Source organism: Hemiscyllium ocellatum, chromosome 23 (genome assembly GCF_020745735.1).
Source record: "Hemiscyllium ocellatum isolate sHemOce1 chromosome 23, sHemOce1.pat.X.cur, whole genome shotgun sequence".
Taxonomy (NCBI): domain Eukaryota; kingdom Metazoa; phylum Chordata; class Chondrichthyes; order Orectolobiformes; family Hemiscylliidae; genus Hemiscyllium; species Hemiscyllium ocellatum.
In genome coordinates this window covers 8,209,361-8,331,256 of record NC_083423.1, presented here as the reverse complement: position 1 = coordinate 8,331,256, position 121,896 = coordinate 8,209,361, and the positions used below count along the sequence as shown (strand labels likewise).

Below are 121,896 nucleotides of genomic sequence, written 5' to 3'. Positions count from 1 at the left end.
CTGCCAGCTCATATAATATTGCAGCACTAGATGGCATACTGTAGCAAAGCTACAACTCTTAAACAATCTGAATGATTTAGTTGTGTTAAGAAATATTCAAACAATTGATTTAATGGCCCAAATAAACCATTGGTCAAACAGTCAGTAATCCAGCTTAATTCGAAGGTGCACATGGGGACCCTGTAGAATGCCCATCAGAGCATGCTCTGAAGAAATTGCTTAGGAAGTTGAACTTTCCTCTGGGCAGTTCCTCTGTTCCTAGAACTGTCTGAAAGTCTCAATCTAGACTCGAGATTTTGGGGAGTTCTGGCGAAATTAATTACTCAGAAAAACTTACTCTATTCAATACGTAATTGGGTGAACTCCCAAATAATTAGTTAACAGACCCCACACCTATACTCCCAACCACACCTTTGCCTGACCCTTTGCTCCCCTCAGAGACAATCTGATGCCCCTACGGATATCCCCCCACTTTGGGCGCCTTAAGTACCACACCCTCCCAACTCTGCCTAAGGACACAAAACACCTTCATAGGTACCAAAGACCCAATCCACCCTACCCCAATACCCAACATCCCATTGGAATTAAACACACATTCCTCTCCTCCACCCCCACTGTTCCCAACATCCCATTGGGATCAGACAACCAACCCACCCCCCAAGTATCTGGCAGTCACGTCAGATCTGGCACACCCACCCGAGTCCGTACCCAACTCTTCCTGAACCTACCTCCTGCCACCTCCCGTACCAAGCCTGACTTACCTTGAAGGCAAAAGTGAGGACTGTAGATGCTGGAAACCAGAGTTGAGATTAGAGTGGTGCTGGAAAAGCACAGCAGGTCAGGCAGCGTCTGAGGAGCAAGAAAATCAATGTTTTGGGCAAAAGCCTGTGGAGAGTGTCTTGCCCTCTACGCCAGTGACCAGTGGCCCATTGCAAAGCATGGCCTCAGCCTGTGGTCACATGGGGGCCCCGTGTGCTGGTCTTCCACAATGAACCTTTGGAGAGAGTCTGTGATGTTTGCCTTTTTATCTTTGCTTCTTGTTTTTCTGGCTTATGGTTAGCCTATGGTTAGCCGTCATGTAACTTTTTTTACTTCATTTGTCTATTCTGCAGCTAAGGATTGTGCCTAGGTACCTTTGTACCTCAGACGGCGTTGTAATGTTTTGACTTGTACTCATTCCGTTGTGCTCATTTGTGTACATGTGACAACAAAGCTCATTCTATTCAATCATTTAATTCAAGATTTGTCACAATGGAAACCACGACTCAGCATTTCGGAGGGAGCCCTGACTGGAATCTCCTCTCAGAGGTGTGGAACACCATTCCTTTGTAAACTAGAATGGGTGGAGTAGCAATTGGCATGAGATTCCCACTCCTCGGAAAATCCAGCTACTGTGATTTGCATATGGCACTTAATTTTCCACCTGTCTCAACTGAGATGATGTCAGCAAGAACAAATCATTTTCTTCTGGTGGATACGTGTAATATTTATTAAGTTTCAGAGGATGGTAGAAGGTCTTGTGGTAAAGTGAGTGGTGTACTAGTTTCTGAGCCAAAATTCCCAGGTTCAAGTTACACTCCAGAGCTTGACAGTAACAGAGTCCATATGCATAACTCAGCCACCAGATGGCACATCAACTTGTAAATCCTTTCAACATGTAGCAATGGGAGGCAGGAAGTGTGGGAGAGGCTCTTGGGTCAGCCATGTGATGGAAATAAAATTAAAACTCATAAGTAAAATATGTGTGTAAGAGTCCATGTTACTATAGCAACCCAGACTTCATGGGGAATGAGTTAGCCAGTCTGAATCAGATGTTGTAAAGAACACACCATTTTGTTTTTGGGCTGAAAATAGGAATAAATGGACCCTGTTATTAAAGGAAAAACAAAATGGATGGAGATTGTTTAATTTGCTCACGAGCTGAGCAGCATTTATTGCTATGCTCGTAGTTGCCATTAAGAACATGGTAGTGTGCTACTTTCCTGAACCACTTCAGTCCATGTGCTGTTGGGAGAGCTACAATACCATTAGGGAAGGAAGTCCAGCATTTTGACCCAGCAACAATGAAGGAGCAGTGATATATTTCCATGACAGAATTGTGAGTGGCTAAGAAGGGAATTGAAAGTGGTGGTGTTCCTATGCATCTGCTGCCCCTGTCCTTCTTGGTGGAAGAGGTCATGGGTTTGGAAGGTGTTGTCTTACGATCTTTGATGAATTTCTGCAGTGCATTTTGTAGATAGTATGCACTGCTGCTGCTGAGTTTTGATGGTGGAGGAAGTGGATGATTGTGGATGTAGTGCCAGTTAAGGAGGCTGCTTTGTCCAGGATGCTGTCAAGCTTCTTGAGTGTTGTTGGAGCTGCACTCATCACACTTCTGATTTGTTGGAGTATTCCATCACACTCATGATTTGTGCCTTGTAGATGGAAGACAGGCGTTGGGGAGTCAGGAGGTGAGTGACTCACCACAGTATTCCTAGCCCTTGACCTGCTCTTGTAGCCACTATGTTTATGTGACATGTCCAGTCAAATTTCTGGTCAATGGTAACCCCAAGGATTCAGTGGGGGATTCAGTGATGATAATAACAATGAGTATCAGGAGTGGTGGTTAAATTTTCTCTTATTGGAGATGGTCATTGCCTGGTATTCGTGTGGCACAATTGTTATTTGCCACTTGTCAGCCCAAGCCTGGACATTGAACATAGACTGTTTTGGTATGTGAGGAGTTGTGAATGTTGCTGAACATTGTACAATCATCTGCGAACAACCCCACTTTGACATTCTGATGGAGGGAAGTCCATTGATGATGCAGCTGAAATGGTTGAGCCTAGGACAGCACTCTGAGGAACTCCTGTAGAGTTTGGGTGAGGGTCAGGGTTAGGGTGAAGAAAAAGAATTGACCATCACTTTGCGGATAATTTTGAGTCACCAGCAATAAGAATGAATAAGATTGTGTAAATAACTCACTCTGCTTTTGTGGTCTGGACTTGTGATGTTGAACTGTGATTTCTATTGATTATATGTTTCGCCTGCCTCTAGGATTTGTGTCAAATTGTCTTCTGCTTTATTTGAGAGTTAGTATGCATTTGGGTAAAAGGGGGTATAGATTAAGTTTAATAGTAATAGTTTAGTAATTAACTATGCATCTTCTTTGTCATTTTGTTAAACTATCGCAAATAGTTACTTTTCTTGAACATGATAAAAACCAGGTATGTGTTATGTTTGCATTTCAAATTGCACTCAATGAGTGAGATAAAGTGTTTCTGAGGTTTATTTAAATTCAGACACATTTTTCACAGCTGATGGAATAGTATAACTCAAGTATCAGTGTACATTTCCCACTTTGGTCATGACAGTGCCAACATTATGGAGGTGAACCACTGTTTAGATTAGATTACTTACAGTGTGGAAACAGGCCCTTCGGCCCAACAAGTCGACACCGACCCGCCGAAGCGTAACGCACCCAGACCCATTCTCCTACATTTACCCCTTCACCTAACACTACGGGCAATTTAGCATAGCCAATTCACTTAACCTGCACATTTTTGGATTGTGGGAGGAAACCGGAGCACCCGGAGGAAACCCACACAGACATGGGGAGAATGTGCAAACTCCACACAGTCAGTCGCCTGAGACGGGAAGAGTGCAAATGGGATCTCTTTACTTAACCTACCTGTGGTAGAAATCACAGCTCTTTGGGTTGAATCTGTCTTTGGGCAGAGAACCAAATGGTAAGGCGGACCTACACACTTTCACCAATGGAAAGTAAGATGCGTTTCTGTCCGAAACCTGTTGATCTTCCAGCTGAAGGAGCTGATCCCAACTGGGTGTTGCGGACTGGCACATTCCAAGGTCCAGGGCTATGTGTTGGGGGACGCACTGAAGCCTGGGGCAGCTGCCACCAAAGCGTGGTGGGGAAAGACCACCGGATATCATCTGCCTGCCAAAGAAGAACAGGAGGTCCACTCAGTAAGTGGGCTCCATTGAAGCCTCAGCTAAATATATGGATGATATGTACAAATGATTAATTCCGATCTCTGTATCTAAAGAAATGGAATGTATATTTATGTATGACATCACCAATTGTATAGATATCAAATAATTTTATAAATAAAGTATTTTTTAAAATCTGGAATGTATATTTATGTATGACATCACCAATTGTATAGATATCAAATAATTTTATGAATAAAGTATATTTTTAAAATCTGAAAATGTGTTGCTGGAAAAGCACAGCAGGTCAGGCAGCATCCAAGGAACAGGAAATTCGACCATTTGGGCATAAGCCCTTCATTTTCAGCTTAGATCTCCAGCATCTGCAGACCTCACTTTCTCCTCTATATTTTTAAAATAAAAAGTAAAGCTCTGAATTCTAGAAATGTTAACTAAAAGGGTCCAGCTGTGAAAGTTTACATTCAGTGACCCAGCAGAGATATAATTACAGACCCATTGAAGACAGCAAGACCCTTTCCAATATGAAAACTAGCAATGGTATCTGCTGTCACTCGGTTAGTCACATTCTTGTCTCTGAAGCAAAAGGTTTTGGGCTCAGTCATCCTCTCAAGACTTTCCTATTCTAAGATGCAACCCATAAGATCCAGGGGATTTATCAGCTATGTTTATTTCCCTAGGACTTTTTCTCAAGTGATAATTATTGGTAATTATTTCCTCTTCTTCTTTTGAGCCTGGATTAAGGTAACCTCCCAAAATTCTGGAATCTTCTAGACCAATGATTTTATGTGATTGAGGCAGACCATGGTACCAAAAGGAAAGACAACCATGCATTATTATCATTAACAAGAAATCAATAGAAACTTGGATTTACAACTGACAGGTAAAGAAAAAGCTTCACAGGCACCCAGGGGAAGAACACCCATACCAACAGAAAGGTGGCACAAGCATGCTCATCCTCAGAATTAGATCAGGACCAGCTCAGGGAGATTGGCCAATACACCACAGTGACCAACCCTGTGAAGCCTGAGACTTAGAGAGGAGATCGAATAACCTAGGTATAATAGGAACAAAGACTTGGGGAGTAAGGTTGACCAATGATGTTAACATCATCAAATCATAATTATTATATCAGAGTCACATGAGTAAGTAGGGAGATCTGGAAGCAAACAGATCATACTCTGAAGAGGGTGTTTGTAAAGATCTCGATGAAATAAAGAGTTCTCAACTAAAAGAAATATGGATTCAAGCATCATACTTTTGGGAAACTAGAGTCCCAAACTTAGAACAGAAAGCAACTACATGGAACTGACCAAAAAGATAGTGAAGGGAAGAATTATGAATAAAGTGGAGAGTATAAAAATTTTATCTATCTACTATTACAATGCTAATGTGCTCACTGAATTGTATAATGCAGCAAAGTGATTGAGACAGATGTTTACTATACAAGGTTCATCCCAGCTGTTTTCATTATAAATAAAACATGGAACCATTTTGACAAAATGCAAAATCCTGCAGATGTTAGAAATAACGAAAAAGTAGATAATGTTGAAATATCTATATGAACTATTCTTCCTATGAATAAATTGCTCCAGAAATATTTCTGCAAACACACAACAATCTGAGAGTTTTCTGTTGTAATACCATTTATATGTATAACTGGTAAAAAAATGTTGAACTTTATTGTCAGCAGAAATCACATCATTACTCCTTAAAAGTGTCTTTGAAATTCTTTATTAGAAAAGGTACTTATCGCAAAAACTGATTAAAAGGAGACTCCAAAATAACTTATGTTTAATGCATACAGCTTTCTTCAATATCTTGGACCAGCAGTAATTCATTTTTTAAAATCTTTTTTATCTGCATTGGAAAAGTCAGTTTCAAAAGCGTCTGTTTTCCCCGTATACTGAGAGAGGCATTAACCAGACTGGATAAAGTAGTAACACTCTTTTGTCACAAAGTAATGATGTCAGAAGGCCATCTTCTACACAGGAAACAAAAATATCAGTGCACAATAGCCTACTTTTAATTGAAGATTCCAGTTTAAAAAAAAACTCTACTGTGAAGCAGATTTCTCTACATTAAAACAGACTTGCTTTCTGTTGAAACGAGGGAAACAGTATAAATTTAAAACACACAGACTCCAGGTTTCCTATCTGTTAGTCAGCAGCAGGTAACCCTCTTCTGACACCATTATCTGGTGCCTAAAGGTTATTAGTGTAGCTCTGTGACAGGTAATGGCTGCTTCTAGGTAAATGGAGATAGCTTCGACTTTGAAAGTTGTTTTAACTGAACAGAGAAAATTATTGGATCTGAATAATGAAGAAGTGCTTGATGTGTATTAAATATCAATTGGCAAAATGGACTTACTTCTTAATTATATGGATGGCAAAAAATATTCAGATATTTCCCAGTTTTTTTCTGTTCCTTAAAGAATAAACTTTAGTAGATTTGAACAGTATATGCATAGTGTTACAGCAAACTAATAGAATAGAATTAGGCACATAAACGTGGACAGTAAGCTAGAATATAATTTGAATAACATAAAATAAGAGGAATAAAATGTCCAATACCGAACAACCTAGATGGCCTCCTTCTTCAAAGACCGCAATTTCCCCTCAGACGTGATCGACGATGCCCCCCACCGCATTTCCTCCACTTCCTGCTCCTCCGCCCTTGAGCCCCGCCTCTCCAATCGCCACCAGGACAGAACCCCACTGGTCCTCACCTATCACCCCACCAACTTCCAGATACATCATATCATCCGCCGTCGTTTCCGCCACCTCCAAACGGACCCCATCACCAGGGATATATTTCCCTCCCCTCCCCTATCAGCGTTCCAAAAAGACCACCCCCTCCGTGACTTCCTTGTCAGGTCCACACCCCCCACCAACCCAACCTCCACTCCTGGCACCTTCCCCTGCAACTGTAAGAAATGCAAAACTTGCGCCCACACCTCCCCCATTACTTCCCTCCAAGGCTCCAAGGGATCCTTCCATATCCGCCACAAATTCACCTGCACCTCCACACACATCATTTACTCATCCGCTGCACCTGATGTGGCCTCCTCTATATTGGGAAGTCAGGCCGCCTACTTGCGGAACGTTTCGGAGAACACCTCTGGGACATGCGGACCAACCAACCCAACCGCCCCGTGGCTCAACACTTCAGCTCCCCCTCCAACTCCACCAAGGATATGCAGGTCCTCGGACTCCTCCATCGCCAGACCATAGCAACATGACAGCTGGAAGAAGAGCGCCTGATCTTCCGCCTAGGAACCCTCCAACCACAAGGGATGAACTCAGATTTCTCCAGTTTCCTCATTTCCCCTCCCCCCACCTTGTCTCAGTCCCAACCCTCAAACTCAGCACCACCTTCCTAACCTGAAATCTTCTTCCTGACCTCTCTGCCCCCACCCCCACTCTGGCCTATCACCCTCACCTGAACCTCCTTCCACCTATCGCATTTCCAACGCCCCTCCCCCAATTCCCTCCTCCTTACCTTTTATCTTAGCCTGCTTGGCACACTCTCCTCTTTCCTGAAGAAGGGCTCATGCCCGAAACGTCGATTCTCTTGCTCCTTGGATGCTGCCTGACCTGCTGCGCTTTTCCAGCAACACCTTTTCAGCAATAAAATGCTTATCTTAACCTCACACCTTATCATTGAAACTTCTCCAAATGCCTCACTCTGCAAGTAACCTTTTCAACAGCAAGGACTATAAAAGAGACAAGTACAATAAATCTTTCAGTGACAGCACTGTTAGAGAGTCATCGAGTTAAAGATGGACAGCACAGAAACAGAGCCTTCGGTCTAATCCATCCATCCCTCCAAACCCTTCCTATTCATATACCCATCCAGATGCCTTTTAAATGTTGCAATTGTACCAGCCTCCACCACATCCTCTGGCAGCTCATTCCATACATGTACCACCCTCTGCATGAAAAGGTTGCCCCTTAGGTCTCTTTTATATATTTCCCCTCTCACCCTAAACCTATGCCCTCTAGTTCTGGACTCCCCCACCCCAGGGAAAAAGACTTTGTCTTTTTATCCTATCCATGCCCCTCATGATTTTATAAACATCTATAAGGTGTTTACCATTATGTGCCTCAGCCTCCGACGCCCCGGGGAAAACAATGGCCACCTTATCCAGCCTCTCCCTATAGCACAAATCTTCCGACACTAGCAACATCCTTGCAAATCTTTTCTGAACCCTTTCAAGTTTCACAATGTCCTTCCGATAGGAAGGAGACCAAAATTGCATGCAATATTCCAAACGTGGCTAATCAACATCCTGTACAGCTGCAACATGACCTTTCAACTCCTATACTCAATACTCAGAAGCATACCAAATGCCTTCTTCACTATCCTATCTACCTGCGACTCTAATTTCAAGGAACTTTGAACTTGGACTCCAAGGTGTCTTTGTTCAGCAACACTCCCCAGGACTTACCGTTAAGTGTCTAAGTCCTCTCTAATTTGCCTTTCCAAAATGCAGCACATCGCATTTATCTAAATTAACCTCAATTTGCCACTTGTTAGCTATTGGCCCATTTGATTAAGATCCCGTTGTGCTTTGAGGTAACCTTCTTTGCCGCCCACTGCACCTCAAATTTTGGTGTCATCTGCAAACTTACTAACTGTACCTCTTATGCTCGCATCCAAATCATTTATGTAATTGACAAAAAGTAGAGGATCCAGCACCGATCCTTGTGGCACTCCACTGGTCACAGGCCTCCAGTCTGAAAAACAACCCTTCACCACCACCCTCTGTCTTCCACCTTTGAGCCAGTTCTATACCCAAAAGGCTAGTTCTCCCTGTATTCCGTGAGAGCTAACCTTGCTAATCAGTCTCCCATGGGGAACCTTGTCAAACACCAGACTGAAGTCCACATAGATCACATCTACTACTCTGCCCTCATCAATCATCTTTGTTACTTCTTCAAAAAACTCAATCAAGTTTGTGAGACATGATTTCTCATGCACAAAACCATGTTGACGAGCCCCAATCAGTTCTTGCCTTTTCAAATACATGTAAATCCTGTCCCTCAGGATTCCCTCCAACAACTTGCCCACCACTGACATCAGGCTCATTGATCTATTGTTCTCTGACTTTTCCTTACCACCTTTCTTAAGTAGAGGCAGCATGTTAGCCAACCTCCAGTCTTCCGGCACCTCATCTGTGACTATTGATGACATAAATATCTCAGCAAGGCGCCCAGCAATCATTTCCCTAGCTTTCCGCAGAGTACTAGGGCACACCTGATCAGGTCCTGCAGATTTATCCACTTTTTCTTGAAGACAGTTGAAGGAAGTAAGGACTCATTGTTATATTTTGACGCCGTTGGGTGAGAATGCATAGATAGCCAGAGCATTTGGTTTCTTGCCCAATTCTGCCCTGAAGGTCTTCACAGCCACCTGAATAGACAGATAGGAGTTTTGTTGAGCATCCCACCTGTAACAGTGCCCCCAGTGGTTCTGGTTTGGAGCACAGCCGTAGGTGTGCATTTGTGTCCCCTGTATCCTGTCTGATGCTTAAGAGCAGTCCCCTGCCTGCAATGTCCCCAGGTTGAATAAATAAAGCAGGACAAGAAAATATGGGGAAATGCTGTCTGAAATACACACCAAGAGGCCACAAATAAAATCTACCCTGCAGTCTTCACCTCTTTGCCATGGAGGCGAGTTTGGGGGTACCTTTAGGTGGGTTCTGAAGAGTCATACCAGACATGAAATGGTAACTCTCTTTTCCTCTCTCCACAGTTCCTGCCAGACCTGCTGAATTTATTTCAGATTTCCAGCAATCATAGTATTTTGCTTTCATTGTGATAATTCGGAGTATAATTCTTTTATTCTTGGAGTAAAAGAAGTTAACCGTCAGATTGCTGGAAGAACTCTGTAAAAATGAGGAGGTCATCAAAAATCTCTGGAATGCTTTTCCCGAAAATGTAATGGAAGTAGAGTCTTTGAACATTGTAAAGAGACAGATAGATGGATTGTTGTAAACAACAGGGTGCAAGATGTATCCAGGAGTATTAGGTTCTTTGTGGGAAGTGGGTGTCACTGGTTGGGTCAGCATTTATTGCCTGTCCCTAAGTGCCCTTTCAGAAATTCACCAAATATCCTCACGCAGTACCTTCCAAACCCACAGCAATTTCCATCTAGAAGGACAAGACCAGCAGATATATGGGAACACCACCACCTTCAAGTTCCCCTCCAAGTCCCTTGCCTTCCTGACTTGGAAATACATTACCATTCCTTCACTATCGCTGGTTCAAAATCCTGGAATTCCCTCCCTAAGGGCATTGTGGGTCTACCCACAGCACATGGGCTGGGACAGTTCAAGAAGGCAGCTCACCACAACATTCTCAAGGGGTAACTAGGGATGGACAATGAATGCTGGCCTGGCTAGTGATGTCCACACTCTATGAGTGAATAAAAAGAATTGAAAATGAAATTAGATGGTCATCTGAAAAGGAAGAATGTGCAGGATTATGGAGAGGAGATGGGAGAACATGCACTAAGCATATTGCAGATTCAGAGAACTGGTGCAAACATGATGGGCCAAGTGGCTTCCATCTACACTGTAAGGAGGCTGCAAAGCCTCCATTCGCCCTTCTAGTTTCTGAGCAGACACTGGCTGATTGACCTATTCTTCCTGATGTGGACCAAAAGACCAGACAGGACAGAAGGCGACCATTTGGCCCATCCTGACTGTACTGGTTATTCGAAATAATCCCAAATACTGCGGGTGCTGGAGAATCGAAATAAAATGCTGGAGAAACTCAGCAGGTCTGGCAGAGAGAAACACAGTTAACGTCTCCATTATAGTATGAATTTATTTCAGGACATATCCATTTTACTCCTCCTGTCTACAAGATTATCTTTGCAAAAGTTTTTTTTAAAAAAAGAAACAGCCTTCACACATATTTCAAACTCAGCATTGCATTTTCCAGCACGGGGAGTGAATTGGACTGAGACTGGGGTCAGTGAGTCAGTGGAGACTGGAGCTGCCCAGTGTCATTCTAACCATTTATCTCCAGCAGAGAAGGTGCACAATGATCGCTCTCCTACTCGTCTCCTCCTTTTCTCTGGCCGTTTGGGGACAGGAGTTTTGGGATTTAAGGGACGATGTCGATTACTTGGACCCAGATTCCCGTTCTGTAAGTGAACAACCTTTTGTCCGCATTTAAACGGATTTACATTAAACATTGAACTCCCTGAGAATCTACTGAGATAATTAAAAGCAACGGGAGCTCAGTCAAATATCAGCAATGGGGGGAAAACGGTAAATATTTAGGTCATATGTTAAATTTATTGTTTGCAGGTTCTGTTACTTTTACATCTAATGCCATTTATAAAAGCAAAAGTTTCGTTAGAGTTACACAAAGCTCGGAAAGGCTGACAAAATGACTCGATGAGCCTTGTTCTGATCTCATGTGGTTTCACTTTAAGGAATTTCTCCGCGTTCCGAGACAGGTCATCAAGTCGCAGAGATCGGTAAGTGCCCGAAGTTTTATGTTGTCTCTTGAGGTTTTAAGGGAGGGTGGGGAACTCTGCCGAGCTGGTGCAGAAATTTGCAACCCTTGCCCTCAGATCCCAGTGTTTTTACCCCCTTGGTTTGCAAATGCTTAATGAGAAATTGTTGACCTTTGCACTGTCAGACATCTGCACCAACTGTTCTGTAGGAGCCCACAGAACATTGCCTTACCTGTATCCAAGACATGATGTAGAGATGCCTGTGTTGGACTGGGGTGGACAAAGTTAAAACTCACACAACACCAGGTTATCGTCCAACAGGTTTATTTTGAGGTACAAGTTTTCGGAACGCTGCTCCTACATCCAAATAAAACCTGTTGGAAGATAACCTGGTGTTGTGTGATTTTTAACCGTATCCAGGCATCAATGCACATTTCTTCATCTTTTTGTTGCTTAGCACCAACGCCATCTGCTGGGTGATACCAATTCAGAAATAGTTAAAAATCACACAACATCAGATTATAGTCCAACAGATTTGTTTGGAAGCACTAGCCCCCACAACGTGGGGACACAGACAGACTTTGACCTCACACCTTTAAGGCATTGTCTGAGCTGAGATGGCAACTGTTGTTAGAAAAGCTAAAGCTATTTTGAGAATGTAACTTAAAAGGAGTTCTGGGATTTACATATTAAAGAACTGGAACTATCATTCCCCATTCTAAAAGATGAAAGGCTTAATCTGAATTTGTTTAATATATCATTACAGCTTGATGACACTGTAACTCGGTTGCTATAAATTCTGTGTCTTATGATTCTGCTCCACAATCACCTGATGAAAGAGCAGTGCTCCAAAAGCGAGTGCTTCCAGATAAACTTGTTGAACTATAACCTGGTGTGAGATTTTTAACTTTGTCCACCCCAGTCCAACACCGGCACCTCCAATTCAGAAATAAGTAGCAGTGAAGTCTCCTGGATATGATTGAGATCTATAAGATTATCATCAGGGGCATAGATGGGGCAGACAGGAAGAAGCTTTTCCCATTAGAGGAGGGATCAGTGACCGGGGGGGGGGGGCATGGATTTAAGGTAAAGGAGCAGGAGGTTTAGAGGAGATGTTTTTCTTTCAACCAGAGAGTGGTGGGAATATGGATTTCACTGTCTGCAGGATGGTGGGAGACAGAAACCCTCATAACATTCAAGAAGTACTTAGGTGTGCACTTGCGATGTCAAGGGTATGGGCCAAGAATTGGAAAGTGAGGTTAGAATAGATGATTGTTTTTGACTGAGATGGGCATGATGGGCTGAAGGACCTTTTTCTGTGCTGTTGATTTCTCTATCTCTAAGGCATTCAAAAATTTTGAAAGTGCAATTGTTGCATTATTTTTTATAGACAAGCTTAGACAAACTTCAAGTCCCTTCATGTCACTGGGTTAAACATAGAGAAGTGGGCCATTCAGCCTATTTGATTCCAGCTTCAAGTGACCGTCTGCGTGGAGGTTGCACATTCTCCCCGTGTCTGTGTGGGTTTCCTCCAGGTGCTCCTGTTTCGTCCCACAGTCCAAAGATGTGCAGGTTAGGTGGATTGGCCATGCTAAATTGCCCATAGTGTCCAGGGATGTGCAGGTTGGGTGGATGAGCCACAGGAAATGAAGGGTTATAGGGATAGGGTGGAGGTGCGTGAGTCAGTATGGACTGGTTAGGCCAAATGGCCTGCTTCCACACTATAGGGATTCTATGATTCTGTGGTTGAGCCTGCCCTACTCTTTCAACGTGATCATGGCTGATCGTACAATTCAATACCTTTTATCTACCGCATTCCCATGCACCACAGATAATAAAATCCAAGAATTCCCCACCCAACAAGGAAGGGAATACCATTACGACAGAAACTGTCATGTGTCACTATTTAACTGGAAAACATGCTCATGTGACCCACTGTTCTACAAGCCATCACAAAATGTGAAATGTTCCAATGAGACCACCAAAATTTGCTCTGTTGACTGATAGTCAGGATAAAAGCAATTCACACGAGGTTTCATTCGTAACAGAAAATAAGTATTTATTGTTTCATGCATAACTTTAACAAGAGCAGTAAGAAAGAAAGTTTTCTAATTTATGCAACTTACCTATACCCTTGCAAAATCCCAAACATATTCACATACTCAATCATGATTAAGGCAAACAAAAGGCAAACAGTTTAACACATACCATGAGTGGGAAATGAATACAAACAAAATCCCAAAGATCAAAAGTCCAGCCCAGAAGGCAGAAAGTTATTTTTGACAGTGTTTTTGATTTTTGCAACGATGATATGCTTTTATCAGTTGTGTGACTTTTGTCTTTTATTTCGATGGCCAATCTGGTGAACTTGGGTATTTTCCTGTATGAATGGTCTCTTTGTGGCTTGCTTTGTTTTTGCTGTCTTTATCCCAAATGGAAAGAGCAAGAGAGAGAGATGGATGTCTTCTGTCTGCTGGTTCTGGGTGTTTCGTTTGCTGCACTTGCCACTTGGAGCTTTTAACTTTATAGCTCAACCAATCAGAAGGCTGTTGTCAAGCAGAATTTAGAGTCATAGAAACAGACCCTTCAGTCCAACTTGTCTGTGCTGACCAGATATCCTAGATAAATCCAGTCCCATTTGCCAGCATTTGGCCTATATCCTTCTAACACCTTCCTATTCATATGCCCTTCCAGATGCATAATGATTCTTGGTGGTTCAAATTCTTTTTCTTCCAGCTCCCGAAAAGCAACATTGTATTGTACAGCTAAGTGATATGCAACACTTGATTTTCAAGTTCTGAAAATCCCCTGATTTTCCAATTATAGCAGTCCAATGTCCATTTCAGTTTTTATCAAAATATAACTGGAAATTTTTGTTCATAATGCAAGGTATGTGGTCTCTTACAAGCTGTTCAAGGAGTCAGCTCACCGTCAACTACTTTGAGTTGGGTCGCAAATGCCACCCATTTCAGTGGCAGTGATCGCCACAGTCTGGGAATTATCAGTTGTAAAATGTTGCCATCTTAGTAGAGCAAGATCCCAGAAAGAGCAAATAAGAGGAATGGCTAATAACTTGTATTGATGGTACAGGTTGTGAAAAATTGAGGCTGACTCCAGTGCTATATGGAGGAAGTGCTTTACTGTTGGAGACGCTACCTTTCAGACCAATCTGCATGCTCTGATGGACGTAAATGATTCCTTGCCATTTCTTCAACGATTCCTGATGAAAAGCTATGCTCCAAACATTGACTCTCCTGCTCCTCGGTTACTGTCTGAATGGCTGTGCTTTTCCAGCACCACACTCTTCGACTTCTTCAAAGAAGAGCAGTAGAGATCTCTCTGATACCGTGGTCAATATTTATTGTTAAATCCACATTACAATAGAACAGATTATTTGCTTATTACCATGTTTCTGCTTCTGGAAACATGCCCTGTACTAATTGATCGCCATGTTTCCTGCATTACAACACGGATGGCATTTTATTGGCTATAAAGTACTTTAAGAGATCCGGTGGTTGTGAAAAGTGCTTTGAAGTCTGCCTTTCTTTCTGTTAATTATGAATTGTTATTCATAGAGTCATAGAAACAGACCCTTCGGTCCAATCTGTCCATGCCGACCAGATATCCCAACCCAATCTAATCCCACCTGCCAGCACCCAGCCCATATCCCTCCAAACCCTTCCTATTCATATACCCATCCAAATGCCTTTTAATTATTGCAATTGTACCAGCCTCCACCACTTCCTCTGGCAGCACATTCCATACACGTACCACCCTCTGCATGAAAACGTTGCCCCTTTGGTCACTTTTATATCTTTCCCCACTCACCCTAAACCTATGCCCTCTAGTTCTGGACTCCCCGACCCCATGGAAAAGACTTTGCCTATTTTTCCTATCCATGTCCCTCATAATTTTGTAAACCTGTATAGGGTCACCCCTTAGCCTCCGATGCTCCAGGGAAAACAACCCCAGCCTGTTCAGCCTCTCCCTATAGCTCAAATCCTCCAACTCTGGCAATGTCCTTGTAAATCTTTTTTGAACCCTTTCAAGTTTCACAACATCTTTCCGATAGGAAGGAGACCAGAGTTGCACGCAATATTCCAACAGTGGCCTAACCAAGGTCCTGTACAGCCGCAATGAACAGCTGAAACAATAAAAGATGAAAGCACCAAACTGGCTTCTTCTGGAGATTGGTATCACCTCATCGTTTGGAGTCTTACCTGATCTTTCCTTCTACTCAGGAATAGTTCTGCAAAGCTTCTCCCTGGCCTCAGAAGTAAATGAAGCAACTCTACAGATTTCCTCTCTGTCCATCATACAGTCTGAATGGGTTGCTTTATATTTCATGATATTTCCACAGGATTGGAATCTCAGTAACACCCATCACCACAGACATTTCATCATGATAGGTGGAGCCATAAATTGAGTAGCTATAATGGGACCATGGTAGAGTTCTTGTGCCAAGGGCAAATCAAAACCACAAAATCAAACTTATGTCTGTTTTCTTCCTGATGGATAAGTTTAAGATCCGATTCCCTCACATCCAGAGCATTTGTCTATGCTGGTATCATCGTCAGTAATGATAGGAGAACTAGAGATTGTCCATTATTTCCAATTTGGACTCCATCAAGAAGCGACTTCAGCAAGACTTTATGGAATATATTTTAATGCAAGGAGCCTGAAGAACATGCCAGATGAGCTGAGGGCAGAGATAGGCACATGGGAGTCTGATATCATTGCTATGACCAATGTTTGGCTGAATGATGGGCTGGATCAGCAGCTCAACATTCCTACTTACAGGGTATTTGGATAAGGTGAGAGAGTGGATAGAAGAAGGGGTCACAGGTAAAACCAGGTCAGATCAGTGAGAGGCATCCAAGGAGGAAATAGTGAGAGTACAGGACACATGTTCCTTAAAGACAAAGAGTGGGACACTGCTAGAAAACTGAGGTCAACGAGGGGCATAAACATTGGGATTATGGGAAAAAGGGAAAGTTATGGAAGTTACTGAGGGCTCAATACAACAGAATTCCTTGAAGAATCTAAAAAGTGCTGAGGAAGACAGTGCTTATAAAAGAAATTAAGAAATCAAATGAGTGAATGAGAAAGCATTGGTGAGTTGAATAAAGGATTGTAGAAATTATGCAAAGAACAGAAACAAATTAGAGAAAGAGTAAGGGCCATTAGGGACCATAGAGCTTATCCGTGCATGGACACAGAAGACATGGACACAGTCCTCAATGAATGTGTTATTCTTCACAATGGAAAACGACAAGACTATGGACAGAACGGTGGTGGATTGTGAAGTATTAAAATAAATTAACATTTTAAGTGGAAGGAGAGGAAGGAGGAACTAGTGGATGAAGCAGCTATAGAAATGGATAAATCTACAGGGCTGGATAAGTTACGCGTTAAGCTAATGGGAGGGGATGTCGGGGTCCTGGCAGTAATCTTCAAATGCTCTCTGGCCAAATTGGCCCATTATTAAAGTATGGAGAAAACAATAGACAGGAAGTTACAGGCCAGTCAGTCTAACCTCAGTGTTGAGAAAGAATTCTGAGAGACAGAATATATTTGCACTTGAAGAGAGGAGATTAATCAGGGATAATCAAGATTAATTTGTTAAGTGTAGATCATGTTTGACAGCTGTAATTGAATTTTTTGAGAACATAATGAGAAGTGTAAATGTGTTTAATGCATTTTATGTTATCTACATGGATGTTACCAAAGCTTTGATAACGTTCCTCATGGCAGACTGATCAAGAAAGAGCTCATGGGAACCAAGGCAAAGTGGCACGTTGGATCCAAAATTGACTGAGAGGCAGGAAGCAGAGGGTGATGGCAGAGGGATAGTTCTGTGACTTGAAGTTTGTTTCCAGTGAAGTTTGTTACCTCAGAGTCCAGTTCTGGGGCATTTGCTATTCGTGGAGCACATTAATGATTTGGACTTAAATGCAGTGTCTGTGATCAAGAAGATTGCAGAAGAGAGGAGTCAAGAGGAATCTGGGTGTGCAAGTACATAGATCCCTCAAAGTTGCCACCCAAGTGGATTGGGCATATGTTAAGAAAGCATATGATGTTTTGGCTTTCATTAACAGGGATATCGAGTTTAAGAGCCGCAAGGTTTTGCTGCAGCTCTACAAGTCCCTGGTGAGACCACACTTGGAATATTGTGTCCAGTTCTGGTTGCCCTACTATAGGAAAGATACAAGGCTTTGGAGAGGGTGCAAAGAAGGTTTACCGGGATGCTGCCTGGACTGGAGGGCTTGCCGTGTGAAGAAAGATTGAATAAGCTCAGACATTTCTCTCTGGAGAGAAGGTGGAAGAGAGGAGACCTGATCGAGGTGTACAAAATAATGAGAGGAATAGATAGAATCAATAGCCAGAGACTTTTCCCTAGCACAGGATTGACTGGTACGAGAAGTCATAGTTTAAGATATTAGGAGGAAGGTATAAAGGAGACATTAGAGGTAGGTTCTTTACGCAGAGAGTTGTGAATGCATGGAATGCATTGCCAGTTGAGGTGGTGGAAGCGAAGTCATTGGGGACATTTAAAGCGAGTGCTGGACATGCACATGGATAGCAGTAAGTTGAGGGGTGTGTAGGTTAAGTTACTATATTTTACATTAGGATTACGGCACAACATTGTGGGCCTAAGGGCCTGTTCTGTGCTGTACTTTTCTATATTCTATAACATGAAAATTGGAAGGATGGTATATAGTGAGGAAGATAGCCTTAAACTTAAAGAGAACAACAACGTGGGTATTGCAGTGGCAAATGGAATTCACCTTGGGAAAGTGTGAAGTGATGCACATATAGAGGGCTATTAAAGCAGGTATTACACTGTGAAGAGTAGAATCTTGGATAGTACTGAAGATCAAAGGGACCTTGGTGTGCATTTCCACACATCTCTGAAGGTAGCAGGGCAGGTAGGTGAGATTGTTGAGAAGGCTTATGGTACAGTTTCCTTTATTAGCCAAGGCATAGAAACTAGAGGTTCTGCTGGAATTTAAATAAAAATGTTGACTAGGCCATAACTGAAGTACTGGGTGCAGTTCTAGTCACTGTAAAGACTGTTCATTTTTCAGAATATTTTGATTGTGGATTGAAATGGGAAAAAAAACACTTAAAAGTCAAAGATTGTTGCACTTTTTAAAAGCAAGTCATTCATTGTAAGTACTGTTTATTCTGTTGTTTGTTGACGATGTTGGGAAATTTTATCTGCAGTTGAGCAGGAGCCAAGAACTGTGTATCAATGGTGACTTGGCTGGCAACATTTAGCTGATTGGTCTGGGGGATAGCGACCCTTTGATGATGACAAAGACCTTTTTCCTGCCAACTACTTAGTGATTGGCTTCCAGGCGGCTGATCAGCTTGTGGGTGATCCTTCCACATCTGACAGAGATTTTTCTGCATCTCCAATCACCTCTGCTCCTGTATCTGTTGCTCTCGATGTGGTCTCCACTACATTGGGGACACAAGACACCAACTTGCTGAATGTTTCAGAGAACATGTCCGGGACACACCCCCAATCAACCCCACCACCCTGTGGCTGAACACTTCAACTTCCTGTCCCATTCTGCCAAGGACATGCAGGTCCTGGGCCACCTCCACCACCAAATTCTAGCCACCCGACACCTTATCTTCCACTTTGGTACCATCCAACCACACAGGATCAATGTCAATTTCACAAGCACCACCTTATCCCAGATCCAACACTCCAAATTGGCACCAACATCTTGAACTGTCCTACCTGTTAATCTTCCTTCCCAACGATCTGCTCCACCCTCCTGTCCGACCTATCACCATCATCTCCATTTTCATCTACCTATCACATTCCCAGCTATCTTCCCCACCAGCCCCTCCTCCACACACACACACACACACACACGCATTCCTGATCAAGTGTTTATGTGCGAAATCTTGACTGTCCTGCTCCTCGGATGCTGCCTGACCGGCAATGCTTTTTCAGCACCATACTTTTTGACACATGTGGGTGTGAATGTTTGGGTTAGAAGCCATTGGAACTCCAGAAAGGAAGGAGCAGTTAGGAAAAAGCACCCAAAGCCGGAAAAAGGCAGTTTATATTCTCTCATCAGTTGCTAAAAACTGTGGCTTTTAACCATACTTCAGAGACTTTATAAGTTGTGAACCAATCACCCTGTGCCTCCTGGAAACAAGTGAAAGTACTTGGAAAAGGAAGGTCATGGAGCAGCAAAATAGGCAAGAAAGGACAATCTCAGTGCACACAATAAACAGGGAAGATTGAACTGCCTTCCCGATCTTTCCCATGGCTAATAACGCCCATGTATTTGTGTGTATCTGTTTTGGCATGTGCATGTAGCAGGCATATGTAAGGGGGTTAAGCATTTCGATCAGGAGAGTTATAAGACAACAGTTCGAATCCGCTTAGTTGTCATAAATAGTCATTCTTGTTACGTAAATAGACCTGCTCTGTGCTTACTGTTATCCTGGGTACAAACAGACAGGTCAACAGGGAAGTTTGTGTAGTCTTGCAAAATCTTTAACTTTTGTTATGATTCTGGGAATAGCAAGTCTTGATTTCCAGTGGTGTAACATCATCACATTGCAGGAATGGTGTGATTGCATGAGAGAAAGTGCAGGGGTGATTTACCAGGGTGCTGCCTATGTTAGAGGTGCATGAGCTATGCAGAAAAATCGGATAGGGTGAGGTTGTTTTCCTTGGAGCATTGTCCATTGAGGGACACTTAATAGAGGAAGATAATCTTATGAGAGGCATCGATCAGGTGGATAGGAATGTGCTTTTTTTCATTAGTAGTGGGGTGAATAGTCAAGGCCGTAAATTAAAGAAGTAGAAGGCAAAAAGGAGAGTTGAGGAGAATGTTTTCCCTCAGAGGATGGTGGGGGTCTGGAACTCACTGCCTGAAAGTGTGTTTGACTCAGAAACTCTCGTAACATTTAAGCATTAGTTAGATATTCACTCCTTTTGCCATAGTATCCAGGGCTATGGTCCAAAAGCTGGAAAATGGGATGGGTGTAGCCAGATCTTTGTCAACTAGATGGACATGATGGACCGAAGGGCCTCCTTCTGTGTTGTAAATATTCATGAGTGTATAATGATAGAAAGACATTTAAAGTAATGAGAGTATCAAAAGGTTCATTCATTTCTCACAAAGAATGCAGATTGAAATATTTGCATTTCACTGACATTTGTTTTGAATATATTTCAGTTTTAATAACAAAGGGGTACACAAAATTCCATTGCAGAAATATATAGTAGGTATACATAATAAACATATTGATGTAGAATCATTGAATTTTACAGTGCAGAAGGAGACCATTTAGCCTATTGAGCCTGTACCAACTCCCAAAAGGGCTACCAGCTAATCCCACTCTCCAACAGTGCTCTGAATTAATCACTTTCAAATAGCTATCTCAGTCTCTGTGGAACCTGCCTCCACCATCCTCCCAGGCAGCACATTCTAAATCCTATTAACTCTGAGTAAAGAAGCTTCTCCTCATCTCGCTCCTAGCTCTCTTGCTGACAATCATGACATTTGACTTTGTTACTGACATGCCAACCAGTGTCACTGTCAGAATTGTTCATAATTTTGAACACCTCAATAACGTCTCCTGTTAATTTTTTCTGCTCCAAGGAGAATAACTCCAATTTGTCTAATTTTTTCTTGTGCCTACAATCTCATTCCTGATATTATTCTAGTAAATCTCCTTCACAGTCTCTTCAGGGCTTTAACATCCTTGCTAAAATAATATTCCTTAAGTCACCTTTCACCCATTCTTTCTTTGAGTAAATTCTCCAACTCATTCACATCTCCGACACTTTCCTCAGAGCCATGAAAATGTTTCCCTTCCTAGCATTTATCCAGTTTACTGCTGTAATATCTTGCAATCTTTGAGTCAGAAAGTTATTGTTTCAAGCTTTTGGATTTAAGTATTTAATGTAGACTGACACTCAGACCCAGTCACGAGAGTTTGTTTTATTTATCAAGTGTTTAACTGAAACCACTGCTAAGTTTGACTGAACACATGGTCCCAGGACATTATTCCGGGAAAAGGAGAATGCTAATCTATTTTCTAGCCCAAAAGTCTTCCCTCAGGAGACTAACTAGCCATTACTTTTATTGCTGATGTTACTTTCTGCTGTGTGCAAATAGCTGTCCACATAATAAAGTCATTGCATACTTCAAATAAAATAGAATCTCTAAAGTGTTGAAACAGACCCTACAGTCCAACAAGTCCACACCAACCCTCTAAAGAGTAACCCACCCAGACCCATTCCCTACCCTATATTTACCCCTGACTAATACACTTAACCTGCACATTATGGGAAATTTAGCTTGGTCAATTCACCTAAACTACACACCTTTGGATTGTGGGAGGGAACAGAATACCCAGAGGAAACCCACACAGACCCAGGGAGAATGTACAAACTCCAGACAGCTGTCTGAGGTTGGGATTGAACCCAGGAGCCTGATGCTGTGAGGTAACAGCGCTAACCACTGATCCACTGTGCCACCCCAAAGCTGTAGATATCTTTGAGATGTCCGTGAAAAAGCATGATGTGGAGGTGCTGGTTATAGACCAGCGGGTTTACTTGAAACCACCAGCTAGCTACCCGAGGAAGGAGTGGGGGGATCCAAAAATTAGCGGTTTCAAATAAACCTGTTGGACTATAACCCAGTGATCTGTAAAAGCTAACCTTTGTCTTTGTTCTGAGATGTATACCATGCTGTTGTGAGGACCTGGTGGTTAAATATCAAAGTTACTGGCATGAATATATAAATCATTCAGTTCTGAATACAGTGTTCTATGTGACCCAACTTATTCACTGAGAGGAAAATACAATATGGTAATTATTGTGCAAAGCAAATTAATTGCAAGTGTAAATTAACATCTATTCTATTAGGAACATACTGAACCGCAATAGGTGCTCAAGCATGCTTTGACATTTCACTAGATTATGACTGAATTGTATTGACCAGGCTTGGCTTTATTTACCTCAATGTGCATTACTAACAAAATATATTGATTTTTAACATTCTAATTGTTGTCCTCACATCCACAACCTCTTGGAAAATGATTTCCAGATTTTCATTGCCATTTGTGTAAAAGAAATGTCTGATTTTGTTCTGAAGCTTCAGCTTTAATTTTTGAACTAAATCCCTACAATAGCAAAGAGTTTTCAGACATCTGTCAAAACTTTTGATACATTTTGATGAAGTCTTCAGCATGCCATTTGACAATGCTTACTGAAGATATTTGCTTAATATTTACTTAAACATTAAAGGCGATTGCAGTATTTTAGCTTTTTAGAGGATTTCCTATACATTTTAAAACTCTTTTAGGTACAGGTTCTGCAGTCATAAAAATCAGCTCAGATGAAATAACCCATTTTCATGTAAAGTTCCAACCATTAGGTTTATAGCTCTTTGGTGAGATCCTTGAGTATGTTTAAATTATATAATAGACTCACACAGGCTGAAACCCATTTAGGCAAAATGCATAATCATTGCCAGTAAAGTAGAAGTAAATCACGATACAAAGTCATGCCGGTTGTAGTAAAAGTACTTGTTCGATCGTAAGCATTTGTCAGCATTTCATTTTCAAAGTTAAATCCTCATGGCTAATATTATTCATTTTGAAAGTTAGCAAAATTGTCATGCTCTGCTGGTGAGGTCTCACTGTCAGAACCATTCGGAGTTAAGAAAAATGTGCACCTGCTTCTGTTGAGCGGAAAAGCTTTGCTTGCTCATTTACTAGAGACCACCTCAAGGTAAAGGTGAGATTGTGTTAGTGCATTAAGCTGTCTAACTTGATAATGAAGGTGAGAACTATTTAATGTATAATTGCTTTCTGTCTATTCTATCTCACAGTGAAAGTGTGATATGACAGACAGTCATTTTTATATGTTTTCTGATAGACTTCATTGTAACACAGAGAAACCGTTGAAACCCACAGCTAGGACGATAGTGAGCATCTGAAGTAGCAACTCTACATACTTAAAAAAAACACATATTTAATCTTGGCCTTTAAATGCTGACTGATACCATAAAGAAAAATAGAAACACAATCTATCTCTCTAATTGCCATATGAATATTAAGATCAAAACAACATCCCTAAGTTGCAGATCAGGTCAGAAATGAGGAAAGTACTCAAAAATTGTGAATACATTTTTAAATATTTTACAGTCATCATTGCCTGTAAAGAGAAGCTGATGATAATTGGTAAAATAGACCTGAATCAAAGTAGAAAGTTGCCCAACAGGCCATCTGAGAACCATCTTGATTGCTGAATGCACTACCAACTTCCAGCACATTAGAAAATTAACAGGAAAGATTGTTATTTTTTTGATGTGAGGGTGCCGGCGTTGGACTGGGGTGGACCAAGTTAGAAGTCACACAACACCAGGGTATAGCCCACTGTAATCTGGTGTTGTGTGATTTTTAACTTTGTTTATATTTCTGTTCAGGATGTGTCAGGGTACTAAAGCTTTGCTCTTGTGGTTTCTCTCTTTTGCAGGACAGAAAACCCCATGTGACAGATTTCATAGTGAAATCCACTATCTTCTCTCGCTATGCATTCACAGCTGTTTCCTCAACTATGGTCAATCGAGCTTTTCAGCCCAAAAATGCTGTTTTCCAGATGCAGATTCCAGCTCGTGCCTTCATTTCTAACTTCACAATGTGGGTAATTGTGCAAACCTGGTTGCATTTGTCAGTGGTTGCAGCTTTTGAGATTCTGGAGCAATTTTACCAGAATGATCAATGATGAGTGAGATTTTGCTCTCAAGGGCCATTGTTATTAGTTACACACTTCATCCAGAAACATTTTTGTTCTCTAAGTTTCAAGGAGTGTGAGTAGAAAACATCACAGTGAGGGAAACAGTGAAAGCACCAGGGTATTTTCTTGTCGCTTACTATGTCCCTCATGATTTTAGATACCTGAATAAGATCACTGCTCATTGTCCTACATTCCAAGAAATGAAATCCTATCCTGGCCAACCTCTCCTTATAACTCAGGCCTACTCATCCTGGTAACATGCTCATAAATCTCTGTTGCACTCTTTCCAGTTTCATTATGTCTTTCCTTTCACAGGGTGACTATTTCCTGACGAAGGGCTTTTGCCCGAAATATCGATTTTCCTGCCCCTCGGATGCTGCCTGACCTGCTGTGCTTTTCCAGCACACTCTAATCTTGACTCTGATCTCCAGCATTTGCAAAGTCCTCACTTTCACCAATAAGTAATGACCACTCTATTCAGCCAGTAAATTCATGCTCAGAGTTTTGAGTTGTGCAGAAGATCTTTAATTCGTGTTTTATTTTAGATACACTAAATAAAACTGGTTTTTCATACTTCTGTTCTCACTGTCAGCTTGCTGGAAATCTACCATTTTGGTTTCACAAACAAAGTAAAAAAATACTGATCTGATATGATTGCAGGGAATTGTGTTTCTCCCAACACTGTTACTGTTATAATATGTTCTGGCATTGCTTATCCCAGATGTTATTTGGGAAGAAATAGTGGGACAATATAGACTGGCTGAATGCTTGGCTAATCCCTGTATTTTTTCTTGACTGACAGTAGGTCCAAGTTCAGATCGGAATTATTTGCAATTTCTACCAATTCTGTGTGGTTCTGTATTCACTTACAGTTCTGTATGGGCCATTGGGGGATTAAAAAAGATCTGTCACCACATTCCAAAACCATTTGATCCAAGTTGGACCCATTCTGTTTTATTCTTAGATGGAAGTTTAATGGCAATTAACACTATGTCCCAGTAGCAGTTAAAATGAAAGGTTTGACTAAAAATAAGGAGTGATTATAAAGAAATACCCATCTTTGATTCTAATATAATCCAACACATATTCTGACATTCAAAAGCTTGAATGAAATACCTACCAGTCAATCAACCTAGCTCTGTATGATATGCTATTTTATCATGGTTCATTCAGAATGGAGAACTCACGTAAGGAACCCATCTAATACTGTCTCATCATTCTGCAAAATGTGCTTTATGTATATTTTACTAAGACAGAGAAAAGGAGAAAGTGAGGACTGCAGATGCTGGAGATCAGAGTCGAGAGTGTGGTGCTGGAAAAGCACAGCAGGTCAGGCAGCATCCGAGGAGCAGGAGAATCGATGTTTCGGGCATAAGCCCCTCATCAGGATCCTGATGAAGGGCTTGTGCCCAAAACATCAATTCTCCTGCTCCTCGGATGCTGCCTGGCCTGCTGTGCTTTTCCAGCACCACACTTTCAATTAAGACAGAGGAAAGACATGGATTTCATTTTAATTCTTTTCATGGTTTCTGAGAACTGCTGGTACAGCTAGCATTTGCTATCCATTCCTAATTGCCCTTGAGAAGATGGTGGTGAGACCCCTTCTTGAATCTTTGCAGTCCTTGTGGGTGCACCTAGCCCCCTCCCACCAATATTGTTTGGAGGATGTAGTGATTGGAACATTGGCCATATGGATCTCACTGAGTATGTGATCCATGATTGGGGTTGTTTCCCTGGGCCAGTCAGGGATCTCATACTCATTGAAGTTGAGGGGGGACCTGATTGAGGTCTGCAAAATCATGAGAGGTATAGATGGGGTGGATAGCAAGCAGCTTTTACCCCAGAGTAAGGGACTCAATTACTTGGGGTCACGAGTTCAAGTAAGAGGAGAAATGTTTAAGGGAGATATGTATGGAAATTCTTTAAGTGGAGGATGGTGGGTGCCTGGAACGCGTTGCCAGCAGAGATGGTAGTGGAGGCATGATAGCGTAATTTAAGATGTATCTAGACATCTAAGTGAATGGGCAGGGAGCAGAGGGATACAGATCCTTAGGTGATGGGTTTTGACAGAGGATCTGGATTGGCGCAGGCTTGGAGGGCCGAAGGGCCAGTTCCTGTGCTGTAATTTTGTTATTTGATCTTTATCCACCTGGCTCTCATTCCGATCACTACAGAAGGGAACCCTGGGATTTTAACTCAGCAACAGTGCAGGAACATCAACACACCAGGATGACATGAGACTGGGAGGGCATCCTGCAAGTGGTGCTGTTCCTGTGTGTCTGTTGCTCTTGTCATTCTGGGAGGTGGAGGTCACATGTTTGGAAAGTTCGGTCATAGAGATGTACAGCACAGAAACAGATCTTTCGGCCCAACTGGTCCATACTGATCAGATATCCCAACCCAATCTAGCCACCTACCAGCATCTGCCCATATCCCTCCAAACCCTTCCTATTCATATACCCATCCAGATGCCTTCTAAATGTTGTAACTGTACCAGCCTCCACCACTTCCTCTGGCAGCTCATTCCATACAGGTACCGCCCTCTGCGTGAAAAAGTTGCTCCTTAGATCTCTTTTATATCTTTCCCCTCTCATCCTAAACCTGTGCCCTCTAGTTCTGGACTCCCTGGAAATGTGGCAAAATGCAGTGTCGCATGTAAATGAAACACTTTGGTACTGTGTCAGTGATGGAATTTGAAGTTAGTGGATGAGATGCCGATCAAGTGGGCTGCTTAGTTCTGGATTTTGTCCAGACTTTTGAGTGTCATTAGAGCTGCACTCATGTGATGCATAAATTTACAGATAGGAATTACTTCTTGTTCAATCATTATTCTTGAGAATGATTAGTTAGATCCCCAATGCGATTTCCGCAGCTTTAAATTAGAGAAAAGTTATTGTTGTCCAGGTTTGATGGTGAGCAAGCCTCAGTTGGCAACCATGCATGAGAACTTTGTACAAAGTTCCTTTCCTTTGAAGTGAATTATAAAGTAGAACTAAAAGAATATCTGGCAGCATGCAATGAAAGGTTTCCCATCCTGGGCTTGTAGTGCAGAGAACCTCACTTAGGCTCTCTGTCCTGTCATGAGATTTATGGGAGACCTGTAAAACACTGGCAGTTATTCAATCATGGAACACAGTCCCAGAAAACAATGAGTGGACTTTGCTGAGATTTAACAATGATTCGGTCTGTTCTTCTTGTTTCTGTCCAGGATAATTGGCAAAAAAGTACATCAGAGTGAGGTGATGACCAAAGCAAAGAATTCCAAAGACAAAATCAAAGAACATTCTGGAAAAAGTAACAGGTAAGTAATTTTTTAAAAAATCGATATAATGCAAGTCTTGAACATTTCAAGCAGGTACCAATTAATTAATTAATGTGTATTTTGCGCTTAGAGTCATAGAGATGTACAGCACGGAAATAGACCCTTCGGTCCAACTTGTCCATGTCAACCAGATATCCTAAATAAATCTAGTCCCATTTGCCAGCACTTGGCCCGTCTCCCTCCAAACTCTTCCTTTTCATATACCCATCCAGGTGCCTTTTTAATGTTGTAATTGTACCAACCTCCACCACTTCCTCTGGCAGCTCATTCATACATGCAACACTCTGCATGAAAATATATCCCCTTAGGCCCCTTTTAAATCTGTTCCCTCTCGCCTTAAACCGATGCCCACTAGTTTTGGACTCCTCCACCCTGGGGAAAACACGTTGTATATTTACCCTAAATATGCCCCTCATGATTTTATAAATCTCTATAAGGTCACCCCTCAGCCTGCGACGCTCCAGGGAAAATAGCCCCAGCCAGTTCAGTCTCTCCCTATAGCTCAAACACTGCACCTTGGCTACATCCTTATAAATATTTTCTGAACCCTTTCAAGTTTCACACCATTCTTCCTATGGTTGGGAGACTAGAATTGTACACAACATTCCAAAAGTAGCCAAACCAATGTCCTGTACAGCTGCAACATGACCTCCCAACTCCTATACTTAATGCACCAACTAATAAAGGCAAGCGTACGAAATGCCTTCTTCACTATCCTATCTACCTGTGACTCCACTTTCAAGGAACTATGATCCTTGTTTTTCACGTAATGTGAATGGTTTCCTTAGCTGTTAGTGTTAAATAACAGCGAGTGTGAGCAGCATATCAGAATTCAGTCACAGTGACTGCGTCTTTACATTAACACCCAAAGGAAAATAAATGGCCCATTATTCAAAATAATTGCTTTCACCTTCAAAAGACTGGTAGAAGAAACAGCTGTAGTCACCATGTAATACAATGGAACCCAATGCGGAGGATGACTAAACTAGACTACACGTTTTGATTTTGCCCCTGTCCTTCTCTCATAGCGAATTGCCAATCACAGATGTGCTACTAAGATGGGAGGCACAGGCTGAGAACAAATCCTCATTGTACATAGGTACAGAGAAAGGGAAACCAATTGGTGAGCTTGGTCTATCCTAGTGTCTATGTGAAAACTGCAGTCACAGAGCTTTTACAGCAAGGAAAAAGACCCTTTGGCCCATTTTGTATGTGCTGGTCATTAAGCATCAATCTATTCTAATCCCATTTTCCGACAGTTGGCCCACAATCTTGTATACTACAGTGTTTCAAGTGTTCATCAAATCCAAAGATTTCTTAAATATCTTGAGAGTTCCTGCCTCAACCATCATTTCAGGCATTGAGTTCCAGATTCCTACCTTTTGCCTCAAATTCCCTCTAAACCCCCTGTTCCTGACCTTAAAATTGTGTTCCCTGCTTATTGACCCCTCTACTAAAGGCTTTCCATATCAATCCTATCCGTTTTCCTCTGAAATATGTGCTCTTCAATGAAAAAGGGTCGTCTCAATTTAAACCTCTAGCTTACTCTCTCTCCGCGGATGCTGCCTGACCCTTTGTGATCTCCAGTATTTGTTGTTTTTAGTACAGATTGCAGCATCTGCAGTATTTTGTTCCTAAACTGTGCCGCCCCTCAGCCTTCTTTGCTATAATTTTCTTCAAAGCTGAAACACTCCAGCCCAAGAAACATCCTGATAATCTCCTTCGCACCTTCTCTGATGCAATCACATCCTTCCTGTAGAGTGGTGACAAGAACTTGAGTTGAATGTAAATAAATCTGGCATCCCTTGAATTGTGCCATTACATTATGCAGATCAGACCAAAAGAAGGCTGCCTCTAATTGGATAACACAGCTGTCAATAATAGGGAAGAAGAAGAAGTGCCCAGTTTCAATGACACTTGAAGCACAGACTTTAGAAAATACAGGGCCCTCTTCTCATGTAGTGGTAGCGTCTGGACCGGGAGACTCAGGTTCAAGTCCCACCTGCTCCAGAGATGTGTAATAACATCTCTGAACAGGCTGATTAGAACAAAAAATAGGTTTAATTAAAAGAAAATGTGAAGAGCAACCTGCACCAGGAAAGCAATTGACAAATGTGGCTATTTGATAGCGCTGTCCCCTCTGAACTCTCAGGTTCCATGTTGAAATTCCACTCCCATGTCTGCACACATGATACTCTCCAGCACAGTACTGATGGAGCACTGCACGTCAGATGTATGATTGTTTGTGTAATCTATAAAAAGCAAGGACTTGTTTTCCAATCACAGAAGATGTAACATTTTGAATACACATACAAATAGATTCAAGAACAGCTTCTTCCCAACTGTTATCAGACTTTTGAACAGACCTCTCAAATGTTAATTCTGATTTATCTTCCTACACCTTCTCTGCAGCTGTAACACTGTATTCTGCACTCAGTTCTGCTACCCTGATGCACTTTGTATGGTATAACACACAAAACAACATATTTCACTATATCTTGGTACATGTGACAACAATAAATCAACCAATCCTGCTCACGTGTGTGTAAGAGATCCAATGTTACTGTCTTAAAGTAAGCAGGGGAGTTGATCTCCTATGTTCTGGCCAATACTTACTTCTCAAATCACTGAAACAGGTGAGCTAATCATTATCATGGTCTTAAAAATATTAATGGTAAAGTAAACTACTGGCAGAATATGGATGTTAGTCTGTGATATTGATGCAACTAATAGGAAACGAATAAAACCCCCTGAATTTTCTGCTTAAAACATCTGTTTATCTGCATCTGTGCAAATTGCCAGAGTTGTCAACAACAAGAGTTTGCTTTTGCATCTTAATGAACTGTGGCTCAGTGGTTAGCACTGAATCCTGGTTCAATTCCTGCCTTGGGCGACTGTCTGTGTGGAGTTTGCACATTCTCCTCGTTTCTGCGTGGGTTTCCTCCGGGTTCTCCGGTTTCCTCCCACAATCCAAAGATGTGCAGATTAGGTGAATTGGCCATGCTAAATTGCCCATAGCATTAGTCAGAGGGAAATGGGTCTGGGTGGATTACTCTTTGGAGGGTCGGTATAGACTGGTTGGGCTGAAGGGCCTGTGCAGGGAATCTAATCTAAACAGTTTACTTTCTGAGAGATGTGACTGTATTATCTGCATTTGCTTGTCAAAGACGCCAGTCAACTGTGGAGGATCTTGGTTTACTGATTTTATCAACAGAAAGTATTAACAAGTGGCACAAGCCTTCTCAAGGTTATCCAGACAAATACCGTCGCACAGGCAGGAATGAACAGTGCTGGGTAAAGGTCCACGGGCAGAGCGCATTCAGGGAAAACTCAAAAAATTCCAGTCAGCTGTATTTCTTCAATTTGCCAGAGGACAGAGTAAGTGGTGATGTAATGCTGTGGAAATGCCAGGCTTGGATATTTAGACCCTGTGACATTTCAGAGGAAGGGAAGATTAAAGAGTTAGAACATTTCATAGTTTTGATAGAATGGAATGTGTTTGAATAGAAGCATTGTAGTGAGGTAAGATGTTGGGGCTGCAGAGTGGCTCAGTGGTTAGCACTGCTGTCTCACAGCACCAGGGATCTGGGTCTGATTCCAGCCTCGATCAATTGTCTGTGTGATGTTTGCATGTTCTTCCAGTGTCTGCTTTTGGTTTCCTCCCACAACTCAAAGATGTGCAGGTTAGGATGCATTGGCCGTGCTAACTAAATTGCCCATAGTGTCTAGAAATGTGCAGGTGGATGGATTAGCCATGGGAAATCGAGGGCTGGGTCTGGCTAGAAGGATTGGTGTGGACTTGATGGGCTGAATGGGTTACTTCCACACTGTATAGAATCTATTTTATCAGTCTTGATAAGGAGACAATGGTGTAGTGGAAATGTCATCAGACTAGTAATCCAGAACCTATAGATAATGTTCTGGCGATGGTGGTTTGAATCCCACTGTAGCAGATAGTGAAATTTGAATTCAATAAAATGCTGGAATTAAAAGCTGGATGACCATGTGATTATCACTGATTATTGTAAAAGTCCTTCAAGTTCATAAAGTACTTTAGAAAAGGAGATTGCTGTGGGTCCTAAGTCACATGTAGGCCAGGCCAGGCGAGATGGACAATGTGGTTTACTCTTAACTGCTCTCTGCGCAAATAGGCAAAAATGCTGGCCTAGCCAGTGATGTGTTAATTCTATAAATGAATAAAAAACAGATTAGTGAGGGATGGTATAGGAGGGAGCTCCGAAAGATCGAGTGAGGAAAGCTTGGAGGGAGGTCAGTTCAGTGCAAATGGGCAGGCTCAGCAGAGGAGGTACACCAGGGTCCAATGGGTGGGCCACAGGAGGTACACCAGGGTCTAGTGGGTGGCACACAGGAGATACACCAGGGTCCAATGGGTGGGGCACAGGAGGTACACCAGGGTCCAATGGGTGGGCCACAGGAGGTACACCAGGACCAGTGGGTGGGGCACAGGAGGTACACCAGGGTCCAGTGGGTGGGCCATAGGAGGTACACCAGGGTCCAATGGCTGGGGCACAGGAGGTACAGCAGGGTCCAGTGGGTGGGGCACAGGAGGTACACCAGGGTACAATGGCTGGGGCACAGGAGGTACAGCAGGGTCCAGTGGGTGGGGCACAGGAGGTACACCAGGGTCCAATGGGTGGGACACAGGAGGTACACCAGGGTCCAATGGGTGGGGCACAGGAGGTACACCAGGGTCCAATGGGTGGGCCATAGGAGGTACACCAGGGTCCAGTGGGTGGGGCACAGGAGGTACACCAGGGTCCAATGGGTGGGACACAGGAGGTACACCAGGGTCTAGTGGGTGGCACACAGGAGATACACCAGGGTCCAATGGGTGGGGCACAGGAGGTACACCAGGGTCCAATGGGTGGGCCACAGGAGGTACACCAGGACCAGTGGGTGGGCCATAGGAGGTACACCAGGGTCCAGTGGGTGGGGCACAGGCGGTACACCAGGGTCCAATGGGTGGGGCACAGGAGGTACACCAGGGTCCAATGGGTGGGCCATAGGAGGTACACCAGTGTCCAGTGGGTGGGGCACAGGAGGTACACCAGGTTCGAAAAGCTGGGGCACAGGAGGTACACCAGGGTCCAATGGGTGGGCCATAGGAGGTACACCAGGATCCAGTGGGTGGGGCACAGGAGGTACACCAGGGTCCAGTGGCTATAGCTGTAGTGGGTCCACTGAGCTGGGGTCAGGGGATGGAGACCAGGAACAGGAGGGTGCCTGTTCTTTCTGTCAATGCCACTGCAAATGGGAACCTATCTGTCTTTCCTTCCATGTCCTTTAGGACCTGTGGGTATTTATCTGTTTTGCAAACTGATTTATCTAGTGGCCATTTGGGGGTGGGGTTGGAGACCCAGAGGAGGTGAAGTTATTACCTCTGTCCTTTCTAACCGTAGAAAAGGGGGTATACTCTTAAATGAGATGTTATTTGACTTTGTGAAGATCTATGTTTTTAAGTATAGGGCAGCCAACATTCTAAAAGAATGTTCCACTTCTTTTTTGCATCTCTTATACATTCCACATTCCCACCCTAGTTCCTCACAAACAATTTTTTTCAAAGAAGCAAAACAGCACAGCTGATAAAAAGATTTTTATTGGGTCTCATGCTGTACACAACAGCTGCAACACAATCCTCACTCACTTGAGTTTCAATCCCATGAGAGTATCCGCTCTCTGAGGGAACATTTATCACAGTCTGGCCCACGGAACAACTGATCATCATATTATCACTCAGCAACTCGTCAACTTCCTGTAACCGATCAGTAACCTGCCATTTCTCACTGGCTGCGTGAGTTCATCCAACGAGTGGCTAAGTTATCGAGGTTAGGAAAGCCCCAGGTCTCGGGTATATGACAATAGGTGGTATGTCAAATGAGGATGAGATAACTTTTGACTGTAAAACCGTTAAGAAAGCCCAGAAAGCTTATCAACTTGTGCGCTTGAGGCCAATTGGTTGAGGTATTAGCAATGGCCTGGGCAAGCTGCGAAGGAACCCAGAAAATCTTCAGTGCTTTCATAGAATCATAGCAGTGAAAAAAGCAAGCCATTCAGCCCATCGAGTCCATACCCCGCCCCTCTGAAGAGCATCCCATCCAGACACACCCCCTACCCTATCCCAGGAACCCCCATTCCCCATGGCTAATCCATCTGATTTGCATATACGTGGACACTATAGGGTAATTTAACATGGCCACTCTACCTAGACTGCTGATCCGTGGACACTATGGGCAATTTAGCCTGGCCAATCCACTTAGCCTGTGCGTCTTTGGACTATAGGAAGAAACCAGAGCACCCAGAGGAAACCCACACAGACACAGGAAGAATGCGCAAACTCCAAACAGTTAGTCATTTGAGGGTGGAATCGAACGCAGGTCCCTGGTGCTGTGAGGCAACAGTGCTAACCACTGAGTAGAGACAAAAGGCAACAGGATCTACATGGAATATCTGACGCTAAACCTTGCATTTGGTTGGCTTTAGCTAAGTTTATCCCGTGCGATGTTTTATCTCATTGACAAATGTAGGCTGTCACTTTGACCCTTTCCTGGTTACTTTTTAAAATTCTAATTGTGTTCCGCCATTTATCTGACAATTGGCATTGACGTCTTAGCTGCAGTTCTGTCTCCAAATCAACAGTGATCCTATTGATTCTGTTAACAATGAAATTATCCCAGATTAATAGTTAGCCAAGAAATCATTAAAACACAAAATGTACTGATTGTGATATGGTTTGTACAAATACACTTTAAATTATCGTGGTCATAATTTCTACTCACATGATAACACAGAATAATCTCTGTAGTCTTCAAGCAAAATCGTTAATCATTTCATAGTCCAATGCTACAAAACAATGCAAGGCTCAGATTGTAGATTACGCTAACATATACTGTTTTGTTCCCTGACACAGGGACAATGAAATGGAAACTTTCTCTGTTACTGTAATTTTGCCTGCAAGGACCAAAGGACTATTCCTGCTGACTTATGAAGAACTGTTGGAGAGACGTCTAGGACAGTACAGACACGTGATCAGTGTCAGGCCCATGCAGATCATTCTGAAACTCCTGGTAGAGATCCATTTGACAGAACCTTCTGGGATCACTTTTCTGGAAGTTGCACCGCTCAGAAACAGCAAGCAGAACAGTCAACACCTTGAAGGTACAGAGAGTCAAGGAGGGATATTGACATTTCAGTGACAAGTTTGAAATGAACTTTTGTTAAGTGACGTGTATTAGATTTATATTCAAATTCAGTTTAATTATTGTATTTTGCCATAATGTTTGTAACATCTAGCTGCTATCATTTTTCTGAAAACTGTTTAGTAGGTTTCTTAATTTGTCATGTATTCTCGATACTGTTTCCTGTTGAGATCCTGTGGTGCAGTGGGTATTGTCTTTAACACTGAAGTAGAAACTCCAGGTTTGTGTCCCACTCCAGGACTTAATGGCCAAGGAAGGTGTGTTCATTATGCAGCCAAATAGGATGAGTGCAGACTTGTAACTCTTTCTGACACACACCACTGGCAGGCGGTTAGACTGGGAGAGATCCCTGTTCTATCATGTAGTAGAAAAATATTAGAACGTTTACCATTGCTATTCATACTCCAGACCACAACATGCAGTCAAACAGGCAGAAGTGGGTACTACAGATGCTGGAGATTAGAGTCAAGATTAGAGTGGTGCTGGAAGAGCACAGCAGGTCAGGCAGCATCCGAGGAGCAGGAAAAATCGACGTTTCGGGCAAAAATCCTTCATGTAGTCAGATACCTACTTCTTGATGAGGGGATGGTCAGTGTGGATCATGTTGGTGTGAACAGCATGAATGAGATTCGGGTTTCAGCTGGGGTGTATCTGGGACCAGCTACCTTGCCCTATCTGGAATGGAGGGTATGGTACTGTCACTTGGACCAGCCTCCAACTAGACAATAGTGATCAAAGGATTTGTTTTCCATGTCCTTCAAGACTTAGGCTTGCTCCAGGAATACAGTAGAGTATGCAGTGGACACCCTGAAATGTCAGTTGCCACTGGGTACAGTGTAGCTCTGTTAATTTCCCTCTTCTTTGCTAAGCAGCATTGGTTGATACAACAAAGTAAAAGCCAATAGGAGTGATTGCAAATCTGTTCCTCTGAGTATTTAACCTCTCTTGATTGTTAATATGCTAATGTTTGGCAACACAGTGCAACTTCTCTGAGTGGTCCACCTTAATTCAAAAGAGAATATATTATGTGAGGCTCAGAGCTAGTGACTTACCCTGATCCCATCCGTACTCTTGCAGCGCCAAGCATAGACGTCAGCATCCAATTTAGCCAGTATTTTGAAGATTCTACCAGCGTCATTGATATCAGCAGCTCATTGGTTTTGTGTTGGTGAAGCCTAATGGTCAGTGTTCATTGAATGTCATCGGACACATCAGAGACACTGTATGTGGATTTCAGCTGTGAATTACTTTGTCTTGGAAACCATCATTGATCTTGATGCAATAGTGCAATAATGAAGGAGTGCTGCACTGTTGGAGGTGTTGTCTCACAGATGGGACATTAAGCTGAAGCCCAGTCCACAAGCTTAAATAAATGCAAATGATCTCCCAGCAGTATACAACCAAGAATAGGGAAGAAATCTCAGTGCATGGTCTTCAACCTACACTACTTAACATACATTTACTTTGTCACCACTTTGTTGCTGGGATTTTGCTGTATTCAAATTGGTGGTATGTTTCTACATAACATCAGACACTTCATTTCAGAAGGAGTTCATTGGCTACAAAAGACTCTAGTGATGTGAAAGACGCTAAGTAAATGCAATTTCTTGTTGTCTAGAAATCTAAATGGTTAGTTGGAATATTCATTTTGTCAGCCAACCGTTAACAGCTGATTTTATTTTAAAAAAATGTTTTGTTGTAGACTGACATATGGGTAATAAAGATTGAAATGCATGTAAGTGACTTAATATTCAAATACAATTCAAACAGAGAAAATAGAAAGATAATAGGAAATTATAGATGACTATCTGATCTCATTAAACAGTATTACAGTTAACTAAACAGAGTACTGTGCCAGCAAATGTAACTCATTTTGCATCAATTAGTACTGTGAGAAGTGACTTAAATGTACATTGTTCAGAAAAGTGGTTCAGAGTTATTGAGATGGTAATAAATTTATAATTTACAATGGAGTTTGCAAAGTAGTGTTAAGATCATCAAAAGGAAGGTTCAGTCATTGAGTTAGTCAGGCACATTATAAGGATATGGAAATATTTATCTGGTCTTAAGTTTGCTTCTTCTCATGAGCATTATTTTATGTTTCAAATACTTGAGAACTAATTAATTGATGGTCCTTAGTATTTGAATATTTTTATCACACTTCCTTCCTCCTTTCCCTTTTTTATCATTTTTTAGACCTTTCCTTTCAGTACTCTATTTTGGAGAATAAGCAATAGAATAATTTTTGAAATAATCGGTCTTCCTCCTCCATTCAAACTGTAGGATGAACAAGAGACTTGATATATTTTAACCAGAGCAGTTACTTTTGTGTCATCACCGCTAGACATGGTGTCATGGGGTCCTTTGAGTTAGTAATCCAAAGCTTAAGACTAATGTTCTTTGGACACAGATTTTAATTCCAACATGGCAGGTGGTAAAATTTGAATTTAATAAAATCTGGAATATAAAATTAATAAAAAGCATTTGGCTCATTAATGCTCTTTAATGAAAGAAATCTACTATCCCTGACTGTCCAACGTGTGACTCCGGACTTTTAGGAAGAACGGGAAATTTGATATTTTTTAATCAGAGGAGTGACTTTTGTGACACCACCCATAGATATTTAGGAGTCACATATGACTCCAGACCCAAGGCATTGTGACTGACTCTTTACTGCCCTCGGAAATGGTCGAGATAGCCACACTAATGGATCAAAAATCTCCATGGCTACAAACACTGCCTAGCCATTGATGCTCATAATCCATGAATGAATTCTGTACTTCCTCAGGAGGCTAAGGAAATTCTGTTATGCCCACAAGAACTCTTACTAATTTTTATAGATGCACCACAGAAAGCATCCTATCACAGTAAGCTGTGGCAACTGCTGTCCCCGAGACCACAAGAAACTGCAAAGGGTCATGAATACAGCCCAGTCCATCATGAAAACCAGCATTCCATCCATTGACTCTACCTGTATGTCCCACTAGTTTAAAAACAAGGACTGCAGATGCTGGAAACCAAAGTCTAGATTAGAGTGGTGCTGGAAAGGCACAGCAGGTCAGGCGGCATCCGAGGAGCAGGAAAATCGATGTTTCGGGCAAAAGCCCTTCATCATGCCCTTCAAAAGCCCTTCAGCACCACTCTAATCAATATGTCCCACTGCCTTGGGAAAGCAGCCAATATAATCTAGGCTCCTCCCACCCTGGTTATACTCTCTTCTACCCTCTTCCATTGGGCGGAAGATTTAAAAGTTTGAATACACATATGAACAGATTCAAGGACAGTTTCTTCCCCACTTATCAAACTTTTGAATGGATTACTCAAATATTAATTCTGATCTCTCTGTCTCTGCGGTTACAACACTGTATTCTGCACTCTGTTCTGCTGCCCTGAGGTACTTTGTATGGTATGATCTATCTGTATAGCACACAAAACAACACTTTCCACTGTATCTCAGTCCATGTGATAACAAATTAATGAATCAAAAATAAAAGAAAGTGAAATACATTTGGAAGAATGAATTGTTGTTTAAATTTTGACTGAAAAATATGGTGCTGGAAAAGCACAGTCAGTCAGGCTGCATCAGAGGTGCAGGAGAGTTGATGTTTCTACAAGCATAAGTTCTACATCAGGAATGTCTAATGAAGAACTTATGCTCGAAATGTCAACTCTCCTGCTCCTCAGGTGCTGCCTGGCCAGCTGTGCTTTTCCAGAACCATACTTTTTGACTCTGATCCCCAGTATCTGAAGTCCTCACTTTCCCCCTAAATTTTGTACATCATATTAGAAAGAGTATGCTTCATGGGACCTGTCTTGTCCATGAGCCTGCATTTCACTCCATTTATATATTTGTATGTAATTCTTCTGCATTTCTATCTACTTGTTTTCAACTGAAAACAGTTAGCATCTGATTACATGTGAAGCTATAATTGTAAAGCAAAAATAGAAGTTGCCAGAGAAACTCAGCAGGTCTGGTAGCATCTGTGGAGAGAAAAACAGAGTTAATGTTTTGAGTCCAGTGACACTTTTTAAAATTGAAAATAACTGGTAAGAGTGATAGTTATGCTGATAACAGGGCAGAGGGGAGTAAATAAAGTACATGGAAACCAGGCCCAGAGAGAGAGTGAGAGAAAAAAGGAATAGGTAAACAAAGAGATTGCTGATGATAAGCTGAGAGAAAGAGAGAGAGAGAGAAAGAGAGGGAGAGAGAGAGATAAAGAAGTGTAAATGATTGAAAAAAGGTTGGCTGTATTGGGAGAAACCCATACAAAATAGGTCATAAGGGTGTGGGAGATGGTAATGGATATGGAGGAAGGGTGTATAATTGTTATAAGATATAACTGTACCTGTGATAATGGTGCAAAGGCTGTTTGCACTGATACAAGCAAAGTTAGGCATTACAAATGAACTGGCAATGATGCAGAATAATTACCCAATCTTCTTTGTTATCTATGGTCTCTTCAACCCTACATTCAAACTGTATAGAGTATATTAGTGGTATTTATCTCCATTTTAATTGTATAGTCAAATTCCTCTCACCAACAAGAGAAAAGAAAACAAATTGCATTTTATATACATTTTAGGAAATAATAGAAAGCCTGCTTTTGGGTGTCAGATCTGAATGTTCATGAACAGCTGAGCCAAGACCAGCTAAATATATATCTCTGATTGACCTGTCATAATGTGGAGGCGCCTGTGCTGGACTGGGATTGACAAAGTTAAAAATCACACATCACCTGTTATAGTCCAACAGATTTACTTGGATTTACAAGCTTTCAGAGCGCTGCTCCTTCATCAGGTAGCTATTTGAGTGTGGTAGCTACCTGACAAGATAGACAGAAAAACCAAAGAACTGAGGATGTTGGTAATCAGAAACACAAATTGCTGGGAAAACTCAGCAGGTCTGGCAGCATGTGTGGAGAGAAAACAGAGTTAACATTTGGGTTTTCCAGAACAGAAGCATCACTGAACACGAAACATTAACTCTGCTTTGTCTCCACAGATGCTACCAGATCTGCTGAGATTTCCCAGCAATTCCTGTTTTTGTGTCTGAGGTAGACATATTTTTGATCAGTGAGGGATTCAAAAGTCAGAAGTCACAGAAGATCAGGGTATAGTCCAAAAGGCTTATTTGAAATCACAAGCTTTCGGAGCGCTACTCCTTCATCTGGGATTCTAGAGTTATTGGGAGAAGGCAGGATAGTGGAGTTGAGGATTAGCAGATCAGCGATGATCTCATTGAATGCTGGAGCAGAAGTAATGGGTCAAATGACCTACTTCTGCTGCTACTCTTGTAGTCTTATTTGAAGAATGCCTTATTTGACAAAACTACAGTCTATTGAGTGGATAGGGTAAATTTTCACTTTAATGCAACTCAAAATTTATTCTATGTAACAAAAAATAATTCTATTTCACCTGTATTTAACATTATACCTTGAATGCATGAGGTTTAATAAATTCCGTAAATAATTATTGGTGAAAGAAGGATGAAATATTTGCCTATAAGTTTTATGATATCAAGATAAATGATGATCATGAAAACTTCACAACTTTAAAAGCATTGAGAGTTGAGATCTCACATTTTGGAATGTGTATATTTAGATATTAGTTGGTGTTGTGTTCACATCCTCAAATCAGGAAATGATTAATTTTCATTTTCTTTTCCAGAATTGCGCTACTGTTAGACAGATACACATTTCAAGTTCTAAAGTGAATTTAAACTATTCTATATTTTTCACCTGTCCTGCTTCAGCCTCACCCCCACCATCCACCAAAGTCAACCGGACCACAACAACAGCCCACATCAGATTTGCCCCAACAATTAACCAGCAAGTAGTAATTGCTGAGAATGGAATTCTGGGTGACTTCATTCTGAGATATGATGTAAACAGAGAATTGGGAGTTGGTGATATTCAGGTAATACTCTTATTGGCTTCCTGATTCTGTGATCACCGTATCCCACGAGTGTACGTTTTCATTTATAAAACACTCCAGAGAGTCCACTTTCAGCAAATTTCTATAGTGTTGTTAGAGATGTCATTTAAATCAGATAAGTTCACTTTAACTTGGTTCTCTGCTTCAGCTATTTATAGATCTTAAAACAAGCGTGTGTACCTTGCATCTGCAATGCCTCACCACAAAAGCTTGTTTTTAAACTAGTTTTAAGTTAAATTCCAAGCATCTTTGACTTGTGTTTATGTAGCCCACCCCCCCAAGCTCCCAGCCAGTCTATTTTCTGAAATCCCAATAAGATCAAATTGTCCTCATCTTCACTTTCTTTCTACTTGTTTCTTCTCTTCTTATCTGTTTTCCTGTCCTCCCATCCTCTCCCGAAGTCATTGACTCTTCTTGAAATTGTTCGAATGACCTTCTGTTAACGCATCCAGATAGACATTCTTCAATGGGTTACAGTGAAGCCCAGAATATTTGTTCCCGTTTTCACAGTAATGGTACTAAAATTTACACTCTGCAAAGGTTTCTGATGTGAACTTGCTTTTCAACAACAGAATGTATTGTAACCAAAACCAGTTGTGTTCCCATTGATAACTTCAAAACCACTTCCAGCAGGGACTTTTGGATAATAATTGTAAGCAGTAAATATCTTGCTCATCCTCACCTCAAGGCCACTATTGTTGTAACATACCCTTCTCTTCCCTCCTTCCCTAGCAAGATGAGTTTACTCTACCCTGGTTTGGATGTTGATGGTGCCATTTGTAAATAAATGCCATTGTGCCAAAATCAGGAGCTGGTTGATATTGGGAAATGGTTACTTTTGCCCAAAAGCTAATCACATGAAGTTTCCTCATCAAAGTTTAGCAAGCAGTGTGAGTCAGCATAAATCTCAGCTCACCATCTTAGCTCATGAAAGAAATATTCAAGTGTTAGACACGGAAGTTACAATACCTTTGTCATAGAACTCCTAGTGTAATCATCAAGAATATCAGACTCAGGTCAAAACAGGCAAATTCTCAACTCTTCAAAAGAAATGTGCCTCAGCTTGCAGATTCAAAAGGGAATGTTTATTGTCTCCAGCTGTGATATTTTATATTTCACATGTGAATGTGGCTCATGCAAAGGAGATTGTCAATTGTGAACAAGTCAACAGATAGAGATTATAACATGAAATATTATATATTTATATATATATATATATATATATATATACACACACACACAAGAATGCTAGCATTCTTGATAGAAGACAAAGATTCATGTCCCACTTGTGTCATAACACCTATGACAGTAGAGTCATGGAGATGTACTGCATGGAAACAGACCCTTAGGTCCAACTCATTCATGCCCAACAGATATCCTAAATTAATCTAGGCCCATTTGCCAGCGTTCAGCGAATATCCCTCTAAACTATTCCTGTTCACATACACATCCAAGTGCCTTTTCGATGTTGTCATTGTACCAGCCTCCACCATTTCCTCTGGCAGCTCATTCCATACATGCAGTGTGTGAAAATTTGGGCACACCAATACTCTGCATGAAAGAAAATTGCCCCTTACGTCCCTTTTACATTTTACCTCCCTTACCTTAAACCTATGTCCCCCAGTTTTGGACTCCCCCACTGGGGAAAAGACCTAACTGTTCAGGCTATCCATACACCTCATGACTTTATAAACCTCTATAGGGTCACCCCTCAGCCTCTGACATTCCAGGGAAAACAGCCCCAGCTTATTCAGCCTCTCCCTGAAGCTCAATCCCTCCAATGCTGGCAACATCCTTGTAAATCCTTTCAGAGCCCTTTCAACTTTCACAACAGGGAGACCAGAATTGTACAGATTGGTGAGACAATCTCTGTAAAGGGATGTGTTGTAACCTTCTCCAAAACTATTGCCCATGGTTGCACTGTGCAGCATCCATAAGGTACACTGCAGCAACTTAGCAAAGTTAGTTTCTACAGCAGCTTCCAAACCTGCAACCTCAACACTTAGAAGGAGAAGGGCAAAAAGTGCAAGAGAATACCACCCGCATATGGGGGGTCAAAATATTGGAACTCATTCCCTTTCAGTAGTGTGGGTGTGCCCAAATTACAGGAGTTGCTGTAACCCAAAAAGGCGACTCCCCAGTATCTTCACAAAGGCAACTAGAGATAGACAACAAATGCTGAGCTTGCCAGCAATGCTCAGATCCCAGTGAAGGAGAGCCATTGTAAATCCATAGGTCAGTAGCTATTTTTCAACACATTGTCACCAATACAGGGTTACTTGTGTTACAAATACAGATGATGCAGAAAATTACTTATGTTTGCTATTAATCATGTCAAGTGTTGAGATTTTATAATTTTTTTTACAGATTCAAAATGGGTTTTTTGTTCATTACTTTGCACCTAAGGATCTGCCTCCAGTTCCAAAGAATGTGGTCTTTGTGATAGATACAAGTGCCTCGATGGCAGGAAAAAAAATCAAACAGGTATATTTCTTTACCTTAATGACTGTACTTAAACAGAAGCTGCTTATAGATGTCTGACCATATCATTCACCCATTCCAACATGCAGCTAATGATAGAATCACAAAATTTTATTGAAGGAACTCTTATCCCATTGCAAATTCCAAATTGTAACCTCCTCAAAGAATTCTAATAGGTTTGTCAGCCATGACCACTTCTTCAGTAAATCTTGATAATTCTCTGTGGTTATATTATGTATTTATATTATTATTTTCACATGCTATTTTATAATTGAGCAAGTTCAATACCATTCATGATTCTGCAGATATCGAAGCTGTATACAAGAATAATAGTAGGCACAGTAGATAATAAAGAAAGCAAATGGAAATTTGACATTTATTGCAAAAGGAATAGGTTATATATAAGTAGGGAACTGTTACTGCAACTGAACAAGGTATTGACCAAAAACAAAATAAAACTATAAAGGAGACCCAATGTCTGAGATTAGTACAAATTCCCATGTTTCGTAATGCAGTCCAATCCCTCAAGGTGCCCGCTGATTAGAATCATGGAATTATACACAGAGGAACCTTGATTATCTGAACGAGGTGGGCGGGCACTATTTTGTTTGGATAATCGATTATTCGGTTAATCGATTCAATGCCTTTCCTCTGGGCCTTGGAGTTTTTTTAAGTCCACTCCCCGTTCAGGAGACAAGGCAGCAGCACATCGCTTGCGAGCTGCTGCTCTTGCCCCTGATCCCACACACCTCCTGCCCCAATCCTGTCCAACACCGCCCCCCACCCACTCTCCACCCTCCAACCCCGTCCAACACCGCCCTCCGGTCGCCCCCAACCCCGTGCACCCCGGTCCTCCCTACCCACTCCGCAACCCGGTCCAACCCCGTACAACATCCCCCCGGTGCGCACACCCCACACACCCCATCCATCCCCGCCCCTCTCTGGGGCAGTTGGACTGGACACCAACAACAAGACTGCTGCTTCTGCCTTTGTGGATAAGTCTCCAAATAGCACACACGTACACACACACACAAACTTTTTACTGCAACTTTTTGACAGGTTCCACCTTTGTCCTGTGCAGGACAATGCTGGAGAGATCATCTGGGGAAGGGGGGATTTAGGGTACACCCCTCTGTAGAACTCCAGGGAAAGTGTGGGAGAGAGAGAGTGTGGAAGGTCTATGATTTGGAGATGGTGCCTGTTTAATCATTGTGAACAAAAGATGCGATCAGTGTTGGAAACACATTCTTGATGTAATGTTTCTATCGGGACCCCGAGATCTCCTTCGGATAATCAGATATTCGGATGATCAGATATTTGGATAATTGATATTCGGATAATCCAGGTTCCTCTCTATATAGTAACTGTGGAAAGTTTCAATTGTTCTGGTGGACACTGCCCCAAATGGAGATCTCCTGTTCTGTTTGCTCTTCTTTGTACCAGGTAGCTAAACAACAGGGTCATTTGACTCAAATGTGATCTGAAATTGGGGAGCAAGCCCCGTCTGATAATGGAAGAGGGTCTGTAACTCTCACACTCTCTAGAAATGTGAAACCTAACCTCTTCCAGTCTAGAGATTACAGGTAGTTTGGGAATCCTTACATTGACTTAACACTGCATTGTCCTGGACAGCTCTATGCAACACGTTCCAGGCCCAATCCTGTAAGGTGCCAGTAAACATATGCCCTGCATAATATGATATTCTAATAGGTCATAAATTTTTTGTAATAAGGACGATGTAGTGATTGTAATGAGGTTAGCCAGGTGGACCTCATAGAATATGAGTTCTCTGATTGGACCAGGTTAACAACCCCAGTCAGGGCCCCCTGGCTGACAGATAAGAACTGTTGTATCTCCAACACTATTTTGATTTAGTCCTTACAGTCTCCTTCACTTTTTTTTAGGGAAGCTTTGCCTTTATCAGGCTTTGCTTGTCACTGTTTCATTAGTGACATGGTTGTTCTCCTGGTGGTGGACAATATAGAGTAAAGTTCTTGCACAATGGTGTCTTTTTCAGTGGGTCACTGCACATACAACCACAGGTGATGTGGGGAAAATATAAACACTGAACAAAAAATAGTTCAGGATAATCATACATCTAACCCACTCTTGAGAGCTGACTCTGAGGGAGGTCAAAGGAAGATAAAGGGTGTAGATTAGATTCCCTACAGTGTGGAAACAGGCCCTTCGGCCCAACAAGTCCACACCAATCCTCTGAAGAGTAACCCATTCCCTAATATTTTCCCCTGACTAATGCATCTAACACTACGGGCAATTTAGCATGGCCACTTCACCTAACCTGCACAGCTTTGTGACTGCGGGAGGAAACCAGAGCACACAGAGGAAACTCACGCAGGCACGGGGAGAACGTGCAAACTCCACACAGACAGTTGCCCGAGGTGGGAATTGAACCTAGGTCCCTGGTGCTGTGAGGCAGCAGTGCTAACTACTGAGCCACCGTGTAGATAAAGGGTGACTTGGTGATGGAATACCATTCTCTGTAGAGTTATTTCAGATGACACTTTGAGCAATCTTTCATCCCAGCTGTTGGAAACATTTAAATTATGTTGCATTTTGAACTCAGAGTGAATTTTTCCATTATACTCAACTCCTGATTCCTCGGGACCCAAACCAGCACTTTTCTGATCGAGCTGATCATCTGAATGTGAAGTCGAGCTCTACACTGATTGACCCAAAGTCCCATCGTACAGCTCTCCATTCATTGACCCAAAGTCCCATCGTACAGCTCTCCATTCATTACCATCAAACCAAAAGCCAAGATTCAGAGATTATTTTGCATTGAACTGAGAAAAGAAGAGGGTCAGAGCAGGCCAATTATCGACCTATTTATTCCAGTGTTTGTTGGCATTTTCTGATGCATGACTCATTTTCTCATAAATGAAAGACTGTAAGAGGAGCCTGGAGCATATGGGTGCCAACTCATGAGTCTTTGCTCAACGAACGACAGCTGTTTCACCAATTCAGAAAATAAATTGCTTCATTCAAGTAATTGAAAATATGGCATTTGCAATATTTTGTCATCTGTAAATCGGAACGGGTACACAGTGCTGTCAGGTTGACTTGAATTGATTGTCAGTTTTAATAGGGATGTAATTATAACATAAACACAAGCATCTGCAATAAATAGTCTTCGATGTACATTATAAAAGGATGGCCGAGCAGGATTTAGAATTATCATGTCCTGTAACCAGTGATGAAACTAATGTAATTTTATTCTTTACGCTAATATAATCATAACATGTTTTAATATTTCCCTTGCTGCATTCTAACAGAAAATTTCACTTGTCACCTGTGATTAAAATGTTACCAGCTCTTAGCCTCCTTTGTTACCAAAAAAAATTACCCTAATTCATTGTAAAGTATGGGCGGCACAGTGGCTCAGGATAACAGAATAGCGGGATGGGTTTGGGTGGGTTCCTTTTCAGAAGAGCTTGTTTCTACACTACAAAGAAATGACAGAAGAGTTGAATTGGTACTTCAGATTTGTGTTCACTGGGGAAGACACAAGCAATCTCCCAGAGGTAACAGTGGCTGAAGGACCTGAACTGAAAGGAATTTACATTTGCCAGGAATTGGTATTGGAGAGACCCTTAGGTCTGAAGGCTGATAAGTCCCCGGGGCCTGATGGTCTACATCCCAGGGTACTGAAGGAGATGGCTCTAGAAATCGTGGATGCATTGGTGATTATTTTCCAGAGTTCAATAGATTCAGGATCAGTTCCTGCGGATTGGAGGGTGGCTAATGTTGTACCACTTTTTAAGAAAGGAGCGAGAGTAGAAAGCAGGAAATTAGAGACCAGTTAGTCTGACATCAGTGATGGGAAAGATGCTGGAGTCAATTATAAAGGATGAAATTACGACACATCTGGATAGCAGTAACAGGATAGGTCAGAGTCAGCATGGATGTATGAAGGGGAAATCATGCTTGACTAATCTTCTAGAATTTTTTGAGGATGTAACTCTGAAGATGGACAAGGGAGATCCATTGGATGTAGTGTACCTGGACTTTCAGAAAGCCTTTGATAAAGTCCCACATAGGAGGTTAGTGAGCAAAATTAGGGCGCATGGTATTGGGAGCAAAGTACTGACTTGGATTAAAAATTGGTTGGCTGACAGGAAACAAACAGTAGTGATAAACGGCTCCCTTTCAGAATGGCAGGCAGTGACCAGTGGGGTACTGTAGGGATCAGTGCTGGGACTGCAGCTTTTTACAATATATATTAATGATATAAATGATGGTATTAATAGTAACATTTTCAAATTTGCTGATGATACAAACCTGGGGGGCAGGGTGAAATGTGAGGAGGATGTTAGGAGATTACAGGGTAACCTGGACAGGTTAGGTGAATGGACAGTTGCATGGCAGATGCAGTTTAATGTGGATAAATGTATGGTTATCCACTTTGGTGGCAAGAACAGGAAGGCAGATTACTACCTAAATGCAGTCAATTTAGGTAAAGGGGCAGTACAAAGAGATCTGCGTGTTCTTGTACACCAGTCAATGAAGGCAAGTATGCAGGTACAACAGGTAGTGAAGAAAGGTAATAGCATGCTGGCCTTCATAACAGGAAGGATTGAGTATAGGAGCAAAGAGGTTCTTCAGCAGCTGTACAGGGCCCTGGTGAGACCGCACCTGGAATATTGTGTGCAGTTCTGGTCTCCAAATTTGAGGAAAGACATTCTGGCTATTGAGGGAGTGCAGCGTAGGTTCACGAGGTCAATTCCGGGAATGGCGGGACTATCTTATGCTGAAAGATTGGAGTGACTGGGCTTGTATACCCTTGAGTTTAGAAGATTGAGAGGGGATCTGATTGAAATGTACAAGATTATTAAAGGATTAGACACTCTGGAGGCAGGAAACATGTTTCAGCTGATGGGTGAGTCCCAAACCAGAGGACACAGCTTAAAAATAAGGGGTAAGCCATTTTGGACAGAGATGAGGAGAAACTTCTTCACCCAGAGCGTGTTGTGTGTATGGAAAGCTCTGCCGCAGAAGTCAGTGGAGGCCCAGTCTCTGGATTCGTTTAAGAAAGAGTTGGATAGAGCTCTCAAGGATAGTGGAATCAAGGTTTATGGAGATAAGGCAGGAACAGGATCCTGATTGAGGATGATCAGCCATGATCATGATGAATGGTGGTGCAGGCTCGAAGGGAAGAATGGTCTACTCCTGCACCTATTGTCTATTGTCTATTGATGTTGGGATCACTGGTGAGGACAACATTTATTGCCCATTCTTACTTGACCTTGAAAAGGCGGTGTTGAGCTTCCTTTTGGAACTGCTGTAATCTGTCAGATGGAAATGCTGTCACAATGCTGTTAGGTGGGGAGTACGAGGACTTTGAAATATTAATGACATTTGCTCAAGGACAAATGGTGTATGACATGATGGGCAACTACAGCGTTGCGATTGGTTCTCATGTGCTTACTGCCATTGCATTTTCAGACTAAAGATGCCCTCTTCACTATCCTTGAAGATCTTCGAAGCAATGACCACTTCAATATCATCAACTTCTCTGGCCGCATTAAGGTCTGGCAAAATGGAAAACTCGTCCCTGTCACGAGGGAGACTGTGAGAGATGCCAAGAAGTACATTTACCTGATGTCACCTTCAGGAGGTAAAGGGAGATGTGTTTTATTTCCACTCCAAAGCCTTACCTTCTGATCTCCAATAGAAAAGCTTGTCTTTCAGCCTTTGGAACATTGTTGAATGAAGGTCTCTAGGTTTGTCTGACATTAATAATGAGGTTGTACCGTGCTGGTCCCTTGTTACTTGTATGCCCTGTTCCAACTACAGAAGAATTATTATAATTTACCTGCAGTAAGTGTACAGACTTAGTGAGACTTACTTGGTGATTTTTCCTGTCATGCCACACACTTGTGAGAAAGGTTACCGCTCATGGAGTAAGTGAAACCGTAGCAACGTTGATACAAAATTGACTGAGGGGCAGGAAACAGTAATAGTTAATGTATATTTTTCAGACTGGAGGAAGGAGTTGTAGTAGAATACCTTGGGGATTGGTGTCAGGATGCCTTCTTTCCCTGATGACTTTGATCCTGGAGTGCAGGAGAAAATTTCCAAATTTTCAGAAGACAGAAATTTTAGAAACATTGTAGGCTTTGAGGACAACGGTGTAAAAGTACAAGAAGTCATTGGCAAGTTGCTGGACTGGGCAGCTCAGTGGTAGATGACATGTGAGGTGATATATTTCAATAGAACAAACAGAGGTACAGCTGAAAATAAAAGGGGAACCCCAAAGCAAGTGCAAAGAGCAGAGAGACCTGAATGTTTTTTCATTATTCATTTGTGGGATGTGGATATTGCTGGCTGGGCCAACATTTATTGCCTGTCCCTAGATGCCCTTGAGAAGATGCTGGTGAGCTGTCTCTTAAATTGCTGCAGTCGATGTGCTGTAAGTAGTCCCACAGTGCCTGTATGGGCAGATTTCAAGGTTTTTGATATAGCGACAATGAAGGAATGGCGATAGATTTCCAAGTCAGGATGGTGAGTGGCTTGGAGGGGAATTTGCAGGTAGTGGTGTTCCCACATATCTGCTGTCCTTGTCCTATATAACAAGTCCAGTTTCTGGCCAAGGGCAACCCCAGGATATTGATATTGGGGGTTTCTGTTGATGCCATTGAATGTCAAGGAATGGTGGTTAGATTTTTTTTCTTTAAGGAGATGATCATAGCCTAGCATTTGTGTTACTTGGCATTTGTCAGCCCAAGTCTGGATATTATCCAAGTCTTGCTATATTTGGACATGGAGTGTATGAGGGGGAACCTGTTTATGGAGCTATCCAGACGAAGTGCCAAGGCCCAGTAACATTGGAGCTTTGGTGTCTCATATTAAAGTTGGGCTGTCATCTGAACTTGGAAAGAATCACTGTCTGGATGACGTACAGGAATGATATTTAGCAATCCTTTGAAAACTACAGGGATGGTCCCTGACATTGATGTCAGGAATAATTCTGCAATGAAAGGAAGAAACGTCTAGAGCAATGAAGGGATTGTAACTCCCAAGACTGAGTCATGTTCATGGAATGAACAATCAGTAGAGTTAGAGACATACAGCATGGAAAAAACCCTTCAGTCCAACCAGTCCATGCCGACTATGATCCTAAACTAAATAGTCCCATATGCCTGTGTTTGACCCATGTCCCTGCTAGTCAAGATGAGAGTGGTGCTGGAAAAGCACAGCAGGTCAGGCAGCATCCGAGGAACAGGAAAACCAACGTTAACAGGCAAAAACCCTTCTTCAGGAAATCATTTCCTGATGAAGGGCTTTTGCCCAAAAAGGTGATCTTCCTGCTCCTCGGATGCTGCCTGACCTGCTGTGCTTTTCCAGCACCACTCCAATCTTGACTCTGATCTCCAGCATCTGCAGTCCTCACTTTCGCCATGTCCCTCTTAATCTTTCTTAATGGGTTCTGAGGACCTAAAAAGTTAACTCTGATTTCCCTGCATGGATGTTGCCAGACCTGCTGAATTTATTCAGTAATTTCTGTTTGCATGTGAAAAATGAGAAATGTTCTTGTTTGAAAAGTTATTACCATATATATTATTTTAAAACTTTTTATGGATAGAAATGAAATGGTATCATGAAAGCAGCTCCATTTATTATTTATCCTCCATTTCTTAAAGTAACTAGGTACTGTATTGGGATGATTATGAGGGGGGTTGATAAGGTGAATGACAAGGGTCTTTTCCCTAGGGTGGGGAGTTCAAAACTAGGGGGCATATTTTTAAGGGGAGATGAGAAAGGTTTGAAAGAGACATGAGGGGCAATGTTTTTACACAGAGAGTGGTTCATATGTGGAATAAATTGCCAGAGGAAATGTTGGTGCAGGAATAGTTACAATATTGTAATCTCAAGAGACATTTGGATAAGTACATGAATAGAATCATAGAGTCATATAGCACAAAAACTGACCCTTCAGTCCAACTTGTCCATGCCAACCAGATATCCTAAACTAATCTAGTCCCATTTGCCAGCATTTGGCCCATATCCCTCTAAACCCTTCCTATTCATCCAGATGCCTTTTAAATGTTGCAATTGTACCAGCCTCTACCACTTCCTCTGGCAGCTCATTCAACATACACACCACCCTCTGTGTGAAAAGGTTGCCTCTGAGGTCACTTTTATATCTTTTCCCTCTCACCCTAAACCTATGCCCTCTTGTTCTGGACTCCTTCACCCCAGGGAAATGACCTTATTTATTTACCCTAGCATGCCTTTTATGATTTTGCAAACCTCTATAAGGTCACTCCTCAGTCTCTGACGCTCCAGGGAAAACAGCCCCAGCCTATTCAGCCTCTCCCAACAGCTCAAACTCTCTAACCCTGGCAACATCCTGGTAAATCTTTCCTGAACCCTTTCAATTTTCACATCCTTCCAATAGGAAAGGTTTGGAGGGATAGGGGCCAAACACAGGCAAATGGGACTGATTTAGTTTGGGAACATCGTCAGCATGGAATAGTTGGCTTGAAGTGTCTGTTTCCTTGCTGTATCATTCAATGACTCTACTGATTGCAGGAAGAATTTTATTTTCTCACATCACATCTTCTTTTGCAAATGATCTTATATCTGTGATATTGTGTTCTTTATCCTTATATGACCATGGACAGTCTAGCCATCCCCTGAAAACATTTATTATTCATCTAGGCCTTCCCTGTTTTAAGGAAAGTGATCTCAACCTCTCCAATCTTTCTTCATAGATAAAGTTTCTCGTCCCTGGAACCATTCTTGTAAACTTCTTCTACACTCTTTCCAACTCATTTTCATCTTTCCCAAACTGTGTACCCAGATGTGACAATAATACATCAGCTGAAATCTGACAGGTATCTTTGCAGAACCTCCTTGTTCCTGGACTCCATCTGTCAATAAATAAAATTTCAGGTACAGTATGCAGTATTAACTGCTCACACTTCCTGTCTTGCCACCTTCAGTGCTTTGTGCACACATACACATACTAGAGCAGGTCAAAGGCTAGGAAGACTGCATGGTGGCACAGTGGTTAGCACTGCTGCCTCACAGCGCCGGGGACCTGGGTTCAATTCCCGCCTCAGGTGACTGACTGTGTGGAGTTTGCACGTTCTCCCCGTGTTTGCGTGGGTTTCCTCCGGGTGCTCCGGTTTCCTCCCACAGTCCAAAGATGTGCGGGTCAGGTGAATTGGCCATGCTAAATTGCCCGTAGTGTTAGGTAAGGTGTATATGTAGGGGTATGGGTGGGTTGCGCTTCGGCGGGTCGGTGTGGACTTGTTGGGCCGAAGGGCCTGTTTCCACGCTGTAAGTAATCTAATCTAATCTAAAGACTGTGGCAAGTAATTCCTGACTCCTCAAAGCCTGTCCACCATCCACAAGGCACAGGTCAGGAGTGTAATGGAATACTCCCCACTTACCTAGATGGGTGCAGCTCCATCCAGGACAAAGCAACCTGCTTGATTGGCATTGCATCCACAAACATCCACTCCCTCCACTGCCGACACTTGGTAGCAGCAGTGTGTACTATCTATAAGATGCACTGCAAAAATTCACCAAAGATCCTCAGACAGCACCTTCCAAAAACATGAACACTAACAACTGGAAGGACGAGGATAGCAGATATGGTCTGGAAAGAGAGATAGCATCGAGGGTGAGACACAGCCCTGTATGAGTATAAAGTTCGGAGAATTTGGAGGCGGTGTGGGAATGCGATGCAATGGGGAAGAGGTGCTTTTTTGCTTGCTTTTTTTGGTTTATAGTTTGGAAGGTTTTTTAACAGGGTAAATTTAAGCCTAGCACAAAAAAGTTACATCACAGATAAACTGTAAGTTCATTGGTTGCTGACAACTATAACTGTTTATAGATCACTTTCGGATTGAAGGCAAATAAGGGAAGTATTTACTGACTGCAAACTAAGAGACCAACATGAAATTTTTTAAAAAATCAAATCAAAGTAGGGATGCCAAGCAAGGTGATGTTCTGTAACTGTATGTTGTGGGAGCTGGTGGCCCCATTGTGGTCCATAGTGACCATATCTGCAGCAAGTGTTGGTTGCTTGAGGAACTCCAGCTCAGAACTGATGAGCTAGAGTCTGAGTTTCCAACACGGCTAGACATCAGAGGGGAGGACAGCTACCTAGACACTGTTTCAGGAGGCAGTAACACCCCTCAGCTTAACTACCTTAAAGTTGATCAGTGGTCAGGAACAGGAGAGTGTGACTACCAATGAGGCAGGCGGATGGATCTAGGAAGTAGTGCTGAAGGTTAGCCTCAGACTATGTTCTTGTCTACCAGGTTTGTGATTCTTGCTCCCTGTGTGGATGAGATTTGGGTTGTAAGGAAGATGAACAAACTGACTATAGTACCATAGTACTGGGAACCATTCAAGAGGAGGAAAGAGAAACGTCATTATGATCGGGGATAATATAGTCAGTGGAATAGACACCAGTATCTGTGATCAAGAGTCCTGAAGGCTATGTTTCCTGCCTAGTGTCCAGTTTCAGGATCTCTCATCTGGGCTGCAGAGGAACTTGGAGAGAGGTGGCGGGGACGATCCAGCTGTCCTGGTCCATGTAAGTACCTACAATATAGGTGGAAAGAGGAAAGAGATCCTCCTAAGGGAATATGAGCAGCTAGGGGCTAAATCAAAAATCCTAATATGGAAAGGGTCAGGAATCTAACTTCAGGCACAGCAGATGAGGAGACAACAATGAGAAGGGGGCAGTCAATGCAAGACTAAGGGTGTTGTACTTAAATGCATGCAGTGTACAAAACAAGGGAAATGAATTGTAATGCAGGTTGAAATTGGCAGGTACAATGTTGTGGATATTGCAGAGACATGGCTGCAAGAACATCAGGGATGGGAACTAAATACCCAAGGATACACATCCTATTGAAAGCAGTGGCAAATGGACATGGGGTGGGGTTGCTTTGCCAGTAAGAAATGAAATTAAATCGATAGCAAGAAGTAATATAGAGTTGGAAGGCATGGAATCTGTATGGGTAGAGTTGAGGAACTGCAAAGGGAAAAAAGACCCTGATGACCCTGAGTTTTGTATAAACTTAGCGATGTGGGGAAGAAAATAAATCAGGAGATATAAAAGGGACTATTACAATAATGGGGGACTCCAATATGCTGATGGACTGGGAAAACCAGATAGTGGTGAATCTCAAAAAAAGGAATTCATGTATGCCTGCAAGATGATTTTTTTGGAGCACTTGTGGCAGAGCCCACTGGGGAACAGAGAATTCTGGAAATGATGTGTAATGAGGCAGACTTGATTAGGGAGCTTAAGGTGAAGCAATCTCTTGGGGTGGTGACCATAATATGATAGCATTCACCCTGCGGTTTGAGAGGGAGAAGCTGGAATCAGATATAACAGTATTACAATTGAGTAAAGGTAACTATATAGACATGAGGGAGGAGCTACAGGGAAGATGCTGGAGCAGCAATGGAAGCGGTTTCTTGGGGCAATTTGGGAGGCACAGCAGAAGTTCATCCCAAGGCACAGTGGATCAGTGGTCGGCACTGCTGCCTCACTGAGCCAGGCACCTGGGTTCAATTCCAGGCTCAGGCGACTGCCTGTGTGGAGTTTGCACATACTCCGCGTGTCTGCGTGGGATTCCTTTGGGTGCTCCTGTTTCCTCCCACAATCCAAAGATGTGCAGGTCAGCTCAATTGGCCATGCTAAGTTGCCCATAGTATTCAGGGATATGTTAGTTAGTTGCATCAGTCAGGGACAAAAATAGGATAATAGGGCAGGGGAATGGATGTATGTGGGTTACTCTTTGAAGGGTTGCTGGGCTAAAGGGCCTGTTTTCACACACTAGGGATTCTTTGATTCAAGGTGAGGATAAGCCAACTATGGCCGATAGGGGAAGTCAGGGACAGCATAAAAACAAATGAAAAACTATACAGTGTGGTGGAGGTAAGGGGAAAGCCAGAGGATTGGGAAGCCTTTAAAACCCAGCATATGATCATTTAAAAAGCAAAAAGAGGGAGGAGATGAAATATTAGGGCAAGCTAGTTAATAATAAAAAAAGATTGCATGAGGTTTTTAAATATCTAAAAGGTAAAAGAAAAGGAAGATTGGATATTGAACGACTAGAAAATGAGGCCGGAGAAGTAGCAATTGGGAACAAATAACTGGGTTGGTGTTTTGCTTCAGTCTTTACAGTGGAAGACACCAGTAGCATACCAGATCTTCAAGAGAGTCAGGGGACAGGGATTATAGGGGCCATCGCTGAGGAGAAGGTACTGAAGATGCTGATCAGTCTAAACATGGATGGATTACACTTCAGATGGATTACACCCCAGAGTTCCAAAGGAGATAGCTGTTTAAGAAAGGACGGAGACAGAAGACAGGGGAAATATAGGCTGGTTAGCCTAATGTTGATTGTTGATAAGATTTTGGTGTTCATATTAAGGTTGAGATTGCAGGGTACTTGGAAGTGCATGTTAAAATAGAATTGAATCAGCACAGCTTCGTCATGTGCAGGTCATGCCTGACAAATCCATTCAAAATCTTTGAGGTAACAAGTGCATTAGACAAAAGGGAGCCAGTGGGTGGATGTGATCTATTTGGATTTCCAGAATGGATTTGACATGGTGTCGCACTGGAGTTTGCCAAATAAGATAAGAGCCCATGGTGTTGGGGGCAAGGTACTGGCATGGAGAGAGGATTGTGACTGGCAGAAGGCAGAGAATGGGAATAAAAGGGGTCTTTTTCAGGATGGCAGCCAGTGACTAGTCGAGTTGTCCAGGGATCAGTGTTAGGATCACAACTATCCAGATTATATGTTAATGATCTGCATGAAGGAACTCAGGGCATTGTCAATAAATTAACAGGTAACACAAAGGTAGGTGGAGGGATGAGTAGTATCGAGGAAATATAGAGACACAGAAGGACTTGGACAAGCTAGGAGATTGGGCAAGGAAGCAACAGATGGATATCATGAAATATCAGAACTGAATTGAATTGAATTAGCTTTATTGTCACATGTATTCAAATGAGTATAGTGAAAAGCTTACAGTGTGGGAAAATGTGCAGTTATGCACTTGCCATGGAAGAATAGTGATGTAGACTATTTTCTAAATGGAGAAAGGCTTCAGAAGTCTGAAGCAGAAAGGGACCTGGTAGAATAGTTCAGAACTCTATTAAGGTTAACATGCAGATTCAGGAAGGCAAATGCACTGTTAGTATTCATTTCTAGAATGCTAGAATACAAGAGCAGAAATCTATTGCTGAGACAGTCTAAGGCTCTGGTCAGACTATATTTGGCATATTGTGAGCAGGTTTGGGCCCTGTATCTAAGGAAGGATGTGCTGGCGTTGGACGGGTCCAAAGGACATTTCTAAGAATGATCCTGGAGATGATGAGCTTGTCAAATGGGGAAGGTTCAGGTCTCTGGGTCAGACAGACCAGGACCCTGGGACACAGCCTCAGAGTGAAGGTACAACCCTTTAGAACTGAGAGGAGGAGGATGTTGATAGATATGTTCATGATTAATAAGGGGATTAAGAGTTATGGAGAGAGGGCAGGAGAATGAGTTTGATAAACATATCAACAATGATCAACAGAGCAAATTGCCTAACATTACTCCTATATCTTAATGTCTTCTGATACATGGGGACACCATGCCCCTACTTGGAAATAACCATTCCTTTAGTTCACTGGTAACCCTTAATTATTTCCTTCACGAAATATCAGAACTGAATTGAATTGAATTAGCTTTATTGTCATATGTATTCAAATGAGTATTGTGAAAAGTTTACAGTTGACTTTACAGCACCATCTTAGGTACATATGTATCCAGGTACAGATACTTAAAATCAAATTCTTAGGAATATTAATGCAGTGGATGAGTGTTAAAACAAGAAAAGTGTTTGTTTAGAGTTGTTAACGCTTTCAGAAAACTTCAGGCACATTGGTGACTAAATAGTCTTCTTCTGTCATTCTGAAACAATATTTTCCAAGATATTGTTTGAAATTCAAAATCTTTGTTCAAAATTCTACTTTGTTTCCCAGGTACCAACATAAATGATGCCATCCAAACTGGATCGAAATTGTTGAAAGATTACATCGCTCAGCAGGACAAGAGTGTGCGGGCGGTGTCATTAATAATATTCTTGACAGATGGGCGCCCAACAATTGCTGAAGTTCAAGCTCATAAAATCCTAAACAACACGAGAAAGGCTGTTGAAAAGAAGTTCTGCATCTTTACCTTGGGAATAGGAAGAGATGTGGATTACAAACTCCTCGAGCGAATGTCACTGGAGAACTGTGGAGAAATGCGAAGGATCAACGAGGACTCAGATGCCAGCACCCTGCTGAAAGGTTTCTTTGATGAAATAGGGACTCCACTTCTCTCAGACATTCGTGTTGATTATTCAGAAGATTTAGTGGAGTATGTGACGCAGACTGTCTTCCCAAACTATTTCAACGGATCTGAACTTGTGATTGCAGGGAAACTGAAAAATAAGACTAGCGATAACCTTCATGTCCAAGTTACTGCAAGCACAAGTGACAAACACCTCATGCTGGAGGCAGACGTGAAAATTAGTGACACAAGGAAACTTTCGAATGATTTCAAGGCTAGATCCAAAGATGCTAAGTTTGTCCAAAGGGCGTGGGGCTACTTAGCAATAAAAGATCTGCTAAGATCACGACTAAAGAGCAGCAATAGCAAAGTGAAGGAAATTCTTTCAGAGAAAGCAAAAAATCTTTCATTGGAATACAATTTCTTCACACCCCTCACTTCACTTCATGTAAAGAGTTCAGATGAACAAAACCATGGATTCACACAGAGTGTGGTGAATGAGTCTGAAGTGAATGATGAGACAGCACAGAGTTTACAGAGAATAACTAAACCAGGTAAAGCAGATTAATACAATGAGCACAGTTGTGACTTACTGAACTCCTTTTCCAAATATTTGTACTCTCAGTACATTTTGTAGTAAAAGAGATTCAAAGAGCAATATGCTAATAACTAGACTGTACAGTTCGTGAAGTCAGATGGTGTCAGATCATATGAAGCTGACACCTGATGCAAGAAGGTTCTCATGAAGTCCAGGTCAACCATGCTTCTGTGGCTAGTGTAAATAGTTAATAAGTGTTTACCAGTCTGCACCAGTATGGTTTTCAGCTCTCAACTGCTTAGAGCTTCCTGAACCTCTTTGTGATGTTCATAGGATTATCATTTTGATTCTTTCTTAAAATGGAATTTGAACTGCATTCCTATTTCAGTCATTTGATGTTGGCACTGGATACTTATGCATTGATAAGAAAAAGATCTGGTGAGTCAATCCTCTTTATTTGTTTTAATGATGGGGCATTATCTGAAGTAAACTCATAAACCTCTTTAAATAAAATGAATATTTAATGGCCCTTAATCCCAATCCTCTTCCATAACAGTGTGGAATCTCCAATTCACAAATTCAAGAATCTATTTTAAGTATTCACAAAAAGACAAGTGCAGTTAATTGCCAGATGTTATTCAGGCAGAATTAAATTCAATAATTTTAAGACTGACATTTCTTTATCTAGAGAGCACATCTTTAAGAAAGACAAAGAAAACAGTAGCAGTTTCAAAAACATCAGGTAAGTGCATCAACTTTGAACTTCCTCACTAAAGGCCCTTCAACTCAATAGTTTGACACACTGTAGTGACTCAAAGTGAGGTCAGAGATTACAGCACCTGGCTCATTATTGCACCACACTGCTAACTACACAGGGTTCAGCTTTTTAAGTGCGGTGTGAGAAGCATTCTCAGAGCTAGTTAAAAGCACAAACCTATTACTGTATGGCTAATTGCCTGAATTATTATGATTTGATAAAGGGAAAACGTCAATAGATTTTTTTTCTTTTGGAGAACTATTTCTTCTTCCAGAATGTATGGTTAATGATATAAGGCCTGAAATAAAGCTGTGTATACACTAACAGTGGAATAGTGAATGGACTTTTTAATGGAATCGTTATTACAGCTATGTAATTAGAAATGACACCCCTTAGAATCAAATACTGCAAAAGCTGGTGCATTAAAGTTGAACCATTTTACACAAATCCAGTCACATTTACACACTGACAAAATCAATGTGCTTATTTGACTATTTGTAACCATGAGCCAAATTTTACTTTTAGTTCTATTTCGTATGATATATGGTTGTTTATTCATTGTCACCAAATTATTTTTGGGTTGATTGATACGAGGGAAAATAGTGGAGCAGAGATTGTGGTTTCACAGATAGTTAGCCAAAGATCGAAGAATTCTGAGCACTGAGACTGGTTCTAAAAAATGTGACATTAACTTTTGCCTTCGAGGGAGGGGTTCACAATGGGGATAAAGAAAAGGACATTATTGGTGATGTCAAGGCATTCCACTAAAGGCAAGGGGCAGCTGAGTGGGAGGCAAACTTCTGTTCCCTTTGAAAGAGAGGGAGCTTGAAGGAAAATATTTGAAGTCAAACTACTAAAGATACAAGGGCCATGTTTACAACAGGCGAGTCATGTGAAAAACTTTCAGCTAGTACTTTTAAAAAAAAGGGTACTCAAACATGCAGTGAATAATATGACTTTTGGCATTTGGAATATAGATATTATCAAGTCTCCAATAAATCCCTAATTAAATACGAGTAAGGGTACCTCCCAGCTATCAGTTAAATTCACATGTCCCTGAATGGATTAATGTAATGTCACAATAGTCTTAAGGACCATGGGGCTGCTCTGTCATTATAGAGAGAGATACCTGGTGGTGGTTTAACCGGAGGGTCACCACATCTCAGGCAAGGGGAGAGTTTGAGGAAGAGAGCTCTTCAATGGTAGTCTCAATAATGTGGAAATTGAACATAGCAGCAAACGAGCTGTCCAAACAACTGAGCTAACTGACCACTCACCTCTCCCTCCCAACCCCAAATGGTGTAAGGATGGGCCACACCTCAGGATCATATGGTTATTGACTGCTTGTGCCTCATATGGGTGGAGAAAGAAACATTATACTCAAAGATCACCATTAACCTCTCACTGCACCATGTTGGCCTCTCCCATCTAAAGAAGACTGAGTTTACCTCAGAAGCATTAACCCAACAATCTGTTTTTAGGACTACACGCTTATTATCCGTATTTCCCAGAGGATCCATCATAAACATCTTTCATCAGACAGTCTGAGAATCAATACAAAAAGGAAGATAAAAGTCCATGCCATTTAGACTCTTTTGGCTATTCTCTAGTCATAAGGTTTTAAGTTGAGTTGACTTTGTTTAGTTGTAATTTTGGGCTGACAGTAGCAAATGTTGTAGGTATCATTTAAGTTCTCAGTTCTCCAAAGTTTCTGTCTAATCAGTGCTATCTCTGGCAGTTTTCTTCTTAAGAGATAGAGAGGACCTTCTCCTGCCCATGTTCAGTCCAGAGTCCTTAGTTTCTTATAATCAAAGAGAGAGGCCCTTGAGGTAGCAGCTTGTTGGTATATTATGTCTATGTTTACGTATAAACTATGTTTTCGTAGGGTCAGTGAACATAGATCATGCATCATCTCCAACATGTGAAGATTCTTGTAGTGGTGTAAACTGAAGAAGAGATTGCAAACTTTTAAGACTCCTGGTTGGGTAGGGTAGTGGGTGGTGTGTGGGGGGGGGGGGGGGGGTTGTTGGCAGCAGGTAGGGCTATTTGATGCCTGACTGATCAGTTTTATTGTCCTTCGATGAGAATACTGTCCCAGATTTTCCAGTGTGCAGACTGGAACTGTGCACCAGGACCCTTTTAAGAATAAATGAGAAGTGATAAATAATTAGCAACAAAGGCAAACCAATAAACTAAAGGCACTCTTGTTCCAAACATTGACCGTTTAGTATGGTCCATATAAACTGTGGTATTTGCTTCTAATGCAGCTGACGGGGATCCGCATTTTGTTGTTGACTTCCCCTTGGGCAAGTTTTCCGTCTGCTTTAACATAGATGGTGAGCCTGGTAACATACTGAGATTGGTGTCTGATCACGAAGGTTCTGGTGAGTAGCAAACTGAACAAGTTTTAAAAGATTGAAATATTTTTCGTTCATCATGATGAGATTTGTAACTTGATGCTGCTCAGAATAAGACCATTTGGCCTATTGTGCTTAGGCCATCTCTTTGTTAAAGCTATCCAATAGACCTCACTTATCTGCTCTTTCCTCAGTTAGTTCCTTTCAAGTATATACCCAATCCTCTTTTTTATGCTAGCATTGTACCTGTACCCAGCACCCTGTTGGACAATGCATTCCAATGCATTCATAATTCACGTATAAATGCACGTTTTCTCAATTTGCCTCAATTTATTTTCCATTAAATCTGTCTCTTCTGGTGACCAAACCTCTTGCCAGGAAACTGCTTCTTCTTAGTTACTCTGTCAGAACCATTCAAGATTTTGTGCACCTCCATCATATATGTCCTCTTTACCTTCTCTGTTCTAATGAGGTCAACCCCAACTTCTCCATTCTCTCATCATAATAGGCATCTCTTATTCCTGTTACCATTCAAATATATTTCTTCTCTAACATGTCAAAGGATTTGATGTCCTTCCACGAAGGCAGTGCACAGAATTGAACACAATATTTCAGGTCAGTTATGAACATTAGAAGTAGAAGCAGGAGACTATTCGGTCCATTGAACCTGTTCTGTCATTTACTGTTGTCATGGATGAGCTTGGCCTTCAACTCCACTTTCCCGTCTACTTTCCATATCTCTGGATTTCCTGAGAGACCAAAAATCCTCTCTGTCTCGGCCTTCAATATATTCAACAACGGAGTATCCATAAGCCTTTGAGGCAAAAAATCCCAAAGATTCACAACCCTTTAAGTGAGGACATGTCTCATCATCTCAGTCCTAAATGATTGGCCACTCATCCTGAAACTACCTTCTTATTCTTGATTCTATGGCTGAGGAAATGCTTCAATATCTTCCCTGCCAACTCCTCACATAGTCTTAACAGTTCTAATTAGATAAACCCCATTTACTGATCATAAATCAATGGTCTCATCACAATATCTAGTCTGGTGCACCTTCACTCTACCACCAGTAATGCAAGTATATTTTCAAGAAACTGAGACTGTACACAATAGTTTGGCTATGTTCACACATACCTAGAACCCTATGCAATTGTTGCAAAACCTCTTCATTCTTGACAGAAATTGCTGGAAAATCTCAGCAGGTCTGGCAGCATCTGTGGAAAAAAAAGAGTTACTGTTTCAGGTCCAGTGAACCGTCTTTAGAACCGTTGTGCCAGACCTGATGAGCTTTTCCAGCAATTTCTATTTTGTTTCTGATTTCCAGCATCCACTGTTCGTTTGGTGTTTTGCTTCATTCTTGTAATAGAGGCCAAATTTTGTCTTTCTAATTTCTTATTATACCTCCGTGCTAAATTTTTGTGTTTCTTCTAAAAATGCACCAAAGTTGCTCTGAACATTAACTTTTATTAATGTGTCACATTTTAAAAGATATTCTACTGTTCCAATTTCACAACCAAAAGTGAATGCCCTCACGCTCCCCTATTAAACACCTATCTACCATCGTGCTGCCCACCCACTTAACCTGTCTATATCTCTTTGCAGCCTCTTTGTGACTTTCTCAAGCTTGAATTCCCACCTGGCTCCATGTAACCAGTAACATTAATATAGTATCCTGTCTCGCGATCTGATTATTCAGATGGATTGCAAACAGCTGAGTACCAAGAATTACCCCTTGTAGCACTTCATGAGCCACAACCTGCTAACTTGAAAATGCACTATTTTTGACTATTTTTGCTTCCCATCTATAATAATCCTCTTGCCATACTCATATTGTACCTCAACTCTCAGATTTCTTATCTTCTGTGACACCTTATTGAATGTCTTTTGGAAATCCATGTGTACTACTCCTGCTGTTTACCCTTTATCCATCTTTCTATTCATATCCTAAAAAAAAATCAGATCCCTTTAACTTATAGCCCCTGAATTACTAAAGGATTTTTTTCTGAGCAGTTAATGGTCCAAACAGTAATTTGTCATAACTATTGTGAAAATTTGGGGTAATAAGCATTTAACAGTTTGTCTGGGTTTCAGAAGTGTCTTAATATTCTCCAGTACTGTAGGCACCTCCCCAATTTGAGTAATATGAGATTCCTCAATGATTTAATTCCATTTGGCAAACCTCAGAAATGACTGAATAAAAATGTCATAGGGCTCAATGTGGATTTCCTTAATTGCATTAGTATAGCTACTGGCTTCTTCATGCAGAAAAAGACTTGTATCCCCGTTAAAAACCTTGTAAGGTCATGGAGAGTGTTGCTGAACAGTGATTTTGGAGTGCAGGTTCATAGTTAATTGAATGTGGATAGCGAAGAAGTGTTTGGTATGCTTGCCTTTAATCGTCAGTGCATTGAGTATAGGAGTTGGGAGGTCATTGGTTAGGCTACTTTTGGAATACTGCATGTAATTGTGGTCTCCCTCCTGTAGGAAGAAGGTTGTGAAATTTGAAAAGGTTCAGAAAAGAGTTACAATGTTGTTGCCAGGGTTGGAAGGTTTAAGCAGTAGGCAGAGGTTGAACAGGCTGGGGCTGTTTTTCCTGGAGCATTGGAGGCTAACGGGTGACCTTATAGAGGTTACAAAATTATGAGGGGCATGGATAGGGTATTTTCCTCAGAGTGGGAGTGCAAAACTAGAGGGCATAGGTGAGCGGGGAAAGATTCAAAAGGGACCTAAGGGGAAACATTTTCATGCAGAGGGTGGTGCATGTGTGGAATAAACTACCAGAGGAAGAGGTGGAGGCTGGTATAATGGCAACATGTAAGAGGATGGGTAAATGAACAGGAAGGGTTTAGAGGGATATCAGCCAATGTTGGCAAATGGGACTAGATTTATTTAGGATATCTGGTTGGTACAGACAAGTTGGACCGACGGGTTTGTTTTTGTACTATACATCTCCATGACTCTGTGACATGCAACTGAAGTAAAGAATGATCTATTATTTATTGCTTTGGCACTAAACCACGCTGATAAGTAATTTCAAAAGAGATTGTGGTTGAGATGTTTTTTTTCAGCCATTGTAATGACTTAAATATTCAAATGCCTAATAGTAATAGTATCTTCGGTTTTTGGCAGGAGTGACGGTTAATGGTCAGTTGATTGGAGCTCCAGCACCTCTCAATGGGCATAAGAAGCAACGCACCTATTTCAGTGCCATCACTATCATTGTCAGTAAACCTTCCCGCTCTTACATCGAAATCACACCTCACAAGGTCATCTTCGACAGCCGAGATAGATTTATCTTATCTTGTGATAAAACCATAGAGGTAGAAAGTGAAGGTTTGGTGGTTTCTGTCACTGCTAAATCTAAGGTCACCGTGACAGTCCAGCAATACATCTCCTTTGTCATCCTGGTCCATCAGTACAAGAATCCAGCGCCCTATCAGAGAGATCATCTGGGATTCTATATTCTTAACAAGAAGGGACTATCCTCCAGTGCTCACGGACTCTTAGGTAAACAGCTTGTTCTCTTTATACATTTTGACAGTAGGTGTTATTGTTAAACCTTTTGTGAAATTTAACAAGTTTACAATATTTCTTCTGCATTGCTTTTCTTGATTACATCATAACATGGATCCTAACAAAATTGTTTTTTTATCCTATGGGGCTGTGGTAGTAGAGCTCCAGTGCTGCTGGACTAACAAGTTAGAGACCTGGACTAATCATCCATAGAGATGAGCTCAAATCCCACAACATCAGTTGGGGAATTTATACTCAATCAATTCAATAAACCTGAAACAAAAAAAATTGAGTCACTAGTGGTGACCATGACTGGATACTAGAATCTTGTAAAAGCAAATTCATTTCAAAATGAAATGTACTGTCCTTTCCTTGTCTGTCTTATCCACAGCAAGGGGTTGCTCTTAACTGTCTCTGCAATGATCTAGCTTCTCAGTCTCAGAGTCGTAAAACTGGGAAATAAATGCTAGTGGCGCCAAGATCCTATAATTGAGTGCAGTGGTGAGACCTTTTGCAGGTGCTACATTTTGAGGGGTGATCCTTGTCAGAGGGTAGTTTAGGTTTTGCACTTTTACAGAGCCTTGGAGTTAGAGGTGCAGGTTGATGAGGGAGTTCAGAATCCCCCTTTTATATGTCATCAATCAAGATTGTCATTTGGTTTTAAAAGTCCATTTAAGGAATCTGACGTTTTATCCAAAATTACACCCTCAACCCAGAAAGAAAGTGATCAGTCCCTGTTTATAGGACTTTGATGTAGTTTGTATTTGTTGTTATAACAGATCACTGTACACTGATCTGTCACAAGTGGAGCAATGTGAGACCTTCCTGAAATAGATTTGGTTTAAATTCCAGTGTTTCCTTTTGAAATTAGTTCCCCTTATGCCACACTCAAAATAATTTGTGTTATATCACAGCTAAGTAAGAAAACGGTAAGAAGCAGACCACTGTGAGGCTACGTTAAATAAAATGCTTGAAAAATACTCAGCAGGTTAGGAAGCACCTGAACAGACAGGGGAAAACAAAAGGGTTTTTTTTATTTGATTTGATTTATTATGATCACATGTACCTACGTACAGTGAAAAGTTTTGTTTTGAGTGTAGCACAGGTAGATTAATTCTGATAAAGTGCATGAGAGTAACAGGACAGAGTAAGGAATACAGTGTTACAGTTGCAGAGAAGGTGCACAGAGAGCGAGATCAAGTTTAAATTTAAAATTTGAGAGGAGTATTCAGAAGTCTAATAACAGAGGGGAAGAAGCTGTTTTTGAATCTATTGGTAAGTGTGTTTGAACTTTTGTATCTTCTACCTGACAGAAGAGGTTGGAAGAGATCATAACTGGGATGAGAGGAGTCTTTGATGATGTTGACTGTCTTCCCAAGGCAGTGAGACGTATAGTTGGAGTCAAAGGATGGAAAGTTGGTTTGTGTGATGGACTGGGCTGTGTTCACGACTCTCTATAGTTTCTTACGGTCCCGGACAGAGCAATTGCCATACCAAGCCGTAATAAAACCAGATAAAGTTAAAAATCACACAGCGTCAGGTTATAGTCCAAAAGGTTTAATTGGAAGCACGAGCTTTTGGAGCATCGTTCCTTCATCAGGTGGTTGTGGAGTATCATCGGCACCTCCAAATCATAAATCCTGATAGAATGTTTTCTATGATGCATCTATAAAAAATTGATAAGAGTTGACGTTTCAAGCCTGTTACCTTTAATCAGAACTGGGCAGCTGGATTACAAGAGCTGCAACTGGTTTTCAGCAAGAGTGGGGTGGGACAAGGACAAAAGGAAGCTTTGTGACTGGTTGGGAAATGGAAGAGATTGGATCACTGGTAAATAGTCCTCCAGGCTCAGAGTGATTGTGGTGGGACAAGAAAAGAAACAAAGGAAGAAGAGGTTTACTTTTTTGTTCACATGACATGGATATTGCTGGCTAGACCAGCATTTGTTACACATCCTTAATTATCATAAGACCATAAGACATTGGAGAAGAAATTAGGCCATTTAACTTATTGAGTCTGCTCCACTATTCGATCATGGCTGATATGTTTCTCAACCCCATTCTGCCACTTTCTCCCCGTAACCTTTGGTCCCCTTTACAATCAAGAACCTATCTATCTCAGTCTTAAATATACTCAATGACCTGGCCTCCACCACCTTCTGTGACAGTGAATTCCATAGATTCACCACTCTTTGGCTGAAGAAGTTTCTCCTTTTCTACGTTCTAAAATGTCTTCCCTTTGTTCGAAGGTTGCACCCCTCAGGTCCTAGTCTCTCCTACCAATAGAAATATCTTCCCAACATCCACTCTGTCCAGGCCATTCAGTATTCTGGATGTTTCAAATTGATGCCCCATCATCCTTCTAAACTCCATCGAATATAGGCCCAGAGTCCTCAAACATTCCTCATATGTTATGCTATTTATTTCTGGGACCATTCACGTGAATCCCCTCTGAACACACTCCAGGACCAGTATATCCTTCCTGAGATATGGGGCCCAAAACTGCGCACAGTACTCCAAATGTGGCCTAACCAGAGCCTTATAAAACCCCTGCTTTTATATTCAAGTCCTGTCAAAATAAATGCCATCATTGCATTTGTGTTCTTAATTACTGACTCAATCTGCAAGTTTGGTCTAGAGGTTTTCAGTTCAAGTCCTACTCCAGGACTCAACGATCTGAGAAAGTGCCTTTGTGTTGCAACTCAACAATATAATAGAACTCCCAAGAGGGAAGTCAACCACATTAAGTGGGTCTGCAGTCACATATGAACCAACAGTTTTACTTTGCCGAGAACCAGATGGGCTTTTGTGATGATCCACAGCAATTGCATGGCTGTCATCAGACCAGCTCTTCAGTTCCAGATTTTAATTGAATTTACATTTCACCATCTGCCACAGTAGGATTCAAACCCATGGCCCAGAGGTTTGGCCTGGGACTCTGGATTACTAATCCAGTGACATTACTGATATGCCACTGCCTCCCAGGTGTACTATTAATTGGAGGAAATGAAAACCAAATGAAGGAAAGGAAACAAAATGAGGAATAGGAATGGCCTGTTTCCACACTGTAGGTAATCTAATCTAAAAAAAATTGACATTGTTGAATTCAGTATTGAGTCAAAGACGATAAAATGTCTCACTGAAAGATGAGGCGCTGTTCCTGGAGCAAATATTAGGACAGTGGGACAGTGCAATAGGGGCCAAGGACTGAAATATCACTGTAAGAAACTATCTCATATCAGTTATAATCAACAGACCTATAGGTAAATCACAGAAATTGTTCAGTAGTTTGCACTTTATTAGTTTTAAGGATGTTGGCTTTCCTATCATTTCACTTGAGGAAAGGGCTTGTGATATAGTTAATAGCATCCCTAGCTCTGGTGAAGAGGTTTTCAGTTCAAGTCCTACTCCAGGACTCAACGATCTCAGAAAGTGCCTCTGTGTTGCAACTCAACAATATAATAAAAGCTCATCATTCCAACACTTCCTGACTATTTCCCAAAGGAAAAGTAGACACGAATATGATGATATGAAATAAAGAACTTTTTTTAAGAAGATGGTAGTGAGCTTTCCTCTTAGTACAGCTGATTTCTGAGGGAAAGTAAGAGTGAACCATATTGCTACGGTTCTGGAGTCACACAGACGTACGTCCAGGTAATGATAGCAGACTTCCTTCACTCAAGGACATTAAAAAGCAAAATGGATTTTTGAAACAACTCTGGTGTTTAATGGTCACCTTTTCAGATACTAGCCTTTCAATCCAGATTTATTTAATCAACATTCCCTCAGCTGCTGTGGTGGGTGTGGACTTGTACTGCTGGGTCATTAGCTCAGGTCTTTGAATTTCTCATTGCACCATGCGACTATAGCTTCCTCCTTTAGAGATGACAGAAATCAGCCATCTGTGTAGAATGGTGCTCAGGAAATGCTTCGATGGACCCCACAAAAGAGGCTATTACAACATATTAATCCTGATGGCTTGCTTTTTCTCACCTTCGTTTGTGCCTGAACTTTGTAAACACGTGGAATTGAAGATAATAGTGTGTGCTATTTCATTAGAGCCCAACTGACAGACTCAGTGCTTTATTTTATTCCCACGGACAGCTGTCCTTGCTAGCATGCAGAAATTTGGCCTTTTCACATCTGTAGGATTCCGAAGGGTGGGGGTGGGGGGAGTGACTGTATGAGTCATGTAAGCTAATAGCTAGTTAAGGATATGTTATGTACACAGTAATAAATGAAAACTGGGTAAGTTTTATTGAGTTCTGCGCAGGCAGTGGGGTCAGTTGAAAACCAAGCTGCAAAAGCGAAATCTGAACCTTTTAAATATTTCCAGGCCTTAGCTCATTCAATCACAGCAGACTTCTGTTAAGACAAAGCACAATTTAGGGGAAAGAACCCCCCCCCCACCATTTAAGTTTATTTTCACATTATTAATAACTGCTGCCAGAAGTAATGAAAGAAAGTTTCTAAACCCTATGGGTTCATTAGGTTAATGCTAATGCTGAGGATTACACCATTTTCTCTTTAATCACAAATTAAATTTGGGGTAAAAGTGGAGATGTTAATCCTTTTATCAAATTTAAAAGTCACAAAATACCAGGTTACTTGGAAGTACTTCCAAATAAACCTGTTGGACTATAACCTGGTGTTGTGTGACTTTTAACTTTGTCCATCCCAGTCCAACACTGACACCTCCACATCATGGCTTTCATCGAGTGTTAGTGACGAGCACTTCCTTCTTGGGGACAGTAAACAGAGGGAAGATCTATCTATCACATCTCAATCTGCTTCAATTCTAAACCAGAGGCGGGCAGAAAAGATATAAAAGGGACCTAAGGGGCAACTTTTTCACGCAGAGGGTGGTACATGTGTGAAATGAGCTGCCAGAGGATGTGGTGGAGGCTGATACAATTGCAACATTTAATAGGCATTTGGTTAGGTATATGAATAGAAAGGGATATGGGACGGGTGCAGGCAGGTGGGATTAGATTGGGTTGGGATATCTGATCGGCATGGACGGGTGGGACTGAAGGGTCTGTTTCCATACTGTACATCTCTATGACTCTGTGAGTCCTTGGAATACAGGTAAATATGGTTATCTTCATCATGGTAATTCTTCAGTTGTTGCAAGTGGGGGAATATACTTCTCATACATGCCGATAGCAGATAATAAGCGAGAGTCACATTTCCTGAAACTCATGCGGGTGAGGTTGGGCATTTGGCATTGTCTCACTCCTTACCCATTCAATCTCACTGCATAAGAGCTGAAGAAAAAGGATCTGGAGTGGACCATTCAGCCCGTCAGGGCTACTTTGCCATTTAACGTGCTGGAATTCCAACTCACCTCCAACTTTCCTGTACAATCTCAATAGTCCTACAGCACCTAAAAAATCTATTGACATCAGTTGTAAATATTCTCAATGCCTGAATATCCACAGCTCTCTGGATTGGAGAATTCCAAAGATTCCAGCTCTGAGTTAAGAAATTTCACCTCATCTCATTCCTGAATGTCAGGCAACTTATTCTGAGACTGTGACTTTGTGGTTTACAGTGCCCAGCCAAGGGACATTTTTCTCTCTATCTTTCCCTTAAGTTGTCCACCTAATATGTTTCATTTAGGTGTTGAAATCAGGGATAAAATCTTTTACCTTTTCATCTTGAGCCAGTAAGAAATATAGATTCAGCAGTGGACCATGCAGCCCCTCAAAAATCCTTCTAACATTAGAATGGTAGCAGACCTGTACCTTTACCTATTCATCTATTGTAGATGCATTGCTTTTGATACTGTCCCAACAAATATCCATGATCTGAGGCTTGAAAATTTCACTGGACCCTGTATCTACAGCCTTGATGGTCTGAGATGGAAGAAATCAGTGACTAATCTAGACTTTAACCTGAAGTTGCAGACAAAAAAAAGTACAATTTGTTTTCCCAAAAAATATGCTAAATATCTAAGGTGCAACAATATATTTATCATATTCTGATCCATAATAAGAAGTAACTCAGAGAGTATTTAGTGTGGCACAGTGACTCAGTGGTTAGCACTGCTGCCTTACAGCACCAGGGTCCCAGGTTCGATTCCAGCCTCAGGTAACTGCCTGTATGGAGTTTGCACGTTCTCCCCGTGTCTGCGTGGGTTTCCTCCCATAATCCAAAGATGTGCCAGTCAGGTGAATTGGCCATGCTAAATTGCCCATCATGTTAGGTGCGTTAGTCAGAGGGGGTGGGTTAAGACCCTCTTTGGAGGGTCGGTGTGGACTTGTTGCGCCAAAGGGCCTGTTTCCACACTGTAGGGAATCTAATCGAAAGGAATTTGACAGATCTTTCCAAAATGTTTATTACATTTGAAATAGAATGGGATAAAGTTTGAGGTAGGGCATTTATACAACACTCTTAAAAGTGTTCCTGTTATCGAGTGGCCTTTGCTTAAAAATATTTGAAAGGCATTAGGCATGGTCACTATTGGTTTATGCTAAAATGTGTCCCCACCACTGACCTATGAACACAGGAGACTGACACTCATTGATGTCAACATGTGGGATCACATATGAAGCATTGCCATTTGAGTGAGGCACGAGAGGAGAGATAGGCACCGTTAGAGACTTCACCACTACAGAATCAACATGATCAAGAAAGAAGAGAGAGCATTGCATGAAGAATTTTATAATTCTCATTCTCTTTCAAAACCTGTCGGTGATTCTGCACTTTTTGTCACTTTTTTTATGATGAAACGCTGATGCCCCATCCCCAGTCGGATTGACATACCCTGCTCATTAATGGGTTAAATTCTGTGCACTGTTCCATATTTCTTTCCAGGACCAGACATTATTCTATCAATATTTCTCCTGCAGGTCAGTTCTTGTACAGTGCTGTGCAAATCACAGAAACAACAACCAACACAACTAGACCAGCAAGACATCGTAATCAGACAGAAGCCTGGAGGGAAGGAAGCGAGGTGTCCAAGGGGTCAGCAATTGTGTTACATATTAAAGACCGCCTCGTGCCTGTGGTGAAAAAGCAAAGAAGGATTTACAATGGGCAACATCAGGTCAACTGCTGGTTTGCAAAGAATAATGCCGTCAATCTGATTGATGGATCATATAAAGACTATCTTGTGTCACATCTCTTTCAAACAACAAGGAGTGCAAATGAACATTAGCGCGTAAATAGCTGGAGCAGAATATCATGTTCATTTTTCACCACTTTTGTTATAAAGCAATATTTAGTTGGCTTTTGCACTGTTACAAATGTCATGCTTTGTTTCCCTGGTAACCACATACTTTGTAAGATTCCATTGCAGATGTTCTCCTGAGATTTCCGTAGATTGGAAACATTGAGAGTTCAGTTTGTATCCAAGATTACTTTGTTTTTGCAAATGAGCAAACAGTTTGTCTCCAGGGGCCAGCCTCAAATAAGTTGGTGTTGCAGCTTTTGGCAAAAATAGTTGGTCCCCATTTAAACAATAAAAATAAAAGGCTTTACATGTTTAAACCCACCCATTATCATGTCTCCTTCTCCACCTTCACTGTGAATTAGAGCGAAGCTGGGCTAGATCAGATATTATCTTCAGTGATATTTTCCAAACAAGACTTCCTTGTTTTGTCTGACTGCTCTTCCAACTGGATTTCCAAAATGAACTAACAGACAAGTGCCTTAAAATGAAAGATCAATGAGACTTCTGCATGGGTATGCAGTAAGAATGCATGCTCAGCAATTAGATTTGGAAGTATTAGGGGCAGACCTCTAAGCATATTAATATAAATTTCTCCAGTAGCAGCTTTAACAGAGGGCATTAAGCCAGTTGTTTTAAATGTACCCATAAAGACTAGAACAGGAAAAAGCCACAGAGACACAGTCAATATTAATCTGCTAAAATCTTTAAAATTAATTCCTGAGTCTCTAAGTTATAACATACAGTTCGCTGCCTTTCAAGACTATTAATGAAAGAATATGTCAGATACACACTAGGTGTCGCCTCCATGGCATTTATGAAAAACCATTTTTAGGAGGGTCAGGAACAAGTGAGAATGGATTTCAGATGGGAGGTCTTCACAAATTTAGTGAAATGTAACCATTATAAGTTGATGAAACTTGTATATACACAGTAAACCAATAAAGTACAGCTGGTGGAATGTTCAACCATAGAATTCTCTGATCAAACAAATGCAGTTCTTGAATGCAGTTTTAATTATCCAAACTGAGGACTATGTGACCACAGGCTATTGAATTGGATACTGAGGAATATGAAAGAAATTTAGACTTCTTTTGAGCAGAAATGATGGTGTGACTTTATTTAAAATAATAAAAGATAGAAAAGAAAATTCCAAAACATGATTTCAAACAAAACCTTGGCAGTAAGTAGAAAGAAGGGCTCATGCCTGAAACGTCGATTCTCCTGCTCTTTGGATGCTGCCTGACCTGCTGCGCTTTTCCAGCAACACATTTTCAGCTCTGATCTCCAGCATCTGCAGTCCTCACTTTCTCCTCAGTAAATAGAAAGGATAAACTAAAGATTATACTAGGCGAAAGTGAGGACTGCAGATGCTGGAGATTAGAGACAAGAGTGTGGTGCTGGAAAAGCTCTTCATCAGGACTTTTGCCTAAAACATCGATTTTCCTGCTCCTCGGATGCTGCCTAACCTGCTGTGCTTTTCCAGCATCACATTCTTGGCTCTAAAGATTATACTTTCCAACCAAGCAAAGTGAATCATCCATAATCTACAACTTCAGTTGGTACTGCTTACTCCACCTTCCTCATTTCCCCTCCCCCCACCTTTCTCAGTCCCAACCTTCGGACTCAGCACTGCCTTCTTGACCTGCAATCTTCTTCCCCACCTCTCTGCCCCCACCCCTCTCCGACCTACCACCCTCACCTTAACCTCCTTCCACCTATCATATTCCCAACGCTCCTCCCCCAAGTACCTCCTCCCTACCTTTTATCTTAGCCTGCTTGGCACACCCTCCTCATTTCCTGAAGAAGGGCTAATGCCCGAAACGTCGATTCTCCTGTTCCTTTGATGCTGCCTGACCTGCTGCGCTTTTCCAGCAACACATTTTTCAGCACTGCTTACTCTTGACCAGTCTTTTTATTAGATTGCATTAGATGCACTTTTCCTTTTAATTGCATTTTATCATCTGCAGATGTAATCAAGGATAGGGGCAGGATGGGAGTGTTTGTTTGATTTGACTGCTCATCTCTCTTTGCTGGTTACATCTACCCTTGGAAAGTGAACATACAATGTCCATCAATATTGTTAAGGCCTTCCATGACTGATGGGCATTGTGGGGCATCAACTAACCCCACAAAAATGATATGTGAGTGGACATTTAACAAATTCACTTTGAAGGTTTTTGATTTTGCCACAGTGCCCCTTTAAAAGGCTGTCAATTAGCTAATTGGTTTATTTGTTTATTTGAAGGCTGCCCACTAACCACGTGAGTTAGAATAGGATAAAATCCTGACAGTGTGGAAGAAGGCCATTCAGCCCATACCACCCCTCTGAGGAGCAACCCACCCTATTCCTGAATTTCCCATGGCTAACCCACTTGCCTGCATACAATAGACAATCTTAGCATGGCCAATCCTCCTAACCTGCACATCTTTGGACTGTGGAAGGAAAGACGAGCATCCAGAGGCAACACACACAGACACGGGAGAACATACAAATTCCACTCAGTCACCCAAGGGTGGAACTGAACTGTGGTTCCAGGTGCTATCAGGGAGCAGTACTAACCACTGAGTCACCATGCCACCTACTTGCTGTTCAAATCCCAATGGTCTAACCCAACACTTGGTGGAATGCCACATTGGCATTATTGATAGTTAAGGTATTTTGGCTAAACTGTCAAGGAATATTTTGCTTTTTGAAAGCTTTATTGCACGATTTTCAGGCCAAATCTTACTGTTTTACTTTTATAGTAGGTACATGTTTTGAATCTATACTCATCAGTTCTTTGTATTGGATTGTGCCAAGGATTGTACTCAAGAGCTACAACTCAGTTTGTTTTGTCTTGGAACAACATGCTTGTGAAATCTGTTCATTATTCAATAATTAGAATCATCCCTTTATGCATCATCACTTAAATTAGTTCATTTTTGTTCATCAAACAGAGTCAAATAATGTATTCCCATGTGGCAGCCGTCTTCCCATAATCTCCCATTTATACTCCCAAAAATTGGTTCCCATCCCAGTTTCCTAAGGAAAAATCCACACATGCTACATTGACACTCTTTGAATGAGTGATAGGAACAAAAGTTGCCACAGCCATGAGGATTTTGTGAATCTCTGACTATCTAATGCAAGCAATTCAAAGTGGGTACATTTTCTGCATGACTTGACCCCTTTCCTGCATTTGCCACTTTTGATTGGGAAGAAAGGTTTAAACTGAAAATGTGTTGCTGGTTAAAGCACAGTAGGTTAGGCAGCATCCAAGGAACAGGAAATTCGACGTTTCGGGCCAGAGCCCTCAGTCCTCATTCCTGATGAAGGGCTCTGGCCCGAAACATCGAATTTCTTGATCCTTGGATGCTGCCCAACCTGCTGTGCTTTAACCAGCAACACATTTTCAGCTCTGATCTCCAGCATCTGCAGACCTCACTTTTTACTCAAAGAGAGGTTTTAAGTCATCCACAACCACTTCCTTTATCTATCAACGAGAACACATTCTTAAGCTGTTGAAAATGATCTCTCTCCACTCCTTCCAAGACTCAACGTGATCCAGTGATCTCTGGGGACCATATACTTGAGAAGCTTCCTTGGTCACTTTGACTGTGCCTGTTAGTATAGATTTTGCTTTGCAATAATTTTATTATATATTTTGGGGCAGCAAATTGAATGCAATCTTTTTATTTTACCACAGGAAAATATGTTGAATTTTGAGAAGATTTGTAGCTCAGGTTGTTGATAAGTATGTAAGTTAGCTCGCTGAGCTTCAAGGTTTGTTTTCAGACATTTCGTCACCATACTAGGTAACAGCATCAGTGAGAGTCTCTGGTGAAGTGCTGGTGGTATGTCCCGCCTCTCTGTTTGTAGGTATTGGTTTCTTAAGGTGGGTGATATCATTTCTGGTTCTTTTTTTTCAAGGGGAGGTAGATAGGTTCTAAATTGATGTGTTTATGGATGGAGTTCTGGTTACAGTGCCATGCCTCTAAGAATTCTCGTGTGTCTTTGTTTCGCCTTCCTAGTATGTGTGTGATGTCCCAAAGTGGTGTCCTTCTTTGTCTGTATGTATAGAAACTAGTGATAGTGGGTCGCGTCTTTTGGCCCCCATTGGTATTCGTGTACCCTAGTAGCAAGTTTCCTGCTAGTTTGTCCGATATAGTGTTTTTTTAAAGTTCTTGCATGGTATCTTGTAGATGACATATGTTTTGCTGGTAGTATCTAATTGATCCGTTTGGTTCATTGGTTGCTGTTTAAGTGTGTTGGTAGGTTTGTGGGCTACCATGATGCCAAGGGGTCTGAATGGTCTGGAGGTCATTTCTGATATGCCTTTGATGTAAGGTAATGTGGCTATAGGTTTTGGTTGCGTTATGTCTGCTTGTTTGGGTTTGTTTCTGTGGAATCGGAGGATTGTGTTTATTAGGTACCCGTTTCCCAAAATGTTAACTCTGATTTCTCTCCACAGGTGCTGTGGATCTACTGAGCTTTTCCAACAAATTCTGTTTTTAGCTTTGGCTTTTGTTCATAGTTTCTTTGGCTGATATAAGATTATCCTTTCCTAATTTATTCCCAATTGCCAGTATTTGGCCCATTCACTTCTAAATCCTTCGTATTCATATACCCATTCAGGTGCTTTTTAACTGCTGTAGTTGTACCAGGCTCCACCATCTCCTCTGGCAGTTCATAGCATACATGCACACGACCCACTGTGTGAAAAAGTTGTACCTCAGGTCCCTTTTAAATCTTGTCCCTCTCACCTGAACCCAATGCACTCTGACAGTGAAGAAATATTGAGTTCAATAATAAGTCTTATTCTTCTGATCAGTGTAAGAAGGAGGTTTACTGAAACGTTGTCTGTGCTGGACCGGCTTTTGACTGGCTGTTGGAGCAACTCTCACGATGAAGCCTTCAGGAATACACTTCATCATAGTTGGCAACCTACTTTGCCAACTTTTCACAAAACCTGAATTTCCTGATGCAACTGTCTCAGCCAAGTGTGAGAGTATTGCAAGTAGCTACAACCAAAATGTTTCAAAAAGTCAGCCTTGAAATTTGTGGAATTTTCTGCTAAAACATTGTTAAAATACTTGTGTCCCTGTAAAACAGTTCCAGGTTTTGTAACTTGTAAAATTTGGGATATGGTGCTCCATTGCAACAGATAATATTTACCTTTCAAAAGAAAATGTATTGAGGAATGAATAGGCAATAAAATAGTGACTTCCCAAAATGTTGCTCCTCTCCACTATAAGATTGTTGAGACAGCTAAGTGCTGCTTTCTATAGGTCTGGATGATGGAGACCAGAGTGTCAGAGGCTCAATAGAAATGCTGTCCTTAGGAGTCAAGAGTTGTTGAATAGAGTTCAGGTCTCCAGATGTTAACATGTATTTGGAAGCCAGTGTACAATGAAAGTATTGTCACAAATTATCCAGCAGAAGAAGAAAATGGAAATTGTATGCACATAATTTAAATGAAAAATAGGTTTGCCTTTGTGCAAATATCACCAGCATGTCCTTCCTTCTTAAATGTTGAAACTGTAAACCTTGAAATCAAGGCTTTCAATATGTGTTTTTTCTGCCAATATCTTATTTAACACACTAGTGAATTAATCTACAACATCAGACAGGGATTGACCTAAAGCAAAGCTTCGAGGAGAAAGTGAGGACTGCAGATGCTGGAGATCAGAGCTGAAAATGTGTTGCTGGAAAAGCGCAGCAGGTCTTGCAGCATCCAAGGAGCAGGAGAATCGATGTTTCAGGCATGAGTCCTTCTTCAGGAATCTTGATTCCTGAAGGAGGGCTTATGCCCGAAACGTCGATTCTCCTGCTCCTTGGATGCTGCCTGATCTGCTGCGCTTTTCCAGCAACACATTTTCAGCTCTAAAGCAAAGCTTCCCAAGGTAGGGGTCAAAACCTCAAGAGGGGTTACGAACTTGAAACACTGTTGTCATGAGCTCAGAGGCAGCAAATGGTCACCTGCTATCTCTGCACTCTCCCTCTCTTTCTTAGAGGCCTGATGTCTCAGGTTTTTCCAGTCCCATCCTGCTCTCCGTTCTCACTGACGGGGTCATAACAATTTTCAAATCTCACAGTGGGGAAAGGTTTTGGATACCCTGCTCATATATCCTGCATTTGTGCAGGATGTATATTTCAGTGGAACACACAACTGTGCAGAAAATCTACAGCCGAGTCCAAATGACTTTGGTCGGCTACTGAATAATGAAGACCTTACGGGTTTTCCCCTGTGTGTATTACTTTTGCTGAATACATCACAACATGAATATTCAGTTTTTCTCATTAGGTGGATTTGAAGATTTTGTGTTAATTTAAAACATAATTGTTATGCTATATATTCCTTTAATTATCATATACTCTGTGATATCGTGCTCATTATTATAATGTCAGACAGAATTGTTTCTTACCATAAATACTCATAAAAAGGTTATCATCTCAAGTGTAATTTCATAAGAACCCACAAGCAGATAACAATATCCTTGCATTCTTAAACTGGGATTCTATGTGCTTACATTGGTTTACTCAGGTAAGTTAATTTAAACAAAACTTATCTGTAGCTATATTTAAGGGGTTGGTTAGCTCAGATGGCAGAATGGCAGTGTCAAGTGTTGGGTTCAATTCCTCCACTGGTTAAAATTATCATGAAGGGCCTTCTTCTCAATCTCTCCCCTTGCCTGAGGCGTGGTGACCCTCAGGTAAAACCACAACCAATTGTCTCTCTAATAAGAGAGATTGCCCTCTGAGGCCATGTAGCCTTTTAAATTTATTCTCTCCTGAGATAGTTTTTTTCGACCGAAAGCTCTTGTGAACGAGGAGGATTCATTGTACACTGCAGATTTGGTAAAGCTGATTAAGTTCCATTAAGGATCTGAAATCTCTCAGTTGAGGTTTTATTCTTAACAATAAATTAAGCCGAATAGGTTACCTTGCTGGAGGTAATGATAGAACAATTGACATGTTTGCCAGAAGAAAAGTGAAGCATGAATCTTAGCCCTTTTTGCAGTTTCTGTGTCAATGCTCTTTCACTGATGCACAAGATCAAACCTATTCTTGTTGTAAGTGATATAATTAGTCTTGTGGAATTCCTACTTCATGCCAACATTAAAAGACAAATGTATAATATTATTTCAGTTGTTTCATATAAAAACTATTGTAGATTTTATTTCCTCTGCTCTATTTGGATATTCTGTCATACCTATAAGCATGACCTCAATAGAAATTAATAATATATCTTTACCTTTATACCAATTTATTTGGTAGGTATGTGCTGCAATAACTCAAGTGAATGCATCCTGCAAGATAAAGAAGAAAAATAAGAAGCTTTGACTCATTTTTCAATAGTATGAAGTCTTATAATCTCTGTAGAGTCATAGAGATGTACAGCACGGAAACAAACCCTTCGGTCCAACTCGTCCATGCCAACCAGATATCCTAAATTAATCCAGTCCCATTTGCCAGCACTTGGCCCATATTTCTCTGAACCCTTCCTATTCATATACCCATTCAGATGCCTTTTAAATGTTGCAATTGTACCAGCCTCCACCATTTCCTCCGGCAGCTCATTCCACACATGCACCACCCTCTGCGTGAAAAAGTTGTAGAGATTGACAATTCCCAGTGACTAACTCAAGGGAAATAAAAGGAAAACACTACAGATATTGTAAATCTGAAATTAAAGAAGGAAGTGCTAGAGGAATGTAACATCAGTGGGCAGAGAAATAATGATCATTTTTCGAGTCTGATTTGACTCATTAGAATTGAAAATTGAAAATAGGTTGGAAAATTATGTGTTCTTTTGTTTTTAATTACCATAATTTCAAAGTGTGTTCGCTCTTCAACAACTCTACAGCTGTAATAGAAATGCAGCCACATTGTGGAATCAGGTGCAAAATGGATGAAATAATTTCACTCTGCTTTATATCAGATAGTGCTCAATACACATTAAAAGTAGTTTTGCAGTGACATTAAACTGAAAAGGTAAATGTAGGAGTTTATTGGAGGCCTATTAGAAAGATATAATTTATTAAGTAAATCTCTTCTTAAACAGTATAAAATTACATGGCAGTTTTAAAAATATGATTTCTTGAATAGTTCAGTCATGTTTTTTCTACTTAGGGCTATGACCAGCTAGTCCTGAGATAATATTCCCCAAGGCAAAAGTGAGGACTGCAGTTGCTGGAGATCAGAGTCAAGATTAGAGTGGTGCTGGAAAAGCACAACAGCTCAGGCAATATCCGAGGAGCAGGAAAGTCGATCTTCCTGCTTCTCGAATGCTGCCTGACCTGATTTGCTTTTCCAGCACCACTCTGATAATATTTCCCATTCCAGGGGTAGGGACACTATCATTGCGCCACAAAAGGACCTCCTGCTCCACATTCTCACTACTTCCTGTGTAAAGAATCTTGTGAATTCCCTGTTGTATTGCTTGCTGACTAGTTACACTGATAGGCTCTAGTTTCACTCTTCTCCACAAATGGAAACATTCTTGTCAATCCTCTTGATTAAAATATTTTTAATTTTAAAGACCTCTACAGGCTCACCCCTCAGCCCTCTCTTTTTGAGGCCTGTCTTCCTCAGAGATATAATAGTTTCACCCACCCATTGCTTATAATGACCAAGAACCTCCAAATCCCCTTCATAATTAAATGTGTTTTGTAAGGGAGTTAAATCCAACCCCATGGTCTTTGATGAGTACATCTACCCTGTTACAGATTCCTGACTCGTCACGTTTCAAGGGGACATCTGCCACTCATGACTAGTCACTAGTCAATAGACCAATGTTTTGTTGCCAACCGAATATCTACAACCTCTTGACTCCCGTTTGCCTGCAACTCAAACTAAGAGTGCTGCTTGTTCAAACAACTGCCTACATAATGCTTGCACTGGGTGTCAGAATACTTGCTTTTCAAGATGCCCTTTCAAATCCAGACTTTAAAACAGCCCTTCCTCATTTCAGTCCATGGTATTTTTGAAAAAAAAACGCAGAATAAGAAGGCACAGAAACAGAACTTGTTGGAAAAGCTCAGCAGCAGCAGCATCTGTGGAGAGAAATCAGAGTTAATGTTTCGGGTCTAGTGACCCTTTCTCAGAACACAGAAAAAGACATGCTTCTTACAGAGCTAATTGTGAATTTATAGCATAAGAGAGGCATAGTGGCTTCACAGTGCCAGGGACTCGGGTTCGATTCCCACCTTGGGCGACTATGTGGAGTTTGCACATTCTCCCCAGTTCTGCGTGGGTTTCCTCCCACAGTCCAAAGATGTGCAGGACAGGAGAATTGGCCATGCTAAATTGCCCATAGTGATAGGGGCATTAATCAGGGGTAAATAGAGGGAATGGGTCTGGGTAGGATACTCTTCGGAGGGTTGGTGTGGACTTGTTGGGCTAAAGTACCTGTTTCCATACTGTAGGGAATCTAATAATTCTACAATTTTTTGTTTACTTCACATTTATTTCTAATATATCACTTAAAGGGACATACTGCACTCAACAGACTTGGCTGCTGGAGTTAATGTGATCCTTCTATTTATTAATGGCAATCTAGATTTTTAATTTCCTCAACTGATGTTTTTATGACATTCAATACTTCTCACTTTCCGTCATTTGTAGATTGTTCAATTATTCCAAAGCCTTTATTCTAGATTTTCTTATTGTGCTCCCGAAAAATACGAATTTTTCATTTCTATACATGTCACAGGTTTCACATTATTTTAAGAAATGTTGGTATCAGATCTCTAAATGTATAGTATATTCCAGATGTGTTCTTTTGCTAATATTTTCTGATGTGGTGTGCTGCCTGTGAAATAACTTTCATCTCAAGACAAGCAGGAAGGTGAGAGAGACAGAAACAGGTTAATTTACAATAGCAGCATCTACATTACCTTCCTTTATTTTAAAAATACGCATTAGTCATAAAAAAAATCTTTGTAAACATATATAGTCACAAATACAGTCTGGATTGGTACAGTAGTATATCAAGCAAACAAACAAACATAAGAATTTGACTCTATTCAAATAACCCAAAGGTACATTACCTTCATGGGAAAGGTAGGTTTTACTGCCCTCTAGTGAAGAATGGGATTGTGTGCATAGATGAGTTAAATATTCCTCAGGTTCCACTTAGGAATCACACAGGTTTGATTTATTCATGAATCAAATATTTAACACTATTATTTTAGGAACTGCATGGTTAGTGTTGTTTGATCTTGCATACAGTGTCACTCTAAATTAGGTATACTAAGAGAAAAAGGAGTTTGCACATTAGGAACATCTCAAATTTGTTAAGATCCTCCCGACCTATAAAATGAATTGCAAGCATGTCATAGTTTTTGCAAATACATGTGCTGAACTCCACCATCAATCAGTGCATATGTAGGAACTAAACTGAGAAAATATTGGAAAGTCATGGATCAGAGAGGCACCTTTGAGAGAAGAAAAAATGAATGTTTTGGCGGTGATCAGTCACCTGAATTGACAGGCTCAGGATAAAGAAACCCCCTTGATATGTTCTTCCTCACTGTGAAAGGAATGAATTTACTTGACTGGCAATTAGTGGTTTCCTACTCAATGGATTTGTTTAATTCAATATTTTTGGTTTAACCACGTTGAGATTACAGCCAAAAGCTCCTGTCTTAAATGTCATTTTGTAAGAAATAACACAGTCTCTCTGTCCTTTCTGTTTAAATTATGCAAGTTAATATCTCTGTTAAAATAAACAGGGGGATTTGATTCCCATGTAGAGTATTTTATAATGACATGACCAACAATAATTTCTAATAAAACCCTTGCAGAATGTATAACAATTCTTAAAATTAATGACCCAAATGTTGATACTGACGCACAGGTTAAAACACAACCTGTTATCTTTCTAATGAGAGAGCAGCCCTGTGGGTCTGGTAGGACTATAGTGACTTTACCTTGACTAACGTTCCCAGTATCACTTGACAAAATGTATGAGTTACAGGCATATTAAAATAAAGTCCCCACTATGTCACATATCTTTCTACATTGGACGGATCAGTTTGACACAAACATGTTGGGGTGGCACGGTGGCTCAGTGGTGAGCACTGCTACCTCACAGCACCAGGGCCCCAGGTTTGATTCCAGCCTTAGGCCACTGTCTGTGTGGAGTTTGCATGTTCTCCCTGGGTCTGCGTGGGTTTCCTCTGGGTGCTCCAGTTTCCTTCCACAGTCCAAAGATGTGCAGGTTGGAGTGAATTGGCTATGCTAAATTGCCCATAGTGTTAGATCCATTAGAGAAATGGATCTGGGTGGGTTGCTCTTCGGAGGGTCGGTGTGGACTTGTTGGGCTAAAGGGCCTGTTTTCACACTGTAAGGAATCTAATCATATTAAATGTTATAAAAGTATATTAACATTTTATGGTGTTGATACAATGAGTAATAAAGTTGCTAAGAGACAATGAATTTGGCATGTTTCGGATGGTGTTCCAATTAATGACATTAAAATGTTTTTTTAAAAAAGTGAAAGAACTGCAGATGCTGAAAATCAAAATCAAAACAGATTGCTGGAAAAACTCAACAGGTCTGGCAGCGTCTGTGAAAAGAAATCAGAGTTAATGTTACATGTTCTGAAGAAGAGTCACTGGACCTGAAACATTAACTCTGATTTCACTCCCCAGATGCTGCCAGACTTTGAAATGGGTGATGTTATCTCAAACAGATGTTACATTTTGCACTGAAGTCATTGAAGATGCTGAATGTTGTGCAGGTTCTTATTTACAATGTTTAACAATCAAAACATACCTCAGCTTCGTCTTATGATGAAGGATGCAGACCAGAAGAAAAAGCTAAATAAGCAAAGATTCCCGTGACAAAATTGGAAAAAATAAAACCTGCCAAAAAGTTTTATTTGTATCTTCTTAAAAAGCCCATTAACATCTGTTCAAGTCATAAAGTTGACAATTCTCCCAGCAACTGACGAATCACAGATGGCTGACTCATTTCAAACTATTCTCATTTCATTTGGTCAGAAGAGTGTTACTCTCACTATTACCCTGAATGAACCAGATCCATCGGCTGTGAAACAACTGATTGTTATGGGATCTTCTGGTAACTGAGATCATTCTTTGAAGACTTTGTCAGAACTTGACTTGACGTGGCAAATATTAGCCAAGGTGAAACAGCCAGTGTTACATTGTGACCTGACTCTATCCGTGGAGAACTGCTTTCTTCTGAGACCAGTGGCGGTTTTCCTTTCACTGCCTGTCGTCACTGCCCCACGTTATGTAAAACACGAAATGAATGAACACACATGGGTTTTCATCAACTTCTGCTCTACAATATTTCATCTGAAAGTTTGCCAATTTCATCTGGAACAGGTGGAATTGTAATTGGAGAAAGGATCTGCTTATAGACAGAAAAGCCTAGAAAATTAGGAAAAGCTGAGCAGTGGAATAAGTTTTTAACTAGAACAGCAACTCGCAAAAACCACTCTGACTGTGGTCTTATAACTACGATGGCAACTAAATTTACAGGAAAATCCGAGAATGTATAATATATTTATGACATGTACATATGAATTAAGAGCAACCATAGGCCAATCAACCTCTGCAACCAACTCCACCAGCAATAATGTCATAGATGATCAGATGGTAGCCTCAAAGGGAGGCCATGACCTAATGCTATTATCACTGGGCTGTTAATCCAGAAACCCAATTAATGTCCCAAGGTTCGTAACCTGCCAGGGAATTTGAATTTAGTAATAAATCTGGAACTAAGAGTCTCATGATGACTATGAAACCATTGTTGGGAAAAACCTACCTGGTTCACCAATGTCCTTGAGGGAAGAGATATGCCATGCTTACCTGGTCTGGTGTACATGTGACTCCATACCCAGAGCAACGTGGTTGGCTTTTAACTTACATCTGGGCAATTAGGGATGGGCAGTAAATGCTGGCCTGGCTGGCGACTCCCTCATTCTATGAATGAATAAAGACTACACATTCCCAGCTGTCTCTGATACTCTGACTCCTTTCTCGTCCAGAATCTCGGACTCCACCTTATGTTATATAATAAATGTGATTTACATTTAGTAACAATTATTGTAGGCTTTGATTGATATTTTTGAGTTAGTAACCTATGCTTTTCTGTGCAGCTGGAGTTAATAATTAACTTGTAAGCACTTCTGTAACCATGGAGGTTTCTTTTCAAAACACTTTTAAAGTCTGGTTTCAGAAGAGAATATATTGGTTTGCACTGCTTATAGCTTATTTTTGTTTCTCTCAGGTTGTTTTGTGACTCAGCAAGCTAACTGATGTTCCCTCAATGTTTTTTTTAGAAACTTCTGGAACTTTATGTTTGAAGGTTAAGTGAAATACTCATAGTTTAGACAGGGACACTTTTAGTTTCAGCTTTACTTTGCGTTTTGTTTAATCCTATGAAGTCCTTGTAATGGGATGGCCCGATGGATCAGTGCTACAGAGAAGGGAAGACCATATAGTGAATTAGGTCACATTAGGGTGAAGATTTGGTATTTGTCTTCAACCAGATGCATTAAGACAAAGCTTGAAAGAGTTTGCTTAAAATTGATTGAAGCATCAGTGTAAAAGAGTTCGAAGAAGTAACTACCTATAGTTTCAGCCTAGAATCTGAAATCACCAGTGTCTTAAACCTCCTGACGTGTATGTATAGGGACTCTGGTGTGAGTTTTTAATGAGTGGTGTTCTATGTACTGTACTTTAGCTATGACTTGAGTAGTATGCAAAACTTATTTGTTTTCTTTTCAATTTATGAAGGAGTGTTTTGAGATTAAAGTGATTATACTTTTACTGTGTGTTTAAAAATACGCACATTTTTACTATAAATAAATGGTTTGGTTTATCCTCATGTATCTTCATTTCTTTTCTCAGAATATAAGATTGGGGAGTAAGAGTAGGCATCTGTCCCCTCGAGCCTGCTCTGCCATTCAATAAGATCATGGCTGATCTTTTCATGGACTCTGCTCCACTTACCCGTCCCTCACCATAACATTTAATTCCTTTACTGGTCAAAAGTATATCTAACTTTGCCTTAAACACATTCAATAAGATAACTTCAACTGTTTCACTGAATAAGAGACAAACAAGCTGCAGATGCTGGAATCCAAGGTAGACAGGCAGAAGGCTGGGTGAACACAATGAGCCAGGCAGCATCAGGAGGTGGAGAATGTTTCGGGTGTAACCCTTCTTCAGGACTGGGGGTGGGTGTAAGGGGAGCACCGGGACACGGTGATGAGGTGGAAGGAAGATCTGGTTGGTCAACAGGAGGAATGAATCTGGTTGGTGGCTGGAAGGAAGGCGAAAGTGAGGACTGCAGATGCTGGAGATCAGAGTCAAGATTGAAGTGATGCTGGAAAAGCACAGCAGGTCAAACAGCATTCAAGGAGAAGGAAAATTGATGTTTCGGCAGGAGTCCTTCATCAGGATTTCTTGATGAAGGGGTCCTGCCCGAAACGTTGATTTTCCTGCTCCTCAGATGCTGCCTGACCTGCTGTACTTTTCCAGTACCACTCTAATTTTGGCTGGAAGGAAGGGTCAATGAGAGGAATGGAAGGGAGGGGGAGGGGTGGGAAGGGAGTCAGGGGATGGGAAAGGAGTTTATTTGAAATTGGAGAACTCAATGTTGAGTCCTCTGGCCTGGAGCCTACCCAAGTGGAAGGTGAAGTGTTGTGCCTCCAATTTGGGGTCTGATTCACTGTGGCGATGGAGGAGGCTAATGATGGTCATGTTGGAAAGGGAGTGGGAAGGAGAATTAAAATGGGTGGTGACTGAGAGGTCCTGCAGACCCCGGCTGCGATGCTTGCATGTCCGAAAGGCATGCTCCCACTTTTACTTCTTATGTTCTTAACAGAAATCTTTAGTCAGCAGCTCCACAGATGGCAAACTGTTTTCGTGCTTGAACAGCCATCTTCAATCGAATATAATACACCATGAACTTCTCAGCACAGCTGAGCTCAGAGGAACAGAATGCTGTGTAGGTTTGAGCTACAACTGCAGTCTGCATAAAGCAATCTGATAACCCATTTAATCTCACCATCTGTATAAATAATCAAAGTTTCTGTAATTGTTCAAAATTGCTGTTGCACATTAATGAGTTGGTGAGGGGGATATTCACTGGAAAGCAGTCATTGTTGAAGTGCTCACTGTATGCACACACAAAGACTAGGGGCTTTCTTTTCTAATTTTGTAATACATGCAGAGGAAAAAAGTTGTGGCTTGGATAATTGGACCCTTTGGTCAGCTATAAAACATAGTTTGTATCAATGCAAAGTTGGTTAGTTTCATACAATGCATAAGAATGTTAAAGCCCTGGAGAGAATTCAAAGGAGATTTACTAAAATGAAGGATTTTAGATTCAAAGAAAGATTTGAGAGATTGGGCTTATTCTAATTGTAACAGAGAAGATTAATAGGTGACTTTATCGAGGAACTCAAAATTATGAGCAATTTTGACAGGGTAAAGGAGGATACTCTCTTTCCACTAGTCAGGATATCAGTAACAGGGGTCAACTTTCAAAATTGTCAGCAAGAGAGCTAGAAGTGAGATGAGGAGAAGCTTCCTTACTCAGAGTTGTTCGGATTTAGTGTACACTGGCTGAGAGACTGATGCGGGTGGATTGCATGGGAGATTTCAAAAGACAGCTGGATATATATTGGAAAATGATTAATTTCGAGGGCTAGGGAGATAGGGCTGGAGAGTGGGAGTGGCTGAGAAAAGTTAGTTCTTTCCATGCAATTTTAAATAACAGTCATTGTGTTAAGGTATGGCAGCAAATAAGAGATTGAAAGCAATGTTTCTGAATGAAAAGTTGGTTGGTTCATATTATCAAGAGACCTTGATGAACATTTTAAAAAATAATTATTCTTTTCTGATACAATTGCACAGAGGTGGGTATCCTGTCATCAAGTCATCCTTTATTTACATGTGCACAGTGCACAGGCCTTGACCAGCCAGCTCAGAGTCAGTCCCGGGACAGAGGAAACTCTGAACCTCTTGTATATATCTGTCAGCCAGGGCTCCCTGATTGGCCCAGGTTAACAATCCCAATCAGGGATCTCATACACGATGAGATCCACCTGGCCTTCATTCCAATCCATGCATTTTCCAAAGACAATCCTTCTCCTGAAGACGCAACCATTACTAAGCTAGCCTATGTTTGTTTGGTCAGCTTCCCATCTTTCATTCATCATTAACTTGACCTTATCCTAAACGCTGAATGTTTTTACAGCAGTGTGAAAGTTCCTGCAGCTCATTGTGTCCTTGCTTATCTAATCTAATCACATTGTCCTGCTCTTGGCCCATAGTTTTGTATGCTGTTGCATTTAAAATTATTCATCTAAATAATTCTTAAACGTTTGAAGGTCCCCCATCTCAAATACCTTTTTTTTAAGGCAGTGGTTTCCAGATAGCCACCAGCCTGGGCAAATAATGTTTCTTAATTCCCTTTGAAACCTCCTGATACTGTAATTACTTCCTTGTGCCTGCCTCATTATCAGGCTGTTCTCCAGCTCATAACAGAGACACTGAATTAACCAAAGCTGAGTCCAAACCATAGGAAAGAGCCAGATGCAAAATATGATCAACATGGTTTAAAAGAGGAATTCTTTTTATCAATTGTTGTGTACTCTCTTTTCAACTCTGACCAGTCTTCACATGAAGCTCAGAGTGACGAGGTGAACACAATTGTACAGCCTTCGAGGCCAAAGTGAAATGAACACCAGCAGCCTCAGTCAAATTCTAGTCGGAGATAGACTTTCAATACAGCACTGCTCATAAATTGCAAGACATTATATGAAACCAATGGTTGCAAAGAAATGTGGTGTTGGAAGTGGACACATGGCACACAACATAGGGAAAGAATAGAAGGCAGCTATCCCTGTGTTCTACATGTGTGCTATTCCAATCAACATAGGATCAGGAGGAGGCCATTCATCCCCTCACGCCAGTTCCATCATTCAATGAGATCATGGTTGACCTGTGGCCTAACTCTATATACCTACCTATGGCCCAATACCTTTGTTTCAGAAAAATCTATATACCTCAGGTTTAAGACTAACAGCTGATCTGGCATCAACTGCTATTAGTGGAAAAGAGTTCCAAACTTCTCCCACCCTTCGTGTGTAAAAGTGCTTCCCAACATCTCTCCTGAATAATCTGGCCCTAATTCTCAGACAACACCCCTGGTTCTAGAATCCCCAACCAGAGAAAGAGTTGTTTATCTTTATTTGCTCTGTCTTTCCCTGTTCATATCTTGAAGACTTTGGTCAGATCAAGCTTCTAAAAGATCAAATTGTTGATGCTGGCAAACACTGACAGCAAAGCAAACCTGATTGTATGAAAAGCTGCTGGTCTTCAGGAAGAGTCAAAGGTTAGATTGTAGCTTTTCCACAGATGGTGTGTGGCCTGCAGAGTGATCATAGAGTCATAGAGATATAGAGCATGGAAACAGACCCTTCTGTCCGACTCGTCCATGCTGATCAGACAACCTAAATTACTCGAGCCCCATTTGCCAGCATTTGGCCCATACCCCTCTGAACCCATCCTATTCATATACCCATCCAGATGCCTTTTAAATGCTATAAGTTTGTCCCAGCCTCCACCACTTCCTCTGGCAGCTCATTCCATACACACCACCACCCTCTGCATGAAAAAAATTGCCCCTTAGGTCCCTTTTAAATTTTTCCCCTCTCACCCTAAACGTATGCTCTCTAGTTCTGGACTCCCTCATATCGACTTGTCTACTTACCCTGTTCATGCCCCTCATGAACATCCTAGGTTTTTCTGTTCCATTTTCAAAACAAGCAGGACAGGAGCTGTGATAACCACTGAGCCACCGTGCCGCCCATACCTACTTGTCTTTGAGAAGGTGGGGGTGTAGAATATGAAAGAATTAACCTTTATGCCGAGAAGGAAGGAGTTAACTGAAACCCTGAACTCACAGAAACATAGAAAATAGGAAAGCAGTAGGCCATTTAGACCTGTGGGCTTACAGCGCTAGTCGGTATGATCATGGCTCATCATCTGACACAGCATCCTCTTCTCGTTTATTTCCTCGTACACTTTGATTCCCTTTGAGTTAAGAACTACATCTAATTCTTTGTTGAAGACATTCAAAATTTTGGCCACCACAGCTTTCTGTTGTAGAGAATTTCACAGGCTCACCACTCTGAGTGTAGGAGAAAGTGAGAACTGAAGGTGCTGGAGATCAGAGTCAAAAGGTGTGGCAGTGGAAAAGCACAGCTGGTCAGGCAGCATCCGAGGTGCAGAAGAGTCACCTTTTTGGGCATAAACCCTTCATCAGGAATGTCATCTCTAGTTGCCTGTGAGAAAGCGATGGTGAGCTGATTTCTTGAACTGCTGCGGTGCATATGCTGTAGATTGACCCATAATGCCAGTGGAAAGTGAATTCCAGGATTTTGACCCTGTGACAGTGAGAGAACAGCAAAATATTTCCAACGTGGATGGTAACTGGTTTGGAGAGGAACTTGTAGATGATGGTGTGATCAGCCTCTGACCTTTTATAGACACTGTGTTGATTTGGACAGTCTAGTTCAGTTTCTGATTAATGATTGTCCCCAAGATGCTGATTGGGAGAGGTTCTGTGACACTAATGCCACTAAATATCAAAGTGGTGTTTAGATTCTCTGATGCTGGGGGCTGTAATTTCCTGGCACTACTGTGGAATAAATCTGCCACTTAATAGCCTGAATATTGCCCAGGTTTTTATGCATATGGACAGATTCAATGAGTTACAAATGTTACTGAACATTGCAAAAGTATCAGTGAACATCCCCACCTCTGACCTTATGATGGATGAAAGGTCCCTGATGAGGCAGCTGTAGATTGCAACCTGAGGAAGTCATATTGTGATGTCTCAGGATTGGGATGATTGTTTTCAACCACAACAACAACCTTTCTTTGTATTCAACATCACTCAAATCAGCAGGAGAGTTTCCCCCTTGATTCCCAATGATTTCACTTCTACCAGGATTTCTAGTTGCTGCACTTGATATCCAGGGCAAACACTCTCACCTCACCTCTGAAATTCAGCTGTCTTGCCCATTTCCAGCGTAAGGCTGTAATGAGATTAGGAGCTCAATTCCCTTGGGGGGAATTTCCAAACTGAATGTTAGTGTGCAGGTCACTCTGCCAACAATCCCTCCCATGGCTTTGCTGATGACAGAGAATAGTTTCTGACGTGGCAGTAATTGACTGGGTTGGCTTTGTCCTGCTTTTTATGAACAGGACATACCTGAGCAATTTTCCACATTACTGGATGAATGCCTGTACAACATGCACAGTATGCTGGAGCTGCTCTGATTAAAGTATGTCTTACGATCCTCAATACCCTTCTGAGCTGTGTCCAATCTCATTTCTTGTTCTTTCACAACAGTTTTTGGCAGCGATCTGGCTTTCCAATTGCTCACATCTGTCACCAGGGTAACCATTCTGCCATCTTTGCTGCTTCCATAAGTTTTAAACATTGTATTTTCAGTGTTTGATAGTAACTTCTTTTGTTATTGTAACTGGAATAGGGCAAGATGCATGGTTTGTTCTGTGTACAGGTTTTCAACGCAATAGCCAGAATGGGGCCCATAGCCTGTGTAATATCCAGACAAATATACTTTCAATCAACGTTCTTGATAACAGAAAACATCCCACACTGCTATTAGCAATGAGAGGGTTATATGGTGTCCTGGTCAATTTGTTAAACTTTAACCACCATGAGTATGGTACTGTGCTGCCTCAAATTATTTGGACTAGTGCAGGCTCGAAGATAATTTAAAGCTTAGCTCACACTATCCAAGACAAAGAGCATTTCTTGAGTCACACGCCATCCAGCAATTTAATCATTTTTTATTCTTTCAACTATAAACCGACGCTCGCAGCAGTGTGTACCATCTACTAGATCCTCTGTAATAACTAACTAAGGCTCTTTCGATAGCACCTTCCAACACTACACCTCTACCAATTGGAAGGACAAGGGCAGCAGATATATCAGAGAACTATGTTCTCTCAAATTTCTCCAGCCATGTACAGAACGCTGAGGTCTGTACACAATCATGGTTGGAGAACTTAAAAATGAATGCCATGGCAAACATTTGGCACACTGATTGACATGTCTGGACCCTTGGAGTGGTCAAACTTGGGAATAACTTTGTCATAGCACCACAACTGTTCTGGAATATTGTGTGCAGTTCTGGTCACCCTGTTACAGAAAGGATATTATTAAAAGGGAGAGAAAAGATTTACCAGCACATTGCTAGGAATGGAGGGTTAGAGATATAAAAATAGACTGGAAAGGCTGAGACATTTTTCATTGCAGTGTAGGAGGTTGAAAGGGTGACTTTATTGATGTTTAATAACATCATGAGGGACATAGATAAGGTGACTGACAAAGGTCTTTTCCCTATGGTGGGGAAGTTAAAAAGTAGGGGGCATATTTTGATGCTAAGACAGGGGCAACATTTTTTTTAAACCAGTGAATGGTTTGTGTGTGGAATGAGCTGCCAGAGGACGTGGTGGATGCAGGCACAACAACAATGTTTAGAAGGGATTTGGATGAGCACATGAATAGAAAAAGTTTGGATGGCCAAGTGCAAGTGGGATTAGTTTAGATTACTTACAGTGTGGAAACAGGCCCTTCGGCCCAACAAGTCCACACCGACCCAGCGAAGCGCAACCCACCCAATACCCCTGCATTTACCCCTTACCTAACACTACGGGCTATTTAGCATGACCAATTCACCTGACCCGCACATCTTTGGACTGTGGGAGGAAACCGGAGCACCCGGAGGAAACCCACGCAGACACGGGGAGAACGTGCAAACTCCACACAGTCTGTCGCCTGAGTCGGGATTTGAACGCGGGTCGCAGGCGCTGTGAGGCAGCAGTGCTAACCACTGTGCCACCGTGCCACCCTTTAGTTTGGGAACATGGTCGGTCTGGACTGGTTGAACTGAAAGGTCTGTTTCCATGCTGTATAACTATGACTCTGTAATCGCCAATTCCCCTCCAAGTCACACACTGCCCTGATTTGGAACTTTCTTGCTATCCCTTCAGTGTTGCAGGCTCAAAATCCTTGAATATCCATTACAGAAGCACTGTAGATATGCTTACATCAGACAGACTGCAGCAATTCACCTTCTCCAGAGCAAAGTTAAAAATCACACAATGCCAGATTATAGTCCAACAGGTTTACAGTATTTGGAAGCACTAGATTTTGAAGTGGTGCCTCCACTTAAACCTGTTGGACTATAACCTGGTGTTGCGTGATTTTTAACTTTGTCCACTTCCGTCCAACACTGGCTTCTCCAAATCATGATTCTCAAGGGCAGTTATGGATAGGCTATTAAAGAAAGATCACATCCCAGGATCGAACAGTGAAAGAAAATTATCCTCTTTTGTGAATCAGATTGACTGTTAGCACATCAACAGTTTAATTATGCGTGAGCTTCCCTAAACAATTGCTGAAAATGTGTTGCTGGAAAAGTGCAGCAGGTCAGGCAGCATCCAAGGAACAGGAAATTCGACGTTTCGGGCATAAGCCCTTCATCAAGAATGGGCTTATGCCCGAAATGTCGAATTTCCAGTTCCTTGGATGCTGCCTGACCTGCTGTGCTTTTCCAGCAACACATTTTCAGCTCTGATCTCCAGCATCTGCAGACCTCACTTTCTCCTAAACAATTGCTGTCATACTTGGAGGTCAAAGAGGTAGTTTTCAATGTGTTTCAGAATGATTTGTGAGAAATTATTTAAATGTTTATTGAGGAGGGGATAAGTGTGCAGTATTGTCACTTAACTATTAATTCAGAGACCAAGGTAATTTGAGATAGATATGTTTTTTGTTAAAAAAAGATATTAAGGGATATGGGTGAAAAGCAGCCATATGGAGTGGGACCATGATTTCAACGAATGGGAGGATAGTATTGAGAGGTTGAATGGTCCAATCCAATTCCTGCATTCTCGTGTTCCTATGTCATGTTCTGGAGACTTGGGTTTGAATCCCCCCCATGACAGATGGTGGAATTTCAATTTAATAAATATTTGGATTAAGAGTCTAATGAGGATCATGAAGCCAGAGCAGATGGTTGTGGAAAAAAAGCCCCATTTAGTTCATTAATCCCCTTTAGGAAAGGAAACGTTGTCCTTACATAGTCTGGCCTACACATGACTCCAGATCCACAGCAACATTTTCGATTCTTAACTGCCCTCTGAGCAAACAGTGATGGGCAATAAGTGCTGGCCAAGCCACTGGCACCCAGTGGATTATATTAAAAAATGTACCTTAGCTTGTATTGGGTAAAGAAAATGTTTAACTTGCTCTCAGTACATTGGGAAACTGATATTTTTAAAGATTTTTTTAAAAGGAAGTGCTAGATTATAAAGAGCTCTGTGCAGATGTGTAGTTACATATTTAGGCTAAAAACAAATCTAATTGCCAAAAGCATTCAGTACAGCAGGGAATTGTCCCTTGGAATGAGCCAAACACAAGTATTAAATCAATATAATAAATATGTCCCTACACATGCATGACTTAGAAATGCTTTAATGGCACATAATCAGCATTTGTAATTTTAGTTGGACTCATTATGCACAATTAATAAATTTCTCAGTCTACATCCTTTTTTATGAATCATTTCCTCCTGAAATCTTCCATCACAAATAGACAGGGCTTCAGGAATGAAGGATTTGCTGTTATTCTCTGCCTCTGGACAAATGATTGTTCATCTTGTTTATTTGGGTCCAATGTTTACTTTGCATCATGCTCTGATCTGTTTAAATTCTTTACTGTACATTCATTGTTGTAGTTATCATTGCTGTGTAGTTATCTAAATTCTCAGTAAAATTATCATCTTACACATATGTGCACACACACAGACACATACGCAATGGCATTCATTTGTGTAAGTATACACACACATGCACACGCACACACACACGCGCATGTACTCATGTCTGGGTGCACTCAGATTTACTGTTGGTTCTGTTATATCGTGTGTGTTTTTTCAACGGGAATTGGCTATAACACAATTGAGGAATTTAAACCATTATTTGTAGGATGCGAACTTTCCTTTCCTGTATTGATTATAACGTTATTCCAGCCCCATTGGTTTAAATGGTGCTGCTATTAAACAATTTTCTTATAATATGGGGCCACACGGGAATGGAGCTATTGCAATATATCATAACCAACTGAATGGATTTTCAGACACGCGTTGCTTTTGTCCAGCAGGAACGAATAGCACAAAACTGACCATTAATTTTTGGAGGCCGTGTTATGCAGATGAGCAAGACACTTCGTCCTCATTGCAACATGAGGGCAGCTCCCTGTAAAAAGTAAAGGTACATGGGAGTTAATTCACAAGCTTAACTAGAAAGATGAGAGGGGGATCTGATTGAAATTTACAAAATACTGAGAGGCCTGGATGGAATGGATGTGGAGATGATGTTTCCACCAATAGGAGAGACTAGGACCAGAGGGCACAGCCTCAGAATGAAAGGAGGACTTAGAACTGAAATCAGGAGGAATTTCTTCAGCTACAGGGTGGTGAATCTGTGGAACTCATTGCCACAGAAGGCTGTGGAGGCCAAATCATTGAGTCTATTTAAGACAAAGATAGATGGGTTCATAGCTATGGGCGGCATGGTGGCACAGTGGTTAGCACTGCTGCCTCACAGCGCCAGAGACCCGGGTTCAATTCCTGCCTCAGGCAACTGTGTGGAATTTGCACATTCTGCCCGTGTCTGCATGGGTTTCTTCCAGGTGCTCTGGTTTCCTCCCACAGTTCAAAAATGAGCAGTTTGGGGGAATTGGCCATGGTAAATTGCCTGTAGTGTAAGGTGAAGGGGTAAATGTAGGGGAATGAGTCTGGGTGGGTTGCTCTTCGAAGGGTCGGTGTGAACTTGTTGGGCCGATGGGCCTGTTTCCACACTGTAAGTAATCTAACCTAACTAATAAAGTGATGAATGTTATGGGGAGAAGGCAGGAGGATGGGGTTGAGAAAGATCTCAGTCATGATTGAATGGTGGAGTAGACTCGATGGGCCAAATGGCCTAATTCTGCTCCTGTATTGAATGGCGTTTTGGCTTGTACCTCTAATCCATGCAACCATTCCCATCAAAGTGACCAAGAGGATCAAGGTCAAGTGAAGAATATTGCTATTATCACAAGCCATGTTCAAATGGAATCCCTAACCTCACACCATATTGGAAGCAGCACTAGCACAAAGCCTACAGTGATGCCAGTAAAAGGTCCGTCACTGCCACCATCTCATTGCAGCAAGGGCTGGTACCAAATATAACCTCCTTGACATTGCAGTGAATGCAACCTTTCCAGAATTACACTTGTCCATGAAATAGACCCAATCTTTCAACATCAGCAATTCAAAGGAATGCTAATAATGCTACTCAATGATGACCTCTCAAGAAACTGTGATTAAAACTCTCAGGTTTTGCTCTCACTCTGGACTTTAACATTTCACCATCATTGAGATCAAACCCATCCAGGAACTGACAGCCTCTACTTATTGATTACAAATACCTGCAGGAGATGGAATTATGACTACCTCATGAGATTGTAAAAGAAATACGACATACTCCAGAACTACAGAAAACTACTACGAAAGAGGCCATTCACCCTATTGCTTCTTGCTGCCCTAATAAACTGGCCACACATTTCAATCCTATTTTCCAGCACCTGGTCTATAGTGTTACAGGGGCCAGTGTTTCTGAAAAGGATCCTGAATCTATGAATACGTGTTTCTGCCTAAAACACTGAACTGGGCAGTGAATTCCAGATATCCACGATCTTTTGGGTGAGAAAGGTTTTCCTTAGGCCCTCTCTAATCCTTCCCTCAATTACTTTAAATCTGTGCCCCCCTCTCGGCAATTACCAATGGAAACTGGTCTCCCCCATTTACTCTATCCAAATGCCTTTTTCTTTTGTGAACCTCAATTAAGCCTCAGCCTCTTCTAGACTAAGCAAGGTAACAAGCTAACCAATCTGATAGTTCCTCATACCTGCAATTTTCAAGCTTTGGGAACATTCATGTAAGTCTCCTCTGTACACTCTCTACAGCAATTATGCCCTTCCTGTGATGTGGTGAACAGAACTTAACACTAGTTGTACACTCCAGCTGTGACCCAACCAATATCTTACATAGTTCCAGCAGCATTCAATACCTTGCACACTGAAATAAAGTAGTCCATTTGCCTTCTTTACCATCAGGGGCAGGTGGACATGCACTCTAAGGTCTCTCACATCCTCAACCCCTCTCAATTCCCTCCTATTAATTCCCTTGCTCCTTTTGCATAACCCCGTACTGCTACAGATTGAGTTTCATCTGCCACTTCTCGGCCCACTTTAACAAACCATAATACCTTCCTGTTGCCAACAACCATTGTCTATTCATGTTTTATTTGTATGTTGTAGAGCCTTCAATATAAACAACAATAGTGCTATTTGTAACATTGCGAAAACCATACAGGACACTGAGAAAACTTTTCTTAATGTCAGTATAGGCCACATGGATTGGAAATTTCCATCAAAACAGGTTCATCCAAAGATCAGACACTTGAAAAATTAATGATGAAAATGAGAAAAACTGTCCTCATTTCCAAGTTTGCAAAATGGTTAATTTTCTGATTGAATATATTTCTTTCTCAACTGAGTTGTTCCCAAATGCCAGTCTGTGTTTTATAGTAACAAAAGCAAAAATTGAAGGGATTTCAATGACACAGAGTATATGCCATCCATTGTATGAACTGCCTGTGTGTTTTATAAAGCATTATTGTGCACTACTCAGCATTATGCAAATAGTCAGTATCATTCTGTAATGCCAGAGTTCACTTTTTGAATATTAGCAAAAGGCTTTTCCGCAAAAGTTATTTTTCTAGTGGCTTCAACAGACTACATTACTGTAATGAGAAAGAGGTCTAGAATTTATCAAGGAGCATATAACGAATTTTCCAATCAATCAGTTTCAACTGTAGAGCCATACTGAGGTGAAAGTTGCTAATATTCCAGTGTAAAGAGTTGTCCTTGACTGACTTTTGCTCAAAGCTATGAAAAGCTTTGGTCTATATGTTCAACATGTAATGAATATGATTTAATATGATTCATTATTGTCACATGTACAGAGATACAGTGAAAAGTATTGTTTTACATGCTGACCAGACAAAACATATCTACCATAAATACATGGAAATAGAACAGAATGCAGAATATAGTGTTATAGCTACAGCGAAAGATCAACTCTCATACACAAGTTTGCTTATAAATCTGATAGCAGAGGGGAAGAAGCTGTTCTTGAATCTGTTGGCACGTGTTTTCAAACTTTTGTATCTTCCTCCTGATTGAAGAGTGTGGAAGAGAGTATAAGTGGGGTGGGAGGGCTCATTGATTATGCTGGCTGCTTTCCTGAGGCAGTGGGAAGTATAGATGGAGTAAATGGAAGGAAGACTAGTTTGTGTGATAGTACATACGAACTGTAAATGTAATTGTTGTGAGTGATATACCGTACTGATGAACCTGATTGTGTTTGTACTTTGAACTGTCATGAAATGTACTTTTGTAAATCTTATGAACAAAACACATTTTGTTTTAAAAATAAAAAATCTGCTGAGCTGCAAGCACCAAGAATAAGAGAGAATGGACGACCTCTTGAAGTCCTATTGGGATTGTCCCTATTGTATTTGCCATGTGAGGGGTCCATGGGATGGAATGGACTTCTTATTGGGAACACACCAAAGGTGAATGAGGGAAGTAAGAGGAATGCCCAGTGCAGCTATAGTTTCGAAAGGAAAGTCATTACTCAATACAGAAAGACTGTGATCCAAGGCTGGAAACATCTTGTTGAAAAACTATGCTGCAAAGCCTGAAAAGAACCTCAGGAGATTTGCTTCTGGAGAACATTTCCTTCATAAAGGAATATTGTTCTATTTGCATCCAAAGCAAAAACAATCCATTGGATTGAAGAAACGGTGACACCAAGAGTCAATCCAGCACTCCAAAGGACTGTGAAAAGAGCAAGAAGCCACTCCTACTGAGCAAGATAGTTGGGCAGAAGGAGAACACCACTATCTGTGAGATAATGCATTCATCCAACTTCAGAGTTCAGAACCATTGGTAAAGCTTGGAAGGACATTAGTAAACCAGATAAGATTTTCTGACAATCAGCAATGGTCTCATGGTCATCAATATATTCTAAATTCCAGAATTACTTTTTGTTGAATTCAAATGAATGGGATTTTGCAAATTTAACACCAATAATCAGAAATAATTCACTTTGAAATGGCCATATGCACAGAGTCACAGAATCCTACAGCACGGAGACAGGCCCTTTGGCCCAAACCGGTCCATGCTGACCAAAATGTCCATCCACACTAACCCCATTTCTCTACACGTGGCCCAACACTGAAAAGGTTGATTTAACGAAATAGGTTAAATTTAAAAAATCAAGAAGTAATAATCATTTTGGGATATTTTGTGTTCACCTGCAAGGGTTTATGAGATCTCGTTTCAAAGTAATACTGCAGTTGTCTTTCATTAGGCTTTTTAAAGTTGCACTTCGTTGCCATTTGTTTGATGACATTTTTGAAATGTGATTGGAATACATTTTGTTTTGCCTTAAAGATAACAATACAAAATCTTCTGGATTAATATTTCTACAGTCTGTTTAAAACTGTTGCCTTGATATTAGTGCTCAATGGAATGAAATTAAATTTTTGCACATTGGAGGGCTCTTCAAATCTGCAGCGGCACGATGGCTCAGTGGTTGGCGCTGCTGCCTCACCGCGACAGGGACCCAGGTTCAAGTGGAGTTTGCGCGTTCTCCCTGTGTCGCGTGGGTTTCCTCTGGGTGCTCCGGTTTCCTTCTACAGTCCGGGATGTGTAGGTCGGGTGAGTTGGTCATTCTAAATTGCCCGTAGTGTTGGGTGCATTAATCAGAGGGAAGTGGGTTTGGGTGGGTTGCTGTCCGGAGGGTCGGTGTGGACTTGTTGGGCCGGAGAGCCTGTTTCCACACTGTAGGGAATCTAATCATATCCTTTTAATCCTTTCCTATCCATGTATTTATCCAAATGCCTTTTAAATATTTTTAACATACTCGCCTCAACCACTTCCGCTGGCACCTCAATCCATATGTGTCCCAGCCTCTGTGTAAAAAAAGTTGCCCCTCAGGTTCCCTTTTATTCTTTCCCCCTCTAACCTGAAATTGAAAATTGATGCCCTCTACTCCTTGATTCCCCAACCTCAGGAAAAAGACTGAGTGCATTCACCCTATCCATGCTTCTCATGACCTTATACACTTCTATAAGGTCCTCCTTCAATCTCTTATTCTCCAAAGAAAAAAGTCCTAGCTAGTCCAACCTCTCCCTATAACCTAGACCATTGAGTTCAGACAACATCCTTGTAACCAAAACTGAACATGATACTCCAAGTGCGGCCTCACCAACGTCCTGTATAACTGCAGCATAACTTCCCAACTTCTATTCTCAATGCTCTGACTGGTGAAGGCCAGTCTGCCAAAAGCCTTCTTCATTGCCCTGTCTACCTGTGACTCCACTTTCAGAGAACTGTAAACCTGAACTCCAAGGTCCTGTTCCACTATACTCCTTAAAGCCCTGCCATTCACCATGAAACTTCTACCTAGATTTGACTTTCCAACATAAAAAACCTCACACCTATTTTTATTTAACTTCATTTGCCATTTCTTGGCCCACTTCTCCAGCTGATCATGGCCTTGCTGCAATTTCTGATAACCTTCCTCACTGTCCATCATATTGCCTATTTTAGCGTCCTCAGCAAACTTACTAATCATGCCTTGTACATCCTCATCCAAATCATAGACATAGGTAACAAACAGCAATAGAATCAGCACCTACCCCTGAGGCACTCCACTAGTCACAGGCCTCCAGTCCGACAAGCATCCTTCCACTATTACCATCTGCTTCCTACCATTAATCCATCTCTTGTAATCAGAAATTCCTAATAGACAAATCCAATTGGATGTTGAAAATATTTTATTCTGTTGGCTCTGTCTTTACGATTAACTACCATATCACTCTCAAAGTGACAACCAAAATGTGTGTTTCCAAGTGCTTACTGCCTTTGTTCTTCAGAGTGGTGAAGATAATGTGTAAGGAAGGAGCACTAGTGAGTTACTGCTGTGCATCTTGTACTTGGTACACTGCTGCCACAATGCATGGGAGGTGGAGAGAACGAATGCTCCTTGTGTTAGATGATGTGCCAATCAAGCAGGTAGGCAAGTTGATAGTTGATACTTTAATATGCATATTGGTTATTACTCTAAGAGATGACTTCATTGATTATTGGTGTTAGATTAATTTAGAAGAGTGAGGGATGACTTGATTGAGGGTGATGTGTTCGAGATTCTGAAAGACCTTGGAAATGTAAACAGGCAGAGGATAGTCCCTGTTTTGTGTGAGTACCAATCAGGGGACACAGTTCACAAATTAGAGGTCACAGGATGGAGATGAGGAGAGACAGTTCCTCTCAGAAGATTGTACAACTTTGAAACTCTCTGCCTCAGAAGGAGATTGGGGTGTGATCATTGAATATTTTTAGGACAGAGGTGGATAAATTCTTATCATAATGACCTCTGATTGACCAACAACTCCAGGCCTGTGGGTGGGTCTTCCTAATCCAGCCTTGTAAGTCCTGCTCACAGCCACAGCTGCTTTGTAAACTTTCTTGTCCAGAAGATAATCTAAACAAGATTGGCTGTGGGCTGCTCTCCCCTAAACTCTCCCGCTCAATCCAAAAGTCCTGTCCCTAATCTCTCAGCACAGCAGTTTCCTGCTGGTTTTGCGAAGGACAATGCTTTGGTCATTGTGAACCAACTCAGAAATTTCTGGAGAAATTTAAAATCTATGGAGAGAAAACAAAATTAAGGTCTTGAGTCCAGTGACTTTTCTTCAGAACGAGAAACAACTCAGAAAAGGTGGTATTTATGTGGATGACTGGGATTGCGGGAGATGTAAATGAAGGAGTAGATGGTTGGGGAGGAAGCGTAGGGAGAAAGAGAAAAATGGCTAGGCAGGCAATGGAATTGTTGACAGTAAACCAGGGAGGGAGAGAAGCTCGGTAGGTGATAATTGGGGACGATGACTAGTTCTAAATGGTGCTTTAGTTGTTATTCAATGCTGACAGTCCTTCCTAATCCACAATCAATTCCATCTAAAAGGACAAAGGCAGCAACTAAATGGGAGCATCAACAATTGCAAATGCAATCCTGATTTGGAAATATTCAACACAGTCCTTCTATTGCTGGCTCAAAACCTTGGAATTCTCTGCCTAACATAACTTGGGTGTCTCTATATGAAATGGACTGCAGTGCTTCTAGAAGCTATCACCTCTTCAAGGGCAGTTAGGGAAAGGTCATAAATGATGACACATCCCATGACACCCACCTCCCATGAATGAATATGTATCAAAGAAAACTTTCCTTGACAATAAACCTGACACTCCTGATATCTCTGATAGAGACTGCTTCCTATTAACGTCTATTGAACAGAGCAAAGATACAAATGCCAATCTATGATGTTAGTTGTGGAGAAGTTGTAAATCTGTTCCAGTGTTTCCTTCTGTATTGATTGTGCTTCTGATCAGTTAAAGGGATGGACATCTAATGATATGCAGCATCAATCTCATACCACACTGTGTGCCAGCTTACACAGCAAAGTCACTGTTTGTTTTTGTAAGCAAATGGCGCTGTCTCACAGTCTAAGAGGAGTGATCCCCAGTGAAGTACGGAGATATACCCATCATTCAAGGAGTCCTGCTACACATAGCCAAGGGCAGTTTCCAATATCAGCCCAGCATCTTAGACACCGTTATCCAGTACTTCTGGTGGTCAGGTCAGGGTCTGGGTCAATGGTCAAGATAGCTTTCTCTTATGGGCACATCACCCATCTTGGCTCTTTATGCCCAATTCTGAACTGATTTCTCCTGGGCTGAGAGAAAAGGAGGGATTGAGTCAAATGAAAGTGGGTAACGTAGGTGTTAATGCTATTGCAGGGGAGGGAAAAGCGGTGAGGTGCCCTGAGTGAGTGATTAGGCAGCACAGACATCATGTGGGTATGGAAGTGTAGGAGGAGAGGGAGTTGGGTGAGGGAGAGTGAGTGAAGGAAGATATGACATGTGACAGTGAGGATAGTAGAACCTTAGTCTGGGTGGGAGGTGGTTGCAGTAGCAGAGAGTGAGTGAGGGTGAGGTAGCAGAGTGAAAGTGCTAGCACTTACATTGACAGAGGAGGTCATTGATCTTCTTTATGGGCATTCCTCCAGATGACTTACCAATCCTGGCAGGATGGTGTCATGGCATCCCCTGGCAGTCCTGAGGGAAGAGGATATCCCTCCCCTGCAGCACCTTGTTCATCAGGACAGACAGACTCCTGTCTATAAAGCAGGGCACCAATTTCCCTTTGCCTGCCATGTCAGGAGCAAATATCATAAACTGTGCAGGGCAGCTCTGGATTGACAGAGTATGATCAGGTACCTAGATGGCATGGTGGCCAGAGATTTCAGGGTATTCTGGGATATCTTGGCTACAGCAAGTGGGTGCTCTAGGCAGTTTTGGATGAAGGGGGAATCATAGAAGCCTGGTAGGTAAATAATGAGGAATGTTTGAGAAAATAGCCCAGGAAAATGCATGAAACCTTGCAGAAAGAAATCTCCTATGTGATTTGATGAAAATGATAGTTCACCAAAATATCCTGATACAGATTTTGTTGTAAACTGGAGATTACGTTTTTTGGAAATTGTCAGGGCTAGGTTTTTCCATTTTCTTACGCCAGTGGGAGGTCTTTTAAAGGTCATCTTGGGGAAACAATTTCCCAAAGAATAATTTTAAAAAGTACAAAAAACTTACTTAACAAAGGTTTTGTTACGGATGGGTGTCAACTGCTTCCCAAAACTCATGAGGAGCAGGAGTAATAGTTGCAACTTCCCATCTCCCCTGCAACTAGGGAAGACTGGAAGATTATGGCAAGCCCTTCAGCCATCTCCATTCCCTTTGTTGAACTATCTGCGATCCCAAGCTTTTAGACGAGGTAGCTTATCCCCTTAAGTAAAGTCAGTGTCCACTCTCCAAGACTGAATAGAGCTAGATCATTCACAAATAAATGAGTGTCCCTTGATTGTGCACCAAGTATGACACTACAAGTGAGTGTTTCTGTAAGAGAGGAGATAGTAAAGAGGAAAGAACTGGCGGAAAAAAAATTAGGAGGGAAAGGACTGATTGAAGTGAAGTTGCTGCATTGTGCAAATTGCATCAGGAGAGGGAGCTCTTTGCCTAGTGGCATGATTCAAACACTTCTGTCCTAATGGAATGCCACATTACGGATTAATATCTCTCCCAACTTTATTTATTTATAAAGGATACAGGAACACCAGAACCTAGGAATCGGAAGAGGTCATTAATGATGTCACTTTCAGTGGAACTAAAGAAAACCGTGCAATATCATGACCGCAAAATTTCCACTCTGTGTCAGAGAGCAAAACTACTGTCTTGGTTATTTTTATGAGAAGGTAAACATGCTTCAAAATTGGGTTCCACAAGAAATATCATCTCTATGCCAGAAGGTTTGTTAAAATGAAACTGAAGTGGATTTAAAATGGACAAACCCTTTTAGTGGTGATCCTGAAATGCACTTGCAAAGGACCATGGCATTTTGCCTGATGTGTAAAATCAATCACAGATAAAGACATAGTTCCAGGTGGCAATCAAATCATGCCCGGCCAATGAAATAACACCACAAAAGCTGGTATCCTGCTACTAAGTCACCCTTTATTTACATATGTATAGTATATGCCAGTGACCCAGCTAGTGCACAGCTGGGCCTTAACTTGAACAGAACTGCTGACACTACTGTTTATATATATCAGCCGTGACTCCCTGATTGGACCAGGGAAATTGCCTCAGTCAGGGAACTCATATTCCACAGTAACTATCTGGCTGACTGTGTTCTAATCGCTACAGACAAAGTATTAACAAATCCGACAGGTTTATTTAAATAATTGTTTTGTCAAGTTGTCCTCCTTTGATGTTGAATTGTTCATTTCAATTTCATTGAGTGACAACACTTTCTCTCAGAGGATTGTGAGCCTTTGGACTACCCTTCCTCGAAGGCAATAGATGCAGAATCTTTAAATATTCTTAAGGAAGTGGTGGATAGATTCTTGATTAACAAGGGGATGAAAGATTATTGGGAGTATGCAGGAATGTAGAGTTGAGGTTAAAATCAGATCAGCCACGATCTTATTGATTGGTAGAGCTGGCTTGAGGGGCAGAGTGGCCTACTCCTATTCATGTGCATTTTACTCAATGGCCTTTATGAGGGATGGAGGCTGCACGTTTTGCTGATAATGGCTGGATGTTTTGCTTATGTTATTCATTGACAGGACTATTGAGATGCTGATCAGGATTCCTATCCCCCATGTATGCCCTCACATTAGGATGGTGATAATTGTTTCATTACATCCCAAAATCAATGCCTAGAGAGCATGCAAAACATTGTTTCTTAATATATGTGATAACAATAGATCAAATCAGATCAAAATCTGAAGATATTCTAATCCTCTGTGGGATGAATCTGTCTTTATACTTTTCAGAAGATTAAAAGCATTGGGTATGACTTGTTGTGGAATATGGTCTCTGCCTAACTAGTTTGTCAATAAGACCTTTTGACTGAAGAAAATAGTCTGACGCCAAACTGCCATTTGAAAAGCCATCCTAGATGGCTTTGGTGCCATGTAACTTATTAAGGGGACAATTAGTGTAGACAACTTCAAAAGGATGAAGGGGCCTCTTCTGTACTTTATGAGAATTGCTTTCCTAGTCATGGTGTAGTTACATTCTCAATTCGTGGGTATTTCAGTCTGTTTGCAGAAGATATTCTTCCATGTAAGCACAATATAAAATGAATTCTTTATACATCCATGGGATGTTGACATCTTATGGAAAGTCATCATTTATTGCCAATCCTTAATTGCCCAAAGAGCACTTATAAGTCAATTACATTGCTTTGGATCTGGAGTCAGAGTTGGGAGAATACTCAAACTACAGCAGCTCAATCACTTCTGGGGTTACTCTAGATCACTTATCCATTGTTTTGCCAGGTGAATTATGATTGATTTGGTTCTTTGTACTTCGAGCTATTCAAGTCCCATAATGTGTACCTTCTATTTTGAGCACTAATCCATTGGATAAAGGCAATATTTGTCGAGCCAAGTTATTGTACAAGAACACATTTCAGAACAAGAGAGAAATTAGGTCTCCACAAAACCTGTTACACCTAACTTCTCTCAGATCCAATTCCAATTCACTGAAAGACTTGAAGGGTGAAGATCAATCCAGTCAGGAGTAGAACATAGAAACTGTTGGAAATACTCAACAGCACCAGGAAGAGAGACACAGAGTTAACATTTCATGGTCTTAGATCAGATCTTTGGGTGCAACCCAGTGTAGTTATTTCAGTCAGTGATTTGAGGCAGAGGGAAGATATGGGATTGGGGTCTATCAGAAAAATACATTGTGAACCCCCTGCCCCTTCCTGAAATGAATGTCCTGGAAGGCCTTTAAATAGATTCCAGAGTCACTCGTACCCAAGGCAGACGTGCAGTTAGTTATGTAGGAGGTTACATGCCGGCTCCTTGAACTCATTTCTCCAGCTGCCAATTTGAAATGATATGCCTAACCGTCTAAGTTTGGAAAGGAATAATGTTAGAAATCAGAGGTTTCCTCTTTATCTACCTTCCCTCCCCTACAGGATCGATAAAATGTGGAGCTGGAAAAAGCACAACAGGGACAAAATAATTGAACTTAACCAACTACATTAAAGAAGGGAAGATAAAAAAAAATTCTGGATTCCCAAACATGATTTTAATCCAGGCATGAATGTTAAGTGACAATAAGATTGGGTTAGTACTTGATGGTTTCCCATGATAAGGCAAATAGTGAGCCATCACTCACCCTCAAGTCTCATCCATGACCAACAGTTACTGCAGTGAGTATCCAGAGAAGCAGCGGAAACTAGCAAAGGGGTCACTGCTTTGAGAAAGGATGAGGAGAAAGTTGATTGGGAAAAGGAAGGTGCAAATAAAACCTATCCTACTCTATGTACCAACTGCTTCTTAATTCAGAACAAGGGTCATTGAACCCAAAATGTTAACTCTGATTTCTCTCTATAGATGCTGCCAGACCTGCTGAGTTTTTCCAGGAATTTCTGTTCATTTTCTGACTTCCAGCATCTAATGTTCTTTGGTTCTTTTGTTTCTCTGTTAATGCCTTGACAGTTCGGACATGCCTTGGCCCAGTATAGAACAAAAGAAGAGAAAACAATTTATATAAAATGTACCAGTCAAACGTTGGCAGATATTAATGTGAAACCAAATGAAGAAAAGGGGAATTAGACAGGATACAATTGGAACCATGTTTAGGGATAGTTACATGTAACATGCTGTAATGGACAATATGAATGGTACTTTTAACTTTAAGCAGTAAATTAGGAAGACAGGTAGGTATGGTTGACCTATAAAATCTGAATATGTTTGTTGATCCTAATGCATTTCTCCTCAGAAGAAACTCTGAGCTCCTAGATGTGGGATCACTGCGGCCATCTATCATTAACTTAGATGTTCAGAATGCACAGAATTCTCTCGCATGCATCCCTTTGCTTGGTCAGTGCCTCTCAGCTGCTGTGTCCAAATATTGTTGCTGGACATCAAAATGAATGGTGGTGTAATGATGCAGATATCCTTGCCTGAAAATCACAAGCAAACCTGTTGAGTTTTTGCAAAATCTGATAGTTTCATGGTGTTGGAAATTGGGGTCCCTTTACAAGTGAATCTGTCTGGTATTTCCTGTGTAGCATGAGATTCCATGTAACTATTGTTACAGCAGCTACGTGTTTTCCCAAACATAAATAATTTCTAATAAACAGGGCAAAAGAAAGGTTGCAGTGAATACCACTGAGGTACCACCTGGTAATATGTGCCAACTTCTTTACCCAGAAATCAGTTGAGACCAAAACAATGTATGATGTCTCGAAGCAATTGAACAGGGCACTTAGAATCAAAGGATATGAGGGAAAACTAGGAACACGTTACTGAGTTGGATCATCAGGCATGATCATAATAAATATGATCATAATAATAATAAATAAATAATAGTGGGCGGCACGGTGGCACAGTGGTTAGCACTGCTGCCTCACAGCGCCAGGGACCTGGGTTCAATTCCCGCCTCAGGCGACTGACTGTGTGGAGTTTGCACGTTCTCCCCGTGTCTGCATGGGTTTCCTCCGGGTGCTCCGGTTTCCTCCCACAGTCCAAAGATGTGCGGGTCAGGTGAATTGACCATGCTAAATTGCCCGTAGTGTTAGGTAAGGGATATATGTAGGGGTATGGGTGGGTTGCGCTTCGGCGGGTCGGTGTGGACTTGTTGGGCCGAAGGGCCTGTTTCCACACTGTAAGTAATCTAATCTAAAAAAAATAGTGGAACAGGCTCAAAGGGCTGAATGGTCTACTCCTGTTCCTGTTCTCTATGTTTATATGCACTATATTATCACAGTGGTTCAGTGGTTAGCACTGTTGCCTTACAGCACCAGGAACCCAGGTTCAATTCCAGCCTCGGGTGACTGTCTGTGTGGAGTTTGCACATTCTCCCAGTGTCTGCATGGATTTCCTTCAGGTACTCCAGTTTCCTCCCAGTGTCCAAAGATGTGCAGGTTAGGTGAATTCGTCATGCTAAATTGTCCATAGTGTTCAGGGATGTGTAGGTTAGGTGCATTATTTAGGGGTAAATATAGGGTAATGGGATAGAAGAATGGGTCTGGGTGGGTTACTCTTCGGTGGGTCGATGTGGACATGTTGGGCCAAAGGGCCTGTTTCCACATGGTAGGGTTTCTAGAGATTCAAAGTAGTGTTTCAAAATGGAGCGCTGGGTTTAAAATGCGGTGGTCTTTGGGGGATAATTGGACATGACCATGAGCAATTGAAGATGGTGGCAATTTACATTGGAAAGCAGACATAGTGCAAAAAACAACCTGTTTTAGGTAGAAGGTAACTGTACTGACCCTCTCTAGAGCTTGTGGAACAGATTTATTGTGCAGTTAACATAAAGACACAGAACGCCTGGGAAAGTACTGAAAATAATATGAAATAATAATTCAACATGTACCATTCGAATCAGAATAGTATTAGTACCAGGGACTTTGCTTCATGCATTGGACTTTCACTACTGGGCTAGAACTTGTGAGACCAGTACCATGGAATTTGAGATAGAGTTCCAAGGGTCACTATTGCCAGTTCCCATTGAGTCAAAAGATAGTGAGACATGTTAGCTTTTATATATATAAAGTTGATTAAGATAATGAACTGAAGCACACATGACTTCTTGTTTTCATTTTAATCAGATCTTAAAGAACCCATTTGATACTGTTGTGAAGTTGAAGATGTGTACTGTGCCTTTAAGAGAGAGTGAATGCTGTTCTCTACTGAGATTACAAGCGCCTGTGTATATGACTCAACGGCAGTCCCGGAGTGTACTGGAAAAATGAAAATATGTAACATTTGGCTGTGAAATGGATACCTGAATTTTGGTTGCTGTTTTGACAACAATTTGGATTTAACCAGTTTAAATTGTGCCCCAGGCTACTAAAACCCAATAGAGTTTGAATTTATTGTTTTGCCAGTATCAAATCAATGAAACAATCCAACATTGGGGATATTAAAATACAGGCATTTTGAAAATTGGACAGACAATTGCCATCAAGAGAGAACCAAGAAATTAGGAAACTCTCTCTACCAAAAGGTACCTTTTCACGTGAAACATATTTGCAGTAGAAAGAAAGACGATGACCCAGGGAGATCTTCAGCTGGAAGAAGAAAGACACCGAAGATGACAGCCACTGTGTGGTTGTGAAATTATATTGATGTAATTTTAATGAGTCTTATTGGAACAGCATATCGCTCTAGAGTTGGTGGCAGATAATAAGCAGTTAAGAGAAGGGGGGGGGGTGCTTAGAGCTGTAAATAGTTGTTTAATGTTCACTTTTAGAGTTAAAGAATAAATTGATGTTATTTTCCTTGAATAGTGGAATTTGGGAGTTCTCTATCACTCATATTTTAACAGATTGTGAGATGAGGTGAGCTTTTCTGGGGGTTTGGCTTAATTAACAGAGGGGTTCACCACTGTGTCATAATAGTACTTTCTGAAATAATTCCACAAAGGCCAATATCCTGTCACTGAGTCAGCCTTTATTTACATATACATTGTACATGACACTGATACAGCTAGCTCAGAACCTGCTCTCAGAGTGAACACACCCTCAGATACTCCTGTTTATATCTGTCAGCCAGGGCTCCCTGAGTGGACCAGGTTAACAGCCCCAATCAGGGAACTTATATTCTATAAGATCCAACTGGCATATCCCACTCTGATCCCTACACCTTCAGCCTAACAACACAAGAAAATAAAAGTTTAATCCCAAAAAGAATGAGAAATAGCTTCAGCTGGGCAAGGGAATAATGGTTATTGCGACATTGTCAGTATCTGTCCATGCTCATTGGCTAAAAGGGTCCAGATGAGCATGGATTGCCAACCCAAAAGTGGGTACATCAACAAGTGCTCAGAGTTAGAGGGATGTCCATCCTAGATGGCATTCCTCACCTGATAACTGGCTCCTTCAGATGGAAGATGGACCATAACAGGACAAAAATGACTCACAAAGCCCTTCAATTAAAAATAAGGATGTAGCCTCCACCACTGCAATCTGTTATGGGTTGTTTTCTGGCAAACTAACTCATGCATCATATCTAAACTACTGCTTCTTCACAAACTCTCTGAAAATTCCCTAGGAAGGGTTTCCTGCCTCTATAAGAAACTGTGCCATGACTCTAAAATCTAACAATGATCAACCAATGACTGACTCCAACATTTATTTCAGATTTATATAATTGGTTGAATTTTAAATTCCATTCTGGAATTTTTGGGACTGGAATTCATGTCTAAAGGTGGTTACCCCAGACCTGTGGATTATAATTTAACTAACAAAACCACTATGTCACCTTGTCCATCACATAGCACTTTCCAAAGACATTGCTGCAATCTTCCAGCCCTGAAGTTGAATTTTTCCTTTGATTTAAATGTTGTCATTTGGCAAGAAAGAGGAATTGGGAATGACTTATTAAATGCAGATATTTTCTTGTCCTTCACATTTGCAGAGACAATATCATTTTGGCCAACAAGTCGACATTTTCAATCAATCATTCAGCTTGGTTCATGTGAGACCAGATTTTCACCAGCTGTCAAAATGGTGCAATGATGCCACTCCTCTGTTACCATGACAACTCATCAATGAATGTATCACAGACAGTATAGATTTTATGTAACCTTTCATTATCTCATACTGTTCCCGTCACACCATTCGTCTATCATACAATCCAACAACATGAATGTACAGGCAAATTCCACATTACGACTTGCTTCAGATATCTCAATGTTAGAGTTTCACTTTTAGTAATATATTGGCTGTTCCAGTTCGAGAAACATATTTTGGGTCAGCAGAATATTTAACATGATCCATAATCTAATCGTTCATCGCTGTACAAACTGAGGCTTCTTCTGCTTTGATATCCCTTTTTTGTTGCCCTCTGCCAAGCCACGTTGCACATTTCTAGGTTAGCTTTAGTACACAGATGGGCTTGATACAACAGGGTTTCAGTTTCAACACAAACTCTGCAGTGTAATTCGTCCAAAATTCTATTAGGCCTCTGAAGGCAATCTCATATTACACTGACAGGGAGCAGTTTAAATTTAAAGACTTATTAGACTTCATTTTGAGTCTTTTGGGATCATTGCACCTTTGAATTTGAATGGCAGTGAGTAACAAGCATCCAAGCATGGGCTTTATATTTCCAAAAAACAACAGTGATGTGAGAGCTGCCAGATCAGACCTAATAGAAATAAAGGAAAGTTTCCACAGTTGTATAGGACTGTTCATTACTTCAAAATGTCTCAAAGTGGTTTAGAGCCAAATCAGTATTTTTTGTAGTATAGCTGTTTTTGTGAAGTGGGAGACACTGCCAATTTGAACACAGCAACCTGCAACAATCAGCAAGTGATAAATGACCTTGTAATACATGTCAATGATGTTTATTGAGGGATAAACATTGGCCAGCACACTGGTGGAATGCTACTTGCGCTGCCAGAGAAGGTGATCTTGTGCACCCATGTGAGGGGCCAGACACTTGATTGGACAGTTTATCCAAAAGGCTAACAGCATATTCACTAAGTGTAGCCCTTGAGTATTAACAGAGATTCTGTGTTGTTAAAATGGACCTTGAACACTCAACCTCCCAAAATGGAAATCAGGATGCTCACCTTGAACAACAGTTTACATTGGAGATCAAGACAGAGATCAAGCTGCTAAACAAATTTTAGGAATTCATTCATGGGATGTGGGTGTCATTAGCTGGGCCAGCATTTATTGCCCACCCCTGGCTGCCCTTGAGAAGATGGTGTCGAACTGTCTTCTTGCCATCAGGGAGGGAGTTCCAAGATTTTAACTGAGTGGCACTGAAAGAACAATTATATATTTTCAAGACAGGATGGTAAGTGGCTTGGAGGGAAACTTGCAGGTGGTGATGCTCCCATGTATCTGCTGCCCCTGTCCTTCTAGAAGGAAGTGGTCATGGGTTGGGAATATGCTGACTAAAAACCTTTGGTGAATTCCTGCAATGCATCTTGTAGATAGTATATACTGCAGTTACTGAACATCATTGGTGAAGTGAATACATGTGATACCCATCAAGTAGGCTGTTTTGTTCTGAATGGTGTCAGCTTTCGTGAGTGTTGTTAAAGCTACATTCATCCAGCCAAGCAGTGAGTATTCCATCACACTCATGATTTGTGCCTTCTGAATGTTGGACAGTCTTTGGGAAGTCAGGAGGTGAATTACTCACTACAGTTTTCCCAGCCTTCTGACCTACTCTTGTAGCTGCTGTGTTTATATGCTGAAAATGTGTTGCTGGTTAAGGCGCAGCATGTCAAGCAGCATCCAAGGAACAGGAATTCCTGATGAAGGGCTTGTGCCCGAAACGTTGAATTTCCTGTTCCTTGGATGCTGCCTGACCTGCTGCGCTTTAACCAGCAACACATTTTCAGCTCTGATCTCCAGCATCTGCAGACCTCACTTTTTACTCGCTGTGTTTATATGGCTTGTCTCACTCAGTGTCTGGTCAATAGTAAACCCCAGGACGTACATAGTTACTCAAACAATATTTATATGGCTAGTCTCATTCAGTATCTGGTCAATGACATATACAAATGCACACACTCGCGAATGTTTCATGTCAAATGCAAGCCTTAAAAACTCAAATGAGCAGTAAGGAAGGTGGTCCAGTGTTAGACAATAAATCACCTCAAACTTATAGTGCTTGTAGTAATTAAGGAAGTGATTGGAAGGCCTTGTAGCATACCAATTGCGGGCCCATCTACTGGTATTTATTGTAGCCTCAGACAGTGTGTCATTTTCCATTAGATTGCACATTCACTGTAGTAACAAGAGTTCAGGCGAGTAATAATCTACTATGATAAACTAACCAAAGGGGCCAATAAGTTAATGGAGTGCTGCCCACTGTCATTGAGCCCTGTCATGGCTCATTAGACTTCCAAGGAGGTATTCAAGACCGTGTAATTGCTGTTTATAGAGACAGAGGACCTGTTGTGCATGAGATGAAGGCTGGCATGATGCAGAAATAATTAACAGTTTGAGATCTCGCAATACAGTGAGGCACACAGACCATCTTTGTACTGCATGAGTTTTGGACCATTGCTTTTGCTCAGTATTACATTAAAAAGGCACAATTTGTTTTTGATAAAGGATTGTATTCAAAAACCATACAACGTACTCAGCAGCACAAATTTTGAAACATTTTTATGACTTGCAAAATATACATTTCGTGACCACTGAATCCTTGACCAGCCAGTAGATTTTTTTTCCCTTGATTGTCATTATTTTAGCTGTCAAATGTAACTCCACAGACCTGGTCTATTATAATCAGTCAGCTGTCCAGAGCACCACTTACTTCTCAAAATTGCCCAATGATGATGGTTAGTTAAAAAATAGTAATTTGTTCATTCAGAATTTGAGTATTGCTGATACATTTTGTTGTTGCTTTCATCAGGACAATTTGCAAGAAATACCAAAGTAAAAGGAAAACAGCATTATACTGAATAATGAATGGTTAGCAAGTGAACTCTGATTATTAGAGACATTTCAATGGAAACCTAATAGCTAACACTTATTTTGAAAACTAAGGTGCTTCAGCAATGGAATGATGGGTAGGTAGACTATCAATCAAACCAAAAAACAACAACTCTCCATCATAGAGTCATAGAGATGTACAGCACGGAAACAAATCCTTCAGTCCAACTCATCCACGCCGATCAGATATCTCAACCTAATTTAGTACCATTTGCCAGCACTTGGCCCATATCCCTCCAAACCCTTCCTATTCATATACCCATCCAGATGCCTTTTAAAAGTTGCAATTGTACCAGCCTCGACCACTTCCTCTGGTACCTCATTTCCATACACGCACCACCCTCTATGTGAAGAAGTTGTCCCTTAGGTCCCTTTTGTACCTTTTCTCTCTCACCCTACATCTATGCCCTGTCGTTCTGGACTCCCCCACCCCAGGGAGAAGACTTTGTCTAATTACCCTATCTATGTCTCTCATGATTTTATAAACCTCTAAGAGTCACCCCTCAGCCTTTGACGGTCCAGGGAAAACAGCCCCAGTCTATTCAGCCTCTCCTTATAACTCAAATTCTCCAACCCTGGCAACATCCTTGCAAATATGTTCTGAACCCTTTCAAGTTTCACAAGATCCTTCCAATAGGAAGGAGATCAGAATATTCCAAAAGTAGCCTTACCAATATCTTGTACAGCCGCAACATGACCTCCCAACTCCTGTACACAATACTCTGACCAATAAAGGAAAGCATACCAAATGCCTTCTTCACTATCCTATGTACCTGTGACTCCATTTCAAGGAGCTATGAACCTGCACTCCAAGGTCTCTTTGTTCAGCAACATTCCCCAGGACCTTACCATCAAGCGTGTAAGTCCTGCTAAGATTTGCTTTTCCAAAATGCAGCACTTTGCATTTATCTAAATTAAACTCCATCTGCCACTGCTCAACCTATTGGCCCATCTGGTCCAGATCCCATTGTAATCTGAAGTAACCTGCTTCGCTGTCCACTACACCGCCAAAAAACAACCCTCCACCACCACCCTCTGTCTTCTACCTTTGAGCCAGTTCTGTATCCAAATGGCTAGTTCTTCCGTATTCCATGAGAGCTAACCTTGCTAACCAGTCTCCCATGGGGATCCTTGTCAAACACCTTACTGATATCCATGTAGATCATGTCCACTGCTCTGCCCTCATTAATCCTCTTCGATACTCCTTCAAAAAACTCAACCAAGTTTGTGGTACATGATTTCCCACACACAAAGCCATGTTGGCTATCCCTAATCAGTCCTTGCCTTTCCAAATATGTGTAAGTCCTGGTCCTCAGGATTCCCTCCAACGACTTGCCCACCACCGATGCCAGGCACACTGGTCTGTAGTTCCCTGGCTTGTTCTTACCACCTTTCTGAAATAATTGTACAATGTTAGCCAACCTCCAGTCAGGTTCACTTTAACGATAAAATAAAGTGCAACAGATCCTGGACATATGAAACAAAAGCAGAGAATGCTGGAAAGACTCAACATGTCTGGCAGCATTAGTGGAGGGAAAAACAGGGTTAATCTTTCAAATTCAGTTTGATTCTCCTCTGGTTACAAAGATGAAACAAATCAGACTCAAATCATTAACTTTGTTTCTCTGTCTAAAGATGCAGAAGTCAGGCCAGTAAATTTAAGAGTAAGTTGGATTTGAGATAGACATTGGAGATTACTGAACAATCCCAAAATGCGTTATAACCAATGACATACTTTTTAAACATTAGTGACTACAAAATATGAGAAACATAGTCCAGCAAGATGCCATAAGCAGCAATCTGATAATGACAAGAGTATTTTGTCATTCAGTCATTTTAATTGTGAGCGGCACGGTGGCACAGTGGTTAGCACTGCTGCCTCACAGCGCCAGAGACCCGGGTTCAATTCCTGCCTCAGGCGACTGACTGTATGGAGGGTGTGCACTCTCTTCGTATCTGCGTGGGTTTCCTCCGGGTGCTCCGGTTTCCTCCCACAGTCCAAATTGCCCATAATGTGAGGTGAAGGGGTAAGTGTAGGGGAGTGGGTCTGGCTGGGTCGCGGGTCGGTGTGGACTTGTTGGGCCAAAGGGCCTGTTTCCACACTAAATAATGTAATCTAATCTAAAGTAAAAAATATTGACCAGGGCAGCAGAGATGATGCCTTCAAGTTCTTCTAAATGTTGTCATGGGCTCATAGAATTATGGAACCTCTACAGTGAGGAAGCAGGCCATTCAGCTCATCAAATCTCTAAAAAAAAGAATAATTTTATAAGCATGTTGTCATCATTCCTTCAAAAGAAAATAAATGTTAGAGATTTTTTAGTTCTTTTTCAGTTTCTGTCTCTCTTGTGTTTCTCCCTTCAGCTGTCTGAATTTCTCAATCATTATTTTGTCTTCCACACATCATTTAAATTTACTTTATCGTTCCACTTCATGGTTTGGACATTGTTTGGTCCAAGGAGGATTCTTTAGTTTTAATTGGCTAAAGAGCTTTGTTGTTGCAATCGCCTGCTCATTCCCATTATTGATCTCACGTCAAGGCTTCCTACAGGTGAGGAAGCTGAATTAGAAGAAACTGTCACTGACAAATCTGCAAAGTATTTCTGGGCAGCTCTCAGGAAGTTTTATTTGATTTCTTAAAACAGGGCAACAAGGACTGAGGGATTCTAGACTGAGGACAAATAGACTCCCCTATGACTAACATCCTCCAACTTTCAACAACATATTCCCCTCTTTCCTTCTCTTCTCATAAAGGAATGGGAAATATACTTGAAGAAGCAGGTCCATTTATACAACCATGCCTAACCATCCCTCAAGGAAACTTCCTCCATTTCAATGTATTCAACCACACTTTTCTGAGTGTTAGCGCTACATCACAAAATCTAATTCTGAGCAATTTGACCTTTTCTTTTGTCATTCAAACACAGGATGAAGCTTTTTAAGAGTTAACATCACTGTGGGTCTGGTGTCACATGTAGGCCAGATCAAATAAGGACGGCAGATTTCTTTCCCTGATGGAGGTTAGCGAACCAGATAAGCTTTTGCAACAATGCAATCAAACAAAGAATGGCAGATGCTGGTGATCTGACCCTGCCATCTCTCATTCAAGGAGGAAAACAACCACCAGTAGAGTAGAAAGAATCAAGACAGGTGGTGGGCTGCCTAACATTTGGCTCCTCACCTCTTATGTGAACACTGTCTCAACTCTGACCATCTATAGAGACTGACTGACTGTGTCTATGCCCCTGGACCACAGTCAGAGGATGACCTTGACTTACTGCACTGGGGGGGTCCTCTACTTTTTGTCATTTATACAAATGATTTGAATGCGAGCATAAGGGGTATAGTTAGTAAGTTTGCAGATAACACAAAAATTGGAGGTGTAATGGACAGCAAAGGGGGTTACCTCAGATTACAACAGGATCATGATCAGATGGGCCAATGGGCTGAGAAGTGGCAAATGGAGTTTAATTCAGATAAATGCGAGGTGCTGCATTTTGGGAAAGTAAATCTTAGCAGGACTTATACACTTAATTATAAGGTGCTAGGGAGTATTGCTGAACAAAAAGACCTTGGAGTGCAGGTTCATAGCTCCTTGAAAATGGAGTCACAGGTAGATAGGATAGTGAGGAAGGCGTTTGGTATGCTTTCTTGTAATGGTCGGAGTATTGTGGACAGGAGTTGGGAGGTCACGTTGTGGCTGTAAATGACATTGGTTAGGCCACTGTTGGAATGTTACATGCAGTTCTGGTTTCCTTCCTATCGGAAAGATGTTGTGAAACTTGAAAACACTCAGAAAAGATTTACAAGGATATTGCCAGGGTTGGAGTATTTGAGCTGTAGGGAGAGGCTGAACAGGCTGGGGCTGTTTTCCCTGGAGCGTCGGAGGCTGAGGGGGTGACCTTATAGAGGCTTACAAAATTATGAGGGACATGGATAGGATAAATAGACAAAGTCTTTTCCCTGGAATCAGGGAGTTCAGAACTAGAGGGCATAGGTTTAGGGTGAGAGGGGAAAGATATAAAAGAGACCTAAGGGGCAACTTTTTCATGCAGAGGGTGTTACTTGTATGGAATGAGCTGCCAGAGAAAGTGGTGGAGGCTGGTACGATTGCAACATTTGGATGGGTATATGAATAGGAAGGGTTTGGAGGGATATGGGACGGGTGCTGGCAGGTGGAACTAGATTGGGTTGGGATATCTGGTCAGCATGGATGTGTTGGACTGAAGGGTCTGTTTCCATGCTGTATATCTCTATGACTCTATGACTCTAAACTCAGCAGGTCTGACAGCATCCGTGGGAAGTAGGCAGAGTTAATGTTTTAGGTCTGGTGTTTTGGTTGCATGGGATGGGGTGGGTTGGGGAAGAGACAGGTGAGAGGTAGGAGGAGATGGAGGCCCGAGAAAGGTATGAAAGGGGTAGGTAACCAAGATTATGGATAACAGAGCAGGACATAATAAATGCTGAATAAGAGATAGTAAGAACCAAGAGAAAGAAAATGGGTTAGCAGCACTGAATACAACCCATATAATGTAATACTAAAACAGACATTGCTGGAAAGGTTGGCACTGTTTTCCCCAGAGTGTCAGAGGCTGAGGGGGTGACCTTATAGAGGTTTATTAAAATCATGAGGGGCATGGACAGGGTATATAGCTAAGGTCTTTTCCCCGAGGTGGGAGAGTTCAGAACGAGGGGCATAGTTTTAGGGTGAAAATTTAAAGGGGACCTAAGGGGCAACTTTTTCAAGCAGAGGGTGGTGTGTGTATGGAATGAGCTGCCAGAGGAAGTAATGGAGGCTGGTACAATTACAACATTTAAAAGGCATCTGGATGAGAACATGAATAGGAAGCGTCCAGAGGGATATAGGCCAAGTGCTGGTAAATGGGACTACATTAATTTAGGGTACCTGGACAGCATAGACGAGTTAGACAGAAGGGTCTGTTTTTGTGCTGTACATCTCTATGACTCTGCACACCATCTGTACAGAGAAATCAGAGTTAACATTTCTGGTCCAGTGACCCTTCCTCAGAACACTCAACCTGAAACATTAACTCTGATTTTCCTCTACTCTCCCAATCTGCTGAGCTTTTCCATCAATTGCTATTTTTGTTTCTGATTTACAGCATTTGCAGTTTTTTCAGTTTTTTATTCCATATAATGTGATAATGGGCATGGAGTATGTGGGAATGGGTGACTGTATTAAACGTAACCCATTTTCTCACTCTGAGCTCTTATGAGTTCTTATTCAGTTTTTCATTTGTCCCAACCTGCTATCCATAATCTCCTTGTTTCCCTACCTCTTTCATGTCTCATTTTGGATTCTATCGCCACCTACCTCTCCCCCAATTTGGCTTGTGTCCAGTTACTCACAATCCTGAGGAAGGATCACTGGATTTGAAATGTTAACTCTCTTCCATCCCACTGACCAGCCGAGTTTCTCCAGCAATTTCTGTTTAGGATTTTCCAACAATTGACAGTGATTGTTTAGTTGTCATTTGGCTAACTATTTATTCCAGGTTTTTATTGAATTCAAGTTTCACCAGATGCCATGTGCGGATTCAAACCCATGCCCTCAGAACATAAGGCTTAGGCTCTGGACTATTAGCCCAATGACATTACTGCTACATCACCCTTCAACTCCAATTTCCAGTCATTCAGACTCACGTAGTCACCCCTTAATTTAACCTTGAGTATTTTTTGGTAATAAGCAGCCTGTTTCCATTGTGGATAATGTGATGACATAGCAGAATGCTGACTAGGGTGACAAGCATTTGAAATTCATCAACTGATCACCAGGTAATAAGGCATCAATGTGCAGAAGCTGAGCAAAGCTATACATCCTTAACACACAATATTGTTTCAGTTTCTCGGAGAAATACATTGGCACTTAACATGAATCCAGTCTACATAAAGGTTCAACACCTCAAGAACCAGTAGCCATTAATCTGACCTTGAAAGAAACAAAACTACAATAACTGCAATCCTTGAAACAAGTCTTTCCATTTCAGCAATCTTATTATTGGAAACAAAGTGGGCTACTTGTTAAATTACCTTTCAAAAGCTGCAATTTTCACCTGCTACAAAATTATTACAAAATGCCAGCATTTATAAAAACCACAGCATAATCTCAGGGTTTCTTAAGTTCATTTCCAGGAGACAAGATTTATACATTAACATTGGATAGTGCACCAAGTTATAGAACCAAACTGCTCCCTTGTGGCAGTGGAAGTTACTGAACTGAGACAAATCAAAATATCACTTCATGCTGACAGAAGTTATATGTTCTGAATATCAGGATACAAAAAAAGCGAAAGGAAATGGACAATTGCAGAAAAGAAAGTCAGGGATAATGGATAACACTACAATCAACTTTAAATCATGGTTCTGATTTAATCAGAATCACACTGCTACTGTTTCACAAAGATGACAGTGATCAATTTGTAATATGGTCAAGATCGCCTGTGGCTAGGATTTGTATTCAACCTGTGGCTCACATACAGAAACCTATGATTACAAATATCTTTAACCTGTTTGATGTAAATGCCTGATTAAGTTTGAATGCTCTGGTTTCCCCCCCCAGTACAAAGATGTTCACATTAGGTGGATTGGCCTTGCTAAATTGCCACATAGTAACCAGGGAAGTATAGGCCTGGTGGAGTACTTGTGGGAAATGCAAGATTAGGGGGAATTGGATAATGGGGCTGGGTCTGCATTTGATGTTCCTCAGTGGGTCAGTATGGTCTCAATAGGCCAGATGGTCTGCTTCCAGACAGTAAGGATTTTATGATTCCAATGGCAAGGCCTTATATCAATCACAAATAGAGCACGTGTTCTCCGACAACAAATAAACACATCACCCACTCCAGGTTGCAGCTATTCTTCATTTCCATTATACATTTACAACGTGGATGAAGATGCAAGGAAACATAGATTATACTTTGCAGAGTGAGACACAGGTAATCTGGAGCCTCTGAGCCCTTCACTTGCCTGTCTTCTTTGTGATTCCAGTCGACCACATCAGTTCCCACCCAACTTTTTCAGATTTAAAAAACAAAAGAACTGTAAAACAGTAACAAAACCAGATATTGCTGGAAAAGCTCAGCAGGTCTGACAGTAGCTGTGAAGAGAAATCAGATTTAACGTTTCAGGTCTGGTGTCTAGATTAGAGTGGTGCTGGAAAAGCACAGCAGGTCAGGCAGCACCCGAAGATTAGGAAAATCGATGTTTCAGGCAAAAGCCCTTCATCAGGTCCGGTGACCCTTCCTCAGAACAGTTCTGCCATTAATTGTGATTTCTCTCCACAGATGCTACCAAACCTGCTGTGCTTTGTTTCTTTCAGATTTAACACCCAGGGGTTACAATATTCCCTCTACAATTCCATGAATACTACTTTTATGAGAGTTGGAGATATTTCCCAAGCAGGTAAGTCACCATTTAACTGGAATGAATCTTTCAGAAGAACAATTTTAAAAACTCCACTTGTCAGAAAAAATGCCAAGTCAGGCTATTTGATCTTGAACTTAAATCTGAGAATAATGAACTCTACACTTAAAGCCTATCTGACCATACAAACCTGGTGAAGCCTGGTTCTCAGCAGGTTAGAATAATTTATATAGAATCCCTACAGCCTGGAAACAGGCCCTTCGGCCCAACAAATCCACACTGACTCTCCAAATGGTATCCCACCCAGACCCATTTTCCTACTCGAGCACTCTACATTTACCCCTGACTTACACACCCCTAAACACTATGGGGCAATTTAGCATGGACAATCACCCTAACCTGCAG

At 41.4% G+C, this 121,896-nt stretch overlaps 1 protein-coding gene across 3 annotated transcripts; it reads left to right on the top strand.

The window, feature by feature from the left end:
* The first annotated feature begins 10,988 nt into the window (after positions 1-10,988).
* On the top strand, positions 10,989-72,141 carry itih5 (inter-alpha-trypsin inhibitor heavy chain 5). Of its 3 annotated transcripts, none has more exons than XM_060843098.1 (13): positions 10,989-11,105; positions 11,398-11,442; positions 23,945-24,108; positions 27,414-27,506; positions 34,504-34,703; positions 40,497-40,660; positions 43,046-43,162; positions 48,623-48,794; positions 57,189-58,034; positions 58,707-58,760; positions 61,043-61,159; positions 64,265-64,642; positions 71,502-72,141. In XM_060843098.1, the coding sequence occupies exons 1-13, from the start codon at positions 11,001-11,003 to the stop codon at positions 71,807-71,809; spliced, it is 2,763 nt and encodes a 920-aa protein (XP_060699081.1). In that variant the 5' UTR covers positions 10,989-11,000; the 3' UTR covers positions 71,810-72,141. The 3 variants fall into 3 exon arrangements, with proteins under 3 accessions (XP_060699081.1, XP_060699080.1, XP_060699082.1); XM_060843097.1 differs by having other exon boundaries at positions 34,456-34,703; XM_060843099.1 differs by lacking the exon at positions 23,945-24,108 and having other exon boundaries at positions 34,456-34,703.
* Positions 72,142-121,896: the final 49,755 nt, after the last annotated feature.

Coding starts and splice junctions, on each gene's coding strand:
- itih5 (XM_060843097.1), top strand. CDS start 11,001: ATGATCGCTCTCCTACTCGTCTCCTCCTTTTCTCTGGCCGTTTGGGGA. Junction 11,443..23,944: donor TCATCAAGTCGCAGAGATCG/GTAAGTGCCCGA, acceptor TCTCTTTTGCAG/GACAGAAAACCCCATGTGAC. Junction 27,507..34,455: donor CATTCTGGAAAAAGTAACAG/GTAAGTAATTTT, acceptor TCCCTGACACAG/GGACAATGAAATGGAAACTT.